The sequence below is a fragment of the Podarcis bocagei genome (assembly GCF_964188305.1).
Source record: "Podarcis bocagei genome assembly, chromosome: 12".
Lineage (NCBI taxonomy): Eukaryota > Metazoa > Chordata > Lepidosauria > Squamata > Lacertidae > Podarcis > Podarcis bocagei.
Window position 1 is genome coordinate 44,098,144 of NC_138137.1, and position 121,896 is coordinate 44,220,039.

The 121,896-nt window shown below is 42.0% G+C and overlaps 2 protein-coding genes and 1 long non-coding RNA gene across 17 annotated transcripts; 1 reads left to right on the forward strand and 2 right to left on the reverse strand.

Annotated features, from left to right (window-relative positions):
* Nucleotides 1-24,766: 24,766 nt before the first annotated feature.
* On the reverse strand, nucleotides 24,767-29,949 carry LOC308569915. Its single transcript, XR_014000923.1, has 3 exons — nucleotides 26,067-29,949; nucleotides 25,605-25,678; nucleotides 24,767-25,506 (listed from the first exon to the last, which is right to left on the reverse strand). It is a non-coding gene; the product is annotated as an uncharacterized lncRNA (long non-coding RNA).
* Nucleotides 29,950-36,256: 6,307 nt separating this feature from the next.
* On the reverse strand, nucleotides 36,257-91,425 carry CUL2 (cullin 2). 7 transcript variants are annotated; one of them, XM_081163603.1, is made up of 22 exons: nucleotides 91,297-91,425; nucleotides 76,812-76,950; nucleotides 72,830-72,932; nucleotides 71,814-71,908; nucleotides 70,540-70,645; nucleotides 68,214-68,296; nucleotides 67,676-67,729; nucleotides 63,371-63,467; nucleotides 63,154-63,264; nucleotides 61,797-61,974; nucleotides 57,122-57,246; nucleotides 56,213-56,320; nucleotides 54,647-54,706; nucleotides 53,140-53,268; nucleotides 52,947-53,033; nucleotides 51,869-52,021; nucleotides 50,593-50,670; nucleotides 43,639-43,705; nucleotides 42,233-42,435; nucleotides 40,084-40,185; nucleotides 37,785-37,901; nucleotides 36,257-36,870 (listed from the first exon to the last, which is right to left on the reverse strand). In XM_081163603.1, the coding sequence occupies exons 2-22, from the start codon at nucleotides 76,928-76,930 to the stop codon at nucleotides 36,739-36,741; spliced, it is 2,307 nt and encodes a 768-aa protein (XP_081019729.1). In that variant the 5' UTR covers nucleotides 76,931-76,950; nucleotides 91,297-91,425; the 3' UTR covers nucleotides 36,257-36,738. The 7 variants fall into 7 exon arrangements, with proteins under 7 accessions (XP_081019729.1, XP_081019727.1, XP_081019728.1 ...); XM_081163601.1 differs by lacking the exon at nucleotides 91,297-91,425 and adding an exon at nucleotides 82,072-82,300; XM_081163602.1 differs by lacking the exon at nucleotides 91,297-91,425 and adding an exon at nucleotides 82,067-82,300.
* A 175-nt stretch (nucleotides 91,426-91,600) lies between these two features.
* On the forward strand, nucleotides 91,601-121,657 carry CREM (cAMP responsive element modulator). Of its 9 annotated transcripts, none has more exons than XM_081163836.1 (8): nucleotides 91,601-91,855; nucleotides 101,318-101,441; nucleotides 104,483-104,629; nucleotides 107,449-107,546; nucleotides 107,655-107,797; nucleotides 108,835-109,023; nucleotides 117,652-117,808; nucleotides 120,692-121,369. In XM_081163836.1, exons 2-8 carry the CDS (start codon nucleotides 101,322-101,324, stop codon nucleotides 120,834-120,836), a joined length of 999 nt encoding a protein of 332 aa, XP_081019962.1. In that variant the 5' UTR covers nucleotides 91,601-91,855; nucleotides 101,318-101,321; the 3' UTR covers nucleotides 120,837-121,369. The 9 variants fall into 9 exon arrangements, with proteins under 9 accessions (XP_081019962.1, XP_081019961.1, XP_081019960.1 ...); XM_081163835.1 differs by lacking the exon at nucleotides 91,601-91,855 and adding an exon at nucleotides 96,422-96,576 and having other exon boundaries at nucleotides 121,141-121,657; XM_081163834.1 differs by lacking the exon at nucleotides 91,601-91,855 and adding an exon at nucleotides 96,422-96,576.
* The last annotated feature ends 239 nt before the right edge of the window (nucleotides 121,658-121,896 follow it).

Here is a 121,896-nt window from a genome sequence, read left to right on the forward strand (position 1 = left end):
TTTATCTTGCCCTTTCCCAGAGGATCTCAGGAAAACATAGAGCATCCATCTCTTGAACAACCATCTAGTGCCCTCAAGTAGTTTTGAACCACAACTGCAATGACTGGTGCTGATGAGAGTTGCAAACCAAAACACCTGTAGGGCACCAGGCTGGGGAAGGCTAGCACAAAATGCCGCCCCCCTTTTTAAATCCTCACAACAATGCTGTGAAGACCATTAAGCATAGAAAAACTGGCTGGCCCAAGATCACACCTGCCATGGCTGCAGGGGTCAATGGGAAACATAAGAAGGCGGCTCATCTAGTCAAGCATCCTGTTTCGCTCTCAAGCAGAACCTGGGCACAGTGGCACTTTCCTGACCCATGATTCCCAGAAACTGGTACAGTGGTACCTCAGGTTGCATACGCTTCAGGTTACACACTCCGCTAACCCAGAAATAGTGCTTCAGGATGAGAACAGAAATCGTGCTCCGGCAGCGCAGCAGCAGGAGGAGGCCCCATTAGCTAAAGTGGTGCTTCAGGTTAAGAACAGTTTCAGGTTAAGAACATACCTCTGGAACAAATTAAGTACTTAACCCAAGGTACCACTGTATTCAAAGACATACTACCTCTGACAGTGGAGGCAGAACACAACAATCATGGTCAACAGCACATGAATTTGTATCATCCTCTTTTAAAGTCATCCAAGTTGGTGGCAATTACTACATCTTCAGGGGGCAAATTCCACCGTTTCGCTATGTACTGTGGGCCACAGGTTCCTCATGCATATTCCAGAGTAAGTAGTTTGTTTGCATCTTATACACTGGGCAGGAAACCGATTAAATATTAGGACATGTTGGATGTGTCCCAACTTCATCAGTTTTGTTTTCTTCTGCAGCCACTTGCCAGTGCTGAGTTACCTGCCAAAGACACTCAGCTGAGCTTAGCCCCAGATCATGTTTTCAATGCCAATAATATTTCAATGTCTGGCCCTCGGACATGTGAAGCAACAGTGATGAAGAGGATGCCTTTGAGCAGTACTCTTCAAATTTTTCAAACTAGGATCCACCTTGAGCTGCAGCCAAAAGATGTGGACTGTCTGTACCTTTTCCATGGTAGGTGTACATTGTTAGTGATCTGGAGGCCTGTTCACCTTTGCATCTGGTTTGTCCTTCTCTTTCTCAAACATGCCCTTGAAATGTGCCAAAGCCTGTTCTCTGGCCTGGGTGGGGGATGAAGGTGGGTGGGGACCTATGACTATTATACAGAGGTAAGAGTCGCATCTCTTGCTTTGCCCATGGTGATGAATGGGGAGACCCCATTCCTGCACCAATCCAGTTAGAGTAGCTCACTAGCAGTGACCCATACTGCTTCTCTCTCTCTTCCCACCCCACATGCTTATTTGTCACCTAGAAGATGGGTTGCAGTACTTCTACAGCCTTATGCTGGTATACTCAGAAGTAAAAAAACTGCCAGCCCTTTTCAAAGGCTCCCTTTTGGCAACTTTAGCCTTAATTCCCTCCTGACTTCTCAGGCATTTTAAACCAGCAACATAGACCAAAAGACCAAAACAATGTTGCCAGACTAGATCTTAGTCTATTCAAAAACAATTACACTCCAGAAATCTTCTTAAATATCTATATAAGTGGAGAAGGGGGTGTGGGACAAGAGAAGAAACATAGACTATGCACAGTTGAAAGGAAAACAAAATACTAAACCAGTATCTAATCCAAGGGTGGCAAATCTTCACTCTGCAGACCAATCTTGGCCCACTAGGGGATCAAGTTTGGCCCTCGAAACCATTTTCTCCAAACAATGTCCACCTGCCCATCAGCTGACAGTCCTTGAGGTGGGGAAATGCCCCACCCCCACCCTGGTTTAGAAATGAACACTTGACCTGGCCCTAGATCTAGTCCCTATCCAGGTTGACAAGCAGGAGGATACCAAATTGTTGGAGAGGGGGAACAGGTGCGAGAAATTAATTTCAAGCTCTGCTTGTGGACTTCATCTGGATGACTGCTGTGAGAATCTTGTTGCTGACCTAGACCTTTGGCCTGCTCAGCTAGGTTCTTCTTTTACTTGTTTTTTTTGGGGGGGAGCAGATCCAAATAATCATTCATTCCTAGATGTGCCCAAATTTCTGGGAACCTCTGCCATCAGACATCTCCAAGAGGCCATCATAAATGTGTGCCTGACAGATGGGCCAGCTATAAAAGATTGTCTCCTGTCAATGGGAAGCTTGGTCGTATGCATGTAGAACTTAGAAATAAATGTTCCATGAGCTGCGTTCAACAGGACTCGCTCCCAGGTAAACATGGAGATGATCATAACCTTAATTGTGAGCCTATGCAGCATGCTTACATAGAAGTAAACCCCACCAAGTTCAGTGGGGCCTGCTCTCAAGTTAGTATGCTCATGTTTGTAGCCATAGCCCAGGGGTGGGGAGCTGCAGCCAAAGGACCCAGATGCTTAGGTTCCATGGGTCATATAGATATGGTGTCAAGTGTAGGACAGGTGGGCATGGCTTAGGGAAAACAGACTCCTGGGCCACATTTGGTGCCTCCGGGGCTGAATTAGGCCCTCAGGCTGCTACCAAAATCCTATCTGGATTGTTGAAGGATGACAGTTTTAATGCAAGCCACTGGTAAATAAGACGATGGCTGCCAAATTAGAGCACATTCTGTTGTGCACTTGCTGTCCATAACTTTCCAGTTGCATTAAAAATGAAACAGAATGTGTAGTGCCTTGTAAAACTAAAACTGGCATAAACAGTTTTACAGCTATACCTGGGGGTATACTTGTCCACTAAAAATTTAAACCTTTTTAAAGATAACTATGAAAAATGTTGGTTGGAAATTAAAAAAGACTTGGATATTTGGTCAAGATTGAAACTTACCTTGTCAGGCCGAATCGCAGCTATTAAGATGTGTGTTTTGCCTAAAATGCTATTCTTATTTCAGACCCTTCAGGTCGTGGACAGAATGGAATGTTTTGGAAAATGGCAGAAGGATATTTCTAAGTTTGTCTGGCAGGGCAAAAAGCCCCGAATAAAATTTAAAATACTAACCGACTCAAAAGAAAGAGGTTGTACTATGAAGCTGCAGCCTTCTGCTGGTTGAAGGATTGGTTTCTGTTGGAAAACACCGATGTCCTAGATCTGGAAGGGTTTGATAATGTGTATGGTTGGCATGCATACTTGTGGTATGACAAGGCGAAGGTTCATAAATTGTTCAAAAACCATATTGTCAGAAAATCAATTTTTGCCGTCTGGATGAAGTACAAGGACTTATTAGAAAGCAAGACCCCGAGGTGGTTATCACCTGTGGAAGCCAAGATTTCTAAAAAAAAGCCCAATATGGAGGCCTACTGGCCAAAATATTGGGAACTGATTGAAAGAGTTGGAGATAACTGGAAGCTCCAAAGCCAGGACAAATTAAAAGGTAAGGTGCGAGATTGGTTACATTATGCTCAAATTCAAGAGGTATTCAAAATGGACAAAAAAGTGGGTTTCCAGTTGGAGAAATCGAAACTGGAGACGGAGTTACTAGAACCAAAGACTAAGGTACTTTCGAGGATGTATGACTTGCTGCTTAAATGGAACACACAGGATGAGACAGTTAAATCTGCTATGATAAAATGGGCACAGGATGTAGGACACAACATTATGTCTGAGGACTGGGAAAGGTTATGGAACACCGGTATGAAATTCACGGCATGTAGTGCCTTGAAAGAGAACATTATGAAAATGGTATACCGGTGGTACATGACCCCAGTCAAGTTGGCTAAAATATACCATCTTTCTGATAATAAGTGTTGGAAATGTAAGGAGGCAGAAGGGACATTCTTTCACCTCTGGTGGACCTGCCCGAAAGTAAAGGCCTTTTGGGAAATGATACATAATGAGCTGAAAAAGGTATTCAGATATACCTTTTCTAAGAAACCAGAGGCCTTTCTTCTGGGCATGGTGGACCGGAAGGTGCCAAAGAAGGATAGAACCTTGTTTATGTATGCAACCACTGCAGCTAGGATTCTTATCGCAAAGTTCTGGAAGACACCAGATTTACCCACACTGGAGGACTGGCAGACGCAGCTGATGGACTACATGGAGTTGGCAGAAATGACTGGCAGAATTCGAGATCTGAGCGAAGAAACAATGGAGGAGGACTGGAAAAAATTTAAGGACTATTTGCAAAAACATTATAAGTTGTTTGAATGTTAAGATTGCGCACGATTAAGATACGTTATGCTTCTGCAATTTATTTTAAGTAAATGATAAAGTAAGTATTGATGGAAAAAAAATGAGACAAATTAGAAACAAAATATTATGTTTATTAAGAGTGTCAAAACTAAATTACAAATTTTTGAAATTGGTAACATAATAAATACAAAGGTATAATAAGTTGGGAAATAAGATAATAAATTGCTGAATTGGTTAGAATGATGAATGCAATGCTGAGAGGATGTGAGGAGGTCCAAAAAGATGTCGAAAAAATTTTATAATGATTTTTTCTTTTTTCTCTGTTTTTCTTTATATATATAGAAAATGTTTCTTGTATATTGCTGTTTAAACAAATGTGTTCACCTATGGAAAGAAACGCAATAAAAATTTTTTATAAAAAAAAAAATAAACAGTTTTACAGCTGATACGCCTAGAGTGAGCAAATGCGCTAGCTGTTTAATAGCAATGGGTTATCAAATTTATTGTTGAAAACCATCACGTTTTCCATCAACCTGCTATTGTATTTTCCACTGACTGTTGACGTTCCTGGAAAATGTGCCTAGTTGAGGGGAGGAGGATAAATCATGGTATTATTATTATTATTAATAAATGTCAACCTGAGAAATGTTGTTTAGGAGCAGTACATAACTTGAGAGAGGCAATGCAGAGGAGCACTGTCTTTAATAAGTAATTTTTTTACAGTGGCATAGTAAACTTTGCAATATGCAGTTTTAATGTGTCACTTGTCATATCCATTAACTACTGAAACATAATAGCACTGTAGCATATCCAACCGTCTCTCTCTCTTGCAAAATTAAGTACATATAAATAATAATGTTGCTGGTTGGAAGCCACATTTTTTATTTAGACTCATTTTACTGGACATTATAGAGGGAGAGGAAGGATCAGCTGAAAGGAGATTCTGACCACACATGAGGAAGAACTTTCTGACAGTAAGAACTGCTTGATAGTGGAACAGACTCCCTTGGAAGGTGTGGTGGACGCTCCTTCATTGGAGGTTTTTAAGCAGAGGTTGGATGGCCATCTGTCAGGGATGCTTTAGTTGTGATTCCTGCATTGCAGGAATAGATAACCATTCTATGATGGCAGGTTACCATTTTTAGTAGCAGCAGTATATTTATCATAGCATCTGGTTTGGCCCATTTAAAGCAAAAGGACCTGAAACTGGGCATGATTAACTTGCTCCATTATGGTGACAGACAACACATTCTTACATCTGGTTACTTGAAAATATGTAGTCTTATTCTCATGCAAATTACATTGGATTGAAACAAATCGAACAGGATCAGAAGCTCTGCCTTCAAGGGCTACCCTTTTTTGCTTCTTCATTTCTCTCAGCATTATGTGCTGTTCTCTTAAACAACACAGAGACATGCTTGGAAGGAACTTTAAATATTTCATCATATCCTTACAAATGGATAAACTAGATTTGCCTGTTTTGTTGACTGAAAGCCAATTCTTGCAAACCCATGGGAATATTTTACGTAAGTAATCACACTATCAGGTTCAAGTTAATAAAATGTTGTTGTTGTTTTTCAAGATTAGGAAGCAGAAGAATTATGTGACTGCCAAATCTTAAACCCAAAAAGGGGTTTGAAAATAATAGAGCAAATACATCTCATCCCTCAACTCTGCCCAGTATTTTGTGATCATATATCCAAAGAGACATCACACAGATGATCAAATAAAAAATGGTCCAGGAAAAATTAAGCATATCTCTGAAAGTGTCCAAGGGTTAACTCCACAAAATACCTGAAATATAAAACATTCCTAACATAACAGATTATAGTAATCAGGAGAAAAACTGGCACAGGTTACTGATTTATACAAATTAGGAATCCTCTCCGTGTGCTGACTAGAACAACGCCCCACTTCAGTGTGGGTGGCAAATAAGTATCTGAAGTTTCTTCAGGTGCCAGTTCTGTCTTTTTGTTTTTTTGCTAGGGCTAATATTCTTCAAGATATGACAAATCCCTCATTAACCAGAGAGTTACTGGGTGATTTCCTTTATGAGGCAATTACTATTGGGACAACAAGGAGTCATTGAGAGTACCAAAGGATCCCTTTACAAAAAAAAAAGTGCCTTGTGGAGTCAAGAAATAACTTTGTAGTGTGTGCTTCTGTTTGGCCACTGTGAGAACCAAGTGCTGGAGGATCACATATACAGAATCATAGAATTGTAGAGTAGGAAGGGACCACAAGGGTCATCTAGTCTAACTCCCTGCAATGCAGGAACACACATTTAAAGCACGTTGCTTCCCTTTAAAAATCCTGGGAATTGTAGTTTGTTATAGGTGCTGGGAATTGTAGCTTCAAGGCAACAGTCCACAGCACCTTTAACAAACCTCAGTTCACGATATACTTTGGGGAAAGCCATGACTGTTAAAATGGTATGAGTGATTTAAATGTGGATGTGACCTATTATTGCTCTTTTGCACTTATTTTTCCAAGTTGGTAGTTGAATACATACGACACAGAATTTGACTGATGCCTATGGAAGATGCCAGTCTAGTTTTGGCAAGGTAAGAATATTCTTAATAACTGGACCAGTTTACTTGGAAGTACTGTAGTTTTCCAATGAGTTAGATGTGGATACTTCCAAAGACATTGAGCTGGATTTCAGCCAGGGGTTTTCAGGCAATGCTTACTATGAATCTTTTACCTATTGGGATCTATTGCCTACTGCCAAAAGGCACCATTTTGGTACCAGTGAATGTTTCCCACAAGTATGGAGAAATGATGACGGGGCAGAGCTAGCAACTCTCAAATCTACAAGCACACGCAAAGCCCTCTCAGACTTGGCTGCTTCTCCAAGGTTCATCTGGGTATGTGGTCTGGCTGGTACCACTGATCTGGGAAAGCTTGGGTGGAGCCAGGACTGAGTTGACCAACATAGTACCTAATGTTGGCAGAGACTTTTCTGGGCACTTAAACAGCTTGGGAGACAGGTCCATGACATGCATTTCCCTCTGGCAATTTGGTGAGTGGCCTGAGATGTCACTGGCACTGCATCTTGCCCCCTGTCCAGAAGTCTAAACTGGCAACAGCTCATACTGTATCTACACCTAGGAATATATAAATGAAAGTATGGATGCACACTAATATTAGTACTTATATTAATGTAAGCATAGTTATTTAAGCTGTAGATTTAAATGATTTGCCAGTGATCTAATACTTGTAGTTAGAAGTGTGTTGAGCACACTGTTTTTAAACTGAATCCAAGGCTTTCTCTTCCAAAGTGAGCACCTCAGGAAATCAGGAGGAATTGCTTCATTTACCACAGTAGCATTAGGGCTTGTTCGATAAATAGCCTTAAGACCCAGGGATGAGAGGTCTAATTAGACTTTCCAGTTGCTCTGGAGAGTTCTCCAATGCTATAGCATTCTTAGATTACAGTACTTCAATCTCAGATCCCATTCCACAAGCATGACTTTCAAGGATTTGTAAGAGGGCTTCTTAGCTGATTAGGGACTTCTGTTTGCCTAAGATTGGGGTGATGCTTGGATAGAGACAACGTCTCTCTCCTCCTATAATTGAAGTGATTCATAACTTTCATTGACAGGATTTCCATAATAGTTTGAAAGCGTTCAAAAGGCTGTGACAGAAAATGAGTAGGGAAGAACTTGACACAACTTAAGTCAACATCTAAACTCCATAGAGTCATGAATCATTGGAAGAAGCTTGGGTTTTTAAAAGGGATGACTGTATTTTACTAGCAAAATTCCTGCCACTTTAATTGAAGGGGTATTTGTGGAGGGAGGAACTGTCTGCATCAGAAGCCTAGCATTGGGTGGTGGATCACAGTTTACATAGCTTCCCCTATGTACATGCACTTTGCAGAGTACAAGAGGAAAGATCTCTGCACTGAGAAGCTTACAATTTGTAATTTGACACAGGGAGAGACAACAGAGAAAGAGCCAGGAGTTTGGAGAAGGGATTAATATACATTCATTTGATTGTATTTAGGCTTAGTTACATAGTGGGCCTTCCTCAACCTGGTGTTCTCCAGATTTTGCAGAACTACAGCTACCATTATACCCAGTGCTGTTTCCCCCCTAAAAAAATGTTTAGGGGTACTCTCATTTTCCTACTCATATTGAAATACTGCTCCTCAATGAGGCCAAACTTAGATTCACAAAATGTTTAGGGGTATGCGTACCCCTGTGTACCCCCAGAAAAAAGCACTGATTATATCTAACCATCAACTATGGGCCATGCTGTTCCCTCTAAATATTGTCTAACAATAGATGTATTGTCTAACAATATCTAGAGGCCCCAAGTTGAGGAATGCTACTGGACCAGAAGGACAGCATTCAGATAGCAATGAATTCTATCTTTTTACTGTTCCTTACCTGTTAATTTCCATGTTTTATGTGACCTTTCACATAATGCAGAATCCACTTCTGGAAATCTAGCAGAAGTTTAGTGCTCATTTCCATGGTAATTGTTTCCAGAAAGAAAGAAAAACATTTGCAATCCTGGAACCTAGAATTTCTCATGAGTTTTGCATTGTTAATTTCCTGCAGTTTTCGTGAATTAGTTTCCCGCACTGCTCATGTAATGAAATTTTGGGTGCTATTTTGAAATACTGCATGGTAAATCATGGGGGAAAAGAAATGTGTGTGTGTAGAAAGGGTGAGAGAGTTGCAATATGTCTGATGGTGTTCATTGTTGTGTCACATCACACTTGCAGGTGTAGATGAAATGTAGCATGACATGGCAGTATATTGATCAAATTGCCACAGTTCTATAGCACAACAGGTACTGCAGTATAAATGGAAGATTAAAAATCAGGACAGAAGTGCTAGCATTATAACCAGTAAAACTACCATAATAAACTCCATGTCTGAATGCAGCTATGGTTTCATGAAGATGTTCTGAGAAGCAGTTCCTAGAATAAGGAGCAGCAAAAGGGAAAGAGGCATGTGAGGAAATCAGTCTTGTCTAACCTCCCAACCTAGGGCCTTACAGATCTTCTACAGTCTCAATGTACTTGCAATACATAGTGGTCTCCTTAGAGTCTCTGTACTTATTGTAGTCATTAGAGCAGGGCTGAAGAACAATTGCCCAGCCTTTCCTAGCCTTGTGTTCTCCAGATGTTTTGGACTACAACTCCTATCAGCCCTAGCCTGTATGGCCAATGGGAGTTGTAGTTCAACATCTAGAGAGCCACGTGTCCCCTCCACAACTTTATAGTATCATAGGAGGCTGACTAAAAGAAGGGAAATAGATTTACACAATAACATGGCTAAGCATGTGCTCCTAAAATTTATTGAGATGCTTTTTGCGGTAACCAAAATTCGAACCACATATCATTTTCTGTGTAAATATTGGATCCAGAGCAATATTCTCTTTTGCTCACAGAATTAACATATTGTTTTAGGTTGTAAACAAGTGGCTATGTGGGTAGGATGTTCTTGGAAGAACACTGAGTAAAATTAATTCCCAGAAGCATCACTAGGATTTACTATGACTTTCTAGATTGTTAATTTAGTTCAGTAATTGTGCAGCTACTGCTCAGCTGCTGTACCTGATCCAGAATGCTTTTCTCCAATATGGCCTATTGTTGTATTTTTCCAACACATAGGCCATAATATTTTGCCCTTTATAAAATGCAACTCCTTTCCTACAACACCCCTAATCCTACTACATCAATTAAGCTCAGAGTACAGCATGTATCACACTCAACCAATGTCTGTAGGAGCGTGACTAGTAACCAACACAACTACCCAACTCCATCTGACCATTGTGACTACTTTTTGCAAGGGTTACTTTTGAATCCTTTATTGAAACAATTCCTCTGCTCTCCTACTCTATAACTCTAAATACTTACCTAGCTTGCTGGTTTCTTATGTTTCTCTTTCCAAATTAAGCAACACGTGACTTAAATCTCATAACTTATTGGTGGGACTAATTTAGTATTAAGATTACCAAGCTCTGTTTGGAATGGTCTTTTGTGTTTCAGAATTGGAATGATTATTTTATTTGTTTCTATAATTGTAGATTCTGTTGTTGTAACCCACCTTGGGACTTTATGGCAAAGAGTGGGTAAGAAATATTATATATAAGTAAAATTATTTATTTGTACATGGAAATATGTCAACATCCCTTTTCTGTGTAGATGTACATTTGTACATGTTTCTGTACATATTTTTATTATTTATAATTAATGCATATTAATACTATAATAAAAAAATCTTTCTCTCCATAATGTTTACCCCACATTACTAATACAAATAGGCACTTTAAGTAGACAATTTCAGCAAGAGTGGCCTTTCTTATCCACAGCAACGCACATTGTTTTGGGTAACTTTTCCTTTCCTTTATTAATAGATGTAGCTTTTTTGAAAACACACATACCACTATTCTTCCCCCCTCTCAAGCACTGCAGCACACATCTTTAGGGCTGGAGTAAAGGGCATGTGACCTAGGCAACTGGCTGGGCAACTGGGCTTGGGGGGGTGCTAAGTTCAAGCCTCACCTGTTGTGCACTATCAACTTAAGTATCCACGCAACAGGTGAAACAATAGTTGAAACAGTTCATCTTCATTTTCAAACTGGCAAAACCGACTTATTTCCCCAACACTGTCTTTCTTTACAATGTTCATTTGGTGTGAGCATGTGGTACTTTTTAGTTTGCAGGAAAACAAATCATACCAGTGCTCATTCACAAACACCATGTGCATGGGTGTTTGTGATTAGATCAATAGTTTGGATCCAGACTCAGCTGGATTTAGGTCCCACTGAAAAATGTGAAAGAGCAGATGAATGTTCAACTTTCATTCTAAAAAGTAAGTCTGTAGCTCTTTCACTAAGGAAAAAGGTGCAGGCAGTATTCTACTTAATTCCTCCCTGTGGTTTAATTAAATGACTTTTAAATAACTTTGAACATATCTGGCTACTTGTATTTATTATCAGGCTGATCTGCAATTTTTCAGCAAGCTCTGTCTGATGAGCAGAAATATACTGCCTCTATGCATTCAAGTGGTAGGACAGTCATATGGAAAAGAAGGGAAGACTCCTGTACCTTTAAGGGTTGTGTAGAAGGATTTCACCTGGTGTAGCTTGTCAGGCAAGATACACCTGCTGAAACGCCCTCTTCTACATCACTATTAAATGTGCAGGGGCTCCACCTTCTTTTTGCATCTGGCCACTGTAACTGGTAAACCTAGACCCATATAATTTATGTCTTTGCCGCCTTCAATGGGTTTCCCAGGGCAGTCCAGTGCATATCTTCTTGGAAGTGAGTCCCACTGAATTAAATTGGACTTTCTCCCAGATGTGTATACTTAGAAGAGCGCTCTTCATTTGTCAAGGGGCAGGGAGATATTATCAAGAACTCACTTCTTCAGACCTGTCCCCTTCCAGTAAAGGTAAAGGGACCCCTGACCGTTAAGTCCAGTCGCAGACAACTCTGGGGTTGCGGCACTCATCTCATTTTACTGGCCGAGGGAGCAAGCATTTGTCCGCAGACTGCTTCCAGGTCCAGTAGGTAGTACCAAATTGTGAGAAAACAATCAGAATAAAAGTCTAAGAAACAGAGACCAAGAGAGTAAAAAATTCTACTGAATTATTTTCTCTTTTACCATTTTGTTTTGCACTACATTTTTTTTTGTTTCCCCACCATTATTTGGTATACAGTATATCCTTTTCTTTAGTACTCCTCTTCACCTTTTATCCACTGTCGTCCTCTTCCACCCATCCTGTCTTTTCAAGCTATAGTTTTAGCTCTTGAGATGCAGCAAGAAAATGCAGTGAAATAGGAGACCCCTTTCTGCTGAGCTAAACCCCATTTGACAGTATGTCATATACTGTAAATACATCTGCATTTTGCAGAGCATAAGGAAGACGTCTGACAATAAACAGAACAAGATAAGATGTCTGAAATGCAATATTTATGTTGTATGATTCAACTTTTAAGTCCTGCCAGGCCTGCATTTCAAAATGTGCTCAAGTCCAAGTTTACAATTCTTTCTACCCAATATTTTAAAAACGATGTGTTACCAGTTTTGTTAATGATGTTTTGATGTCATAGCACATTTTGGGTTATATCAAATTGCCTTCCTCCACTTATAAAAGGCTTTTAGATACAACTGAAGCTTTTGGGAAGGGAACAGGAAAGAAGGTGATTTTTGCACATTCCATCTTTCTCCTGTAGCCACCCCTGCATAACTTCCCAAGCAGTTCTAAACTTTAGAGGATGGGGTGTAGCTTAGGGGTAGAGCATCTGTTTTGCATGCATTAGATCCTGGGTTCAATCTCCAGCACCTCCAGGTAGGTCTGGGAGAGACTCCCTGCTTGAAATTCTGGAGATCTACTGTCAGTCAGTGTGGAGAATACTGAGCTAGATGGGCCAATGATCTGACTTGGTATAAGGCAGGGGTCTGCAACCTTTAAGACAAAAAGAGCCACTTGGACCCGTTTCCGAAGGAAAAAAAAACTGGGAGCCGCAAAACTCGTCATTATAAAAATAACTTTTTTGTCACTTTTTATTATTTCTTTGTTTGACCCCTCAGAATTAATCCTCCTCATAGAAATAAACGTTAAATTAACAAGTTACCTTTTGTGTGTGTGTGTGTGTGTGTTCTTCACTCCCCTTCAAAACAGTGACCAGCGTACATGCCCCCTTTCAATGCAGTGACCAGTGTACATGCCCCTTACAATGTGGCGGGCGGGAAGGTGACGTCGGGACGGTGCGTGACTAACGCACGCACCGCCCCCATGCGACGTCACAGCCAGTACAGCGCCCGCCACAGTGGGGAGTGTTGGGGCGCACAATGCGCCTCCTCCCCTCGTTAGTATCCACCCCGGAGCCGCGGCAAAGGTGTAAAAGAGCCACATGCGGCTCCGGAGCCACGGGTTGCAGACCCCTGGTATAGGGCATATCCCTGAGTTCCTAGGATCTCCCAACCTTCTGGAGCAGATTTGGAAAGGTGCGGGGGGGATGCAGATGTGAGTGGGAACCAGTGAAAATTGCCTTTCTCCCACTTGTGGAAGACTCTGATAGATTGAAGAACTGTTCAGGGAAGATGGGAGTTGCAGTCCAGCAACATCTGGAGGGTTACAGTTTCCCCACTTCTGGACTACATAGACCACTGCTCAGACCCCCATGTTGCATATTCAGTGAGCTGGTCTGCTTTTACAGCTACCAAAAATAGTTGCTAGCATTCTACAGCAGAAGTGAGCAGACTTCTAGACTCTACTTTGTGATTTCTTTCTTCTTTTCCTTTCCTTTCCTTTTTTTTTTTTTTACAAAAACCCTGAGATCTGTTAACTGGAGCCTGATGAAAAAAGGCATACCTTAAGATTGTCAGAACTCAAGAGCCCAGGAATTTGTTTTGAGTATGAGAACTAAACAGAGCTCACTGTCCTTCCACATGTACAAATCTCCACTCCTGGTTACCTCAGGCTTTCTTCAGTTCACTAGTATAATTTAGAGCAGGATGAGGAGAACATTAGCTCATAAGAAGAGCTCTGCTGGATCAGACCAGGTGCTTATCTAGTAGCTAGTAGCCATTGATAGCCTTATAATCCAAGATAAGGAGAATCATTTTTTTACTGCTGTTGTTAAACACAGTGGCAGAGAATAGTCAAACTGTAGTCAAATTCAGGGCGGGCACTGAATGTGCTCCCAAGGGGACAGGATCTGGCATGGCCTAGCATATCACACACACACACCCATGCTTCCCCACACTACACCATTGGTTAAACAGTTGGGAGTCAGACATCCTTGCCACTCTACTACAAATGACTCAGATATTTGCTGGTTGATCCTGATCACCTTCTCTACCCTACACTTGAGGAATGCCACGGAATGCTAAGAACCATGGGCTGTCTGTAGTACTTGAGTAGCGGTAATTTTAGCACGGATAAAAGGTGCCAGATCTCAGAATGTAAATCTTTATTGTGTTTCCCATTCACCAGTTTTCGTAACATTTCTGTAGGCTCAGCATCTCTCTGATTAACACAGTAGTTCAATGGTTACCGAATCTATTTATATATACACCTAGTCCCTGAAGTTGTTTCTTGTTAATGCTGTTACTGGGGGTACTCTATCCACCTCTATAAGCATGCCCACACATGCACCTGCTGATAAATGTGTCAGAGCGGCACATGCATTTTCAGTATTTATTTATGAGCATTAGTAATGCCTGTAAGAAGAATGAGCATCAAGCTATCTGAAGAAGCCAGATGAACTGGGGACAATGTGGCTTTATCGTTAAGGAGGTACAATATGACACTCCTACTCTTCTCTTGATGAGTTTTTTTAACGAACACAGTCAAATCCTCTATATCCTCTCAGATCCTGTTTGTATAGACTGAGAAATCAATGCATTTCATTTGGGAGGGCTGGGAAACATTGCATTGATCTTGCACTATTAAATATATGCTTCTGCATTACGTAAATATTAGTTACTATTTAAGCCCACTGTGCACCTGTAGCATCAATGAAGGGAAGCTTTATTGCCCAATGTTGGTCACTGGCAATAACAAGTCTCTTGAGTCTGGCACAATAGTTTGCTTCTGGGGATAATATTTGGATATTATGTGGTAGAGTAGTTTGTCATGGGAGGCCAAGATTAAATACACACTCAGCTGATTGGGTCACCTTAGGCTAGTCACCATCTCTCTGTCTAGCCTACCTCACAGGGTTGCTGTGAGGATAAAATGGGTAGGGGGAGAACCATGTACACCAACTTGAGCTCCTTGGAGGAAATGCAGGATATAACTATGATAATAAAAAAAAATCAACTTGGGAAGCTGATTTGGGAAGCATTTACCTTTATTAGAATGGGGGCCATCAAGCTCAAGTTGTATAGTGCAACCTTGTATATGTCCATTCAGAAGTTTATTGTCTTTTCTGGGACTTACTCCTAACAGACTTAATAAACAGAAGTCCTTATATAGTGTGCTGTGATTGAAACAATTCGATTGTAAAGTTTGCTATCAGAAGTTTTAACGGTTCTTCTCATGGCCTATTTTCTCCTTATCACAGATCATATCATGATTTTGGACTCACTATTACAACATATCATGATTCTATGTGGCAGTAAGCAATAATAGGCTATTAATGGAGTCCTCCAGCCTTTCTGGGATCTTTGTTGTAACAATAGTCTTTAAACAAAGATCTTTAAACTGTATATTTATATATACAACTCACTACATGGCATAATTGTTATATTATAGCCAGGTTTCTATTTGCTCAGTGCAAAATTCTGTTTAAGTGCAAAAGATGATCCACATTCTGTATATTAGCTGAATTCTACAACCTGTGTACTTTATGTAAATTAAGCAATTTTTGTGTAACTTAGTACACAGCTTGCAAGCATGGGGACAAGCAAGCAGAAAATGTTCCACATTGGTGCTATTTAAAAAGCACTTTTTAGTGTGTCTTTTGAATTCTCAACCATCAAGTGTTTTCATAGGATGTGATTATTACATCTGTTTTGAGGATTGGCATAGTGAGTAGTCTATAGATTACAGTGATCCAATTACTGTACCAAGACCACATAGAATGTTAGGGGCCCACTCATTGATTGAATCTAGGCATATTGCCTTTCATTTTCATGATTTAATTTCAGAACCATACTTAGGTATCTAAAGACCTTCTTTTGCTACACTTAATGCTATTTCATGGTTTCTCATAGCTCATGCATGGAGCTTTTTTGGAGACCTGTAAAGAGCCGACCATTCATATAGACATACGCAAACCGAACCAAATTGTTAACAGATGCAGTAATATAACAGCTCGGCCACACTGATGCTTGCAAAATGAAGGGTAACGACAGAAAAGGAGAGCTTGTTATTGTCTTTTATATGAAACCCATCAAAGCAACTAATGACGTGTGTGTATTTTTAACCCTGCTTGGGGGGGGGGTGCAATGTGAAGTTTAACATTCCTACAGTTTAACATATAGCTAGCTTTCTTTTCACTCCTAAATCTCTCCATGCCAAAACCATACTTTGTCCCCAGACATTTTCCTTTTTCACTCTTTCCTATAATTCTCTAACCACAAGGTTATAAGAGTTCAGCTCCAGCGAGATTAATTGAAGGCTGCAGACCTCTCATCCACAGGAGCAGGAGCCATTTTAATTTGAGGGCCCTCTCTGCTAGCTAGTGCAACACCCACAGTTTACACAAAAGTCCATCTTATAATGGTTGTCACACCCCAATTACATAACGCTGTTTCACCAGGCCTAGCAATGAACCCAGTGGTAATTAAAGGGGTCTATAATTCCAAAGTATCTAGCTTGTTTTGTGGAAATAAATTATAACAATTGCTTAAATCTGTGCATTTGGGATGGACAAGATGCATTTTGTTGTTTGAGATGACAGACAAGATGATGTCCATCCCCATTCCATGTACAGAAGTTGTGACTGCAGGACTTAAGATAATTTAGGGAGTGATGGGCATCAGGCTATGTTAGAAGTGTGAGACAGGCTGTATGGCATATACAACTCTGTCAACCAACACCTCACCACCACTTGTCACCCCAAAGCACTCTGTGCTGTTGCTCCAGGAATATTAGAGTGGCTGGGAAAAATAATAATTATTATTAGATATCAGGGAGTGGCAGGGCTCTGAAGTGTATGTGTGGTGGAGGCAGGGGACGAGGAGAGTGACCTAGGTGAGGGCACCAGTGATTTGTGGAGTATCACGCCACCCACAAGGAGCCAGGGGATGAGGGAGAGTCAGGGCAGTCTGAAGCAGAAAAGTGAAGAGCAGTGATGACTTCAACCTATCAGATGAGAGTATATAAGCTGGAGGAGGAGAGAGGTCCCACTGTTGCTGCAACTGCTCCATATGGCCCAGATCAAACCCTAGCTCATGATTACTCATATCTAAAAGCAAAGCCAGGAAGCTGAAGTATATTATTAATATACCAACACCATATGGAAATCCTGCAGTCCTGTCCACATTTTCCTGAGAGAAAGCCTCACTGGGCTAACCAAGAAAGCACACAGGATCAGGCTGCACCTCTCCAAAATGCCACTCGAACAAAATATTTTTCTCCCCCCTCCCTTAGAGAGCTATAATACAATCACTATGAAAGACAGAAATGGGAACCTGAAATACAAAGTGGCAAGTTATTAGACTTGCTGAAGGCTAAGTAATGAATCAGCTCTTAGACTTTGGGAGTGCCTGGCTCCAAGCTCCAAGAACACAGAGAGAGTTAGAGGATAAAGTAAGCACTAGTTTTGGGGGAAGAGCCAAGAAAACAACACATGGGCAACAGCATGGTTCTCAGGCCAGGGCCATACAGCCAGACTGAAAACACATGATCCAAAATGAAGAAAACAGAAGCACTGCCCAGAATAATCAGTAGCATTTAATCCCACAGTATAAGTAACAAGTAATTTAAATGTTCTAAAACCTTCCAAGTCAACCTCGGCGTCACACCATTTGACCTGGAAACTCTGTAATGGTAGGTTGTGATGTGCTAGTGATGAGGAAAAGCACTATGTACATATTCAAAGGAATTTTGCCATTATTTATATGTCTCAGATAGAGTTATCACTTTTCAATCAACCAATCAAAACTCTGTGCCTTTAGCAACTGTATAATAAGTAGAGATTTGCCAGTGAATGTGCATTAGTGAGAAAATATTTACATTTAATTTATGCCTATCATGCAACCATTAAAGGCTCAGCACCTTGTCCTGGGGATGTATGTATTCCGTATGCAAATGATTTAGCTATGGAAACATTGAATTTGCTTCTGCTATTTGGTTCAAGCTTCTAGGTAAAGGTAAAGGGACCCCTGACCGTTACGTCCAGTCGTGGATGACTCTGGGGTTGTGGCATTCATCTCGCTTACTGGCCGAGGGAGCTGGCGTTTGTCCACAGACAGCTTCCGGGTCATGTGGCCAGCATGACAAGCTGCTTCTGGCGAACCAGATCAGCGCACAGAAATGCTGTTTACCTTCCCACCAGAATGGTACCTATTTATCTACTTGCACTTGACAAGCTTCTAGTCCTCACCAAATGACTTGGTGTACTTGCTCTCATTTAATGTTCTCCCTCTTGTTTGTGCAGGTGCAATTGTGGCCTTTAGGAAGGCTCCCATTGAGGACCCACTTCTTGGAATCTGACCTGGTGCTTAAGGGTGAGACAAAGCCAAAATGAAGAGCTCCTGACTATTTGGAGCTACGCAGCTAAATAAGAAGAAAAAAGTGCTTGCCCCTACAGAATTATGACAAGTCTCAACAAGTGAATAGTGACTATGGGCTGTGGGAGGAAGCAAAAAAAAAAAAGTAGCTATGAAATTAACACACCACATCCTGACCCCAACAAGGAGAAACAAACCTCTGAAAGGTACAGACATTCTCATTCTAATTAATCACAGAGAGTGCCAGAGAAAGACTACAGAGCCACCTGATGTGTGTAAAACGTTAGTTCTACCCAAATGACAATGCAGCAGGTGTGTGCATGGGAAGGCTGAAGGCAATGACTTCAGAAAAGGGAGAATGGCTTTTAGGAGATCTGCCTCAACCTGTCTCAATCCACTCTTGAGAAAGAAATGAATGGGCCAGGGCCTCGGGTGTTGGCACAAAGCAATGTGCAAGTCAAGGAGCAGCAGCAGCACAGAGATGGCTTAAAGCCACCTTTACATCAGTTCTGTTCAGCTGGAACTGGAAATTGCTCCCAACATGCATTGGCCGATAGCTGCCAAGGAGGTGTGAAAATATCAATAATTACACTTATATAGACATTTCAGATTATTGCCTAGTTAAGCCTCACTGCCAACCATTTGTGTGGGGGTAAGAAGGCTGTTGTTCATATTCTACTTATCTTTTAAAGATTTGCTAATGTGAAGTTAAGGAAATATATTTATCTGTTGAGGGCCCATTTCCATATAATATTTTATGTTCCTGCAATGACTTCTGGATGCCACCCTAGATTCTTGTTGAAGCCTGTGCAAGGGACTATGCCTGGAAATGTTACATGGTTACCTCATTCCGACTCAGCCCTTGTCACACACACTACAACTTCCTTCCAAATGTTAATGCGGAAGCCCTAAACAATAAACCGAAATCTGAACCTCCAAAACTGCAAAAGGGCTAATTTTATCTTCAAAACCAACTGACACCACATTAACATGGCCTTCTTATATAAGTAGAGCTACAAGCAATGGAGATGAACCTGTGGTCATCCTGATGATATGGGACTACAACTCCCCTCATTCCTGATCTTTGGTCATGCTCACTGCGACTGATGGGAGATGGAGTCCAATAACATCTGGAGGGTCAAAGGTTCCCCACTCCTGAGCTACAGACTCTTCCAGGGGTAAAAGCAAGAGCACAGCTATTTCCTACATGAACAGGGATGGTCAGCTTTCAAGGGGGTGCTCTGTTCTCCTGGCAGTGGTTCACTATAAACTCAAAAGAGTCTAGTTTCCATAATAAAATGATGCAAATATATGTAGACTGGTTGAGTTATTAGATAAGGAGGAACCTCTCTGCTATTGCAGCTGCCTTGAAAAAGGCGGAACCAGATGGAAAGAAGATAAAGTGCCTACCAGAGAGGAATGGCAAATTAAGCAGTTGGAATACGCCAAAATTGCAAAACTGACCGGAAAGCCCAGGAACCAATAAGAAAAAGACTTTAAGAAAGAATGGGAAAAATTCACAATCTATTTAGGAGACTACTGTAAGCAGATAAAAACACTAGCAGGATTTTAATAACACTTGTAACATAACAAGCACTGTGGATAATATGGAGAGATACAATTTATGGCCTGTGAAATAATATGCAGTTGAAGATGTTGACAATAGGACCCACTGAGGGGAGGGTGGGAAGTCAGGAGATTCAGAGAACTCTCAATACTGTGGTACCTTGGGTTACATACGCTTCAGGTTACACACTCCGCTAACCCAGAAATAGTGCGCCAGGTTAAGAACTTTGCTTCAGGATAAGAACAGAAATCGTGCGCCGGCAGCGCGGCAGCAGCAGGAGGCCCCATTAGCTAAAGTGGTGCTTCAGGTTAAGAACAGTTTCAGGTTAAGAACGGACCTCCAGAATGAATTAAGTACTTAACCCAAGGTACCACTGTATATGGTTATGTATTTGATATTGTTATAACTTCTTGTTTGTAAAATCAAATAAAAATTATTTCCAGGGGGAAAAGGGGGGGGGGAGCTGCACACAGAATCATCTCTGCTATAGTGTTTCCACCATCCCTCACATTGTTCTGGCTATAGTTTGGCACTCGCAGGGCAAAGATGTACAGGTCAATACCTGCATGCAGAACTGTTGTTAAAGATATTGGGGAAGATCTGCAAATAAAGTTCGCAGTCACAAAGGGGTGGGGAGGTGGAACCAATCTCACCATCTTTGTATACCTGCAATAAATCATTTTCTTTGCCAGTCTCATATCAAGTAGGTGGCCAAACTCCCACTCGTATCTTTTGAATCCTTCAGAGATGCAGCCAGCAGTCAAAAATCCAAGAGAAAAACCTGCATTTATAATATCCTCCAAATGCAATTTTTGAACAACATCCCTGTCTGAGTTCAAGAATAGGGTGGGATGACGTGGGCTAGGCTGGGCAAAATGATTGGATTGACATCTGGACATTTGCCACCTTACAAACCATTTTAAATACAAAGGGGGGAAAACAGGATATAAGAATTCTGAGTAAGTTATATATTACCTCTGCGAAGCTTCTGCTAATGTATCCAAGTTATAGCCAACAATGTTAGAAGGAGCATGGGCAGGTTGGTTCATACTCCATGGAGGAGGGAGCAAAATATGGGGAAGATCTGGAACAGCATGGTTGCTGGGTAGGAGAATTTCTCCACATAGGCAATGAGTACCTCCTAAAAGCCATGCTTCTGGATTCCTACATGAAGAAAGACTTTTGTAAGCATTCATAGACAGGATGTGTCATATAATAACTAGAAGTCTCAAGCAAGCCTCTAAATAGCAATAAAACAGCATAAAACAACTTATGTTTTTATACTGTTGTAAACCACTGTGATACGTTTTTATGATACAGTGGTATATATTTTAAATAAATAAATAGCTAAAATCTGGGAAATGATAACCATGTACAAATTCACTGAAGAAGTACAGCAAGCATAGAATTACAGAAGATACTCTGATGGCATATTTTCTGCTTCTGTTCTATATGAAAGCCAGTGAAGCTTCTGATCAAATGCTGATTTGATCAACTACAGGGTTTTGTCTGACTGTGCTGCGGTTTATATAATTTACACATCCAAAGTCTCTCCATAGTTAGCAATAACGATTGGTTACTACATACAACCCATAAGCCCACTCATGATAAATTAAGGTGTGTAATTGGCAAGTTTAAATTATTGATTTATTTACTTTCTCTTAATTTATAACTCTCTTTTTTCCCCTCCATCTGCTCATACTAAAAAATCAAAATTCATGTCCAGTTAAACCAGGAGCCCTCTGGGAATAAGGGTTTTACAAGTCAGGCAATGATGGGGCATTACACACAAAATTCCCAAAGACAATAGTGGTTAGCAGGGCTTTTTTTTCAGACAGAACTGAGTTCTGGCACCTCTCAGGTGGGTGCCATTGATATTATAGGAGAACAAGGGAGGTGTTCATGGTGATTTCTGGCACCTCTTTTTCTAGAAAAATAGCACTGGTGGTTAGTGCTTATAGGAACTGGGAAGGAGGGAGGCAAGGAGACCAACAGTAGGGGGAGCCATCTTCTGACTGGTTGGCAGGTGGGGTGGGTTGATGAGGACAGGCTGAGGGTGCCCCATTTGCCCTAATGGACCAGGGCCCAAAGAGAAAAACAATGTTAAAATGTGGAGTATTTTACTACTATGGGTGCATTCAGATTATTATTGTGAGGATTATTGCATTAGTTTTCTTAGTTATGATGCTATTAGCACTTCTGTCCTAGCTTCTAATGCTCCTTTTACACTGCAGTACCCATTCAGTTCTGGAACTGTGGCTTATTTATGTCCTGCTAAATACAGTGGTACCTCAAGTTACAGACGCTTCAGGTTACAGATGCTTCAGGTTACACACTCCGTTAACCCATAAATAGTATCACAGGTTAAGAACTTTGCTTCAGGATGAGAACAGAAATAGTGCTGCGGCAGCAGGAGACCCCATTAGTGGTACCTCAGGTTAAAAACAGTTTCAGGTTAATAATGGACCTCCGGAATGAATTAAGTTCTTAAACCAAGGTACCACTGTATCTGAGTGTGACGTGACATAACAGCTGATGTCACCAGATATGTCACTCCCCACTCTGTGTACTTCTGTTCCATGAAAAGGGGGGGGGCTGCTGTTATTGTCATAAAGGGCAAAATACAGTAGTTTCAAGGTCCTTTTTTCCACCCGTTTATTATCCATAGATGTCATAACTTGTTCAATATACACACTTTTAAAATTGCACACAAACTAGTAGTTGAAATGGGCAATTCTTCTTCACCCCATACCTGGGAGCCTACACAAGCAGTTAGGCTAGTCTCATGTGTGAAGAGGATTGGCAGCTGTAGTGAGGGAAACTGTACTCTGCATACGCTCAGAAGCACTCTCTTTCATTACTAATGCACAGGGTCCAGGGCTGAGCTCTGGCAATCAAAATAGATTCTGGGTTTGGGCTCTCCTGAGCATCAGCGATTAAATTAAATCCCAAGAGTGCCCCTAATTCAGAGGGAAAGAGGTATAATGTAACATTTACCCAGCAAAGCAGAGAAACATATATTAATGTGTTCTTTACTATGATGCAATTGCAGAATGGTTTAGCCAGCTGGTGGAAAAGCCTTATGCAAACACGTCTTGCTAAGTGGAATCTGTTTTGTGTGCATGTGGTGTGTGTCTCCCCTTCTCCAAGAGCCCACAACTGCATCAGCTAACATGGGCGGAAAGATCAATGTGTACAAAACGGTAACCGAATCACAGACACCAGATGCAAGGCCAAGTGTTCAGTTATACTGAGACAGCTGAGTCAGGAATTCAAAAATGGGAGGTGGGGTGGAGGGAAAGAAGAGTTATCAGTGGGTTAAGGCTGTGTAGCTGCTGGCAGCTGCCACCTGTCTGCCTTTGCTCTCACATTCCTGATCACTGGCCCATAGGCAGTTGTTGCCCTTCAGTGGCCCCTGTTCCTTTTGCACCAGACCTTTGACAGCTTATCTAGCTTCTGAGGGCAATCATCATTTAACATTGCCCAGGTGTAGGAAACACAGGAAACTGCCTCATTCTTGAGTCAGGGACCATGGGAACATCTAGCCCAGAACTGTCAACACTGACTGGCAGGGGCACTCTGGGGTTTCAGTCAGGGAGTGTTTCCCATGGGAGAACTGAACACTATTATTCTATGTGGAGGGCACTGCTTGCCATTGTTTACTTGTAATGTGGAATGGTAGCTTCAGTTGCGTAGACTGAAGAGACAAATGTGGCCTTTGACAGCAGCCGTTCCTTGGCATTTTGGAGCTTGAGTGAATATTGAATGCCCTCAACAAAGCATACCAAACTGAACTGTTTTTGTTTGTTAACTGAATTTGAGAAGGCCTGCCTACAACAACCCTCATCAGGCAAACTTGAAATTTGGCGTGGTCTGTCCTCAAACTACACTGCCAAGATTCAAACTAGACCATTGCTATGCAGCCATTTTCAAGCCATCAAAGTTACTAAAAAAAAAAAAAGACACCGATTTTTTTCAGCTTAACAGCAGAATGCTATTTTCCTGACTCACCCTTGACAAATAGGACTACAGCTGTGGCCTTATAATAAAGACATATATTCATTTTATTTATTTGCATCTCTCTTGTCTCCTCCCCCCCCCCAGTTTTTCCTGTTCCTCACACCGCCTCATCTAACTGTCATTTTCCAACTGTCAACCTCTCTGCCTGACACTCACTCCACCCAACATTCCATTCAACACCCCTCCCCCTCCCCCCCCCACTTTTACCCTCTCAAAACAGGTTCATGCTGAGCATTTCTGGGAAGAGCCTTGTGAAATCCCTTTGTTTTGCATGGCCCCCTCCAAGCCTTTTAAAAACTACGGACATGTAACACATCTACTACACAAAAGCACGTATTAGACGCCCCCTGAACCTAATACATCAGACAATTCCCTCCCCCCCCCAAAAAAATGTAGTGAAAACAGAGAAATCTTTATGGAAAGCACACCCCAGGAAAGCGTGTGGAAGAAAAATGCACAGAACTTGTCAACAGCCCCTTGTCAAATGTTGCAATTGTTAAAAAGAATAAGCCATTTATTATTGCTTCTACCCCAAATGCAGCATGGACCATCCACAAACTTACTGCTCCTGTTCTGTCAAGCTTCAAATTAATCTGTTCAACCATTTTCTAACAATAAACCACAGAACTCCCCGTTATAACAGTAGAATGATTTCCCCAATCCCTGAGAAGGATTGTTTTTTTAAAACTACTCTGGGAATTTCTGTGAGGGGAATATGGGTCTCCAAAGAATTCTCAGCACCCTTAAACCAACAAAGCTCCCAGGATAGATAGATAGATAGATAGATAGATAGATAGATAGATAGATAGATAGATAGATAGATATGGAGTGAAACACAGCTGTTTAAAATGGCTCCTTTAAATATACAGTGCAGATGTGGCGGTAATGAAAATTATTTTTGCATGATATGGACTGAGACAATTCAAAGAGCAGCCATTAGGATGAATAAGTACTGAGCCACTAAGTCCGTAATAGTAGCTGCTTGTTTGTACAAAGCACATCTTGCGCCTTTGTGAAGATTAGTATGTGGCTGCTACCGAAGGAAAGCTTTGCTGGGTTGTTTACTACAGCCTTTAATCATTTGACACAGAGGAAAGCTTAATTTTTATTTCCTCTTTCATCCGAGATATCAGAGTCTCACTTGTTGCCAGCATTTAACACGATTCCCTCAGGACCAAGCCGCAGATGCTCAGGCAGAGCTGCTAACACTAGAGCTGGCTTCAAATTACTTATAAAAGCACCTGAAATTTCTGCTCTCTGGGAAAGGGACCCATCTAGTTCTCAAGAGAGTAGGCCAGCAATGCTACGAAACACTAAAACACTGTATACGTGTATATTAGGTGTTTTTTCCATGGCTACATAATGAGTGAGCAAACAAGTGCTTTTTATTTGTTGTGTGTTCCTGTGAAGTGCCCAGGTAATAGATTTTTTACCTCAAATTGCAAGTAGGGGTGAAGTAGCAACCTACCCAAAGTAGCTAGCATTGGATGCAACCCTTGATCAGCTACTAGAAAATTGCCTGTGGTAGACTACAACAACTCTTCCCCATTTTTCATGATGTTCCTCCAGTCTGGAGCCACTAGCTGCTTTGCTCTAGTACTTATGTCATAGCTGTCGACGTTTCCCCCTTTTTAAGGGAAATTCCCTTATTCCAAATAGGATTCCTCACAAGAAAAGGGGAACGTTGACAGCTATGACCTATGTGCAGCTAGAACACTATATCAAGAAATCCCTTATTTCTGGAGTCATAGAACCAACAACGTCTGACGCGGGTGGCGCTGTGGGTAAAACCTCAGTGCCTAGGGCTTGCCGATCGCATGGTCGGCGGTTCAAATCCCCACGGCGGGGTGAGCTCCCGTCTTTCGGTCCCAGCTCCTGCCCACCTAGCAGTTCGAAAGCACCCCCAAGTGCAAGTAGATAAATAGGTACCGCTTTCTAGCGGGAAGGTAAACGGCGTTTCCGTGTGCTGCGCTGGTGCTGGCTCACCAGAGCAGCTTCCAGCTTCGTCACGCTGGCCACATGACCCGGAAGTGTCTCCGGACAGCGCTGGCCCCTGGCCTCTTAAGTGAGATGGGCGCACAACCCTAGAGTCGGACACGACTGGCCCGTACGGGCGGGGATACCTTTATCTTTACCTAGAACCAACAACACACCTTAATGCTTCACTCCATATTTGCTTTTGTTGTATTTCCCCCAATTCTGCTACTTTCCACTTCTCTGCCTGATTCTCTTTTTGCCACTGACATTAATAGTTACCGATCCACCAGGGACTATATCTAATCATGCAGCAACATGTCTCTATTGTTGCAGGGAAAGAGATGTTCCATTTGAAATTTGTTTTAGATTTGTTCAAATACTAAGCCAGGCTTCCATAACAATTGTGGTTTGGCCTTGTTCTTAAAAATGGAGAAATGTTTCTTATCTCATTTTCAAAGTTAGAATCCCCAAAAGGACAAATATTTAATATTCTCCCAAGTGTGGGAAATGTTGTTCTAAAACCCGACTGTATTACATTCAAGTAAAAATATATACAAACGCCTTCATTTCCTAATATAAGGCAGCCACAAATACACACACAGCAATTGCAACATAGGATCACGTTTCCTTCCCTGAAGAAAACATTAATTACACAGTTTGCTTTTCATTTTTATATATATATTTTAAAAAATCATCTCAAGGGCAGAAAATTCACTTTGGTCAAAAGAGCTTCTCAAACACACACTGAAATTCCCAGAGGACTTGAAAAATAAACAGCTCATACTGAAGAGCCCAGATTTCATCCGCTCTTTTCCATAATGAGCTACACAAACAACTGCTTTGCCTTAAATAATTTAAAATGCTCCCACTAGGCTCCTCTTCACTTAATAAGCAGGAGCAAATCCTGCAATTACAGAGTGCTTCCCACAGCATGGAAGTCATGCCATTATCATAGGATCACTATCTAGAACCAAGCCTCAATTTTCACAAGAAAATGCCAAGGGGAATATGCACACTGTTGCAACCAAACAACTGCTGAAATTCCAATGTAGACCCAAGTTTTGTACCATTTATTCTGGGTAGTGTTATTAAATTTGGAGGAAAGGCAAAATTGATCCCAGTCAACTGCAACAGTGTTTTTCAGAGTCCTATCCAGTTTAAGAGGACTAGTTGTTAATAAGGGGAAACATGGCTGTTTCTTTTTTTTTAAAAGCTCACAGCAGAATTAAATATAGAAAGAAGAATAAATATCTCAATCAGCTGGCAAATATACAATGCACTTCAATTAATTATAGTGTTCAGTTAACTCAACTGCACAATGCTATTATGTTAAAAATGTTCTGGAGGAAAGTCTATCAAGCAAAGAGATAGTTGGCATGCCTGTTTGCTACTTTTTAGATATGTCATGTGTTCCCTGAGTGGAAATGAGAGGTTTGTTTGTTATGGTAAAGACAAAGGTGGCAGGATAAGTAATATTGCAAATTCTTCTATTTTCTGCCATAAGCAATTGCATCTTCAGTTTGGGCTAAAGCACTGAATCTGGAGATGAGAGACTAAATTGATCCTGGAAGAGAGAAAGGAACACATTGCAGGCATAAAATAGCCTTCTATATCGCAAGAAGAATGTGGTTCAGATGAAGAGGAATTGATCCTCTGAAAATGAGGTCAGCATCCAATAATCAGACAGAAAACCTGTGTTGGGCTTCAGCTTTCCCTTTTAATTGCAACAAATGTGTTGTCCCCTGCAAATTGGCACAAAGTTGTAAATTAAATGTTACACGATGACACCTTTACCTGAAGGAGCTTAAGGTGCAATAAATCAAGGTGCCATACTCCTTTCTATTTTTTAAATCCTCAAAATAACACTACAAGGCAGATTAACCTGAGAGACTGTGACTGACTTAGGGTCACTGTCATGGGTGCATGGGGCATGTGAACCCTGGTCTTCCAGATCTCTAACCACTTTGCCACAAAATGATAGCACACTCCAAATGATCTTGAACTACATCTCCCATCAGTCTCAGCCAGTATGGCCATTGGTCAGGGACGATTGTAATGCAAAATATTTGGAGAGCACCAGGTTGGGGGAGGCTGCTTTAATTGGTTATGACTTTTACTTCCTCTCTCCTGTTTAGCAGCCTTCATATTAGCTACCAAATAAATTGCCATTTTAAATTAATTTTTTTAAGCAGTAAAAAAAGGAAAACCCAACCATGTGGTTTCTTAAGCAGAGTTTCTTAAGAGGAAAATGATCTCCCTCCTCAAGGGCTATTTAGAGAAGATGGTAGTATCAGCTAAGCAGGTCAGCAGGGTGGGGTAGCCCAAAACAGTATGGCAATTATTAGTTGGCAAGCACTGACAGCTGAATAGGCTCAGGAGACAATGGTGGCAAGTGTGGTTGACAGGAAACTCATTTGCATTGATTTTAAACACAGCGCAAGTCCTACTGTCAATGCAGATGGGAATCGGAAACTATGCCTCATATAATTAACCCCCCCACTCTCCATTATTTAAAAGGGCCTTCTTTAATTATTATGGGGTGGTAGAAGCCATGTTAGATTAACAAATGGAGCACATGTCTTCAGATGCTGCCATAGAACTCCTACTTCTTGCCCTCTAGGCATATTTCCATATAAATAAGTTCAATTGTAAAGTCAGAAGCCCATGGCAGGCCACTCTGCTGCTAGAGATGAGGTTCACTAGTTTCCAATTGCCTGGAACAAAAACAAATTCAATGATAATGCCATACCGGATTACCTGCGAGGTCTCAACTTCAATTTATTATGTGCCTGTTTACACATTGATAGACTGAAGGCTTGCACTGAGATGTCTGATTCATGCATACTGTCCCATATTTAAATCCTCTGCTTCACTCTAGGGCTTCGGTTAAATCTCTACTTCACAGGGGGTAGATTAAATTAAGAAGAGTAAGTTGAGAGCATTTCATGCAACTAAAGTGCTCCCTAGAAGGGAATAACTACAAATCTATGGCACAATGTTATAGAACCATGATGTAGATAACATATTTTGTTTCATGTTCAATATTCCTTTTGCTCCCCAAAGTATTAAAATTTACCTCTCTTATATTGTAAAATAATAATACTAAAATAGATAGGGCTTCCTCCGAATACTTCAATATGAAAAACAGGCATTTCACAACTCTTGACTGTCAGAACATTATTCCCTCAGACAATTCCTCTGCCCATTGTGGGACATCGCAAAGCATTTCATTTTCAGCCCATGCTTATTTTATTTCAGACTGTCCAAGCCCTGCCAACTCTGATTTATTTTTATTATTATTACCTGAATTACTCTGTGTCGCAAGGTGCTGAACCTAACAGCGCTTTAGAGATGTTCCCACATGAAATCTCCTCACGGAGCTGTCAACAAAGCAAGGCATGTTGGGACCCATTCTTCCCTCCCCACACTCACAAGAACAGCACAAACAAGGGAAGGAGTGGGTTTACTGGCCCTGACAGGCCCACACTCCAGAGCTCCTTCTGGGTGTGAGAATGAGTAAAAAGAGAAAGAAACACCCACAGCGCATATTTTTATTTACTGGCGAAGCTCCTCTTCAAGTAGGGGATTTTTCCTCTCTAATATCCTAGCGGGCATTTTTTTCCTTTTTCTTTTAACAACCTCAAGTTTTGTCAATTAACTGAATTAGCCCAGCTGCATCAGATCACAGACCTATGACAGCACATTCACACCATACATTCAAAGCACTTCAGCTGCCTTAAACCAAGAATTATGCCAGCTGCAGGTGATGAGAGTTGTTAGGAGATCCATGTTCCCTGCCCAGAGCTACAATTCCCAGAATTCCCTGGAAAGTGGGAATTAATTGCTAAACTGCTCTGGAAATTGTAACTCGTGAGAGAGGAATGAATATGGGTTTCCTAACAATTCTCAGTACCCTTAACAAACTACAACCCCCAGGATTCTTTGAAGGTAAGCCATGACTGTTATAAAGTACAGTCGTACCTTGGATCCCAAATGCCTTGTGAATCAAACGTTTTGGCTCCCGAAAGCCGCAAACCCAGAAGTGAGTGTTCTGGTTTGCGAATGTTCTTTGGAACCCAAACATCTGATATGGCTTCTGTGGCTTCCGATTGGCCTTGGTTTCTGAACATTTTGGAAGTTGAATGGACTTCTGGAATGGATTCCGTTTGACTTCTGAGCTATCACTGTAGTATCATAATGCTTCAAATGTATAGTGTGAATGGAGCACCAGTCAAGCCTCCTGTTTCACCACAGGGGCTGATCAGATGCCTCAGGGAAGCCTACAAGCAGGGCATGAGGGCAATAACCCTCTCTCACTGTTGCACTGTAGCAACTGGCATTTCTCAAGGACCAGTCAGACCAGCTGGAAGTGCCTAGCCAGCTGCAACAAACCTTTAGATGGTTTGATCTAGCAAGACCATTGTTTCACCGTTTTAGAAGCTACATCAGAACACACAAAGCTGCACCTTACCGACGTCAGATCTGTGGTGCTTCTGGCTCAGCAGGGCCTTCTCCGACTGACAGATGCTTTTCAGTGTTTCTGGCAAGGCTTCTTTCCAAACCCTATTAACTCAGGGATCCTTTAACCGGAACATGAACTAGGCACACACGCAGCATAAAGTACCGTATTTTTCGCTCTATAACACGCACCCGACCATAACACGCACGTAGTTTTTAGAGGAGGAAAATCTGTAGGCATGTCACCCGTAGGCATTCCCTCCATAACATGCACAGACATTTCCCCTTACTTTTTAGGAGGGAAAAAGTGAGTGTTATGGTGCAAAAAATACGGTAATTTGGTTGGCCGTTAATTGGAGTGACCATATGCAAAAGAAATGAGATTTCTGAACTTTCATTTGACACGTGTTAAGCTATGGGATTTTCTACCACAGGCTGTAGGGATGGCCTACAGATAGCTTTAAATGGGGATCAGGTAAGGCTATCAATGGTCATGATTGTCTATATTACTCCCAGTGTCAGCTTACCTCTCTGAATACCAGTTGCTGAGCATCTTAAGGGGGAGAATGCTATGGCACTCATGCCCTACTTATTTGATTATTTTATTTATATACAGGACCCCAGTCCGCTTTCTTTGCATCTGACCACCCTATGTGGCATACTGCCAAATTAAGGTTCTCTTCAAGTATTCCAATTTGATTACTAGGGCAAAGTATAGGGAGTGAAACAGTGAGGGCCTAGAATGTGGAAAAGGGAACAGCCAAAAGAATGTAAGAACCGTTACCTGGATCAGGCCAAAGATCAATCTAATCAGCATCCTGCTTTCACAGTGGCTAACCAGATGCCTATGGGAAGCCTCCAAGCAGGACATTAGTAAACCAGCATTCTCCCTGCTTGTGATTCTCAACAACTGATATGCAGGAGCAAGAATATAACTTTATCCTCCATGGTACTGTACATAAAGGTGTGGCATTTCACAATGAATGTGATTCAGCAAACAAGCTCTTCAACATCACTAAGCCAAGTTGTGTTTAGCAGATAATGTTATTGACAAACAATGAACATTTAGGATTACACTGAGTTATAGGCTTGAAATAAGACACCATCACTGGTGCCAAAATAAATTGCAAGGCAATTGCAAGGGGTCTAACTGCTTCACAGCTGCAGCAGAATGCACTTCAATATTGAAGAAAATCACGGGCACTCAAAAGGCCAATAATTATAGTATTTCTCATTCACTGAATGTGCTGAAAACAGGGTAATCTCAGCTGCCGTCCTCTTAACCTTGTGTTTTTATGCATCCATCCCTCTTGTGATAATTGTCTAAGACGTAATTTCTTTTTTCTCTACCCCCCTCCCTCATGGAAGTTTAACTTCAGCTGCATAGAGAAGTAACAAAATGAAGGAATGGCCTGGGTGTAGGAGATGATAGATGCATTTTCCAATTTGTATTGAGGAAGTATTGTCCGCTCTTAGGGAGATCACCTCTACCACCTTGCCTTACAATATAATATGTTTATTCATCTTTTGGTACAAACAGGGCTTCCAAAGTAGCTTACAAACGTATTACAACAAGAGAAGAATGGTAAAATTTAGCTGAGAACTTAATAGAAATGTTGAAAAGTCGACCTGGGATCCCATGGCAAAATTTTGCGATCTTTCTATTCAGCAACTGGTCTTCGCTATCCAAAGGAACACGGCCCAGGTAATGTCATGCATCACAACCAACTGGATTTCCAGTGGTTACAAGAGATGGAAGAAGGCTCAGAGAAAGAATGTCGTGGTCAGGCAGCATCAGGTTGGAAGAAGGCGGTCCTTCAAATAGCCTTGTCCCAAACCATATTTAAGGCTTTACAAGCAATAACCAGAACTTTGAATTGTTTGAGTTTTATGAATTTTTTTTATTCTATTGCATGTTGTGGATTGTTTTTGTGCACACTGCTTAGAGTTGTGAATGATTAAGAAACACATAAATGCCTTAAATAAAACAAATAAGAGGAAATGGATCACATACAAAAGGGAACAAAAGTGGACAGACTTCCATAAAATTTCCCTGGTTTAAAATATTGTTGCAAATTTAGAACTAATTGCTGTAATTTAAATAGAAATGCAATCCGTCTCAGCACAGTGAGGAAGCCTTTGGCCAGTGTTGTCTGCTCACATCAGCTGCCCTGGTCCAGCCCCTATTCTCTTTTCTTAGCAGTTCTTTATCTTCAAACAAGGTTTGGAGCTTCAAATAGAGGATTTCTGAAAATAGAGGACTGTGCTTTGTCAAGTAGGATATATGGTCATCCTAAGCACATACCATCCACGGCATACACACAGTTTGAACAGTGGTCCATGAGTAGGGCAGAGGGCATGAATGTTCAGTCAAGACCTGCAGCTGTTTGAGCATACTGCCTCTCTCATTCTGTCTCTACCTTGCCTATATTGGGAAAAAAGTATTCTTTACTTCAGGCCAAATGTTTTTAAGAGCTGGAGGAATTTCACATTCTTCCATACATTACCTTGCACAATCTTGGCACACATTTACCCTACATGCTTATCCATTTGTTTAAAATAAAACCTTTCAATGGAGAAGGGAAAGTGCACACTGCACTGCAATGATGCTTCAAGCACCGGCAAAGTGTGGCACCTCCTGAAATGAAAACTTGACATCCACTTTGCTAGCACAATACAAACTTAATTTAATTCCCGGCTGGTCTAACAGGAGGCCGATGCTCATGCCATTTCAATGTGTTCGGGGAAATGTGGTGCTGCAAGAGATGGACATAAAAAGTGGAAGAGTAATAAATAAAAAGGCAATAAAAAAGGAGTAGTTAGCGCTACATTGCTGTTTTCCAGCCAGCCTGATGAAAAATAAAAACATGCTCTAGCAAAAGAAAGCACCAGAGAATTTGGGTTATAAAAGTGCCAAGGAGGTTTTGGAAGAGTACAATATATAAATAAAATACCACTGAATTACACAAATTGACATCACTTTATACTCTGGAAAGGGCGAGCTATCCAGCTTGCTAACTGTTCCCGTTCCATCCACTTTTCTTTCAAAAGTCACAAGTTCACAGGCTCTCAGGAGATCTGACTAGAGAGGAATGCAGCCGCCATAGAACTGCTTTTTATAAGCAGGTGTACATTCCACAGTACAATGGATTGACTCTGGCCCTTCCATCACAATGAGAAGAAGTATGCACACCACCCCAAACATTTTATACTTGGCTTCAATGCTGCCTTAAACCTTGACCTCTCAGAAAAGGCAGAGAGGTAGCAAAGCAGAGGGGCAGTCATGCTTTTAAAACAGGAGGCAGAGGTAGTGCTCCAGCAGTGGTGTTGCACAGCAAGTAAGCAAGTTAGAGCAGGGGTGGACAAACAAGGGAACTGTGTTCCATTTCACAGCTTGAGGCAAAATGGGAAGTGTCTCCCTGCCCGGCTGCCTCTGCCAGTGGTGAAGTGGTACAGACATTGGCACCAATTTCTGTTGAGATCTCACTGGAAATCAGCGCTGATGTCAGTCCTGCTTCTCCCCCAGTGGCGGAGGTGGCAGGGTGCCAGTGAGGGTGCTGCCTTGGAGCTTCCGCCACCTGAGATAGTGGTGTCACCCTGGCAAGTGGGTTGGTCTGGGCCAGAAAGTAGTTTGGAATCTGCTGGTAGATCTCAAGGTGATTTGCAGTAGATCAGAAAGTGTTTGACGACCCCCCCAGTAGTTTCACAATAGCAACCAAAATACCTTCCAAATAAAGCTTGGAGAGTGGAATTGTGTATGACAGGATCTTCAGGTCAGTTTGGGTTGTAAAAATATGCTCCTCGGCTGAACATCCTTGTTCCACAGAGTGCAGAAGCCTGTCAATCATAATGTTCTAGTAAAACCACCAAGCAGAACCTGACATCTGCTCAGGGATAGGAACATGAAGCAAGATATGCATTTCTTACTATGATATCTTTCGGTCAGATGCTATATAAGAAGGGCAAGGAAAGGATGCTGAAATCCAACCAGCGGTAAACAGGAGAGAAAGGAGAACGACCATTCTGCCAAACTGTACTAAAATGAGCAAAAAGCACAGCAGCAGCATGCAGCAAGTGCATTACGCTTCCTTGTGCTACTGCTGTGTGGTTTGCAAAAATGCTATTGAATTAGGGGAAGCCAATAATATCAACCTCCTAAGAGTCCAAACATTTTTAGGGGTAGCAACTAGACCACAAGGGCAAGCAGCTAGACCACTAGTTGAATCTGCAAGAACACAGTATAGAATTAAAACATCTCCCCTTTCTTCTTCATACCCAGCCTCAAGTTCCCCTTCCTTCCCTTTACCCAGCAGTCAGGTAGCTAAGCCAGAGTCCATGTCAACAATTAAACATGTCGTGTGCTCAAATATTGTTCTAAAAATCTCATGAACAAAAGAGCCCATCTCCTTCCGGGTCCTTCTTGGACTTTATATTCTTCTTTCCCAAACACCTTAATAGCTGGTTGATGTAACTGCTGCTGCTGCTTGCCCTTGTGGACTCATTTCCCCAGGGCATTAGTGCTATTTAAATTCCACTACACTTTTCACAGCAAGACTTAACAAGTTTCTAGCAGATTAAAATTCATCAAGATGGTATTTTGTACTCTGAGCCAATCCAAAGAATTCATGGCATCTTTATATCTAGCCAATGGTCAGGGATTATGGAAGCTGTAGTCCAAAACATCTAGAGGGCACTAGGATGGGGCAGGCTCGTTTATCCTAGCAAGGATACTTGCAATTTGCTAGCAGACAGTGATGCAAGTTCTTAGCTGCTATATGCGGCTCCAGTAGCTTTGTCCCACCCCACCACTGAATGGAAAAAAAAGTTATTATACTGCTATGGTCACTTTTAAAATGTTAAGGAAAAAAACACACTCAGGAATGTGTCTTGAAAGAAATATTGTGCCAATCTTTTGCCATGTTCTACACAAGACTATTTCTTGAAACCTGCTGCTGTTGTACCATGGATGACCCACCTGCGGCAGCTGCTGCTAATTTGAGAAAAGGAATGGAGCACTGTGAGCCTGATAGAAATGATGTGCAGTTGCTGTGAGAAAAACAGGTGGTGGTCCTCCAACAGGGCTTTCTGGTCCCAGCACAATACATTCTGAGTAAGGAGTCCTTCAAGAGCGAGGCACTGTGGGTGAAGTTGCCCTGGAGACCATCTATGCCGCTGCAACTTAGGCAGGATGGTGGCAAATCCTGCTCAAAGTTTAATGGTCTCTGACTGGCTCATCGATAAACCAAAAGTGGAACAATAATGGAAAAGATCAAAAGGAGGCTTTTAAGTATTCCTGGATGGGTCAATGTTTAGAACAGGTATTTCGGTTATGTTTAGGAGCGTCAAAAGAGATGACATACTAAAAGAAATATTTGCTAAAACACCCTTAGGGACATGTTGTACAAAACGCAAATGCATCTGTTTGCAATCCTAATGTAAGTTCAAAGGTTAATCATTTCCCATTGTGCCATTTGCTAGAAAAAGTGCAGCCACAAAGAAAGAACTGTTTCCTGGCTCCCTATAACTGGTTCACACACATTAGTCACATAGTTGTGTACTCACCCCCCCCCCCAATTCTTTTAACACTAGATAAATCGACACAAAGAGCCCTAATCATATTGCAGATGATCAGAATCCCTGTTTCCAGACTTGCACTTCAATGCTGGACAGAGTAACTTGGAATATGAACAACTGCCTTAACATAATAAAACACAAGCGAGACCACAATCTCACTGATATGAGATAAACCCCTCTGAGCTTAGTGGGCCTTTGCTTCCAAATAAAAACACAAAAGCTACATGCAGGTAGCTTTGCGCAGCTGCAGAACCCATGGATGGAAGTGCACAGAGAACATTAATTTAGATGTCCTTCAAAGTTGATTTATTAATTAAAATCAAATCACCACAACATATTCCATTTCTTTATTTATTTGACAAGCAGCAGTATCATGTTCTTTTTACATTTTAATGTAGATACAATTATTATGTTATCTGCCATATTACAATATTTAGTCTGTTTTAACTTTGTCTTTTAAGATACATTAAAAAACATCAACTGCAAACGTGGGGGGCATGGAGGGGGTGGAAGGGGGGAAGCATGGTATCCAACCAAAATTTCCACATTTCAGCAATACTTTACTCATTCTCGTTTAGTAAAGTTTTAAGAAATGTCATAATGACATGAGCTTGGAATATCTATAGGCTTTTCATTTCTTTTCGTTGACGCTCATGACGTGGCACTGGTGATGTTGTAAACAGCAGAAAAAACAGGGGCTGCCAAAGTGACCAATTATGGAGGCACAGCAGGCCTGCTTTTTTTCCCCCCCACAGGACACACCAAGCAGTGACAGCAATGATCTCCGTACAACCATACCTGCAGGATATTAACCTCATGCTACGTAGCTGTACTCATCTGCTGAGGACTGGCTCCGCTCAATGTATTGTTTGTCAATCAGAACTTCAATACACTTCTTAATCATGCTGATACTTGGATTAAACCTAGCTCTTGATTGGCTAATGACCTGAAAGAGAGAGAGACGCTTTATTTAACATACACCTAATTCAAATGAGTTATAAAGCTTCAAAACCAAACCAATGTCACCTTCTGCACATCATTCTAAAAGGGCATACATTCATTTTTTCCCCCTGAACTGTGGGATGGTTTACATAATATTGTTTTTCCTCCTTGTGAACAGTCTTGAGCTTTCCACAGAGTATACAGTCGTACCTTAGTTCTTGAACGCCTTGTGACTCGAACATTTTGGCTCCCAAACGCTGCAAACCCAGAAGCAAGTGTTCTGGTTTGCAAACTATTTTTGGAAGCCGAACGTCCAACGCGGCTTCTGACTGAGTGCAGGAAGCTCCTGCAGCCAATTGGAAGCCGTGCCTTGGTTTTCGAACATTTTTGGAAGTTGAATGGACTTCCAGAACGAATTCCGTTCGAAAACCAAGGTACAACTGTACTTCATGTGGAGAAATGCACGTGTAAACCTGCTGGTAAAAATGAATACTGCTACAGCTATTTCCATAATCAGCACTGCTGGTAAAATGACTTTTGTGACAACAGAAATTATTGCTGTCAGTTGCTGTTCTGGTGTACCACTCAGTTTACAGCACTTCTCTAGGCAACCTCTCGCTGAAAGCCCAAGCATCTTTTGGGTGCATTATGACACCTCTATGTTGGTGGATTTGCATCTGCTTGGGGATACCTAACATGGCATTTTGTGCCCTACGTTTTGTATTTAAAGTTGACAGTTCTAACACCAGAGTTCCAATGTATATTTAGCATTAGGGGCTTCCAACCTGGCCAAAACCAGCAATAACCAAACCACTGTCCTTAACAAGATCTCCTACTACATTCTACAAATTTCCACCAGAACAGAATACGTTACATGTTTTCATCAAGTCCATAACACTGGTCGGCACATGCCCTTACCTCCTGAATAAGAGCATTGTGTCGCAGCAGCTTCCGCGCTTTCATGATACGAACTATAGCAGCTTGAAGGTACATTTTTCTATCTTCATCTACAGCGCTTCTGGTTTGCTCCATTTCCTGCAACACACACACACACACATGTATTAACTGATTTATATACCAAGAGACTGATTCAATAGTCTTAACAAGGTATAATTCAGGGGGTTAGCTGTGACGTTTGCACCGGGAATGCAGTCGTGGAATTGTATGTTCAGGCTGTGCATTGCACTGTGCTTATAGCTAACACTATGGTTTCTGACCTGTGTGTCATCTGGCTGAAGGTGTTTGTGCTGCTTATAGTGTGGGTTATTGCCTGATCGCTGGCTGAGTGAATGCAGTGGGGGTCCCAGGGTCTGCCTTGCTATAACGAGCTTGACACCAAAAGGGTTTGCCACTTTTGAGTCACGTGTCAGGGAGAGACAGGGACAGGGGAGCCCCATACTGTCAGTCAGGATATAGAAGGCACTGTGTGAAACAGGCCTGTGACCCTCAGCTAGGGTGAGAGCCAGGTGGAGGGGAAGTCTGGCTTTGTGGAAGTTGTGAGTGAGAGACAGGGGGAAGAGAGTGGCTAGGGGATTTAACATCAACTTCTGGCTGTGTAGGATGCATATAGTACTGGTCCTGAGCTTGCTATTCTGTACTCCAATCTCCAATCTGCATATGGTGTGAATGGTGACGTGTTAATGCTTCTGGATGGGAAAGATGCTGTCTCAGTTTCAGTGGTGTTGGGCAAGGGAAGGCACATTTTGAGCAGGGGTGGGGGCTGACCACCATCAGGGACAGAGGCCTAGGGGTTTGGTCTCCAATCCTTATTTCAGCCCTCTCACTCCATCAGAAGTTACTGGTAGCATATCCACTGTCTCCTCTGGTCCGGTGGTGCTGTTGCTGAATGCTAGATTGGTCCATAATAAAACCATGCTCATGCACAACCTGACTGTGCATAACTAGGGGATCAAGGTGGGGGTGTTGCTATTGTCCATAAGAGCAACATCTCCTTGGCCAGGAAGCCTCTTGATCTTGGGATGGGCTCAGAGGGTCTGCATCTGGTATTGGGCCAGAAAGACAGGGATGCTGCTGGTCTACTAAATATCCCTGATCAGGCTTGCTAAAGTAGTCTCTGAGGAGGACCCTAAAATGATAATCTTGGGTGATTTCCATATCCATATCCACATGGAGGCTGCTGTCAGGCCAGCTAGAGACTTCATGACATCCATGACAACCATGGGTCTCTCTCAGACGGCCATTGGTCCAACACACCAGGCAGGGCACACTCTTGATGTAGCAGGAGTGCAAGGCACTTCCTTGTCATGGTCAGACCCGTCAGTATCTGGTTAAGTTTGGGCGGACACTGGCAATTCTCCCCTGTAAGAATGGTGGGCCTGTTCAGATGGCCTGCCCTCAGAGGCGTGATGGAGCTGGAGCAGTTCCTTCAAGGAGTTCTAGACCAGGGTTTTCCAAACTTCCCAGCATCCCTGATCACTGGCCCTGCTAGTTAGGGATGGTGGCAGTTATTGTCCAATAACAGCTAGAGACCCAAGTTTGGGAAACTCTGTTCTAGACTATGGACCAGGCCGGAGAAGACTGGACCACAAGTGGCTAGTCTCGCTCTGAAGCCAACCAAACACTGGCAAGAATTCACAATCATGCTTGCCATGTGGAAGTGTGGACTGTGAATAAAGCTCTTTTTGCAGTTTGCATTATGTCCTCTAGTAGCCAGCCAGCTGAGTAATTATGGAAGGTCCAGAGGTTACTGACTCCCAGCTATCGGCCAGTTGCAATATCCGGTTTTTGGAGAAGGAGGTGAATCAATTGGATCAGTGAAGTAATAAGACTAATTTGATAAAGTTTTGTTTATTTTGCAACTGAGATTCAAGAAATATTAATTCTTAGCTTATCTAGTTATCTGCCATGACACATGGTTGAAAGGAATGACATTCCTAGTTCAAATGTTTTATTTTTCAAGCTGTAATCACTGTGAACAAGTTGGAATGACTAATGCTGTTAGCTGTAAAGGACTGATGAGACTTAGAGCAATTCGGTAAATTGGAAATTCCCAATTTAATCCACACTTCTCAATTTGAAGCCCAGTTTGCACTGGATGTCCTAGAAAATGCCTTGCTGTCCATACTAGCAACCTCATTGCAATGATCTTGCTTGCCTCCCATTAACTCTTTCTACTTCTAACACCAAAAAGTTAGCAGTTTTATAAATAGGTTTCAGTTTTATACTATTCATGCAATTTAAGCTCGTTAATACTTGCCTGCGGTGTATCTTTTTGCATTGATGTAGTGATTTTAAATTTTGTCCGTTTACTGCTGAAGTTCATATTTAATGAAAAAGTAGACTCTGCTTCTACATCTTCCTGCAATGAGAAAAGCATGTGTATTTCACACACAAATGATGCCAAACACATTAACAGCTTGTCTGTTTCCCCAAGAACAGTGAACAGCTTGCATGAAAAATATCTAGAGTTACATATGGCTTACATCTTCGCTGTTGAAATATAAACATATTGCTATTTTTTTTTCTTCAATTTGGCAGTTCTGAATTATTTAACTTCCCTATGGAGCAGTTTGGCAACTCAAGGCACTCAAGATAATGCATTTTACATATATGATTGTTTTTAAAACGAGCCCAGTGTAATTGTTCCACTACACTGAACACAAAAATGCCTAATGTTGTTAACAAGATTGAAATATAGCAAGAACAATTACTGGAAAATAATTAGAACATGTTTTAGTCTATCAATCCTGTGACATTCCTGGGGAAAGTTAGAAAGTGCACTTCCTAGTCCTCTTAAATTGAATTACAAAAAGGCACTGAGGAAAAATGGACCATTTCTTACAGATAATCTCATTTCAGCCTATGGGGATAGATATAGCTTTAAGAACATGAGTTTGTTGCACTGCTCAAGGATTAGGTTTGTAATAACTGTCTACTGCCTTGTCTAGGAGATCCTCAGGAATGTTCTGGGTAAGCTGTACTTCAGGATGTTCTTTTTGCTAACTATGGAAACTCAAGTCCCCTCAGATGCACAGGAAACAGGCACACACACCACTCCAAGCTTCAGTACTTTAGGTGGGGCCCAGTAAGATTTTTGTCCATTTTGAGGAGTAAAATTTCAAGTCATTTTTACCAACTGTTTCTGAAAGAACACTGAGTTTCAAAAGCAGTTTGCAAAGCGGCATGGGGGCTGGTACTTGAGAGTTGACATGGGTGGTGCTGTGGTCTAAACCACTAAGCCTCTTGGGCTTGCCGATCGGAAGGTTGGCAGTTTGAATCTGCACAATGGGGTGAGCTCCCGTTGCTCTGTCCCAGCTTCTGACAACCTAGCAGTTTGAAGGCATATCAGTGCCAGGAGATAGGTACCGCTGTGGCAGGAAGGTAAATGGCATTTCCATGCGCTCTGGCACTTGTCACCGTGTCCCGTTGCACCAGAAGCAGTTTAGTCATGCTGGCCACATGACCCAGAGAGCTATCTGCGGACAAACACCGGCTCTCTCAGCCTGGAAAAGTGAGATGAGCGCCGCACCCCATAGTCCCCTTTGATGGGACTTAATCGTCCAGGGGTCCTTTACCTTTACCTTACTTGAGAGGCATAAAGTTCAAGGTTTTTAGACAGGTGTAACTTGCATTGTTCTCATGGACAGTGTGTTAGAATTCCTGCTCCACAATTGCAGTTTTGGGATTGTTGTCTTTCACATGACGTGGTATGTTTTGATTCCACGAAGTGGGAAGTGATGGAGACAGGATATTTTTGTTACTGTGTTCCATGAAGTGGGACTATTGTCCTTTGTTCTTTCTCTTTGCTGTCTGATGCTAGAGAGAGATGGAGCCATGTTGCAGTGCTCCATGTGTGTTTATACATAAATAAAGTAGATTAGCCAAAATGCTGAAGTCTGTTACGCAAGCTGCCAAGACTCTGCGGATCCCTAAATGTGCCGATGTCTGTTGGCATCGGTCGCTGTGATGTTCGGGCAGAAGAAAGCTTTTGAAGCTCCCAAACGAAAGACCAGGAGGGAGAGAACATGCCTGTCGGGCATGTGTCCCTGCCAGGATCTTACTCAAGTGTAGGACAAGTTCCTGACACAGTGTTCCAAAACCACATAAAAATGTGGCCAATCTGAAATTCTATAAGCAAAAGATGAGGAACCTGTGGCTCTCCAGATGTTGATGGACGCCAACTCCCATCACCCCTAGCTAGAATGGTCAAAGGTCAGAGATGATGGGAGCTGCAGTTCATCAACATCTGGGGAAGCACAGGTTGCCCTCCATTGCTATACAAGCTGTGGGCGATAGTGACAGAAGGCAATGCTTCATCTCTCCCATAAAACAAACACAAAACACTTGCAAATGTCCAGTAAGCGGAGACAGAAGCAAATACATTCTATGTCCCTTTGGCGACGTACCTTCTCAGAGTCATGGTTGATCATTTTGACATCAAGTAACGACTTGATCGTTTTTGTCAATTCCTTCTCATTCATCTGCGTACTGTCTTGAAGTTCTCTATAACTGACAGTTTCACTGTTGTTGAAGGCAAGCAGTACTGCCATTTGGTATGTTGTAACCATGGCTACATATGGTTTGCACAAATAATTCATTTTAACTTCACCTGCAAATCAACGATGCATTTCATGAACAGGTTTAGCTCACATTACAAATTTTAAAAATGGCACTCTCCTTCAATGTGAGGGCAGGCATGGAGAAGCCCAAGGCCTGGTGGTTGACTGAACCAAGCATGCAGAGAAGAAATGAGCTAAGGGTTTTACTAACTGGCCCTCTCAGTGAAAGAAATGACTCAAAGCATGTTTATGTACACAGCTGGGATACTGAGGTATATAAAAATTATGCACAGTGTGAGAAAGTGGATAGCAAGACATTTTTCTCCTCTCATAATACTAGGCCCCAATATGGCTGAATGTTGGAAGATTCAGGTCAGACAAAAGAGCAAACGTCTTCACACAGTGCATAGTTAAACAATGGAATTTACTCTCACAAGCAGCAGCGCTGGCCAACTATTTGACAAATTCATGGAAATTAAGGTTATCAGTGGCTACTGGCCATGATGGCTATTTACTACCTATGCTGCCAGAGGCAATGTGCCCCTGAATACCAGCTGGTGGGAAAGGTAAATGGGCAAAATATTGTGGAGTTTAGGTTGTGTTTGCTAACTTCCCATGGGCATCTAGTTGGTCACTGTAAGAACAGGATGCTGGACCAAATGAGCTGCCAGTCTGATTCAGTGGGGCTATTCTTATATTCTTTCATTTAGTGTAGTCATATCCACATCCATTACCCCCCAATCCTGTCTCCCGGTGTCTGCATTAATTTGTTCCTTGTACACACACTTCCATAATGCCCTTCTGTCCCAGCTTTCTAGGTCTTGCTAACAAGGACCTTAAACTGTTCCAGCTCAAAGCACTGTTGAAGAATCAAACTATGCCGAGTTGCCTGTATAATCAAACTGAATCTTATGCTAACATTTTACTTTTTTCAACCTATTCTAATAACTGGGTGTTTTCCAAAAGGCTGTCTCGAAATACAACTCATTTCTGGAGAACACTCTGTTAATATCGCAAAGATACAATCTGTAAAGCTATAAATCCTACAGGCAAGCTTCAAAGGAGATGAAATTAAGATACCTATTAGTGCTAAATCAGCACAACCATATTAACAATGTCAACGAAAGTAATTTTAAGAGGGTTTTTAAAAATTTACTAATCTTCCAAAGGATTTATGGGTTCCAATAATAAAAAACTAGCATTAGCATATTAGAAGTTTCCAGAAGGTAAAAAGCATGCACACTTATTTTTACCTGTGCAGAGATAATGAAGCCAGGTGAGTTTCCTCCCACTGAAATGCTGACTGTAAAATAATTCAAACTGTAAAACAAAATCATTCTTTGGGTCAAATATTTTAAGAGATTAAGTCCTCAGCCAAATACCTCAAGACAAAGAATTCTGGTTAGTGCAGAGCTTAGAATAATAATACAATGAACCTTCTTCAAATGTCAGCTATAATGCAACATAAGCTTGTAAACTCATGAAGCAAAAACATCCAATTACAAAGAAAGTGCAAACACAGAATCATGGAATTGTAAAGTTGGAAGGAACCCTGAGGATCATCTAGTCAAACCCCCTGCATTGCAAGAATATTTATTAAGAGTTTAACATTTTAATCATCCTACTCCCCATCCGAATACAACATTTTAACCACTGTAGAACTGGGGTGTGTGTGTGTGTGTTGCATCGCTACCAGCACTCAATGATTTCTGAAATATCACCTCCTTTCCTACAGACCCTCTTGGGTGTTAAATTCAACATAGTATGCTGGAGACATGAATCTTTACTCTGGCTTTTGACACTATGCATTTTCAGGACCTTCTTTTGACTAATCTGTTTTAACTATTTTTTAATATTGAAGTTTAAATTGCTGTAATCTGCCCTGGGACCTGATGGTGATGGGCGGATAATACAGTTTAATAAGAATAATAATTACTATTATTACTACCAACTTTAATTAGTACAATTATTGACATGTACCTTTATCTGGATCTATTAGCATTTCACTGCAGAATATACCTTATTTATTTATTCATAGCTAATCACTTTATATAGATTTTTAATATGACCAGCCACCACCCTGAGATGAAAGTAACTAGCTCCTTAAGACACACATGAAGCAATTTCAAGCAAGCAACTTGAGAGGAAGGCAGTTCCCGCTCTTCTTAAAGCTTAGACTTGCTGGGTGACTGACAGTGTTTCTCAGGAAATGTGTGTTGGTAACTCCTGAGCACCCCATTGAGTCCCTCTTGGAAGACAGCAAAAAGGTCACTAGAGGAGCCAGCAAATCAGGCTTTGTTTAAGGGTCCCTTAACTCTAAGAATTAGCTTCAAAAGCTGCTAGGTAAGCTCTAAATTCAGAGGAAGTCATGGATAAGAGGACTACAAAATTTCAAGAGGAGTATTCCTAGTTCCTTTTCCCCCCATACTTTGAGCTAACTAACTACAGCAGTATCTTCAGAGATGGTAGAATGTAATACCACACACTAGTCTATTTCCTAAGAAGGTGAAATCATATTATTGAAACCGGCCACAGAATCTTTAAACACCACAACAGAACTGTGAACATTCTGTCTTTTGTTAAAGGAGGAATTGGGAGAAAAGCCTGCAATTCTTCAAGCAAATCCAAAGAATGCCTCATGCTATACTAAAGGATATACTAAATGATAAACCAAAATATTAATAATTCTCTAATGATAATTAATAAAGGTTTATTATGGGAATTAAGCACTAGATATTCATGAAAGTCAAATGTACACGTTAACTATTCAAGTAATAGCCTTTAGAACTGTATTTCATATCTTTCCTATTAAGAAACATTTATCACTCATTACTTATATTAATTGCTCATTAAATAAAACTGATAGCTACAGTGGAGATTGCTAATGCAACATCAAAAAACCCCGGTCTAATTTAATTCACAAGCCTCAGGGGTTAGAATTTATTGGGGCCATCTCCCACTGACACAAGGAGGTTCATAAAAAGAAAAGGCACAGGAGACTTTCCATTTCAGAGCCTCCCCTTTTCCTTTGAAGCCTGTCTGAAACCAGCTCAGAAAAAGGCAAACTCTATCTAAATTCTAAGTACATTAGTTAATTTTGTCTGATCAAATAAATTAGAAAGCGGGATTTAGAAAGCAAATCACTGATTAAAATGACAATTTAAATAGCACAGAGTTAAGCCCTTATTAAGGCTGTTGCTAACATTTCAATTCTGCAAATCTGCAAGAAAGGTTGATGTCAACTAACAATTTGTGCATCAGTCCCGTCATTACCATTCACTATGTAGCAGCATCTGGCCCCAGGGATGTACACAGAAAAGTAAGCAGTATCCCTTTGTAGTCATGCTGGACAGTCCACTGGTATCAAGCTGTTCCTACTAACCATAGCATTTTAATGTGGTGCATTTCATACCAGTTTGTAGTACTAAAATCTCCTACTAACTTCCCATGCCCATCTGTAAGAACACACAACATATTTCTGCTTCTCAGGATTGGGTCAATATCTGGTTTTCGAAAACATCATATATCAGCAGCTAAATACAGCAATAGGCTATCACGATGTCTGAAATGCATCTCGGCTGCCTCCCCACTTTACCAATAATTACAATAAAAACAGCAGCGCACCAGCTCTCTCATTATAAGCAGCCAGTTTCCAAAAGCCTATTGGAACAAGAAAGTCTTAACCCTGATGCCCAGTTAACTGCATATGAAACTTAGTAAGAATGTACCACTCGACAAGTTGCTGCAGTTATATGTTTTCTTGTATTTACATGAAAACCAGTAACAATTATTTGGATAAAAAAGAAAGTCTTAAACTGCCGGCAGGAGGACTACAAGGAGGGAGCCTGTCTAGCTTCTCTAAAAGGTAAAGGGACCCCTGACCATTAGGTCCAGTCGTGACCGACTCTGGTGTTGCAGCACTCATCTCGCTTTATTGGCCGAGGGAGCGCCGGCGTACAACTTCCGGGTCATGTGACAAGCATGACTAAGCCGCTTCTGGCGAACCAGAGCAGTGCACAGAAACGCTGTTTACCTTCCCGCTGGAGCGGTACGTATTTATCTACTTGCACTTTGACGTGCTTTTGAACTGCTATGTTGGCAGGAGCAGGGACTGAGCAACGGGAGCTCACCCTGTTGCGGGGATTCGAACCGCCGACCTTCTGATTGGCAAGTCCTAGGCTCTGTGGTTTAACCCACAGTGCCACCCGCGTCCCTCTAGCTTCTCTAGGGAGTTGCAAAATCTGGGACAAGCCACTGAGAAGTCCCTCTCCCGCATCCCTACCAAGCATGCCGGGTGGAAGGTTAGAAAGGAATGGCAGCAAAAGTCCAACAATACTGTGATAGTATCTGCTGTCTTTTTATTTCAACTTTTTAGGGCAGGAGGGGGAGTTGAAGGGGAGACCATATAGCCCCAACGTATTAGGAGGCAGGAATCCAGTGCAAATGGAGGATGAAAAGAGTGGAACATTTATTAGTTATGCTGCCTGCAGAAGAAGCCGCCAAAATGTGAATTTTACATGGTCAGATAACATGGTTGGCTCCGATGGAAAGTGGTTGGTTGTTGAGGCTGTCTCAAGCACTGGGTATTAGTTACAAAGACTGTCCTTACCTGAAGGAAGCCCTCCCTTTATGAACAAACCAGGGACCCAAGTTAGGATTGACCAGCTTCTCTGTACCCAAAAGAATTATCTCCCACCCACTATCATAACCTTGCCACTTTGATTTCTACACTTCTTGGAACTTGTGAAAAGATGCACAAATTGCAGCGGTGGCAGTTCTCAGTTTCCAACCCAAAACCACACAACGACTGATACCACATGAAGGGTGGAATGAACAAGCCTACAAAACCAACTGTTAGGAATGGGAAAAGTTTAGGAACTTTAACAATGCCTTTTAGGTTTGCTATCATAGGACAGCTATGTTTCTCACCTGGTCTCCTAATATATACGCCGTCTGCCAATCCTCACACTGGTAAAAGTGAGTTTGCTATTTAGAGTGTTCTTGGTACCCAGGCCCCCAGCCTATAAAGGCAGAGAGTACCTCATACTCTCCGAGCAGATTCTTCCAAAACTCTAAAGCATCCACATTTAATAATAAATAATATTACACACACACACACACACACACACACACACACCGCCCATCTGGCTGGGTTTTCCCACCTACTCTGGGCAGCTGCCAACATAATATTAATAATGATAATAATAAAGCGATAAAACATCAAACATTAAAAACTTCCCTAAACAGTTAACAGCCTAGCAGCAAACAGGAACTTTAAAGACTCCATGGGAAAAATCACCTCATGGGCAAAGAGCAGATACTTCCCATTCTTCCACTATGTCTAACCCACCAATCCTGATAGTGCTAGGGAGAAAAAAGCAGTTTTTACAAAAAGAAAATGAATGATGGTGGAAGGGGAAAGCTAAACTGTTTCTGACTTCTTAGGGAACGAGAAAAGGTTCCCTAGCAGATGGGTGTCAAATTCATTTTATCTGACAAGTTCTGTGTACGTGCCACAACGGAAGTAACTTCCAGTCTGAAGGCTGACTACTCCTTTCCCCAGAGATCTGAAAAGATATTCAGCAGCCATCCAAGACCTGCAAACAACACAGAACTGGTCGGATTCTTTTCATTTAACTAGTCACTTGGAAACAGAGTGGCCTCTTCCCTTGGTGCCACCGAGTTGCATCAAGAGGTTAGGGCCGAGCTGATGGCTGTCTAAGTGGAGGAAAATAAAAGGCGGTCCTTAAGAGAGCTTGGTATTTTCTTTATGTCAACTGGAGTACATCAGGTTGCAAGTACAAGGCTGTTTTAAAAGGAAAATCCATCTTTCCCCCCAAATTGCCACAAAAGCAACAGGAAATCAGGAACTATGTTCAAGAATGAATTCTCTGGCTATAAAATGCACAATGCAGACAGAAAGATGTGTCTCATGGTTTCTAATAATGGGAATATGACCCAATCTCTGTTAATCAAAGTTGCCAGAAAGAAAGAAAAAATAAACCCTGACACTAAACATGACATGTGAACTCTTAAGACAATTGTGCTAACAATGAAGTAGATGCAAAAGATATTCCCATAATGAAGTGATGGAAATTGGAGCACTCTTAGAAATAATATATTCCAATCAAATATCATACGTAATTTGGATCGTGTTTTAGGAGGTAAAGTCTATCACATGAAGAAACAATTTTCACTGGAGGAACAATATGTATATATTTTGCTTTTTCTTAAAACCCAGAATGAACAGGGTTTCTGAACTATAAAATGTCAGTAGCAATTAGTGTTTTCAAAACTGTTAGGACAAACTATGAGCCAGTGGGTTGAATTCAGTTTCTTTCTTCGTGTATGTGTGTGTGTGTGTGTATGTGCGTGCGCGCGCGCACACACACACACACACAAGTATGAGAGAAAATATCTTTCAGTAGAATCAGCAAGAGTTTTATGACACAACTAATCTTTTCCTAAGCACCCAACTTATAACCTACAGAAAGAACAGGTGGTTTTTCAAATTATACAGAAGAATATCAAAAACCGTGCTTGCCAGGGAAGACAGGATTTATGCTAGCTGTACACATGGAAAAAAACACTGAATCAAACTACTTGGAAACTGAACATTTTATCCAGACATCTTACTGATATTCCCACATACAAAAACCTTGTTTATTAGAAAAGTCAACAACACTGAAATTTCAGTCACCTTCAAGTTGTAATATACCAGGGTGTTAAAAGTTCCTAATGGTTGCCAGAAGCTTAAAGCTGAGTATTTGCTGCTAAATTTGGGATGTTTCTCACGATTAGCTCCAAAAAAATATTAAGCAGCTATTTGTCCAAGATTAAAGTGGGCAGATGCAGTGAAAAAGTGTCCAGAGCATTCAGTGCTGAGGAATAAATACATTTTTCTGGTCTAGAAATTAAGATAAATTTCTCAGCAAGTGAGTATGGAATGCCAATAAGTAAAAGCAGCAGAGGGGAGCAATGAACTTATGAACACATAGGTTTGTCTCAATGCGCAAATACTACAACCATGAGAATGGGGTCAAGTTAATCAATAGTATAAACTTGTTGTAAATCATAACACATAGGAAGATATGTAGCAAGCAACATATACTGGAAGGATACTGATGCACCCCCTTGTTGGAGACAGTATACAGTATTCCAAATACTTTGTAGGTTTTTTCATGCTTGCAGGTTACATTGTAACTTAGAGAGGACTACAATTAAATTTCAAATCTGAATGAATCAAAATGGGAATTTTAAAGATACAGTGGTACCTCAGGTTAAGAACTTAATTCGTTCTAGAAGTCTGTTCTTAACCTGAAACTGTTCTTAACCTGAAGCACCACTTTAGCTAATGGGGCCTCCCGCTGCCACCGCGCTACTGCTGCGCGATTTCTGTTCTCATCCTGAAGCAAAGTTCTTAACCCGAGGCACTATTTCTGGGTTAAGCAGAGTCTGTAACCTGAAGCATCTGCAACCTGAAGTGTCTGTAACCGAAGGTACCACTGTATGTTTACTGGCAATCTGGAAGTGCTAGACTGGACATCAACCCTTTCCATGCCACAGGAGAATTCTCATAATATTAAAGGATAGGAGATTTGTGCTTTCCTGTTAGGAGAATATAAGTTATCATACCTCATGTTCCTTACAGAACTATAAAAGCACTTTGAGACAGCATCTAAACTGAACAAGCATTTAGGTTACAGTGGAACCTAGTGTTACGTACCGTCCTCCTTGCGAATGCTGTGGGTTACAAGTTCTGCTAACCTGTAAGTAGATGCCCCTTGTTGTGAACTTTGCCCCGGGACGCAAGTGGAAATCACGCCCCGGCAGTGTAGCAGCAGCGGGAGGCGTCATTAGCAAAAGCGCGCCTCATGTTACAAGCAGTTTCAGGTTACAAACGGACCTCCGGAACGCATTGTTTGTAACCGGAGGTACCACTGTATTTATATGCAATGTGAATTATTTCTACACTAACACTGATCAGTTAAAGGCGGCTTTTCTTCTACAAGCTGGTGCCCTCCACATATGTTTGAACTATAGCTCCCATCATCATTGACCAATGGCCATGCTGGCTACAGTCGATAGGAGTTGGTGTCCAACAACATCTGGAAAGCAACAGGTCAGGGAGGGCTGGTTGAAGTATTTCAATTCTCAACGTAAGACTGTTAGTTATTAAATCTGCAAGAAATCTCCTACTAACCTACCATCTGTACACTTTTTTCCAGTTCCTGAGGAATTGCAAATGTAGATGAAGGCGCCTGAGTCAAAGGCCACGCACCAGCCTGAAAAATAAACACATTAAATACATTGTGTTATACTAAAACTTTTCTAGAAAAGGCATATAAACCAGCCATCATTCTCTCTCTCATATGCATACACCCACACCCACCCTAATAAACCCACACAAGCCATGACAGCCAAGCTGAATCACAGCAACCTTATTTGAAATTATGGGGTTCAAATGGAAACCCATGGAATACCATAAAAAAGCTTCAGAACACAAAACAAAAGCTCCCCACATAGGAAGAACTGGCTCAAAAGCAGAGAAAGCCAGGACTCTCCCATCTGTCAAAGCCAGCTAATAAGGGTTTCAGCCTTGATTGCTACAGGCTGAAAACTATGGCTGCTTTCCCTATTAGCAACCAAGGCAGGAAGGCTGGGTTGACTAGAGATTGACTGTTCAGGCACATACTGTTTATCCTCCCATACTGCATCCATCCAAGCTATACCTGGTTGTGATCACTCTGCTTTTCTGCTCTTGCCACCTTGTTCCCGGAGTTAAGCGAAATGCTTCAAGCCTTGGTTTAAAGCAGGCCTACTAATGTGAGTCCCAATTTGGCCTGCAACGACATACCCCACAAGCCACACCCATCTACCCCATACCTGCATTTCTGGACACAATTATACAGGGACACCTGGGAGTTTTGAACACGCTCCCAGTTGCTCCTTCGTAAGTGCTGCTCCCTATCACACATACAGCTTGGCCACACTAACTGTATTCAGACATTCAGAGTGAACACATATGGGTTTAAAGTGGGGAGCGAGTTACTATGCACATGCAAACCTCAGCCCCAACGCACTGAATGTGGGAACGCCCTCCCAGCAGATGTCAAGGCAATAAGCAACTATTTTACTTTTAAGAGACATCTGAAGGCAGCCCTATTTAGGGAAGTTTTTAATGTTAATGCTGTACTGTATTGTGTTTTTAATATTCGGTTGGGAGCCACCCAGAGTGGTTGGGGAAACTCAGCCAGATGGGTGGGGTATAAATAAATAAATAAATAAATAAATAAATAAATAATGTTGATGATGATGATGTCTGAATTGGAACCGGCATGCACAGCAATATTAGCAGCAAGGCCTGCATGCTCACTCCCACGCCCTATCTCCACTTTAAGGCCACATGTGTTCACCCTGAACACATGAAGAAGGCTATTTGAAATGAAGCAACACACACACATGCACACATGCCTCAAATACCTGAAGAACGTATATCTGAAAACTAATTCCCAAATCTACAACGGTGTCCTGATTTTTTATGAAGTTGTTGAATTTGTTGTTAAGATCTGCACTGACACTCATGTCTGTATACATTCGATGGAGCTTGCTAGTAAACTCATAACCACAGGCTTGCTGGAAAACAAAAAATGCACACACAAGATTTGTAATTAAGGCACACATAGACAGTCAGCAAGTGAGTAGCCTGCTTTTGTTTTAAAGAGCTACAGGATAAATACTGAACAGGCACACCATCTCTACTTTTGAGGACAAGTTTTAAAACCACTCCAGCACTTGGAGGTTGGAGGTGTGGTGACACTAGGGTTGCAATCGTATTTCTCTTTTAAAAGCTACCTGATAATAGCAGATATGCTCACAACCTTGACTGTAATCCAGAAAACCACCTAAAAGGGCTTTAGGCATGAGGGCAAGGAGGTGCTCAACCTAAGTGGTGCCATGAGGCTCAACAAACAGAACCAACAGCCATGTATACACTGATCGCAGCAGTACCAGGACTAGTTTTGGCTGTTCCCAAGATACCAGCTGATGAGCTCTGCAGAACCAGACTGTGGTAGCAGACAAAATTTAGATACATATTTCAGGCAGCAAAAGCTCCACAACGGGTGGGGAAGCTGTGACCACACGTTGTTGTACTACAACAACTCCCATAGCCATTGGCCAGGCAGGCTGCGGTTGGCAGGAGATGAGGCTCCAATAACATCTGGACATCTCAGCTGTACGGAGAATGGCAAGGAATGCAATTTGTCAGCTTGCAGCTTTGGGGCACCATCTGCTGGTTGGTTTTTAAAATGACAAGCATCGGCTAGCTAATTCTCAGATAAAACGTACAGACTGGACAATCCCACCAGAAGCTTTTCGGGGGGGGGGTTGCAATCGTATGATTTTATAAGCACAATTAAAAGCAGGTTCCTAAAATTAGGTCAGATTCTAAGCATGTTTAGGGACATTTCCTTAGAATCAGCTTAGTAGCAGCTTAAAAGTGTCAAGAACGGCTACTGCTGGACTGTTGATTTTACTGTTCTAGTAAGCTGGAAATTACCTTCAATTTGTTAATCATAGCTTCTTCAGAGTCCATGGACATAGACAAACCATGTATAAGTCGTTTTGCCAACATTCTGGCATAGAACTGTATAGAAGAAGAGCAAGAGTTCAGATTTCTTTGCATTTCAAGACACTCTCCCAGAAAAGGAAAAAACAGAATATAAATAATTTTAAAAATAGCGATTACTTACTTTTTGGAAAACATCTTTGTCGTCAATGTATTTGAAAACAGTAATGAAGCTAGTAAGTTTGTCTTCTACTTCATTTTCTGTCATGCCTTTTGCGGATTTTTTTAGCAAGTTGTCACAATACTTGGCCAGCTCAAGTGTAAAGAAAGAAGAAAAGGACATTCGTCAAGCAGAATAGTATTAAGGGGGGAACTAACAATGTAGTTGGGGACGCGGGTGGCACTGTGGGTTAAACCACTGAGCCTAGGGCTTGCTGATCGGAAGGTCGGTGGTTCGAATCCCTGCAACTGGGTGAGCGCCTGTTGTTTGGTCCCTGCTCCTGCCCACCTAGCAGTTCAAAAGCACGTTAACGTGCAAGTAGATAAATAGGTACCACTCCGGCGGGAAGGTAAACGGCGTTTCCGTGCGCTGCTCTGGTTTGCCAGAAGTGACTTAGTCATGCTGGCCACATGACCCAGAAACTGTATGCCGGCTCCCTCGGCCAATAAAGCGAGATGAGCGCCCCAACCCCAGAGTCAGCCACGACTGGACCTAATGGTCAGGGGTCCCTTTACCTTTAACAACGTAGTTAAGGCAGCATAGTTGTGTCTTCTTTTGGAAAAGGTACGTGCCATGGCAAGTACTTTTAAGAGTGCACAGATCAAGTGTCCAAAGAGCTTCACATACACTTTCAGTTATTCTTAAAAACAGGCTTGTAAGTCAAGGGTGGGCAACCTGCAGTCTTCTAAATGATACTGGTTTACCACCAGCCATGCTGACTAGAGCTGACGGGAGCTGGCATCCTACAATATCTGGAGGGCACACAGGCATCCCCCCATGGTTGTATGTTAAGACCAGGGATCAGCAACCTTTCTTTTTTTTAAATGTATATCTTTATTGTTTTAAAATAGATACATTTATGCCAGGAAATCAAACCAACCAACCAACCAATAAACAAACAAACATACAATCAAATAAACAAACAAACTATAAATTGACAAACAGACATAGTTACGTTCATAGGATCATGGAAAGAAAGCACTTTGCATTCTCTAAACCAAGGGTCAGCAAACTTTTTCAGCCGTGGGCCAGTCCACTGTCCCTCAGACCATGTGGTGGGATGGACTATATTTTTTGGGGGGAAATGAACAAATTCCTATGCCCCACAAAAAACCCAGAGATGCATTTTTTTTTAAAAGCACACATTCTACTTGTGTAGAAACACCAGACAGGGCCCACAAATAACCCAGAGATGCATTTTAAATAAAAGGACACATTCTAGTCATGTAAAAACACGCTGATTCCCAGACCGTCCACTGGCCAGATTTAGAAGGTGATTGGGCCGCATCCGGCCCACGGGCATTAGGTTGCCTATCCCTGGTTAAGACAAAGCAAGGACCATTTTGCCTCAACAGGGCATCTCAGTGCTTAGATGCACTGGTCTGGAAAAGCCTTTGAAAAACCACAGGATGTTACCTGAATAAAGTTAATGCTTACATCTAAACACTTTAAACAAGTATCTGGTACTTACCAGCTCAGGAGCTTTGCAGATAGACTTTGGTTCCCTATAGTTCACTACGGATGTCAAGGCCTATTTAGGAATACAAGAAATATATCAGCCCCACACACATTGCCATACATAATCTCAGAGCCAATTCCAAGTGGGTTCCCATCAAACACATATAGGCTCTATCATGCTTCTTCAACTAGATCCTGGCAAAATCAAGCTCTTCACAACTGTTTTCAATTACTAAACATTTATTGGGTGCTAGCAGTGTGCTGTAAGGTACAAAAGTGTCTTATCAGGTATACACACAAAAACAACAAACACAAAACCCCCCCTGCTCTGGCCACTGGGTAAACCTAGTGTAAAACGTAAGGGTGAAAAGTCAAGCCCTTCCCACTAACTCAAGACTGAAACATTCAAGTAACAGCTTTTAAGAAAGTCTCAGGACAATATTGGGGAGTAGGGTACTTGCTAGATGCAAAGCATGACAGGAGACATGAATATTGGTGTCTGTTATTAAGGACTGCATTCAATGTCTGCAAAGGATATGTGTTTTAGGAACACCAAAAACTAGATTTCCAAGATTTTAGAAATTGTGGGTTATATTCAATGCTAGACAGGTTCAGAAGAGACCCAATGAAGTAAACAAAACTAAGCCATGCCCATTAACTTCAACAGATCTACTCTGAGTAGGACTAGTACTGGATACAAACCTAATACAAGTAGGTTAGAAAGGAGTTAGTCTCCTTCCAATGTGCAATGAACTTGCAGGTATTTTGTGTTAATACGCAGGATTTTTTTTAATGTGACACCATCGTATGATAATTAAGTGTAACTGCAAGCGAGGAATGCAAGTATTTAAAACACTGTATTACCAAAAGGAGTATACTTCTCATAACTGAATGATTAAAAAAACCACAATGGTACTGTATAGGACATTGACCTATGCCTCCAATTCCAAACTTGTGTGCATTTTCCATAACTGCTCATTTATTAGGATAGAAACCTATGCACAGACCACTCTAGATGACTATGAAAAGCCAATGAGCACGTGTAATTCAGGACCATGGATTATGCTTGTGAGTTTCCCAGTAAACACAATCCATGAATGGTTTGTTGACATTAGATCCTGTAGCACATGTGAATGGTTATCTCTTTTATCCATCTAACACAGTGTGGGAGATTAGTTTAGCACAGGTGTGGGAAACCTATGGTCCTCCTGATCTTACTGAACTACAACTGCCATCAGCCCTAGTAATGGTCAGTGGGCAGAGTTGATGGGACTTGTAGTCCAACAACATCTGGAGGACCAAAGGTTTCCACTACCTGGTTTTATGCACCCATGTACCAAAGCCTTATATGTTTAAGGAAACCTGTGCTTATTTATTTGATTTTGCTTCCAAATTGTCTTGAAAACATTAGATCGCCATCCTGTTCCAATTACTTTATGTCAGGTGAAATCATTCATGTTACATCAAGCCATATTCACAACTGATATTCAATCTCACTATTCAATGCAACAGGTAGGATTCCTCATAAATTATGTTCCTTACAATTATTTGGTAGACAAAGCCTTTTCACTAGGCTTACCTTGTCAAGGGCACTCATAAATCGCTGGTCACCGTTCAAAACGCTGCTGATGAGCTGAACAAATTTACTGTGTACTTCCAACACTGACTCCACAAACTGAGTGGGCATCTGAGGATAGAATCACAGGTGTGTATTTTTTCCAAATGCAACAGAGTAATATTACAAACAGGCACTTTGCTTGGCCAAAAGGTATTGGGAATTATGCCAGAGAGAAAATGTGAAGTGCAGCATAGGCCCTATAATGTCTACTCAGAAGTAAGTCCTACTGGAATTGATGTGGCTTATTCCCAGGTACTAGAGTGTGAAAATGTAACAGAATAATACAACCTCCAGGGAATATTTGCTGTACTCAGTTTACACAACTGTGCATCACAGAATTCACATGTTGCATTAGTTTACGCTAGCAATAAGTACAGTTACATGTCTCATACAGAAATGTAGTGATTGCACCTGTCTTCTTGAAGGATTGGCAGCAAACTGCAGCTATAAATTCATTTACTTTAAGCTAGTTCCATCCTATTGGTTCCTTGGGTGCGTGAATACTAAAGGACACATGAGCATATTAAGAAATGTCAGATTTCACGCTGTGTTAGAAAGAGTAGTGAGGAGCACTACTACCATGTAATCATTTTTGGCAGGGTCAGAAACACAGTAGACTTTCTTACACTGATTACGTGTTCAGTAATAAAGGAATGCCATGGCTATAATAATAGTTTCTATTCCACTGTATGCTAAACCACTAGCTCTTGTGAAAAAACAAAAATGGCAGCAAAGAAAGCATACAGATTTAGTATAGACTAAATGGCGACAACCTTATAGAAGCACCCTCCCCCCCTAACTTCCCAACATCATCTTTATGCTTAGATTGATCAGAAATTCCACACTATTCCCATTGAAGACAAAACTTACGTTTTCCTGAGAGAGATTGCTGGTTGCTCTAAGGCCCTCATCATGGATATGATTTTGTAGTTCCTGAATCATATGAGGTAATCCACTTGGCACAGCATGAAGCAACGTGTACATATTTGCCATGTCTGCAAAAAAAGGAAGGTCCAGGTTTTCAGATGTACTAAAAAAAAAATCACTATAACAACATGAATGTTTAAACAGCATAATGATACTGAAAAATGAAGGCACCACATGCATGCAAATTTGGCAAAAGAGCAACAGGGAAAGGGGAGGCTGTGGTCAAGACTATGCTGTAATTCAGGGGTGTCCGACTGGTCGATTACGGGACGTCCCTGGTCAATCCCATTATCCTGATTGATTCCCCCCCCCAAAAAAAGCGCAACCATTTTGGTCAAATCACTGCCAGTTTTTTTTTATACTGGGAGTAGATGGCAGTCTCTAGGGAGCTGGACATGCCTGCTGTAATTAATATGAAAATTAACTGAAATTAAAGCAGAAAGGCGTTCAGAGCAGCTTACAAAAATTAGGAACACCCCCCCCCCCATTCTCATTCCTTTACATATCCTAGACCACCACCACCTGAGCAAGCACTGGTTAAGCTATCGTAAGTCACTCAAAACAGCACCAGTGAAGACCCTGTGGTCCTCCGGACATCGTTGCACTCTAACTCCCATCAGGCCCAGCCTGCATGGCCAATGCTCAGGGATGATGGAATTGTAGTCTATCAACATCAAGAGAATCACAGGCTCACCACCTCTGCTTCCTAACATGGGCAATAACAGCACAACCTTCTTCTAGCTTCAAGGTGTATTTCTAAACCTTTGATGTATTCAGAAATTGAATTCTGTATGGATGTTATGTATCAGAAAGAGAAGTTGCTTACAGAATTGCTTTAAAGGAATGTGTGAATATATTGTTACCAATGTTCCTGCTAGAAAATACTATGAAACTTTGTTACGATGTGTGAGATGATGCTATAGACAAAATGACAGAATTGCCCTGGAACAGATTGCTGAGCTGGGATACTGAATCATCAAGTATATGTGGATTCCTTCCAGTGCTAGTCATACTCACAGGAGACCTCAGTAGGTGACAACCCTGTGTTATTGAGATTACTTGCGATAAGGAAGCTTATTGTGAGGACACTATCCCTTTAAGTGGGTTGTGCTTAAGCAAGTCAGGTGAGACTGGAAGGGGCCTCTGGATAGAATGATGCAGCAATAGAGAAGCTATAGCTTCCTTTAACAGAGACTCCTCATTTTGTAAGTAGTTAATAAAGTTTATATTATGTTTATGGACATCCTGGATTCTGAAAGTTATTAATCAAAGAATAACACATGGCACCAGAAGTGGTTGGGCGCAGGCCAGACTGACTGCACAGAGTAACAAAGAAGGTGTAAAAGATACAAAAGACCAGGGAGAGAGGGAGATTTATTTTTTAATAAGAAAAAAAGATGGAGCATCTAGTAACTCCAGAACCTCCTGCTTGCTCCAGGAATGCAGCAGAGTACTGGATAAGATTCAGGCAAGATTTTGACCTCTTTGTGAAAGCAAGTGGAGCTACAGAGAAAGATGGAGAGCAGAAGGCAGCTAGTTTTCTAAATATTGATAGGTGAGAGGCCTTAGCTTTATTCACTCAATTTGCAACTGAGTGAAGAACTAGCTAATTATGAGACCATGCTGCAGACAAATGAAAACTTTGAGAGATACCAGTTTCATAGGAGAGTACAAAAGGATGGGGAAACATTTGAATCCTTTATTGCACATCTTAGACTGTAAAGCAAGACATGTAATTTTGGAGGGGTATGTGGGGTGTTGGGGGAGGGGGAGTACGTCTGCTGGGAGACCCATTGTGCTGTTTCTGGGGTAGTTTGTCCACCTTTGGTCCCCACCCTGGACTCAACTCTCACCTGTGGTTCCTAGAACTGTTGGCGTGCAACACACCCCAGGAATGGCTACGACCGGCCAGCTAAACCAAGTAAGGGTAGCCAATGGGTCTTAAACCCTTGGTAAATTAGGGACTTGTCCAGTCAATCTGCCACACAGAATAGACAAGACCAGTAGAGGGTCCAAAGGTCAAGAATGTGGTTTCTGTAGGTGCTGTAGAGAGAAGTGAGGGACAGATGGGGCTCATCAACCTGGAAAGGTAGCCCATCTAGGAGAAAGAAAACTCTCATCTTAAACCTTGGCTGCCTTGTGGCTATACTCAATCATGAGAAAGGCTTCGGGAGTAAATCCTGAGAAATAATCCGCATCCCACTGCCTTGTGGGACATCATCAGGAGAGGAAAAGGCCAAGGAGTAAACCCAACACAAACCCAGAGTGCAGTCCCAAAGGCGGTTGGATGGCGCCTCTTTCTGGCAATTCCTGCATAACTGAGCGTTCACACTGTAGGAGCAGACATAGACCCAGCCAATGTCCTGCATTTGGAAAGACCTGCAACTTTTGCAAAGAACAAATTCACTTTGCAAAGGTTTGAAAGCAAGCACAGACTGGGCTCAGATCGAAACAAAGAGGATTACAGCACCAGCACAGGAGAAAACTTTTATTTGGGAAGTCTTCCAGAGGCATCAGGATTCAGTTACTGGACTGGACTCTGAATACAAATGGGACTTTTGTTACTTACAAATTGGATACTGGAGCTCAAGTAAATGTATCTGTATCTGAGGCTGCTGTGAAAGACTTGGGAGAGAAAGCCAAGCCACACAGCATGCAAATAGCTCCAACTTAAAACTTAAAAGTGGAAAGCTTATTTGAACTAGGGGAGTTTGGAAAACTGATGTTCAAGTAAGCAACAAAATGATAAAGTTATCATGTGTAGTTGTTGTTGCTGGAAATGGGATACCTATACTGGGACTGAAAAACATGTCAGATTATAGATTTTATTAAGAAGCTGTACAGTGCAGAATGACAGGGACACATGAACACTGAAGATCATGTGTCTTTATTGGCATTGGTAAGCTCTCAACAGATTATAAAAGAAACTGTCTGAACCCTATTTTCAAGTTATACATGCATCCAGGAATGTCCGGCTGGCTCTTAGAGATAAAAGAGGAACTAGATAGACTAATTAAACTTGACATTATACAGGAAGCTGAAGAACCCAAAGAATGGGTTCATTCTCTAGTCATAGTTATGAAAAAAGATGGATCCCTACGGCTGTGTCTGGATCCTAAAGAACTGAACAAATAAGTTGAGAGAACTTTTTCCAATTCCTACTAGAGAGGAAGTCTTTGGTTAAATGGCAAGTGCAACATTTATTTCATATTTGAATGAATCTTCTGGATTCTGGAAGGTGCCCCTAGAACAAAATAGTAAATGACTGTATGTTTTCAAAACTCCTTTTTGTAGGCATTGCTTTACTAGATTGCCTTTTGGAATTTGTTCCACCTCTGAACACTTTCATAGAAAGATACAACAAATCTTTGAAGGTCCTGAAGGTACTAAAGTTTATATCAATGCTGTTCTGATATGGAGGAGAACATTAGATGAACATAATCAGAGACTACAGAAGGCTCTGGAAAGAGCTTGTAAAGCTGGCTTGAAATAGACAAAAATGAAGATTTAGAGTTAAGGAAATAATCCACCTAGGAGAAAAGTAACACTGATCCCAAAAGAACCCAAGCAATCACTAATATGCTACCACCAGCAGCTAAATAGGACTAGCAAAAAATTATGGGCATAGCAAAATGCAAAATAATTTCCTATTTTAATATATGAACAACCAATATTGGCAGAAGCAGACCACAAGCAATTGGTAGCGCTGCAAAATGGAGTTTAGCAGCAACATCTTCCAGGTTAGACAGACTGTTTTCTGAATTACAATCAGATGATTTGCAACCGGAATATAGCTCTGGTAAATGCTTAGTAACTGAAGACACTTTGCCCAGAGCTTATGATGGGACTAAGACTGAGGCAAATTCAGATTCTGGAGTAGTACAAGAAAATCTGGTCTCTAACCAGATGTGGTCCATAACTGCAAGGGCCACAAGCTCAGGGTATTATTTTGAAACAAATAATACAAGTAATCAATTCCGATGGATGTGGAAAACACATGAAGTCCTGAGAACTATTTTGCAGGGGACATGTATGTGCTGGATGGAGTTTTGTTCAAAGGCACCATACTGGTGGTTCCTAGCTCTAAAGGAAGAGAATCTGCAATGGGTGCATGAAGGACCTATAGGCATGGACAAATGCAGGTTTACTCCCCACACAGGTGTTGACTGAGCAGCACTGAGGAGATGCTTCCTGCACAACACCACCAAAGCCCTTGGACGAAGTGTAGGTCCATAGTTTCCCCTTCTCTCAGAAGTGGGAAACATTGATAGCATTGCAGCCTTCTTTGTCAGGTTTCCCTTAGCGGAAATGGGTGCTTGGAAGCCCCGCAAGAGATTCTGGTGTGCAGGAAAACCTTCTTGTTAATCATGTCACATCATAATGACATCATGTGATAAGCAGGTAGGTAGGCTGCCCACTTGTCAATTCTGACCCATGAGGCTGATCCTGACAAGGATCTACTCTGTGGAGCCAAAAGGGTTCCCCCCTATCGAGATACTCGAGAACGTCCCTTCCTGGATCACTACGCTTATTTATACTAGAAAACAACATAAGTGACTATAAATTCAATTAAAAATATTTAGAAGGTATATTATATTTTGAATTCAAACTTAATCACCCTGTATGTCTTTACCGTTTCTCTTCTCTTGTCGGATAATGTTATGGCATTCTGCGTGAAGGAACTGTAAGTGATCTGCTACCATTCGCTGTTGGCATTCATTAATTACTTTGCCATAGGAACTGGGGTGTAGATATTTTCGACACCTCATTTCTTCATCTTTTAATCTACATAAAACCTAAAAGAATTTTTTGAGATGGAGAACAAAACGAAGCACTGCATGGTTATTTAGGGGCAGAACAAACATTCAAGTTTAAAGTAACAGAAACAAAGTATGACCAAGGGAACTATTTAGGCAAAATGGATGCCCCAATACACTGCAAACTCCTGTCACAATTGCTCATATTCTTGAAATGGAAAGAACAGTGGGCCTTATCCTGACTCTTTAGGATGCTAATCAAATTTATTGCAATCTTCTTAAGTTCTCTCAACTATCATCAGCTATGCATGATTGTCCATATGGATAGCATGAGATCTCTGAATGGAAATAGGCCTTCTGAATATCTCTCTTATAAATCAGCATTAGAAGTCAGCTGCATTTGAAGAATGGAACCTACTTAGAAAAATAAAAAAGCAATCAGTTGCTAGATATCTCCATTGCAAATGGATATCCTCTTCACCCTACCAAACAACTTTTAGCACTCAGATCAACTTTAGCAGCCCTATTTTGGGTTTCTCCGCTGCCTGGTGGCAGGTGGCTGAATATGAGGAGCATGTTAAGTGCCTTAATCAATCGGGCCAAGGTCCACAACTCCAAAACCCAAGGCTAGCATTTCACCTTGCTAGGGGGCAAGAAAGCTGAGCCTCTTCCCTGAAAATGGTCAAGTTCCACTGCCACACAGGTTGCTCACCCACATTTCTCATTTGCCATGGAAGCTGCCAATCCAGGGGTCAAATGACCCCCGTATGATAAAGTTTACAGAATGCAAAGTGCTTTCTTTCCATGATCCTATGAACATAACTTGCGGAGTATACTAGCCCCTCCCATTTGCCTTAATTTTAGTTGTTTAGCTGTCTTTTAATGGTGGCAACCTGTATCCTGGCTTATATTTTTCCTTTTCCTGGCAGTGCCAGTATATACAAGGGGGACCCACCTCCTCCCTGCCTTCCTTTTTCAAGGAAGGGAGATGGTACAAAGCCTCCCACAGGTGAGAAAGAGGCAAAAGCGCTGGCAGTGAACGATGGTCACTGGCATGAGGTGCAGAACCCCTAAAGTGCAGGGCCCAGGGCAGTCACCCCATACTCCCCAAGATGGCCCTGCCTATGATGTACAGAAACCAATGAACTGGTGTATATTTTCTCTTGAGGAACACTGAATAATTGGCATCTATGCTGCACATAAATATGAGTGTCTTACCTTTTCCATATACTGTGAGCAGTTTGACTCTTGCATTAAATTTGAAGCTTCTTGTTTATAATACTCCCCTGTTTCATTCAGAAAAGGGCACTCAAAAATTTCCTGATAAAACTAAAACAAGAGAGGGTGATCAAGTACAAATAAGGCAAGGGATGGAACAATTGCCACAATAAGCCAAGACAACGAAAGAAAAAAAGAAAGAGAAAGGATCTTTTACCTTCAGAGGGAATTTCTTCTTATACTGTTCAACATGAACAAAGGAGTTAATAACCCCATGGATTACTTTTTGATTTGGATCTTCTCCACAGCGATCACTGAAAGGTGGAAAAAAGAAGCTTTCATAATGCATGCAATTTTACACATGGTCCAGACTTCAAAACCAGAAAGACAAATAGGCCTGGCTGTTGGTAGCCTTTTCAAGGACCAAGCAGTCTGCTGTCTGCGCTGTTCAATTCACAAACCCTTTGGGGAGTGCATATGTAATGCAGGGGTAGCCAGTGTGGGGCTCTGTACATGTTATGGGGCTACAACCTCTAAGCTCCCTGGCTGGGGCTGGTGGGAGTGGCTGGACTGCAGCATCTGGAGGGAACCGCATTGACTGCACTTCATTAGTGGAAAAAGCGAAATGCAAACTGACACCTATTTTAAAGTGCAGGCTTGTACTCTCCCAATCCTCAGGCAAAGTCTTTGGATCTCGTTCCCCATTCCCACCCCTTCTGCAGCACTAAGACCTCTCAATGCAAAACAGCCGAAACCAAAATACAGGTAATCTTTGTTAGTGCGTTTACCTTAAAATTATTTAACTGTGCTTGTTTAATACCACCACAAAAAATGTAATACTATCTTAAAATACTATTTCTGTAATGCTAACCAAGCATATTTCATTTGAAATGGAACTTGGCACCTAATTTTATTTTTTAAAATTTATAAAGTGCTTCTTGATCACCTTTGGATTTCTTGGCCAGAGCTCAGGGAGGCAGAAGCTGGGCTATTTCTTACTGAGAACAGAAGGGAAGCCTCAATTTCTCCTTATTATCAATTATTCAAGCTTTCCAGAAAGCATGGCTTTCTTGCTAGCGGGAGCAGGCAGAGTCTTGCCTCACTTGCACACAAGATTTGGATAAGGGGAGGAAAAAAACATTAGGAGAAATATTTCTTTTATTATCCAAACTACAATGCAATTGAGGCTTCTGAGAGTCCTTCTCGCCAGAGGGCAATGAGCATCCACACCTGATAAACAGGTGAGGGTGACCTGCAGCGGGTGGGTTGAACAAGCAGCAGTCCACTTTTTCCTTTTAAAATGTTTTCAAGATGAGGCAAAAGCATGAGAGAGAGAAGAGTGGAGGAGAGCAAGGTAGACCAAGAAAGAGGAGAAAGTTCAAGGTATACTGTACAATATTCCAACTACGTCCCACATTGCAGGCTAGGGATAAGGAGTTCTGACACCATTATATGATGCAGGCAAAAGTGCACAACAGCGGGAAGAGAGTCAAGAAAAATGTGTTTTCATTCCACCACATATTAAGAACAGGAAGAGGGGGAAAGGATGGCTTCGATGTTTAACAGCTGACACCTTACACTGACCTTACATTCTTATTTATGCCAAGCAGATTAAAACTTGAAAGCAGTGTTGCCACCAAAACTGGTACGCTCGAGACTGAACAGTGCGAAAATAAACAGACACAAAATTGACCTAATGGCTTGGAAGCAACAAGCAGCAGATCTTCAGTTTCCTCCCACCTTCCTTGAACAGGCAGCAAAAAAGCAGAAGGTGGGCTTCTAAATGACAAAAATTAAACCCAAGTAAATGGCAAATCCAAAAGTGTCTTAAAATCTGAGAGGGACTTGCTTTAGGCTTCCCTATAGTAGTTTCAAAACAGAAAAAGAGCTTCATTCGAGGCAGGCAAATGTATAAACTACAACTCTTGCCAGCATGCCTCTTCCTCCCCGTCCAGGAGTGAACTTGAGGCCAACTGAATCATAACCTAAGAAGATAATCAGTTAGGTATAACTTTTGTTCTCCAGATTTGTTCCTTGGTCTCTCACTTATGCCTGTGCTAACCTTTCCCTGACTACAGTACACGCAAGCATGAGACTGTCACAGAAAGAGCCACAAAACAACTAGAAAGAGCCAAATGGAGTGCTTCCTCGTGACTGGTTGCCTCTTCTCTTGGTGAGATGCACTGTTATTTCAAGCCGCAAACCTGCATGACAATGTCTGGCTCACTGTCACAAGGAGATGCTAAGTTCCATAGAACCAAGTCCAAAACACAATTCTAATTGGTGACTAAAGGTAAAAGGTACCCCTGATCATTAGGTCCAGCCACGGACGACTCTGGGGTTGCGTGCTCATCTTGCTCTATAGGCCGAGGGAGCCGGTGTTTGTCCGCAGACAGCTTCCGGGTCATGTGGCCAGCATGACTAAGCTGCTTCTGGCGAAGCCAGAGCACTGTACGGAAACGCCGTTTACCTTCCCGCCGGAGTGGTACCTATTCATCTACTTGCACTTTGACGTGCTTTTGAACTGTTGGGGGGGCAGGAGCTGGGACCGAACAACAGGAGCTCACCCCGTCGCGGGGATTCGAACCACTGACCTTCCGATCAGCAAGCCCTAGGCTCAGTGGTTTAGACCACAGCACCACCTGCGTCCCAATTGGTGACTACCTAGGACCAAATTCCAGCACTGCAGGGGCTTGGATTAGATGACCCTTTGCGTTTATCCCCACTCTAACATTTTATGAAATATAACCTATGTCACATGAAGCTCTGGCACAGTGAATTGCTCCAGGATATCCAAGTCATTCCCACTCCCCATTTCTTTTCGTGTCATGCCTCTTAGATTGTATTTCTGAGGAACTGTCATCTCACTGATAATTGTAAGCCATTCTGGGAGGCTTTTGTGTGTGCTGAAGAACAGTATAATAAATAACAAAATCAAGAATAATAAAAAATGTAAGGGGAAAAAACTATCTACAGACAGTTCTACGGGAAACCCTAATTCAAACCGAACCAAGCCTCTGGGCTGTCAACTCTCGGTTCTATGGAGTTACTCATATCTAGAAGTCCGGAACTGATTGTGAATGTGAAGGTTACCACATATAAACTTCTTACAGCACAATCATAACCATGCTTACTCAGAAACAAGCCCTGTTGATTTCAGTGGGGTTTACTTCCAGTTATATGTGGTTAGGATTGCAGCATTAACAGGTGAAGAAATGTCTGTGGCTGAGCTTAACTAAAAGAAGTATCAGGTGTTTTTATCCAAAGATTTCCCCCCCGCCCCTTTCACCACGTCAGTTAAGATGACCACAAACCGCCTGCCATGTCTATGGAAGTAAACATCAGAACCTTTTCTTCATCAGATATGACACTTGTCTGTATATGAAGGGGGAACGTGAACACATGAAACTACTACAGTACATGTGCCAGCTGCCCAATATGCAAAAGTTCTATTGCAATCTTTTAAACATGATATCGTTTCTACATCTCTGCCTTCAATAGTTCCAAACCGAAACACACAAAACCTTCTGGCCACTAAAACACCAACACTTACATTTGCAAAACAAAAGCTGATAACCCGCACAATATCCAAGAGGCTAGGTAGGAGAAAAAACATTAGGGGGAGGCAGAGTCCAACCTGAAGAGTCCTCCGTACAAACTATAGCAGCTTCTATAGACCTTAGATCAGGACAGTAAGAAGCAATCAAGAACAGCTTTACATGAAAAGAAAAGGAAGTTAAAATTCAGGATAAAAAGGGGAAGATATGTCCTAGTGGAAGACATTGATCATGCAAATGCCAGTACACACAAAACAAATCTGGCGGCACTCAGGATCGTGGCCACAGGACTGCTAACTTTACAGGATCGTGGCCACAGGACTGCTAACTTTACAATTCTGCCTCAGTGCAGGTTTCACAGTGGCCCCATGGAGCAAACTCCTATTGGGAGTATATATTTTTCTTTCTTCTCCTGCACTTCTTAAAATTAACATAAGTGTCATGACTTGGTCCTGGAGTTTAATTATTTTTTTAATTGTCAAAAAGAACTGGTTTCTACGAAACACCCATCCAGGAAGATGGGAATCCTCTGTTCGTATGCTCAGAGAAGCTACTTCCATATGTGAGCTTTAAAGAGCACATTCAAGCTTGATTTAACTGTTATCTGCCCGAAACAGTTACTTACAGCTATAGGGCACTTCGTCCCTGTGCATTTATTTTTGCTAATGATACCAAATATAACCTAGGGCACAGTTAAGCATGTGGAAGACCTGCAAGATCAGCAGGACTGAAGCACACTTAATTGTGCCTTGGATTGCGGCTGCTCTTTGCAACTCCTGTAAAGGAGCCATAAGGCAAATTCTGTTTCACCTGACAGCAGCTTTGGGACAGGAGGTCACAAAGAAACCTCAGTGCATGGTGAAATATAGAAGGTTGGTTGGTTAGACTCGGTTGGCTTTTCTATGCATTTGCTAACAAGCTATAGAATATGCAATATTTTACATTGCTGGCAATCAGAGCCTTACCCTGGAACAAGGCTGACTGACAGAAGTAGCTGAAGCTTGTACTGCTGCTCAGTTCTGTAATACATTCAGAATTTCAGAAAGAATTCTAGATCTAGCGTCAGTCCTCTTTTTAAGAAAAACATTTATACAATACTCCATAACGCCAAATTCGAAGTAACTTAAAAGTACAACATTTGTTTGGTAATTCAATAGATTCAAATGTTCTAGGCCAGACTGCAGAATCACTAGATCAAGATCAAGGTTTCACAGCAAGTAGCAGAAATGAACACTGGCTTTAGGGCTCCAATAACATCCTCTATTTGCTAGGACACACTACCTGCTTTTAGAGCCAATTTCACGTCTCAAAAAAGATTCTGCTTTCCCTGAATATGTTGCCAACATATAAAAACCCAGTTACGATCTAAAGAAACAACAGTAAGAAGTGAATAGTGACGTTCTTAAATCAAGCAATTGCAATTCTCGGGTAAGTACAGTAAGTCAGCATATATAAAGCAGGCAACTTGCAGTAACAACAATAACAACAAAAGGATTAACTCACTTTTTGATTTCACGGAGGAGCATTCGAATGAGGACAGCCTGTAAAGGCTCGATCATTAACCTCCTCCACATATCAAGTGCTAGCTGTTATGAAAAAAATGCACAACAGAAACATGTCAAGCACAGATGAATCATTTGTTTATTTTAGATTATTTTTAGAATTAAAAACTGCTCAATCCTAATGGATTCAGTAGGGTAATATTGCATTAAAATAGGGTAATATTGTATTTAAATGTAGAAAACAACAGATTAAATTAAAATAATCTAGAGTTTGGAAATATGTGTTGCTGGCTGGGGCTGATGAGAGCTGAAGTCCAATAACATTTGGAAAGCCACAGGTTCCCAACTCTTGTGATCAACAATAGCCAGTACCGAACTCAAGCATCCCCTCAGATTAGCTTTGGCTACTCAAAGCCAGTCTGCACTTATCTTTTGAAAAATCCTTACAATACTGTTGGAATGTGCAGAAAGGAAAAGTGGTCCTCTTTGGCCTGTTGCACATGTGTACAAAGCAAAAGAAACCAACAGTAGTAACACTAAGGCTGCCCCTGAGTGTACGCTCAATAGCCATGGTTTGTTCTTGCCTTACCACTCGTGGTTTGTCTGGGGGAGACAAACCACTAGTTGGTTCAGACACAAAAGCTGAGCTCTGGCAAATGTGAGAGCAGCAGGATAGGGGTGGGGGGAATCAAAGTGGCCACGATTTTTGCTCCATGCACTTGCATGATTACTCATTCATGTTTTGCACATAACGCTAAGCCCAACCATGGCTAACTGGGCTTAAGCTAGTTGAAATCAACAGGGCAAGTTAATTCCCACTGAAATCAAAGGGACTAGATAACTAACTTATTGCACAATGAACTAGCCATGTCTACTCAGAAGTAAAAAGGTAAAGGTAAAGGTACCCCTGCCCGTACGGGCCACTCTTGACAGACTCTAGGGTTGTGCGCTCATCTCACTCTAGAGGCCGGGAGCCAACGCTGTCCGCAGACACTTCCGGGTCACGTGGCCAGTGTGACGAAGCTGCTCCGGCGAACCGGCACCAGAGCAGCACACGGAACGCCGTTTACCTTCCCGCTGGTAAGCGGTCCCTATTTATCTACTTGCACCTGGGGGTGCTTTTGAACTGCTAGGTTGGCAGGCGCTGGGACTGAGCAACGGGAGCGCACCCCGCCACGGGGATTCAAACCGCCGACCATGCGATCGGCAAGTCCTAGGTGCTGAGGTTTTACCCACAGCGCCACCCGCGTCCCTATTCAGAAGTAATCAGTGTTATAAGACGGTGTCTTATATAGAGTCTAGTTTGATATAACTGCCAGTGGCTCTCCCAGGTTTCAGAGAGAGATCTCTACCAGTCGTACCTGGAGATACTGAGGATTTTACACGGGACCTTCAGGCAGCAATAGTTCTAACATGAACTATGACTCCTCCCAAGGGGCATAGCTGTCATCGTTTCCCCTTTTTAAAGGGAAATTCCCTTATTCCGAATAGGATTCCTTGCAAGAAAAGGGAAAAGTTGACAGCTATGTCAAGGGGGGACTTACTCCCAGGTCAGTGTAGTTAGGTTGCAGGCATAGGCTGCAATCCTATAAACACTGACCTAGGAGTAAGTTCCGTTACACTCAATTGGGATTACTTCTAAGTAGACATGTATAGGACCGCACTGTTGGTTTGGATACAACCCATTATTATTTTTTACATGTGAAACAGCCCTAATACAATCCTCCTTATATCTGGGCTTTCTTTTATTCCATCAGAGATGCAAAAACTTGTTGATTCCAGGGATCAATTAACAGGGTCCAGAGATGAGTGTCAGAGATCAGACTTTCCTCTTTGAGAAAAGCAAGTATGTATGTAGGGTTTAAGTATATGCCACCCCAAGCATCACTTCTAATGAAACAGGTTAATAAAACAATGCCTCCCCAAGCCCTTATTCTTGTCAGCTTCATATTAAAGGCACTACTGTAAATTATTGAGTGTTGTGCATTTCGTGCTTCTTTCTTTGCAGCTCTTTATCATCAGAGCCCCATTTCTCTTTCTGTATCCACCAATCCCACCAAGATACTGTATAATCTATATTCATTTCAGTAAGTAAATAATACACAACAATGGTCTGTTCACTAAGGCTGGCTAAAAAACCAATAAAAGCACTGAATGCCTCTCTGTGAAGACTTACGAAGGCAATAAATGAGACATTTATTTTACTGATCCAACAAAATGGGCTATACGGTTTTCAACAAAGGTGACCATGGCAAGTTATTGTGAGGAAGAGAGAATTAAATGCACTTCTTATTAACTTTCTGGAAGAACATCAATAGACTGCCTACCTCTCCAATCTCCATCAACGGTTCACTCATATCCACACCTCCATAACCATACTGAAGATCAGCTTCAGTCAATTTGTTCTTCTTAATAAACTGTGTATTGAGGTATCTATGAAAACAAAACATATTGTGAATGTTTTCAGATGTTTTCTGAAGCAAATCTAGGTCAGGAAAAAAAGACACATCTCACTATCAAAATCATAGAGCTGTAGGCAGAAGACAACACCACACAGGAAACAATGGCTGTGTTAGACATAAATATTATAATTCTTTATAAAATTATTTGCCATAAAAATATATATACATATATAAAAATATACATCAGTGGTTTACAGCCATGATGGCTATGCTCTGCTGCTGCAGTTGGAGGCTTCTAAAAAAAAAAAAAAACAGTTCCTGGAAACTGGGAAGAGTGCTCTTGTGCATGAATTCTGCTTGTGGGTTTCCCACAGGCATCTGGTAAGTCACTGTGAGAACAGGATGCTAAACTAGAGGAGCTATTGCTCTGATCCAACAGGATTTTATTACATTCTTAAGCAGACCCGCCACATGAATGCCTGATTACATGGAAGCCTGATGTACATGGTTTTCCTCAACTTTGAGCAGACCTGAAAGCCTACTGGAAACCTAGCTGTGTACTGAAGAGGCTTGTGCATTGCTGGATTTATGAAACAGGGCTTATGCCCATAGAAGCATGTTTAAGACCAGGGTGCACTCTCACTTTTTATAGCAACTGAAGCCTGTTCTTGTTCTTCCTCCAAGAGGCACAGTTAACTCTTTTCCCATTCCACTGTTACGTTACTTAAATGAATTAGTTAAATGAGATCACTTGGTGCCCATCCTACACTATGGTTACTGGATCCACTAGAGGATAGTGAGGCTTTCTCTGGAAAGGCATGGAATGATTGCAAGGAAAATGGGCAAGTTGCTCGCATTTTTCCTGCGCATCTGCTTATCTAAATTGTCATTTAACAGCTAAACAAACCTTTATAAAACCCCACGTTTCTGCATATATACACACACAACAAAGAATATATTTCATACAGAATATCTTTTTAGTTGTCATATTTTTATTAATCTGAGTTTTGTAAATAAGAGAAGCATCTACATGTTGTAACCTACATAAATAAAATAATGGTGGAAGTACTTCATAATCTTGTCCTAAACATAGTTTTGAAATCAAATTGTGACTGTGTCCATCTCCCAACAGCTTCAGCTTTCTTCTATAATTTTTTTTGCATCAATTACACTTTTAACATGTTTTCTCCAAAATTTACCTGTATAAACAGTCCATATAGTCTGCCCCTTTACTGTATTCATCCCAGTATCTATGATACATTACCAGTACTTGTTCTTCAGAGTCCATGACTCTCTATAAAAAAAAAAAAGCATGAGGGAAAAAGATCAATTCCACAATTTGCACTGTAGTAACAATGTCAGAAATGCTGAAGAACAAACTTCTATAATACATTCTGATATGTGCACTGTTTCAATTTTTTTAAAAAAATACCATACAAATTTACATGCTGCTCTCAGGCAGGGTTGGGCGATATCTGGTTTTCAACACTGCCATATATCACCAGCTAAACATTGTGATATACCAATATATAATGATGCCTGAAATAAGGATGGAACTATGTAGACACAAACAGTAGGGCTGGGTGATATCTGGTTTTCAACTTCATGATATATCACCAGCTAAACGTTGCAATATACTGATATATCACAATGTCTGAAATAGCAGTGGAGCTATGTTGAGGGAATGGCTGGCTTCACAGTTTTTCCTACACTGTGATTTCAGCACAGTGCACACACACAAATCATGATGCATAATATATTGCCAGGTCAAAAATTATAAAACCAGTATCACAATAGGGACTTCAAACTGGCTTTGGACTGTATATTGATACACAGTAGTACCTCGTTGTGAGTCCGCCCTGTTTAGCGTCCATTTTGTGGAACGTCCGCAGCAAACCCAGAAGTACCGGAATGGATTACTTCTAGGTTTGACGCTTGCGCAGGCGCAGAAGTGCAAAATTGCTCATGTGCATGCGCAGAGCAGCGCTTTGTCGCGCGTCCCTTTTGTTGAGCATCCGGGGCTCCGGAACGGATCCTGGACTCAAAACGAGGTACCACTGTATCGGCTAGCCCTACTCCCAGGTTGTAATTCACAAAATATTTTATGAATTAAAAAATGACTGTAATCCTTATCAAATACTGAAACAGCTTGTATTCACAGTCATGAAACCCTCATACAGTGAGAAGACTCACGTCTTGTACACTTTATAGTTACCTTGTGCAAATGGCGTACATGATTTTCCAAAAAATTCTTTGTTTCCATATAAAGTCTCTCCCCCAGTGGTTCAGGATAGGCCACACACAAAGCGTAAATGTCCCTGGGTTTAAAGTCAAGGATGAAACATACTTTCAAGTTCTCTTAACCCAAACTTTTAACAAGATCTTAAAAACAAATGAACAATGTGGCTTGGTTTCAAGGCTTGCACATGGGAAAGTTGCTGGCTTTCTCTTTCAATTGCAGTTCCATGTACTGCAAAGAAGGCTGTTCAGGAGAAGCTTTCTCAGCCTATAGAAAAAGCATCACAAGTGGGAATGGAGGGCCTGAAAATCACCAGAATGCCATGAAAGGGCCTTTTGCCCTGGCCTGTATTTACAGTGTAGCATAACCTGAAAGGAATCTGTATCTTTCAAACAATCCTTTTCTGAGAACAGTGTTATTTCTCCAAGTCTAGAGCAAGAAGCAGTTCCTCACAACAAGAGCAAAGTTACTTACAGATTTTTAACAATACACCACTTCATACTATTAGAAGCTTCAGCATGCTTTCTTCTTGTAAACTTTGGCTTCCGAGAGGATGTTCTTCATTATGGTCTGCTTCCTTTGAATACTCATCACTAACAACGTAACAGTTGGCCATATGTCAAATATTATCTCCTCCAGAAAAATGTCTTGCAGTCTAATTTGTCTGTAGTAACAGGCTACATAGTTCCTAAAATAAGCCTCCCCCCCAATACCCCACCTCTATTAAAGCTTTCCTGGAAGACAGAAGAGAAAAGGAAGATATCTAGCCAAAAAAATGATAATGGCACCACATTATCATTGCTCATTATAAAAAACACACTGTCAAATTTCCCCCATAAGCCATCCAAAACACAAAGCACTGAAACAAGCAAGGTTTTTCCAGAAGGATCTGATCCATAGCTGATGCATCTATGGGGAAAAAGAACTATTATACTCTTGGTTTTTTCTAAAGCAACTGAGTAGACTAGAAGCACGAAATAAAGGATGAAACAAAAATAATTCTTTCTAAAATAAAATCCTGCCTATAGAAGGCATCTATGAAGCCAGCTTTTTATTTCTGAATACCAGAAAATGTTGCTGCTGTTGCATTTACAGTGGTGCCCCGCAAGACGAATGCCTCGCAAGACGAAAAACCCGCTAGACGAAAGGGTTTTCCGTTTTTCAATGCGCTTCGCAAGACGAATTTCCCTATGGGCTTGCTTCGCAAGATGAAAACGTCTTGCGAGTCTTGCGATTTTTTTCGCTCCCCCCCCCCTTTTTCTAAGCCGCTAAGAGCCTTTTAGCCGCTAATCCGCTAAGCCTTTAATAGCCGCTAAACCGCTAATAGCGCTAAGCCGCTAATAGGGTTGCTTCGCAAGACGAAAAAACCGCTAGATGAAGAGAATCGCGGAACGGATTATTTTCGTCTTGTGAGGCACCACTGTATGAGAAACTTCTAAATTCTGGGGAGTTCATTACATACCTAGTAGTTTTCATAAGGATTGACTCATTGTAGCAAATAATAAGCAGTTGCCCTAACCATGTTATTCTGAAAAATACAAAGATAAGCAACAAATTGTGAACTGGACTTTGAATCAAGTGGAAGCCCTTCTTCAATTCCTAAGCTTTTCTGCATTAAGATTCAATAAACTCATATATTTCTGTGTGATCAAGCCCCTCTGATAGCGAATTTTCCAATAATGATCAGAAACTTGTCTCATGGCCCCAGAATCTGCAACATGTAGAATTTCAGTGGGAACTTTCCAAAGGGAGAAGAAAAAGTGACTAGACCTCAAGTCTTGAAATGGCAGCTGACCTTTGGGTGAAACATCTGAATTGCTCTACCCACTACCCAAAGCAATTTTCTGTTTTGAAAGGTAGAAGCTATCATCATCATTAAATAGCATCTGAGTCCTTTAATACCCAGCATCTTCACTTGATAGGTGGAGTTCTAGAGGCTATCCAACCTGCTTGATGAGATAAGGTCTCAGCTGAATTTTGGGCCCTGTTGTATTTGCCTTGCTTGGTGCTGCAATGTCTGATTCTCTTAACCCAAATTCTGTTTCAGTTCCCTTCACACCTTGCTTAGCATCCTGGCGAGGACACTCCTGTAGCAGGCAGTGGGGGGACCCACAAAAAGCAGAACCCTCCATAATTTGTTCTTCTTCCTATATTTAGATTTCTGTGTTTAGAACCAGAACTATACTGCAGTTTATGGATTACTGGGGTCTACCTTCCTGAAGCAACAAACAGGTTTCCAGGGGACAGAAGTGGTATTTTGGTAACCACTGGTATTATGGTAACACATTGCAAATGCTGCAATAAGATCTTGTTGAAAGCCTATCCACCAATTTCAAGAACAACCAGTGCCAAGAAATGAGAGCAGGGGCATAAAGAAACAGGAGTCATTTACTAGGGTGAAAAATGGAGGAAAGACAGAATGACAGAATTGTGTTAAAAGGTGCCCTCCCACATCAAAAATCTGTTTCTACCAGCCTGAACCATTCAATGGAAACTTGGAAATGACTTACTTTAAAAAGCAAATGAAGTTATAAAACAGTAAATTACTTCTAGTAACATGCTTAAGTTATGCTGCGAGGGAAGCACAGTGCCAGAAATATCTTGTTCCTGCAGGGGTTCAGGCTGAACAGATCTGAAGGTCAAAAGGTAGCTGAAAGTGAGTCAATGCTTTAAATAAAAGTAGCATGTGATCTCCATTGCTCTTTACAAGAGGACTTGGTATTATACTGGAGCACAGTATCCTGAGCATATTTACTCTGCTTTCAGTCTCAAGGAAGGTACGCACTATCGAAAAAGTGAATTAAAACCTGCTGTGAACATCAACACATTTGGGCATCATATGAGCAAAGGAACAGCAGCTGTCTACATAGGACAACTTGTTTGCACCCATCTGTAAAGTACAATAGATTCCCCTCTACTAATGCATCATGATGTACTAAGTTTACCGGGATGCAGTATCAACATCATAGGTAGGCAGGTTGTTTCTGTAAGAAAAGCAGGTTGTTTCCATCCCCTATACTACATATTCCAAAAAATAACTGGTCATGCATCCAGCAAAATATAGCTTTGATTCCTGGCATTTCCAGGTAAGGGCTAGGAAAGAGTCCTGTCTGAAACCCTGGAGAGCTACTGCCAGTAAGGCAGACTGTACAGATAGACCAAGTGTCCAGCTTTGTATATGCTGATGAGAACAGTCGCTCTGCTACTGAGTCATAAAGGAAATAGCTACTGACAGATTCCACCTGGCTTGAGGTTTTACTAGTTCCTTCAGTAGCATGTGTCTTATCTTGCAAACGTAAACGTTCACAATTTGCATATATAGATGGGCTGCATCCAGCTTATACTAATAATTAATTGCAAATACACTGACAATCCTTCAAAAAGGCCTTTTGTTGAACGATTCTCTGGAAAAGGGCAGTCAGTGTTACCAATAATACAAAGGATGACTATCCTTTCTTCCAGAGCAAACCAAACATCAAGCTATCCACTGTCATAGTCAATCAAAGCAACAGTTAGAAATCTAACCCAACTGCAGTAAAGCTAAACAATAGTTTAGATGAGGCTACTTGTGCCACTCGGACTGTTGGCATATTAGGGATGTCAATTTGTCTGTTCTAATTGAATAAAAAAGCCACATCTTGCATTCAGAACAGATACCAAAAAATCATGTACTAAACTCAAAGTAATTAAGACAATCATTATCATTCATCCATAGCAACAGTTCTTAGGAAGTGATCAATTCCGATTTTTCCCATTTCACTGTATGCAACATTTCTGACAACTTCTTTTACAATGAGGTCCTCATTTTCTCAGAAGTAGTAAAAAATGGGGGTCATAAAGACATTTTATTCCAGCTGACATTATGCTGGGCACCAATTTATGCACGGTTATGCCAAACCAATATCTACAAGACACACAATCACATGCAATCAGAGGCTAGCTTCTACTAAAAGGATACGAAAAGCGGTCATTCCATGTTGATCTTTCCACATAATCCAACATAACAACAGCTTTAATTGTTGTAAGCAGCTTGTTCCATGTTTCATCAAAATCAACTACTCGTGGTTTCAAGGACATTGTGGGGCGTTAGTATTGATCTGCAAAAAAGAGAAAAATCCAGATGATTAGTTTCAAACTAATGTTATCCACAAAATATTACTATATTGCTTAACTCTTTTGTTTTAAACCTTATAATTGGTTAGAGGAGGAGAATGATGATGTAGATGGTTGTATTATTTGTATGCCGCCCATCTGACTGGGTTGCCCCAGCCACTCTGGCCGGCTCCCAGCAGAATACTAAAAACACAAAACATCAAACATTAAAGGCTTCCCCAACTGACCTGTTCTATTACCCAGGCTGATTCCTGCTGGTACTCTTAGAAATCTTTGCTACAGAAATGTTGCTCTGTGGTACTTCTCTAGCAAAGTGCAATATTCCGTGGTCCTCACCATGTATACTACAAATAATGCGCGCAAGAATGAATCACAGAACAAACAGCGTGATTCCCAGAAAGAGCCTGAGTAGATTGGGGTCAATTACATGCATCAGACCTAGAGAGGTTTCTAGGAAAAGTACACAGAGTGGCACAGAGCCTAGAAAAAGTAGCCAAACTGTTTCCTTTTAGGTGTTTCTTGCAATAGCAAATGGAATCCCGTAACAATGAATGATTTTGTTGTTCCAAAAGGAAGCCAATAGGGAGGTCGATGATGCTGCAATTAAGTAGCAAACAAACAGAAAATTTGAGTTGCACTTAAATAGCTTGCACTTCAATTATAGAAAATTACTTTTAAATGAGTCAGTGTAGCAGAACAGTTAAGTGTATTGGAGGAGGACTGGACAGACCAAGGTTCAAATCCCCAGTCATGGATCACTGGGTGATCTTGGGACAATCACTGTACTGTATTAATGTCCCAAAGAGATCATTTACTTATACTGTATATATGAAAGATTTGGTGTGTGTGTGTGCATTTTATGCTATATAGATTTAAAATTAAATCTGATTTAAAATTTAGATTTAAATTTAGATTTAAAATTAAATCTGAATTTAAACACAAGCCATACTGAAATGTACACTTAAGACTCCCAAGCTCTGAATCCAAGACTCTCTACAAAGCAAACTGGTTCAGGTCAACACATCAGTTCTTCTGCCATCAGGAACTTACTGTGGGCTTATACAACCCCTCCTCCTTCTCGTGCAAGCAGACTCCCTCCACCACTTCCTGGTCACTAGTAACCATAGTTTGCTGCTTACTGCTAATAACAGTCTGCTTCCAAAACAGAATCAGAACCACAATTTGAAATAATTCACCGAGTCAACATTGGCGCCAACCTGACCTTTAAGTGTGGTTATGGCAAGGCAAGGATATCCAGCTGAAGAGAGGCTGGGGGGGGGCAGATATACCCATATCCCGATCTCTAAACTGCAGTTAATAACTGTACTAGCCCTGGGGTCACTGAGGGCAAGAGCAGAGATTCTCAAACTCTAGTTCACAAAATCCATTCAGGTCCACAGAAAAGTTGCGAAGCAGCTGAAAGTATCCAGACTTGGCATAGCACTTTGGTTTTTTGATAGCAAGCGTCACTTCAGAGAACTTAGCACTCCAAAAAGTTCTATCTGTCACACTAAAAATACTGTCATTAAAATGTGAGTTGTGTAAGTGGTTTTATTTGTATAACATATGAAAATGACTATTTACACCTAGACTCCTAGCAATTTCCAAGTGGTGTGGAATATTCAATATTCCTCAATAAGTTTGTATTTGTTCACTCACAACAGCAACACCAACATTAATTCAAGTTATCTGAGCAGACCAATGAACCCAAATTTAGCTGATAATGCTGACTATTCTAAAAGCGGATTTTTGCCATTCTGTAGAAATAAGAGAAATCGCAATTTTAAAACACAGCACACTGTATGCTTCCTTACTCATAGCAAAGATGTATCAATAACTATCTCCAGAATACAATGAAAGAAGAGAAGAAACAATGGAAAACAAGGGCAAACACTCAGAAGTAGAATAGAAACAGAAGCAGAATAAAACTGTTGACAGTGCTCACAGTGGTGAATCAATTGCTATTACTTTTCGGAAAGATGTAAATTGGTTAATTTACTATGGGTGGTATGTCAATAAGTAAAAAACTGTTTATGTGAACAAACCTAACACAGCTCTTTAAGGTGCATGATTTATAGAGATACAAATAAAAAATTTTTTCCTTCCTGTAGCACCTTAAAGACCAACTAAGTTAGTTCTTGGTATAAGCTTTCGTGTGCATGCACACTTCTTCAGATACACTGAAACAGAAGTAGAGATACAATTTCCTATAGTATCTTCTTTATGAATCAATTACATTTTACCTTCAGGCAATTCTGTTAACACCAACTTACACCTGCGTACCTATCTTATCCAGGCATACTTCACACAAAAGAAGTTCAGACTGGTCTTTCTTGATAAATCTAAAAGATGTCTTAAGATGAGTTGGAACTAAAATTGCTTAATCCTGAAGTCTACAAAACTTGGGGGAAGATAGACACAATATATGAAAACGATATCCTCAAGGACTGAACTTACCAGACAAGCGTCTGGAGGCCTGCTAGATTCTTCCCCATAACTCCCATGTACAGCATGATATTGATAAGTGTTTTCCCATGTTGGCTGCCCCATCACCTGATATTCAAAAGTATACCAGCTTTAAATACATAATTTTCATTGTCTCTGTTATGGCTAATAGCAGTTCACGGCTCTACCTTTCAAGAATTTCTGTCCAGTCCTTTTTAAAAAACAAAAACAACAAACCCATGACTAACACCATATCAGATGTCATAATGACATTTTCCCTAATGGAGATAACAACTGTGCATTAAGGGAAATGTAGGCATGAATTTTGTTTCAGTCAATCTAAGCATGTTTTAGCTCACCCCTCATTAGCAAGTGAACTCAGGGATAAAACAATAAAAGATAACTGCAAAAAAATTTCAATAATAGCATAAATGGCCCAGTTAATAAATTAAAACAACTACCCAGCACAGGGGTAGCCATCAATAACAAATGGCCGAGTCTTAGCACAAATGCCATTTGTAAAAGCAAATAAGAGTTGGTGCCAGCCATTTCTCATGAGCACTTCAAAAATAGGAGTGCCACCATGGAGAAGGTTTTTGAGTCCCTATCAAGTGTGAAGTGGTCCTAAGATTCTACAGAATACAACATTGTGGTAGTACTTCATTACTGAAGTATGCACATTACATCTCTCCACATCTTAACTTTGTCCGAGCCTTGGGAAATTGATACCTGCTAAAGAAAAAATCCTTCCTGGTAGGTAGTCTGCCAGGTCCACTGCTGAAGTCATCTTGATAGGATACATTGAGTGAATGGTGAATTTGACGGTGTGTGAATGGATTTATAAACAGAGATACAAAACATATGATTACACCAAAAAAGGAAAAGGTTTATATGCTAAAATGGAATGAGATACATATATACAGGTGACTCTCAACTTATGTGGTGGTTACATTCTGGTGATAACATATAAAGCCAAAATCACGTATAGTCAAAGCACAGTGGGTTTAACAACAAGTGGGTTTGCAAAAAAAAAACTTCCCCCTGGAAGCCCGTTCTCTTTCCAATTTTAATTATTTTTGCCATGTAAAGCTCATTGCATGCAAGTTAGATGTGCATAAGAAGTATCCCTGGTTTACTGCATGACACTCATTATGTTTGTATTTTAAAATGCTGTAATTGTAATTCAGTTAATTCTCAACTAGAAGAAGTGCAAGAGATATAATTCTTGCATTCACCAACATGCAGTCCAACACTGACAATTTTATTTCATCTCTCACAAATCATTTGAGAGAGGTCTGGAGAGAGCAGGAAGCAATGAAAGAAGGCTCACTATTGACGTCTATCAAGGCAGTGTCAACTACCTATCTCCTTATTTGCAATGTAAACCACAACAGGAATATGATGTTCCTTGCTAGTATCTTTCACACTCTTGTGCAGGAGGATTTTTTTCTGATAGGATAAATGCCAGGAGAGTGTATTGTCAATGATACTTTTTTTCTGGAGAAGTTGTTTTTAAGGCTATGGCTTTCTTAGAGGTAGTTCTTGAAAACTGTTGCAGATAAATTTAAATTTTTGGGCCAGACAGTTGGTGGCGTTTCAAAGGACACATTTTGGATGCTCAAACTCCCAGTGGATTTAATAAAACTGTCTTGTTTTGCTGAGGCGATAATGGAAAAAAGCGATACATAAATTTTCAATGGTGCTACTGCATGCAAGCCGGATTTTTCATTATCAGAATTCTTAGAACCATCACCTTCACTCTCAGTACCTGGTTTAAAAATCCAGCAGTATTACTCATGCAAAGTAAAACAACATTAACCCTCCCTGCATTTTGCCATTCATCTACACACTTCTTTGTTTGTGACTGACTTGCCATTTCCAAAATGGAAACAAAAGGCCTGCGGTTGTACCCTCGTAGTGCTTGCTTGAGCAGAGTATTATTCAGGTGTTCTTTGATGCCACACACTCGACAGGTAAGGTTATGATCCAAAACTAGCATCACAATCCTTAACCGTGTCTACTCAGAGGTAAACCCTGATGACTTCAATGGGCGGGGGGACTTGCTCCCAGGAAACGAGCCCTGAACCAGCCAAGGGGCTTAAGCCCCATGGAAAGCAATGCAAAGCGCGGCACAAGTCTGGATCCGACCCGGAGTTTCTGAACACGCCCGCAAACATCCATGAGGTCGGGGCTCGGGGTAAAGGGCAGCAAACGGGGACGGGTCGCAGCAGCGGGACACATACCGGCAGGGAGATCCTATGGCCCGTTTTCTAGACATGGCGGGAAGAAGGCCAAAGAGAAAAGAAGAAGAAAGCCGGGGACGAGGCAGAACATAAGGGGCGCCTGACCCACAAGGGAAATGGGCGAGGGGGGTGGGGAGGAGGCGGAGGAAAGAGAAGCGGAGAGAAAGGGCGGCCCCGCTCCCCCCCCGGTTACCTGGCAACAGGAGAGGCCTGGGTCAGTGTCGCCTCCCCGCCCCCTCCCCACACGGCGCGTCTCCTGCGCAGGCTGCGGCTCCTGCCCCTCCGCTCCCCGGGATCCTCCTCACAGGGCTGCCATTACCCAGCCGCCACGGCTGCCCGTTGAGCCCCGCCCACTGGCTTCCCAGTAGCTCAGCGCGGGCAGGTTGTGGGAGGGGAGGGCGCGCCCATTCACCTCACCCTTTTCCCGCGGCCGCCTCCGAGGCGCACGCCAAGGCCGCTTCTCCCGGCTTCTCGGCCCGTCAGGCTCCCCCCATCAAGGTTTCGCGTTCGGCCCCCGGAGGCAGGCCGTTCATAAGCGCGCCTTCGTCTTCCCCCCTTTTCTCTCCTCTCCCTCGGAATCGCGGAGGCAGGTGGTATCGCCCGAGCTACGGGAAGCGCGGAAGGCCAAGCTTCCTCGCCACTTCCGTCCCCTCCAAGAAATAAATAACGCGGCTTCCTTTACCGCAGACGAAAAGGAGAGGTTGGGCTGCGCGTGCGCCGCTCTCTTCTTTTGTATGCGCGCGCTTCCTAATCTGGCCGTGCGTGATTACGTGCTCTTTTGCTGGGGCGGGCTGCCGCGCTCTTGCGTGGAGCGAGTGAGGACGTGCAAAAATAAAATAGTGGCCCCGCGGGAAAGGGAACGTTTTAGCAAAGTAGGCGTTTCTATATTGTCGCTAGTCTTCAAGTCAGCAAATGCAAGATGGGGTATGGTGAAAGAGAAAAAATGTATTTTTAAACTTATGTATATACCGTTTGATTGTAAAAACAAACACGAAATCGCACAGCAGTAATAGAAATAGGCATCTCTGTGTGCGAGTGATGTATCAGCTGAAAGTATTGGGGCCCAATTCTTCATAGAAATCCAGTACAGTGGTACCTCGCAAGACGAACGCCTCGCAAGATGGAAAACCCGCTAGACGAAAGGGTTTTCCGTTTTGGAGGCGCTTCGCAAGACGAATTTCCCTATGGGCTTGCTTCGCAAGACGACAGCCCATAGGGAAATATCCGGGACAGCGGGGAACCGCAGCGCGTCTTCCCCACTGTCCTCGGACCTCCTCCGAAGCCAGGCGGTGGGGCGGGAACGCCTCCTCCTGCCGCCGCCGGGCTTCGGAAGGATGCTCCGAAGCCGGGCGGCGGGGAGGGAACACCTTCTGAAGGCGGGCGGGGGGCGAAAGTCTTTGCTCCCCCCTGCCTGCCTGTCCCGGAGGGCTTTTGAAGGCAGGCGGGGGGAGCAAAGACTTTCGCCCCCCCCCCCGCCTGCCTTCAGAAGAGGTCCAGGACCTCTTCTGAAGGCTGGCGGGGGGCAAAAGTCTTTGCTCCCCCCTGCCTGCCTTCCCAGGGGCTTTTAAATCGCCCCGGACAGCGGAGAAGTCCTCCGCTGTCCCGGGGCGATTTTAAAATGCCACCCACCAGCATTTTAAGATCGCCCGGACAGGGGAGAAGTCCTCCGCTGTCCCGGGGTTTTTTAAAATGCTGGGGGTGGGAAGAAAAGCCCTTGTCCCCCCCCCCAGCATTCAGAAGAGGTCCGGGGACAGACTGTCCCCGGACCTGGTCTGAAGGCGGTTTCCCTAGGAACGCATTAATTGATTTTCAATGCATTCCTATGGGAAACCGTGCATCGCAAGATGAAAAACTCGCAAGACGAAGAGACTTGCGGAACGAATTAATTTCGTCTTGCGAGGCACCACTGTATCTTAACGCCTGGTGAGAAGGCTGGGCTTTGTACAGTATGGTGAGTAGTGATGTGCTTTGCGTATGCTCAAATGCAATCACTATTGTTTCATACATACACGAGCCCTGCTAGATCAAGCCAAACCCCATTTCCTCCAGCATTTTGTTTCCACAATGACCAATAGGCAATCTGTGTTGTGGATTACCACAGAACAGGTTTTGCTGGGGCTGAGTCATTTCCCCCAAATCCCAGGTCCTTCCACCTGGTTTTCTTCTGTTAGGTGAGGTATCTACTACAATGAACCTGCAGTGGGTGGAACTGGATTGTCACTGTGGTCTGCTTATCCTCAGCTGTGGAATCCCCTCTGAAAACTCAGCAAAACCTGTGTTTTTGTTGTTAGAAGTTGCTATACAAGTTGATTAGTTTGAAATGAAATTTCAACCATTAGTGAAATTTGGGATTGACGATTTAACATAATTTAACTTTGGCCACCTCATGAGACGAGAAGACTCCCTGGAAAAGACCCTGGTGTTGGGAAAGATTGAGGGCACAAGGAGAAGGGGACAGAGGACGGGATGGTTGGACAGTGTTCTCAAAGCTACCAACATGAGTCTGACCAAACTGTGGAAGGAAGTGGAAAACAGGAGTGCCTGGCGTGCTCTGGTCCACGGGGTCACGAAGAGTCGGACACAACTAAACGACTAAACAACAACACTGATTTTAGTAGACTATACATCAAGGCCAGCTTTATTCCTTTGCATGAAGATAAGGCTGCTGTAACATTTTAATTTTGCAATCCCATGCAAAATAAGCAAGCACTGAATAGGTTCCAGTTATACTTCCAAGGCTCACCACTGTCTTTAATCTGAAAAAGCAGCAGCAGCAGCAGCAGCCACCTAGAGGGCACCCGATCCTCTGCAATTTAAAGTTGCCAGACTGCAGAATGAGAAACCTCATGTCTTTCACTATTCAGCCAAATATAAAGTTCTGATACTAGTGAAGATAAATTATTTTTATCTAATGTAGGGTGTCTTTAATAACTGAGGAGAGTATTTTGACAGGATAATACTTCACACATCTGATTAAGTGTGCTGTAGTCTATGAAACCATATACAGTATACCATAATAAATTTGTTTGACTTTAAGGTGCCACAAAGCTCCTTGCTTTTGTTGCAACAGATAAGGATACCTCTCTAGAAATTGTGTCATGTTTGCTATGTTTGATTTAGAGAACCTAAATCAAGTAAAACTAGCATCTCATGCAGCCAGGTATCATAAAATGTGCAGTTTTTCCACCTTACCATAGTTTATTATTATTATCAAAGTATAAGCCAGTGAAAACATTTACAATAACAAAGAAGAGATACAAAAATGTGTACAGTAAATAAAAGTGATTCTGAATTTGTGCAGAGTTCTCATAAGAAATGCATATCTTACATGGTACAATAACAGGGAACAGTTATGGCTACCAATGTGATTAGTAAATCCCAGTGCTTTTTTTCTGGAGGGCGCAGGGGTACACATATCCCTAAACATTTTGTTAGTCTAATGGGAGAAGAAACTAATTTTTTAAAAAAATTTAGATTCTTCTCTAGCTCTGTGAATTGTCAGTTCTGTTGAATAGCACGGTGAATCGTCAGTTCCGTTGGTAACCCCAATGGCGGCCTCATTTCCTGTCATGGTGTTTCCTGAGTCTCAGACGGAAGCGAACATTTAATATGTGAAGTAGGAGTTGGACTCTAGCCCGGTGATTGGTCAGTTTCGTTGTTACCACCTCCGATGGTGGCATCATTTCCTTTCCTGGTGATTTTCTTGAGTCAAAATGAGAGTACCCCTAAATAATTTTTTAGGGGGGGAAAGCACTGGTAAATCCCATGGAGTAAAAAAACCTGTAGGCTCTTTTATAAATAAGCAGATCAACTCTCAAGTGTATTTTCTGTGCAAGTGAAAAGCTAACTTGATGAAACATTAAATATCAAGTGGGGTAAAATTGTGACAGGGTTGAGGATCAGGGTTCTTGCAAAACTATAAACAAGCAGCATTTAGTGGCAAATGATGTAGTTTGCAATCTAAAATGCCTTACAGAATTCTGCCAACAGACTACTCCCAAGGCCAAGCTTTATGAAAAGGAGCATAGTAATTGCACAATCTGAATTGCTTTTGCTCAACTAATTTGTATAAAGAACAGCCAGGAAATCCTATTGTAATGCATTTACTTCCAAATCCAGGGAAAGACCATACCTCAGTGGTACAGCATATGCATATCACAGGCAAGCTTGGTGGGGTCTCGGGAGATGCCTTCTTGGCGGCTGCTCCCAGATTTTGGAATGCCCTCCCTAGAGAAGCTAGACTGGCCCCCTACTTATTGTACTTCTTCAGGCAGGTGAAAACTTTTTTGTTCCAACAAGCTTTTGGGAACCAATTGCTTTTAATGAAAGGGCTGGTGCTGTGCTCTTATTGTAATTATTTGTATGGTTTCATATATGTATCCATATGTATCTATATTAACAGATTTTATGTATGTATATAGTTTTACTTCTAAAAAATTTAATTGTTATAAATCAGTTTTTTCTATGTTTTTAGCAGTTCTCATTTTTACATGTAAGTCCCCTTGAACACCGTCAGGGGAAAATGGTGGGGGAATTAATAAATAATTCATAATATGCATTGCATGCAGAAGGTTCTATGTTTGTACCCAGGTAGGACTAGGAAAGGGATGGGTGGCACTGTGGGTTAAACCACTGTGCCGTTTGGGCTTGCCAATCGACAGGTCAGAGGTCTGAATCCACGCGATGGGTTGAGCTCCCGTTGTTCGGTCCCAGCTCCTGCCAATCTGGCAGTTCGAAAGCACGCAGTGCAAGAAGGTAAACGGCGTTTCTGTGCACTGCTCTGGTTTCACCAGAAGCAGCTTAGTCATGCTGGCCGCAAGACCCGGAAAAACTCTGCAGAAGTGGACCAACGCCAGCTCTCTCGGCCTGTAAAGCGAGATGAGCGCCGCAACCCCAGAGTCGTTCGCAACTGGACTTAATTGTCAGGGGTCCCTTTACCTTTAGGACTAAGAAAGGCCCCTGCCTGAAACCCTGGAGAGCCACTGCCAGTCACTGCTAACAATACTGGGCTAGATAGACCAATGTTCTGACTTAATATAAGGCAGTAACTCAATCTCAGTAAAGTTTACATAGCTTGTCTTATTGAAGAACTGATGCAATAGGAAAATAAAACTGCACATTAAAATATAAATTGATGGTGTGCATTCCAGGTTTCATGGCGTACTCTCAATTATGTATGGTACTCCTACAGTTCAGTGATCTTGGGGAGACTATCAGAAATGCATGTGAACAGTGTTTTGGGGGATGGGGTTTAATTGTCAAGTTGGAAGGTCATCTAGGAAGTTGAAGATCATCTAGGAATATGAAGGAATATGAAGGAATATGAAGGAATATGAACCCATCCTTGGTAGCTTGAACCAAGACCGTGGCATTATCAGCACCACACTCCAACCAACTGAGCTAACTGCCTTGGAAATGCTATATTAATTGCAATTTATCCTTCCAGGCACCCCACTATGTGGGTTGAACAGTTTCAAAGTCGCATCCTTGGCAGCAAAATTATAAGCATAGGAATTAGGTTGTAAAACCTTGTTTTGAGCAAGTCCAGCTATGAAATAAGCTGGCTCTCCCTTTCTTACCCGGCTTAACAAAGAAACAGGTAACTAGTATCAGTGGCTGCTAGCCAAGAAACCTATGCTCTGCATCCAGCTGGAGGCCGTTATTGCTTCTGAATACCAGTCGCTGGAAACTTCCAAGAGAAAAGAGTGCTCTTGTGCCCAGGTGGACTTCCAAAACACAGTTGGCCGCAGGATGCTGTTCTAATAGCTGATACAGAAGGGTCTTTTGTCCTTGCAGCTTTATCTATAAGTCTCTCCCTCTCTCATTAAGGAGTCCTGGGATTGTTCAGTTATAGAGGGCCGGAGTAGATGACCCTTGTGGTCCCTTTCCAACTTCTATGATCTAAACCTGTAGCTCTCCAGATGCTGCTGTTGGATGTCCAGCATAGGCAATGATCAGAAGTTCTAATAGGGAATAATAATAATAATAATAATAATAAATTTTATTTGTATCCCGCCCTCCCCAGCTAAGCCGGGCTCAGGGCGGCTAACAACAATCAAATAAACAATCAAATAATAACACATTCTAAAAATTTCATTATAAAAATTAGTTAAAATCAAGTTGATGGCAACCGATTAAACAAAATTCTGTGCAGGTTGCCCGAGGAGGGGGTCAGGCTGCGCCCTGACCAAAGGCCTGGCGGAACAACTCTGTCTTGCAGGCCCTGCGGAAAGATGTCAGGTCCCGCAGGGCCCTAGTCTCTTGTGACAGAGCATTCCACCAGGTTGGAGCTGCAGCCGAGAAGGCCCTGGCTCTAGTTGAGGCCAGCCTAACCTCTCTGAGGCCTGGGACCTTGAGGGTGTTCTTATTTGCAGACCGTAGGTTTCTCTGTGGGGCATACCAGGAGAGGCGGTCCCGTAGGTACGAGGGTCCTAGGCCGTATAGGGCTTTAAAGGTTAAAACCAGCACCTTAAACCTGATCCTGTACTCCACCGGGAGCCAGTGCAGCTGGTATAGTACTGGATGAATGTGATCTCGCAGCGAAGACCCCGTAAGGAGTCTCGCCGCGGCATTCTGCACCCGCTGGAGTTTCTGGGTCAGTCTCAAGGGCAGCCCCACGTAGAGCGAGTTACAATAATCCAGTCTGGAGGTGACCGTCGCATGGATCACAGTGGCTAGGTCAGGGCGAGAGAGATAAGGAGCCAACTGCTTAGCTTGGCGGAGATGGAAAAATGCCGCCTTTGTTATAGCTGTAATCTGCGCCTCCATAGAGAGGGAGGTATCGAAGATTACACCCAAACTCTTAACGGACGGTGCTGGCACTAATTGCACCCTCGCAAGAGATGGGAGTTGCCCCCTCGATCCCATATCGTCCCGCCCCAGCCAGAGGACCTCTGTCTTCGAAGGATTTAACTTCAACCGGCTCCCACGTAACCATCCAGCCACAGCTTCCAGACATCTGGTCAGTGTGTCTGGGGCCGAGTTAGGATGGCCATCCATCAACAGATAGAGTTGGGTGTCATCAGCATACTGATGGCAACCCAGCCCAAAACTCCGGACAAGCTGGGCGAGGGGGCGCATAAAGATGTTAAAAAGCATCGGGGAGAGAATCGCACCCTGAGGCACTCCACACACCAAGGAGTGACGCGATGACAATTCCCCCCCAAGCGCCACCCTCTGTCCCCGATCAGAGAGAAACGAGCGCAGCCATTGAAGGACTGTGCCCTGGATCCCCACGTCGGCAAGGCGGTGGTCCAGGAGTTCGTGATCGACCATGTCAAAGGCTGCTGACAGATCTAGAAGAATCAGCAGCCCCGACCCGCCTCGATCCAGCTGTCTGCGGAGATCATCTGTTAGGGCGACCAGAGCCGTCTCAGTCCCATGGCCAGCACGGAAGCCGGACTGGAATGGATCCAAAGCAGATGTTTCATCCAGGAACCTACCAAGCTGTTCAGCAACCGCTCTCTCAATCACCTTACCCAGGAATGGAAGATTCGAGACCGGGCGGTAATTGGATAGATCTAAAGGATCTAATGATGTTTTCTTTAAGAGCGGACGCACCACCGCCTCCTTCAGTTCCCCTGGGAATATCCCGGTGCCAAGGGACAAATTGATGATATCCCCCAGGGGGGCCCGCACCTCGTCTGGACACGCTCTAATCAGCCATGACGGGCACGGGTCAAGAGGACAGGTGGTGGGCTTTCCAGCTTGGAGGAATCTGTCCACATCGGCTGGAGATATCCGGTCAAAGTGGTCCAATACTGGACCCGAGGACAGTCGAGGGGCCTCCAGTTCCTTTATTGTATCCAAATTGGCAGGGAGGTCATGGCGGAGCAACAGGACCTTCTCCGCAAAAGAGCTCGCAAATGCCTCACAGCTGTGTGTCAGATTGTTATTTAAATTTGGCTGTCCTTCAAGGGACGTTAAAGACCGAATTATACTAAATAATTGCGCCGGGCGAGAGCTAGCGGATGCAATGGAGGCCGAGAAGTAAGACTTCTTAGCGGCCTTCACTGCCATCTCATAGGTTTTCATAAAAACCCTATAAGATGTTCTTGAGGCTCCGTCACGGGCACCCCGCCATACTCGCTCTAGCCGTCTGAGGTCCCGCTTCATTTTCCGAAGCTCCTCGGTAAACCAGGGGGCCCGGTTTCTGCGGGGTCGCAGAGGGCGCTTAGGTGCGATCTCATCGATGGCTGCCAGGAGCTGGGTATTCCAGCCCTCAACAAGCTCAGTCAATGAGTCGCCAGGGGGAGCAAGGTCCCGCAAGGCCTGACGGAATCTATTAGGGTCCATCAGCCTCCGCGGGCGAGCCCAAATTGGCTCGCCACCTAAGCGGGGTGGGGGTGGAAAATCAATCCTGGCTTTCAGTGCGTAGTGATCAGACCATGGCACCTTCATCGAGGGAGACATGATCACATCTATACCGGCGCCAAAGATCAAATCCAGCGTGTGGCCTGCTTGATGTGTGGGGCCCGAAACAAACTGGGAGAGCCCTAGTGTCGCCATGGAAGACACCAGGTCCAGAGCCTGTGAGGAGGGAGTGGCATCAGCATGGATGTTGAAGTCCCCCAGTACCAATAGGTTGGGGAACTCCAAGGCCCAGCCGGCCACCGCCTCCAACAGGCCTGACAGGGTGGCTGCTGGTGCGCTAGGTGGCCGGTACACCAGCCAGACAGCCAAGCTCACCTCGGAGCCCCACACTAGGCCAACACATTCAATGCCGGGGATCGATGGCGATGGTAGAGCCCTGAAAGAACAGGTGCTTCACCACCTCTGCTTTGTAACTTTTTTTTTAAAGCCCTCACTGCACGCTCACTGCCATTGGCACATTTCCCTTCAATGTAATATGAATTTCGCAGGCCGTCATATTGGAGTCCAGCCTAACGGTAGGATCCTACCCGTTTTTACTCAAGAAATGTGCCCACAAGGCTAACACTGCAGCAGCACATCTCTTTATAAAGAGACATGCTGCTGCAGGGTTAGCCGTTATTAAATTTTCTAATTTATATTTCAAAATATTCATTTAAACAATCTTAATGACTTCCCCAAATGCAAATGGATTGCAAATGAATCAAATAAGTAAGTATGCCTTCTATTGTTGTTTTCTTCCTTGTACTATGTTTTAGAAATATATTTGTTACAATGTGATATGATGAATGTATGGCTAAAGAAACCACTAAAAATGAACAGCAAAAATAAAACCAATGACTTCCCTTCTTTCTATGGTTCATTTGCATACTATACATCCCTGCATATTTTACATGAACTAAACTGTTAATCCATTGTTATAGCCATCAAAACTTATTTACACTGCTGAATTTATCTTAATGCTACCAGCGTTTTTAATTGAACACAATCTTCACCCATATCTTCAGTAAACATTTCCCAGTCTTCTTTGAAAGTACATTCTGGTTCTTTTTCTATATGTTAAATCTGCAAGCTCGCAGCAGCACCTCTCTCAGCCCTTGACATTTCTGTTTAGGGAAGCTTTTAATAGTTGATAAAATTATTGCATTTTAAGATTTTGCTGGAAGCCGCCCAGAGTGGCTGGGGAAAGACAGCCAGATGGGCGGGGTATATTATTATTATTATTACGCCGCGTATCGCTTTGTAAAACTTTACTCAGAAGTAAATCCCTACTGCTTAATGGAGCTGAAATCCCTGGTCAGTCAGCGAGCGCGGCCAAACTTCGGACAGGTCGCCTCGGGGCCTCTATCTTAACACACCAACATTCATTTTGCATCTTGCGAGCGGGAGCGGGGGAGTGTTACACCCACGAAAAGCACCGCAATCACCCTCGCTCTATTTCCGCGGCCCCCCCCCCGCGCCGTTCCCGATTAGCCAATCAGTGGGCCGAAACGCCGGCTCGGCGGTTGGCGCGAGTTCGAGCCGTTAGGCCGCTTAGGTAGCCAATGGGCGTTGGCCGGTGGGGAGGGGGGGCGAGGCTGGCCCTCGCTGGCCGTGGCCCCGCCCTCCGCTTCCCCCACTCTCCCTCTCTCCCCCCCTTCCTTTCGCCGCCGGCTCAGGTGAGCGAGGCTAAAGGCGCGGCGATGGTCGCCATTTCCTGAGCAACCCCCCCCCACCCGCGGTGACGGCGCAGCGGCATCAGCGCTGACGTGGGGGCGACGCGCGGCCTCGCCCGGCCCAATCCCTCCTCCCCGACCTACTTTCCCCTGTGACGGGGGCGCCACGTACTCGGGTGAGTCGCAGGAGGGGGCGGGGACAAGGCGGGAGCGCGCAAGGCGGCCGGGCCCTTCCGAGGGGGCGGCCTGGGCTTTGAGGAGGGGAAGGCGGTTGGGGCGGCGGGGCGAGCTCTGACAGGCAGCTCCGAAGGGGCTAGGCGGGACGGCGAAGACCGGGAGAAGCGGGGGGGGGGGCAGCAGCTGCTTTCTCCCTCACACACGAAGGCCGAAATTAACGCGGCTTCGTTGTGACACCCAGAGACCGGCCGCGTTGCCCCCCTCTGCGCATGTGCAGAGTGGCCACCGTCCCACGCACCGTGGCAGGTTTCAGAAAACACAGTATTTTTTCCCCTGGAGGGACGCAGATCCCATGACATTTGGTGAATCTAAGTTTGGCCTCATTGAGGAGCCGTATTTCAGTATTAGTAGGGAAATGAGAGTACCCCTAAATATATATATTTTTAGAATAAAAGCACTGAACACAGTAATACTAAAAATACAGCGCGATCCTGTTCAGGGTTACTTAAGGAGAAGCCCCACTATGTCCCTCTATAGTGCATATTTGCCGGTAAGTATCCGTAGGGGACGTGTGTGGCACTGTGGGTTAAACCACAGAGCCTAGGACTTGCTGATCAGAAGGTCGGTGGTTCAAATCCCCGCAACGGGGTGAGTTCCTGTTGCTCAGTCCCTGCTCCTGCCAACCTAGCAGTTCGAAAGCAAAAAGTGCAAGTAGATAAATAGGTACCGCTCTGGCGGGAAGGTAAACGGCGTTTCAGTGCGCTGCTCTGGTTCGCCAGAAGCAGCGTAGTCATGCTGGCCACATGACCCGGAAGCTGTACGCCAGCTCCCTCGGCCAATAAAGTTGAGATGAGCGCCGCAACCCCAGAGTCGGCCATGACTGGACCTAATGGTCAGGGGTCCCTTTACCTTTTTCCGTAGGGGAATGGCTGCAGCACAGGGGCAGAGCATCTGCTTCGCAGGGTCTCCGGGCAGGGGTGGGAGAGGAATCCCGTTTGAACCCGCTGCCGGTCAGTGCAGACAATACTGAGCTAGATGGACCAATGGGCCTGACTCAGAAGGCAGCTTTCTGTATTTCCTTCCTAAAGGCACAGTCTTCAACATGTTTATGCAGGAGTAAGCCCTGCTGAGTTAAAACAAACTTGTTCCCTAGTTAAAACATGTTTTAGGATTGCAGCCTTAATCCTGAGTTTGTTCTTTTTCTCCTCTGGTGTTTCCATCTTTTTCAAGAGATTTCCTCTTTGGTAACTGCTGAGGGTAGAGTGAGGAGTTTAATAGAAAGAAAGGGGTTAAGTTAAGCCCTGCCTTAGGCTAGATATGAAAGAGGAAGCAACACATTAGGCATGTGGAGTCAGAACTCACATGGAGATAAGAAAGCAGAGTTATGGGGAGGCCTCCCCTTAGTGATAGGTTTGGGCTTATCACATGTATCTGAAGAAGTGTGCATGCACACGAAAGCTCATACCAAGAACTAATTTAGTTGGTCTTTAAGGTGCTACTGGAAGGAATTTTTTTATTTTCACATAAATTAAGAATGAGAAAGGAAAAATTGAAAATAAAGCAAGGAGAGTTCCATTGTGATCCAGTGGCTGCAGTTGGCCTCTAATAAGCAAACACATCATTCAGAAGATACAGTGGTGCCTCGCAAGATGAAAATAATTCGTTCCGCGAGTCTTTTCGTCTTGCGAAGCACAGTCCATCACAACTGCGCCTCTTCAAGCGGCTTTAAGAAAAAGTGCAAGACGTTTTCGTCTTGTGAAGCAAGCCCATAGGGAAATTCGTCTAGCGAAGCAACGCAAAACCGAAAAACCCTTTCGTCTAGCGAGTTTTTCGTCTTGCGAGGCATTCGTCTTGCGGGGCACCACTGTACGATGTTATGGTCTCACTCTCTGATCTGGCCTTGGTCAAGTTATGCTATCATAGCCTCAGTTTGAAGGCAAGAAAGGAATCCTAGCAATGATCTGTCACACTCTTTTGGTAAGCATGAGCATACAGATTGTAAAGCATATTACAGTTTAAATTTTAACAGGATGAGCCCGGGAAATGCAATATTTACTGATAGCAAAAGAAAGAGTATACGTTCTGTGTACGGAAGGAAAGAGGATAGTTTACAAAACATTAAAGTGTATTTTTAGCTGATTGGTGTGATGTAACCCAATGCAGACCCCCCTTATAAATGTTTCATAGGTGAAGTCTTGTGAAGCTGCTTGGCTGTTAGTATGAAATAACTGGCTCTTCATTGAACACAGTGGGGCTTCCTTTTGAGTAAGCATGCCTAGGATTGCTTTGTTTGACTGTTTCATCTGTCTTTCATGCATACCCTGCCACAGATTGTAGAGAAAATGTAAGAAACAAAGGCACCATATTCTCCAGCAAGGCTAAAGGAATTTGTCAAAGGAGCCACCAGTTTTTCTTTATCTTGAAATAGAAAACACTAGGCTTCAATTAGAAAAAAGGGACTGTATGAGGGGTAATATTACAAACAACCAAGGCATACATAATCTCCCTTCAGACTGTATATGGAAAGCCTTCATGCAGACCCTGGCTGTCTTCAATAACTTTGACTTTCCATTTTGTTGATAAAAATATCTAATTTATTTGTTGCAGGGTGGTGTCTTTTAAATACTGCTTAAATGGAGTAAAATAACTAGTAAAGGCAGTGCTTCTCTCTTCATCTTGCCCTCCCCCCAAAAGCTATACTCTTTAGGCATAACAGTGTTTAGTTGTTGGTTATACAGAATAGCAGAGCAAGTGAGACAGTATCTGGTCCAGTGAAAGTAATCTTATACACAAAAACAGGAAGCAGAATTGAAAGTTTCACAACTTTCAAGGAATAGGGTTTTTTTGCCGTTATTTCTAGTGTTTAAACAAACTAGTACATCAAAATAATAGCTCAAGCCCTGCACTAATTTTAAAATCTAAAAGTATAAATAAAAGGGAAGCAGAGGAAGGAAGGTACAGGAGAAAGGTTAGTTTTCATGACATATTAGTGAGTTTCTTAATGGGCATTTAATTCCAGTAGTGATCAGGTTGATCATCCCTTTATGTTATTGCTGGGACAGAGGTGATATAGCTATGTAATAGTCCTTGGTTCCATGTAACAGGCAGCAAAAGGTGTTTGGGAACACATAAGTCAAGAATCATTGCACTGTACCATGTCATATAATGAGGTTTGGGTTTTCCTCTAGAACATGGTTATGTATGTATTGTAACAAGAAACGTAGCTGTTTAGTGTACCTTATACGTCCATTGTACCTGTATTATGGGTATGGCTTTATTGGCTTTTTTGAACTTGGAATGTTAAATGAAACAACTGCTGTTTAGTATGTTCTTCTGTAAATAGTCACCTAAAAATGATGCTGTATTAACTATAGTTACCTGAAAAGGACTTGTTTTCAGCTAAATGTGAGAGTCATGCTTTTTTCAGTCAAGGTCACTGTAGTGAGGAAAATTTCAGGCTGTGCAGTATATGAAGCTATGTTTAGCATTTTTTTTCTTCATACTTCAACATTTCCTGGACCAGGATGCAGCTCCATCACGTACAGAGAAGCAGCACATATGATTTTTATGTCATCACGAGTTGAAGTGTGAAATCATGAAATGCAAGGTTTCAGAGTCTTTGAAGCCACAATGAAAAATGGAGAGAAATTTCTTTCTCTTGCACATGAACATGAAAAAATACCCAGCATCAAGATTTATAAACTACATCCATAAACTGTTAACTGCAAATAATTAATGGTAACAGTATAACAAGGCTTTGCAAAAATAAACAAAAAACAAACCTATAACTTGGAATAAAGTAAAATTTTGAAAGTGTACTTTTAAGACATCAGCATAATGCTGCATATTCTTATTCAATTATTCAGCAACTTTCATTATTAAACATTTGGATCCACTCTTGTTTCTAGAATGTGAAATAAGATTCCGTGTTTCCTGAGAATATATTCTATAAAGTGCAAAACTATGTAGATTTGTTGTAGGATGTATTTTCTTGCATCCAGGCGGGTGTCGCTCCCCAAATAAAGGTTTATTTCCAAAGTTTGAGGCTCTTCTTTGTGTTAAAACCCTTCTATATTTGTGCTGGGGAGTGTTGGAGGTGCACTCTCACTTCACATGGAGTAACAAGCCTCCTAAACATGTCAAATCAATGGGGCATGTGCCCTACAACAAACCTATCCCAGAATCTTTGGCCATGGACAGAAATTCTCTGGAAGTGAATGCGTATTGTTTACCTGATGTATGGAAAATACTTGCTGACAAAAGTTTGAAAACCACAGTTGTGGAGTATGAAATCTCCACAAATTGAGTTGAACATTGTGGCATAGGTACCTTGCATCACACAGTCTTCCTTGCATCACAATTAGGTCTTCAAAACTCTTGTCAAATCTTTAATTCAGAACTTTAGCTAAGGTGCTCCCCCCCTCCCAATTCTTCACTGGGTGAGTGTGTTCCATAATACTTATAAAATCTCTTGCGTGTTATTGAACGAAAGCTTTTTTTCTCTTTGCGCTTCTGTTCAATATTCTAATGAACCTTGTGTATTGTAACATTGTGAGTGTTGGTTGCTATGGTAGTTAGTTATGACATCATAAATGGAACATAACTTCACTGCAAGGTTCACTAAGAGGGAGAGTGGTCTGGAGAAGGAAGAAGTCCTTAAAAAAAATTCAATCATAATGAGCAAATGTGGCAAAAAACAGCATGCAAGAATTAACATAAGGTAGCCATTGTATAATTAATAATAATAATAATAATAATAATAATAATAATAATAATAATAATAATAATAATTTATTATTTATACCCCGCCCATCTGGCTGGGTTTGTTAAAATATGTTTCCGCACTGCAAATATGTAGAATGTGTTTCATATATTAGTGGATCAGATAACCTGAGGAACAACCAAGCACATAAAGATCTTAACATTTAGAAAGAAGGCTTTTCTTTATGTATTCAATCTAATGCTCTCAATTTGACTAGCAACAAAGTTGAAATTTTTATGTCAAACTTTTTTTAAAAAAAATACTCATTTACTTGCTAGACATGATTTTTTTGTAGGAGCCAATTAATGAAATGTAATATCTATCCAGGGCCCAGTGTTGTACAACATATTTATAAATGACGGCTAAAGTAATAGAGAGGATGCTTATCAGATTTACAGATGACACCAAACTGGGAGTGGTAGCTAATATCACAGAAGATAGAACAAGGATTCAAGATGAGTTTTACAGATTGGAGAACCGGGCAGATTGGAAAATAATGAAATGATTTTTGGTACGGACAAATATAAGGTTCTACACTTAGGGAGGAAGAACCAGCTGCACAAATTCAGGATGGGGGGCACCTTGACAGTAGTACATGTGAAAAGGATCTGGGGTGTCTTAATGAGTCCACAAGCTTAACATAAGTGAGATATAGCAGCAAAAAGGCAAATGCAATTCTTGACTGCATCAACATAAGTTTAGGGTCCAAAACAAGGAAAGTAATAGTACTACTCTATTCTACCTGGTCAGACCCTACCTGGAGTACTGCATCCATTTCTGGGCACCACACAGGATATTCACAAGCTGGAACATGTGCAGAAGAGGGCAACCAAGATGATCAAGGGTCTGGAAACCAAGCCTTATGAGTAATTGCTGAGGGAGTTGGGTATGTTAACCTGGCAAAAAGAAGTGAAATAATCTTCAAATATCTCACGGGTTGTCACAAGCAATCTTATTTTCTGCTGCTCCAGAGAGTAGGACTTAAACCAAAGGATGCTAATTATGAGAAAGGAGATTCTGACTAAACATTAGGAAGAACTTTCTGATGGCAAGAGCTGTTTGACAGCAGAACAGACTACCTTCGAAGGTGGTAGGCGCCTTCATTGGAGGTTTTTAAACAGGTTGGATGGCTATCTGTCAGGGATTTTTTAGCTGCAATTCCTGCATTGCAGGGGATTGGATTAGATGACCCTTAGGGTCCCTTCAAAGTCTACAGTTCTTTGATTCTATAACCCTTTATGTCATATAGCTGCAGGTGCCAGATAGCCAAGACTGCCACCATCACGGTGGCAGCTGCATCTCTACATAATTCACATTCACACAGATAGACACATGTTTTGGGGTCACTGTGAAAACCTAGTTTCCTTTGGGATAAGGAGAATTATATGGTGCATTACACACCGACTTTTTGCAGACATGTATCCATATATTGTTATCATGCACTGCTTAAGATATTTTAAAAATATAAAGTATATAAATGCTTTTAAATAAATAAGTCATGATGTCCACTGAAATTAATGACATTAATAACTCTTGATTTCAACGAGTCTGCTTTGAGTTACTAATACCTGATACCACCCATAATAATTAGCTTCATGTATCCTAAGCTAATTCTGCAAGCCAATGTTACAGGTTGAAAACAACTACAGTTCTTTCAAAATATTTCTCTCTCTCAAAAGATTGACATGCAGAGTTTACTAGTCTACAGACAAAGACCTTGATTTAGGAGAAACAAAGGCTGAATGACTTCCAGCCGAGTTCTTGCACACTAGAGTAGTTTCACCCCAGTGTCAGCTGTTTAATAGAATGCTTTCCTTTCTCCTAAGTGATACATAAAGCTATTGACTTTAGACTGTTTTAAAACCAATGAATTTAACAGAAGTTTCTGCAAGAAAAACCTCTGTGTGTGTGTACCGGAAAATTGTTTCAGACCAACATGGCACATTCAGCTACAACTTGTGTCCCAGCATCTGCTATGGTGTTCCAAGGAATCATGGGGGGGCCCTTTCATTTCCTTGTTGTCATTTCCAAAAACATTTTCTCACCCAAAGGTACCAGTTTGGTTACTTATGCCGTCATGCTGGTCCTGGCGTCTTGAAATGTACTGAGCATATGTTTGTCAAAGATACTTCCTGTAACCTTAAATGGATGTGATCTTTTCACCTATCTGGACATGCCTTTTGGTACCTGAACAAACTTGGGGTTATTGTGAGCTTCTTGTCCTTAACAGTGCAAGGACTCATCTTTTTATTATTAATTTTATCTCCTCTAACTTGTTTTCTTAAATACAAAAAGAAGAAAATCATGCTATTTTAAAAGTAAGATCATATATATTGTAACATCTGCTATTTTACATAACCCAAGATATAAGATAGAAACCAAAACATAATATGTTACATGCACTCCAGTCTCCTAAGTAGTGAGAAGTTTCAGGGCTCCCAGCAAAAACCTTGGGTTTTCTTTTCTTAGAATGAAGGTAATTGGAGACTTGCGATGCTAATGTGATATAAGTCTTATTTACACACATACTCTGCACAAACTTGTGATGGAAAATTCACTGCATTAACACTCCAATAGATCCTGTTCCTCTTCAGATTTCTTGGAAGTACAAAGATTTGCTTTCTTCCAGAGAGCAAATCAAGCCTCTGTGCCTCTTTCAAATCCAGTTTCAAGGCTATTGTTCTCTTTTGTTCTCTTTAACTGCACAACAAACCTCTTGAGGACACCACCTCCAGCACCTGGGTGGAGAATAAAGTTCTCTAACAGTTTGCTCCTATGGCTACTTGGCTAACTAGCTATGCAAAGCTCATTCCTTTGAACAAATATGCCAAGCTAAACTGGTCCAATCTATTTTTATTTTCTTAGCAGTCTCTTTTTACAACCAAAGTCTCAGGGCTTGGGTGGTGGTTCAGAAAACCAGTTAACAGGCCTGCTATTGGGACAGCAATGAAGCCCAAGAGATATACTACTAAAACTTGTATTTGTTGTTTAGTCATTTAGTCGTGTCCGACTCTTCGTGACCCCATGGACCAGAGCACGCCAGGCACTCCTGTCTTCCACTGCTTCCCGCAGTTTGGTGAGACTCATGTTTGTAGCTTCGAGAACACTTGTATACTCAAGTGTAAACCCTGTTGAAATGGGGGGGGTGCTTATTCCCTGGTAAATGGGGTTAGGATTACAGCCTAAATCTAATTCCAATCTATTTATACTAGGCAAAAAGGTAAGGTAAAGGACCCTTGGATGGTCAAGTCCAGTCAAAGGTGACTATGGGGTGCAGCGCTCATCTCGCTTCAGGCCAAGGGAGCTGGCGTTTGTCCACAGACAGTTTTCCAGGTCATGTGGCCAGCAAGACTAAACCACTTCTGGCACAATGAAACACCGTGACGGAAGCCAGAGCACACAGAAATGGCTTTTTATACTATGATAATCCAAATGGACCCCGTTTATAAGAAAGCCAAAACCTCTATGATTCTATGATTCCTGGCACACACACAGAATTCAAGTAAATAAAGCATGGCCCTTACATTATTGTAGCATACTGCTTGGGCTGATTCTGCTGTCCTGGGGTCTTTTATAGTTTTAAGCTGGCAACGTTCACTAATCCATCACTTTTCTCTGCTACGTCTCTACAGTGGTACCTCGGGTTACAAACACCTTGGGTTACAAACACTTTGGGTTACAGACTCCGCTAACCTGGAAGTAGTACCTTGGGTTAAGAACTTTACCTCAGAATGAGAACAGAAATCGTGCGGCGGCAGTGGGAGCCACATTAGCTAAAGTGGTACCTCAGGTTAAGAACGGTTTCAGGTTAAGAACAGATGGAACGAATTAAGTACCACTGTATTGGTGTCAATTTTCCGGAGTCTAGTATTTGCCCAACAGTATTCTAGCTGAAGTAAATTAGTTTGCAACCTAAGTTCTAAGTTCCATTCTTCTGTAGGATGTAAACAATTCAGTAACAGTCTGAAAGGAGACCACAGAATCTTATAGGCAGCAATACTCTTAATACAACCCACATACCCTTCCAGTATTTGGGGGCAACGGTACAGTCCCACTAACTTCTTTTAAAATATACAGTAACTGTATTTGTATGCTACTTGGGTGCTAAAAAGCTTTAAATAAATAACATTTCCCAAAGAAATAATAATTCAAAAGCAACAACAGAGAAGCAAACTCTGCTTAACCAACCCACACACAAAAAACAAGAGATACATGGCCAAATCTCCCTGGGGACAGCATTTCACAATTCTAGTGCCACCTCTGGAAATTCTCTACTCTGATCACTAGAAGTTGTTTATTCCTGAAACAATGGCATATGGAGGAAGGCCTTGTCCTCCAATCTTAAAGTGCGGATGGTGAACCTACGACCCTCCAGATATTACTGCTCTGCAACTCCCATTATCCCTGATCGTTGGAAATTCTGGCTGAATCTGAGAGTTGGAGTTTAACAACATTTTAAGGGGCACAGGCTCCATAGGTTCCCTGTCTTAAATAATGGGGAGGACATTCATATGTCAATATATTTGGGTTTTCAGCTGGTGATAAATGCACTGGACCTCTCTTGTGGTATCATATTATGATGTCATGCTCTATTTAACCACATATTAAAAAGAAGGCAAAAATGAAGAGATGAAGTGAATGGTGATAGAGGCATGAATTGTTTCATGTACTATCTTGTGCATTTTTCTCTCATTTTTAGACAAATGACCATGGAAACAGGTGAATCACAGCAAGATGGCAATGCAGCAGACTCTGTTGCAGAAAGTGATGCTGCTACTATACAGTCTCCATCTGGCCAAAATCAGATATCTACTATAGCACAGGTAATCTGACATGTAACCTGACACCAACACCTATATAGTTAGCTACTGCAGGCAGGTAGAAGAATGCAAGACTTGCCTGCATATTTTGGGCTTTGGGGAAGCTGATAAAACGTTGGACCTCTCAGTTCAAAAGCCCACTTAGCTCAGTGGAAGGTCTTGTGCCACCTGCATCATTCAGCCTAGTCTGCATTGCAGAATTCCTGTGAGGATAGAACGTGATACAGAGATAAATATCTGAGCAAAATGTAAAAAATAGGTTTGGACCTTTCTAGTAGTTGGGATTCTGATCATAAGCAATGCATGAACTATGTGTAAAATAAAAAAATTCCTTCCAGTAGCACCTTAAAGACCAACTAAGTTAGTTCTTGGTATGAGCTTTCGTGTGCATGCACACTTCTTCAGATACACACTAACTACTAACTTAGTTGGTCTTTAAGGTGCTACTGGAAGGAATTTTTTTATTTTGACTATGGCAGACCAACACAGCTACCTATCTACTATGTGTAAAATGATGGTGAAATCTCTACTTACATAGCCAGTTCTGTCCAGAACCCCTTAAGTACATGGACTCCATCTCTGGCTTAGGCTAGCAGTAGGTGGCTATTTCACCCATTCCAAGCCAGTCTTAGGAATATCTGTGCCATGAGGGGCTGCCTTGTTGGGAACGTGGCCACTGTCCTTTGTATGCAGTGAAGTTGCACTTTTTCGTCCTCAGGTGTTTTCTTTGGGGGCAAGGACTGAGAAGACAGACATGGATTGATATTCAAGGAGATGAGACAGACTCTCCTTGCCTGCAATCTGCCTCTATGTTGTTTTCATCATGTTTCTGCTTTTTTGTGTGTCTAGGAGGACTTTTTATGAAAAAGCATTCGCTCTGGCAGCACAAACTCCACTTTAAGTCACTTGTATTATTTGTCTCTGATTTTTGGTGCTAGTATTGTATGAGTTGAGAGCCAGGAAGGCCCTATTTTGAAATGTTATCTCAGCCATGGACTATACTAGGTAGTCCAAATCAGCCAGTTTTGAGTTCAACCTCAAATCTGCCTTATGGGGATAATAATCCTAACCTATTTTACAGGGTTGTTGGAAGAATTGCTGCAATATATACAGTGCATACTTTGAACAATTAAAAAGTGCTATATAATGGTAAGGGTTGGATAATTTTGGTTAATTGCGTTTAGGTTCCATTGAAATCTATCAAACCTAAGTTCAGCTAACTTAAGCTCCAGTCCAACGATTATGATACTATTTTATTTCTTTAAAGCTTATAATGAAACCTTTGAGACTTTCCCCAGTTTTAAATAAACATCATAGAGGCTGGGTCTGACCTGGATTTAAATGCCTCTTTTGTACAATGGATTAAGTGTAGTTTTGGAAGTTAAGCATTAACAAGCCTGGAATACCGTGCATATGCAGTAGAAGCTGCAGAATACCTATTTATCTGAAATAAATTGCCCCTGAAAGAGCTGACTGTGTGTGTGTGTTTCTGACCATTTCTGGAATTACTCTGTGCAGTGCTATAAAACTTTGTTTCCCAGTCTGCTAAATTGTTCTGCAGACTGTCTGCTTCCAGTAATATAGAGTCTTTGCACGTATTCAAATGCAAGTGCCATAGCTGGTTCCTCTCCTTATTGACGTCAGGATTGCTAGAACTGCTGTCACCTCCACATGAGTAATCAAGCAAACATTTGTGATTGTCAGAATAGGAAAGGGTGCAGTTTTAAAATATTGCAACTAAAGCAGAGGAGGAAACAAACGCATCTTTCAAATAATTTAAACTTGTTCATTGTACTGTCAGTTTACCATTAGAGAAATAATTTTGTAAATCCAAAAAAAGAAAAGGAGCACAGGATGCTTGGGAGATTCCTTGTAAACTTTCAAATATTATCCAGCCATTTTAAGAAATTGAAAAGTGTCTTTAGTACTTCTCATTGTGCATGTAAGTTACAAGAGAGAGGGATTTCCCCTGTGATTCATGCTCAGTTCTTTATATGCTCGTCTTACATCCCAAAATGAATACATTGGGCACTTTTGGCACGAACTTTTTCAAATATTGTAATTTATCATGACAACGTCATATAGAGCAAACCGTTGGGCATAGTTTTCTTCCTATGCAGTTTCAGTATAAGCAGCTGCTTGGTGCAGTAATAGCCCCTGTACAGTATTTCCATGAATGAAATGTTGTACTAAGATGGGGAAGATTCACTTTCAAGTTGACATTAAATGATGGACTTGCTGACTCGCCTTTTGACAAGTTGCTAGTTCTTGTGTTCTTCATTTGTAAAATGAGTCTCAGAGCTTCTTTGTGTTCAATACACAATGTAGTGTTTAGACAAGAAAAAATTAAAAATGGTTTTTATCATTAACTTTCACAAATAGACTGACTATTGCTATAAAAGGACTACAAAAATGATTACCCCTCTGTCCCCATCAAAGTTATACAATATAGGACTGCATTGTCATTTCAACCAAAAAAGGCTCTTTCAGTTTTCACTGGGGTGAAGTACCATGTGCCAGTGCTTTATGTGTTACATTTCTGAAGCAAGAAGCAGAAGTATGAATTATATTTCACCTGCTATTGGAAACCCAATTGTCATTGTAATATATTGACATCAGGCAGGTGCCTTCACTGTTCTCCCTTCAGTGCCTGCTAAAAACATTTTTGTTTAGGCAGGTCTACCCTGACATGTAGAATATTGATGTGTGATTTAATCTGTTTTTGGCTTATTGATGATTTTATTTCATTTAATATTTTAAATTGTTGTTATTTAACAGGTTTTCCTGATAATTTTATTGTTTTATTCTCTAGGTAAATGTCTCTAGAATCTTTTTTTTTTTTACAATTAAGCAATGTATGAATTTTATGAAATAACTAAAATGATATAAGCTGATATAACTTTTACTGTATTGGAAAACAGCACATCATGTTTCAAAGGCTAAACCTTAATTTCACCCTGGAGACCTTTTGCCAAATCATCATCACTGGTATGCAGGTGCTCACACTGCTAATGTCTTCCTGTTATTTTTCACCAATGCAATAGGTTTCTGTAGCGGGATCAACAACTGGAAGAGGATCTCCCTCTGTAACTGTAGTGCAATTGCCTTCTGGTCAAACGGTCCACGTGCAGGGAGTGATTCAAGCAACTCAGCCTTCAGTTATTCAATCACCACAGTTGCAATCTGTTCAGGTTAGTTGCATGTCTCTTAACGTTCCTGCAGGCTTTACTTAACCTTTACTTGGCATCACTGACTTCTAATTTTTGCCCTAGCAATGGAGAGAAGAGCTTCATTGTATTTCATACCAAGGGTAGGCTGCCGGTTGACTCATATTCTGCCATCAGGAGAATAGAAAGATGATACTTCTGTCTGCTTCTTTAAAGAGTGATTACCTCAAACCAGAGCACGTAGGCTTGTACCTTATACATACATAAAGATTGTCTCATTGTTATGCCCATGTGCTGCTGTTTCCCCCCCTCTTTTTGTGTGTGGATAATCTAACAATATTGCAAGGTATGCAGTGGCCAGGAACTCTGCATGTCACTAATTGTGACATATATGCTAGGAAAAAATCATGCATAGATGTGATATTTATAATAATAATAATAATAATAATAATAATAATAATAATAATAATAATTTATTATTTATACCCCGCCCATCTGGCTGGGCTTCCCCAGCCACTCTGGGCGGCTTCCAAAAGAATATTAAAATACTATAATACATCAAACATTAAAAGCTTCCCGAAACAGGGCTGCCTTCAGATGTCTTCTAAAAGCCTGGTAGTTGTTGTTCTCTTTGACATCTGGTGGGAGGGTGTTCCACGGGGAAGGCGCCACTACCGAGAAGGCCCTCTGCCTGGTTCCCTGTAACTTGGCTTCTCGCAGTGAGGGAACTGCCAGAAGGCCCTCGGTGCTGGACCTCAGTGTCCGGGTAGAACGATGGGGGTGGAGACGCTCCTTCAGATATACTGGACCAAGGCCGTTTAGGGCTTTAAAGGTCAGCACCAACACTTTGAATTGTGCTCGGAAACGTACTGGGAGCCAATGTAGGTCTTTCAAGACCGGTGTTATGTGGTCTCTGCGGCCGCTCCCAGTCACCAGTCTAGCTGCCTCGTTCTGGATTAGTTGTAGTTTCCGGGTCACCTTCAAAGGTAGCCCCACGTAGAGCGCATTGCAGTAATCCAAGCGGGAGATAACCAGAGCATGCACCACTCTGGCGAGGCAGTCCGCAGGCAGATAGGTTCTCAGCCTGCGTACCAGATGGCACTGGTAAACAGCTGCCCTCGATACAGATTTGACCTGTGCCTCCATGGACAGCTGTGAGTCCAAAATGACTCCCAGGCTGCGCACCTGGTCCTTCAGGGGCACAGTTACCCCATTCAGGACCAGGGAATCCTCCACACCTGCCCGCCTCCTGTCCCCCAAAAACAGTACTTCTGTCTTGTCAGGATTCAACCTCAATCTGTTAGCCGCCATCCAACCTCCAACCGCCTCCAGGCACTCACACAGGACCTTCACTGCCTTCACTGGTTCTGATTTGAAAGAGAAGTAGAGCTGGGTATCATCTGCATACTGATGAACACCCAGCCCAAATCCCCTGATGATCTCTCCCAGCGGCTTCATGTAGATGTTGAAAAGCATGGGGGAGAGGACAGAACCCTGAGGCACCCCACAAGTGAGGGCCCAGGGGTCTGAACACTCATCCCCCCCCCACTTTCTGAACACGGCCCAGGAGGAAGGAGCGGAACCACTGTATAACAGTGCCCCCAGCTCCCAACCCCTCTAGACGGTCCAGAAGGATGTTATGGTTGATTGTATCAAACGCCGCTGAGAGATCCAGCAGAATCTGGATAGTTCCTTCAGCACTGGTGTTACCTTTGCTTGGTGTAGTTTCCGGACCAAATGTAAGGGCAGCCAAAACAGAGCACATTTCAAAATTATCCAATTGTAAAGCACTCCCAGCAACCACAGTCACTTAAGCCTCCAGCGACAATGATGGATTGAGTACTCCTAGATACATTACATACCTGTTCTTGCATTTACCTTTTAAGCTCTCTGCCATTATGCTCTATGTTTTTCTCTCTCTCCAGCTGCATTCCTGCAAACTGTTCTGCTCCTAGGCCCCTTTTGTTCCTTTCTCCCACTCTTCTTATACTATTATTTGTAGATTATCCTCTCCTCTTCTGCCCGTCAAAGATATATATTTGCCATTTACTGAAAAAATGCATTTCTACCTGCAGAGCTCTTTCTAGTTTGTCATTAATTCACCTCAATGTTTCCTTCTTCCATATCAAGATTCTGCACATGCTGTTAGGGGCATTGCTAGGTATTTAAAATAATCAGGGTATAGGCTCATGAAACAAAATTTGCATATGCTAATATATAACTAGATAGAAGCAAGTATGGTACCCAACACTCCTGTTCTGCTAATGGAAGAGACATGCACTAGAGGATCAGAACTTTTCATTCCTCTACTCAGCAGTCTCCCCCTTTCCCGCCCTCAAAATAGGCACTTGAGAACTGGGGGACACGCTGGAGAAAATTTGGCGATCACACTGGGGGAAAGAGAGGAGACAGATCTGGCACTGTGTTGGCAAAACACCTCTGGCACTGCTTTGGGTGCGACCCAATAATAATAGGTGATCGGGGATATGACCAGCACAGTGATTTGAAGTATGTCCAGCAGCTCTGCAAGCAAGGTTTTAAAAAGTTGTTGTTGTTTTTTTAAAAAATAGGGGTGGTGTAGGCAGGGAATCCAAGATCCAGTACAAAACACCTGAGGATTCACCCCTCTGGGCTACCCCCTACCAATAGCCTTACTATTAGATACTGGTGTTGCTGTCTTTAATTTACAAAGCATTGCTAAATTTTCAAAGCAGTTTTATGACAGTCCTGTGAGATGGATCACTGGTAGTAAAATCTCCTCTGCAAATCTGGATTCCATGCTGCAAGTTAACTCTTCTGAGTCGACTCCTAAGATGGTTAATTTTTTGATGTTCATATTTTAGGTAGCATCAGCTACAAGTGCAGATGAATCTACAGAGTCAGAGGTTGTCATTGATTCTCAGAAACGGAGGGAGATACTTTCAAGGAGGCCTTCATATCGGTAAGCTATAATTTCGTGTTGTAACAATTGGTGCCTTTCGGTTAAAATGAGTCACCCATTTCATGGGCCAGCTGCTTTTAAATGTATATGTGTTTTTACTTGTGTCAGAAAAATTCTGAATGAACTTTCTTCTGATGCACCCGGTGTCACTAAGATTGAAGAAGGAAAGCCAGAGGAAGAAGGAGCACCTTCCGGCATCCCTGCCATGGCAATGCCAACGAGCCTTTATCAGACTAGCACCGGGCAGTACAGTATGTATCCCATAACATCAAACAAGATATTTAGCTTTCGTTCTTAAAACCAAAATGTAAATTGCAAACTTAGTAAGCTAGATCTATTGTGGAGAGTGGGGGGAATATTCAAGGAAAAGTCTCAGTATGAGCAGAGTTGAAATATCTGTGATGGAGAACTTATTTAAAAGGTTGTTTGAGAATGGAACATTTAACTTTGCATTGTGTTGTTCCTGTTCTGACACCTAAAATCTATACCCTATAATCTAGCATTACATAATCTAGTCATGTAAGGAAAAAATAACAGCTTATTCTTATTCTTTTCTCTCTTTAAAATTCAAATAAAATTTATGCAGCTGTTTTGTACTGTCTTCTGTTGTACAAGATTTCACTGATAAAAGTTGTCTTTGCACGGCAAAGCATCCCTTGAGGCAATACAAAGTTGACTTAGATCAGGCTTGGGGAATGTGTTACTAGATTTTTAGTTCCCATAATTCCTGACCATTCACCATGCTGGCTTGGGCAGAAAAGTGTTGGAGTCCAAATATATCTGAAGAGCTACAAGCGACCCTTTCCTGAGTTAGACTGTATCCAAATTACAAAAGTGTTAGTACACACTGGATCAGTGTTTCCTAAACCTCTGATAGCTGAGTCACCCTTATTTTCTTCTAAATCAACACAGGAGGAGTACTACACACACTCTCTCTCTTTATATATATATGAGAAAATAGCATAACCAAGATTAGAGAATTGCAGAGGTGAAATGGGAGGCCTTTTCTGAGGACAGGTAATTCTGTTCTCTGTCTGTATCAGGTGAAATCACTTGCTCCGGATGCAAAGACTCAGCAGTGTTGCCTACATTTGTAGAAGAAGACTGACTGGAAAGCAGTGGTTGCAGAGCCTCAAAAGAGCTCTTCATCATTGATTTCTTATGGCACACTACTAGTTCTTTTAAGGTGCACTAACGTGTCCCAACACACAGTTTAGGAATGGCTGGATTAGAGCTGTTCCAAAGACTCTTGTTTCCGTTGGTTAATACCATTATTGCTTTTGTTAAGTTGCTATAGCCCAAGGTGGAGCAATCCAGATCTCTAACCAGGCATCTGACGGCGTTCAGGGGTTGCAGACATTAACAATGACAAATTCAGGAGCTCCTCAGCCCGGTGCTACAATTGTACAATATGCAGCCCAAACAGCTGATGGCACACAACAGTTCTTTGTACCTGGGAGTCAAGTTGTTGTCCAAGGTATGCTTTCATTTTATATTTGCTTTTAAATGGCATTTGTATGTCTCTATTTGTTTTGAACTCTTAATAGATTTTTCAACAGAAAAGTGGGCTATAAGTAGCCAGCAAATAACAAACAAAAACAGGAAAAGACCCTCTTCCCTTAACAGAATACAACTACAAAATGACAGAGTTAAGGTAAAATACTTAATGATGAGCTTACAAACATGAAAATAAAGTTTAACAGTCAATATGGTAAAATATGCACTTTAGGCAAATATATGTGTTTCGTAGCCAATTCATCTAAGGAGCAGAGCATGATTTGATAAACTTTAATCATTGCTAGAAAAAAAATGAAGCAGTGTACTTACATAGCATGGATTCTTGGATAAATTCATGATGCAGTAACTTAGTCTGAAATGTTGAGGTGGGTGCAATGTATTTCTGTATATAATTTGATCAATGTTGACCTTTTCACTGTGTGAGTGGTTCCTGCATTGGAAAAGCTTATTTTTGTTCCTTTTTGATGTATATATTTACTAGGACACCAGGGTTGTTTCTGTGGTCTTTTGGATGCTATGCCAGGGAGTGACTTGTTCTGGTGTAGTGGTTAAGAGCGGTAATCTCGTAATCTGGGGAACTGGGTTCGCGTCTCTGCTCCTCCACGTGCAGCTGCTGGGTGACCTTGGGCCAGTCACACTTCTTTGAAGTCTCTCAGCCCCACTCACCTCACAGAGTGTTTGTTGTGGGGGAGGAAGGGAAAGGAGAATGTTAGCCGCTTTGAGACTCCTTAAAGGGAGTGAAAGGCGGGATATCAAATCCAAACTCTTCTTTATCATCCTCTTCTTGCTTTGAAAAAGTCTCTTGCACTTTACTTTCTGCCTTTCCTCTAATGGACATGAAAGAAGGGTTTGTTTTAATGTAGATGGTAGAACAGTTGGTAACTTCAACTTAAGTACCACATTTAAAAGTCAAGAGTCTGCGAAATTCAAGCTCTCTTTAGAGGTTGGCAAACTTGCATATAACTTAATGCACTGTGGAGAAGTAGGTTCTTGTGCCTCCTTGCCTTGGATGTAATGTCTAGAGATGAAGCACGTAATACACAGAAGTCTGATAATCTGTGATCTTTACCAGGCAAAATGAGAGGAGAGATTTGCAAGTTGTTGTTGTTTCAATTTTGTTACAAGCAAGTAGTATATAAATTTTGTTAATAAATAAAATAGCCACAAATGTTTTAGGCATGTACTCTTCAGCTACACATTGTGCCCAGCTTATGGTGACAAGTGCACATTCTGTCATGCTATACTACTGTGTGTTGCTTATGTACACTGGATGATGCGTGAATAGGAATTAGATTAAATGTTTCTTAGTCTTAGAGATATTGATAAACTGCAAAATGATCCTAAGATGCTAGTGTGAAGCCACAAAGAAGCAGAGTCAAGATTATTCTATTATTAAGTAATTAAATCTCTATACCACCTTTCATCTGAGGATCACAGGGTAGTTTACAATATAAACATGGAAAAAATACATAACACAATAACAAACAAAAACAACCCCCCCTCCAGCTTAAAATGCCATAGATTGTTTAATTAGCCAAAGGCCTGAGATAAGAGGAATGTTCTTGTCTGGTGCCTAAAGATATATAACGAAGGTGCCAGGTAAAAGTTGTGTTCAAAAGTGGTAATCTTATTTAATTCTAATCTCATTTAGTTACCAGTTTTCCCAAAGGAAATGGCTAGGACTACAGCTACCTCAATTGACATGTCACAATAAACCAGTGTTGCTGGGTTATTATGGTTTGCTAGGAAAGGGAAGTGTGCTGTTGAACACTGTCAAATTACACCCACTTCTCTCCTTCCCTGATGTGAGCAGGATAAACAAACCAGGAAGCCAACAATTATGACTGACTTCCTGTAACATCCAAACCCAGGATTGTGGCTTGCTCCCCAACTAGCCAGTACTCCTAAACCAACAGTTTTAGTCTGGTTAGCAATACTGGCTTGGTAGGAAGGAAGAAACAATGATCTGAGGTCTAGACCTCATGGAAAGCTGAGCTTAATTATGATGCCCTGGTTTGTTTATCCCACCAGGAGAGGAGGAGTGAAGTAGGAGCCATCAGACAACAAATCATGTTTGCAATAAACCATGATAAGCAGCCACTTTGTGAACACTGCCTGGAAAGCTGCTACAATAATGAAAAGAGATTGTTAACTTCTCTTGTGCACAGAGTAAACCAGGCCTGTTGAGCAAAATAGGAAGGAGGTTGAGAGAGAGGATATGAGGGTGAAATATACTCGGAGTCGACAGTGGATATCATGCTCTTTATTCAGCTCATAGTGGTGAGGAGGAATGGAAGTTCCCCCAAAATATCTGCTTTATATACATTATTTACACAATGGGATGCACATGATTGGCTAATTCCGGGATTTTCCTGTAGGCCAATCAGGTTGTGGATTCACTTCCACCTGGAGCTGGATTGGGTGGCTCCTGCGGACCAATCATACTGCTGCATTGTTCTAGGACCAATCAGACTGCTGCATTCCGAATCTTATTGTTCTAGGACCAATCAGACTGCTGCATTTTGGATCCTATTCAACTCAGTACATAACAGAGGGTTTCTGAAAATACACCTGGGTGGACATTTACACAACAAAGCAAAGGCACTTCTTACATTAACTTCAGCACTAGAGTACTTTCTTTTTGCACTCTTGTGTTGCCTCTTCACTGACGTGGAAACTAAGTCAGGGGTGGACAGACTTCAGGCTCAATGGAACTAATTTGATTTTTACTATAACCTCCAGATCTACCACCTAGAGCCAGATCAGAATGATGGCACAGGGAGACTTCTGCACACTTAGAATTGCTGCTCAGCCAATGCATTTGTTCTCACTGATGTTGGAGTGCTTTCTCACACAAATCCATTCCTGCTTTCCCCACAAGCTTTCTTCATTTCAGCAAGCTAATTGTGTGTGACAGAGCCTTCTAGTTGTTGCTAGTGCTAAACCTCTGGGAGTCTAAAGCTCCTGCTGATCCACTGAAAATCACCCAGAGATTTACCTGTAGATCCCAAACTATCTTCTGCCCACCCTGAACTAAAGCATTTCTGTTCCTTTGTCACTGCTTCTATTCCATGCTGAGGACCAAAATGTGCATGGCTTTTTATAGCAACAACCATATACATTTGGTGACTCCTGTGATTGCACTCCTTTGTCATCACACCAGAGGCTGAATGGAATTCTGGTTCCAAAAACTGCATATGAGAGCCTCTTAGTCCAAGTAGTTTATATACAAGTGGTTATTGCCCCGTAACATTCTGCAATGGAGTGCCTATAATAGTTGTTGGCCTTGATGCTGGAAAGAGTCTATGTACAGAAATGGTAGAGGCTCACTACATGGCTGTTGGAGATAAGAAGAAATTCCTATCAGCCACAAGATCTGCAGGAAAATATTTATGAGAGGTTAGTGTGAACTGATGGGTTTGGGGAAAATCAACACCATCTTTTTTGTCTCTTAGTAGTTACCAAGAGCTGTGCAATTTTTATCAAGTGCAAGTATGCCAAGGGATAATTGCCGAGGGCAACATGCCTTGAAAGGCAGGGTAGCAATGCATGAAAAGTAGATAAATAACAATGGAAAAGTTATTCAGGTGGGTTTATATTCTTGCTTACTTAGAAGTGAGGATAAAGGTAAGAACATACTGCCCCGAGGGTCAGAGGTACTGTGCCTCTGAGTGTCTGTTGCAGGGAAACAGCAGTCCACAGAGGATATTGCCTTTATGTCTTGATTGTGGGATATCTGGCTAGTCAGTGTGAGGAACAGGATGCTGAACTTGACGACCTTTGCTCTGTTAACTGGTTTTGCAGAGCTGAAAGGAGGCACACTCTAGCCTCTGTCACTAGCCAGCTGACTTAGGACCAACTGGAAGGCTGCTTCCCCTGCCTCCCAGGTAGAAAATTAGGACAAAAAGGAGACCAACCTGACTCTTTCCGCTAGCTAGTGAAGAAGCTTCCTTTCCTCTTCCCTCCCCTTTCTTTTCCCCTTTTGTATCACGTCTATTAGACTCTGAGCAGGGGCTGTTTCATCTTTTAATATATGTATAGTGCTTGGAGAAATGTAGGTGTTTTAGTAAATGTTAAGTTGCCATCATCATGAAGCAGGAGGGCTCCTCTTACCGTGTCTTGACTGTCTAGTATGCCACAAAATTCAACATGGTACGAAACAGTTCTACCCTGGCTTGCCAACTTTTAATTCATACAGATACTGAATTGCATTATTGTTTAAAGTACAGTTTTCAGAACCTTTATTTTGAAAAGCGTTGGCACCGAAATAACATCTGCCCTTGCTGCAGATGCGTCTGTGGAGCCTGATTTATAGCCAGCTCCCTGGATCTGTGCCTGCCTTTGTATTGCGGGGAGAGCGAAGCTAGGCTATATAAAAAGTCTGAAGTGATTGTTTGTTAGCAAAGGTTTTCCCTGGGCTCCTGTTTCAACGAGCTGCTCCAGTGAGAAAGCACATTAATGACGGGGTAGGCTAGTGAGGTCATTATGATGTCAGTGCTGGAGCTTGTAATCCTGCACATGCTTGCTTGTTTGGAACATTTCATGTTCTTCTGGTGGCAGAGGAGAAGCCTTTGAGCAGACGCTGGCCATGGCTGTAACCAGAGACGAAACCGGTAGGCAATTCTGTAAGCTTCTTTTTCAAAAGGGGAAATTGGGGCTGTAGTCCTGCTCACAGCTGGACTGCTGAAATCCCATAGAATCTGTGGGATTTAGGCAGCCAGATTGCAAGCAGGGGGAATTGTTTGCTAGAACACCCAGCGACAGCGTTGCTGGTCTAGAGCACTTAGTTACCAAGCACATTTTTTTTATAGACTCTTGGAAGCTGTCATTAACATTTCTTTAGCTGATGCAGCATTTTAGTTAGTTAGTCCGATGGGTGCTCTTTCAGTTTTTGTGCTGTTTTTCCTTGCTAACGTGAGCTTTGAAGCAATTCTTTTATTTAAGCAGTGAGAACAAGGAACTTGTCTCCCTTGGTGCTTTTTTTGAATGATTAAACAGCTTGGAAGTATATGAAAGATTGCTTCTTCAGCTTCCGGCAGCCAGTGTGTAGTTGTGTGGACTGTGCTCACTTCAGCCATGTAATCGGTCTTCCATCTCTGACAGGTAATAAAGAGCAGAAATGAAATCTGAGTGGCCCGCGTGGGTGCTCCAGCAATGCTTTGGGCTTGATGATTTAGTTATTTTGCGCCTCCTCCACTCGAAAAACTGCCTGTTCCACAGCAGAGTTCAGCAGGCTGACGTCAGATAGATTTCCTGGAATCGCGTTTCAGCGGGGCTGGAAAAGTTAAACTCCACAAACAACAAACACATTGACGTCAGCTGCGAGTCATGCTGTGATTTAGTCAGTTCCTTTCTGCTTCAACCAGTGCTGCCACCGCTGCTGGCATGTTTGTTACAGCGTTAATTCAGTAGCCTGCATGCTGTCTCTGGAGCTAAGTAAGCCTGGCTTGTGTGTCTTTTGTTTGTTTGCTGATCCAACGGGATATTTTCTTTAAATAATAGTAATAAAAGACCTCAGGCTCACACGAGCAAAAGGACCAGGAGCAGTGCAGCAGACTCGAGTGAAGTTTATAATCCTTGTGGTAAAGGTTGCTAGCCGTGTGTGGAGGGGAATGTGGATGAAACTCAGATTTCTGTTATATGTAGCATGCCTGGTTCTGCTTGCCAGCACTGAATGGCAGTTTTAAATATATATATATTTGTGGTGGGAATCAGGAGTGGACTGATCATTCCTTGCAGGTACAGTTTTGCAGGTACATAGGATGGTTATTTTATGAATTATGGTTTAGTTACTGAATGAAACCTGGATTCACCCCCCCCTTCCCTATTTCAATTTATATAGCAAAAAAACAGTAACAGCTATAAACATTGCAGATAGCTATATTGATACCTGGGGGGGGGGGGGCAAAAATTAGGGCCAAGTAAAATGTCTCAGAGTAATGGAGAAGCTTTGGAGTTCTCAATATTTTTTCTGGATGTTAAAATTACAAAAAGGGGTGTGTATGGGGGAGCATGGGGGGGATAGCAAGTTTGGCATAATGGACAAAACCAGAGTTCTCCAGTTTGTTTCAGTTTTGAGGTGGAGTTCTGTAAGCAAAGCTTGATTAAATGACTCCATGCAATGTACAAAATAGGTTCCAGGTTGCAATAAGGGTAAAGGGGAACAATGACACAATGACTGTTGTGCTTTTCTCAAACTGAAACTTGGCAAAAGTTGAACAGTGTATACATTTTTGGGAATTTTTTTATTTATTTCATAAAATGTATACACTGCTTGATTGGAAAAAAACAACACCCTCAAAGCAGCTCACATAAAACCAGAATAGCATCTGTTTACTTCTGCATTTTTGCGTGATGTTTTAAAGCCACTTTCATCACACAGGAATTTAAAATGTTGATGGTCAGCAGTGTCAAAACTTCATAATGTGGGGGGTGGGACACAACCCCCCCCCCCGAAATGGAAGTAGGAGCAAAAAAAATAGGGTGAATGAGATTCCTGCTCCCCAAAATGCTTTTCTTATGACCATAGAAAGAGACAGCACCATAGCTGTCAACGTTTCCCTTTTTTTAAGGGAAATTCCCTTATTCCAAATAGGATTCCTCACAAGAAAAGGGAAAATTTGACAGCTATGGACAGCACATCTAAATGTTCAGTCTTTATGTCCCTGAACTTCCCTGAAGAAGGACTAGCAGGGTAAGACATTCATTGGAATATTATCTCTGTTATCTATCCTACTGCTTTCTGCTCCTACTTCCCCATATTTTACAAAGAACAATATTGGACATTGCTTGGTAGTGGTCACCATGACAACAGATTCAATAGATAATAATTGCAGAATTTATCTGGCTGCATTGACATTTGTTCTGTTAAAGGACAGAGGACGAAAATGTACTTTTTGATATTTACTTGCATTTAGCTATTAACTACGTTTAGCAAAAGTGAGGTAGAGCCCAAGCAAAATCTGCCAGTTTGGCAGCCCATCCCATTTTCTGTGATCATTGGCTTTGAGAGATCAAGAGAGCATCCATCTGTCTGGACAGACCTAGGCTGACCTGAGGCTCTTGCTTCCTACATGTGGGGTGATGAAGGCCCTGTTAAAATTCTGTTTAAAAATCCCTGTGTTTTCTGGAGTTACTGATTGCTGGTACCTCTCAAAATAGGTCTGCAAAATATGTGACCCACCAGGCTGAAAATGGCCTCCTACAGCTATATATAGTGGCCTGCCAGGGCTTGAGGAACTTGGTTGCCCATTAATTAGCTAACTTAGTTGGTAGAGCATGAGACTCTTAATCTTAGGATGGTGGGTTCGAGACCCATGTTGAACAAAATATTTTTCAGTTGCAGGGAGTTGAACTAGATAACACTTGTGGTCCCTTCCAACTCTACAATTCTATGATTCTATGGTTTCTCTTATGATTGTTTTTATTTATTTATATTTATAGAAATATTTATATACCACTATTCATAAAAATATACCAGAGTGGTTTACAGCAATTTTTGCTATTGTTTATAAATTAAGTCACATCTATAGTGTGTTAAGCCCTATGTAGAGTATAGTATAAAGTCCCAACACTTTGTCACAGAGATGGAGAAATGTCTCGTAGCTGCTAAGGAGAGGGCTTTTTCAATACAGTCATACCTCGGGTTGAATATGCTTCATGTTGAGCACGTTCGAGTTGTGCTCTGCGGCAACCCGGAAGTAACTGAGCACGTTACTTCTGGGTTTTGCCGTTCACGCATGCACAGACGCTCAAAATGACGTCATGTGCATGCGCAGAAGCGGTGAAAAGCGATGTGCGCAGATGTGCCGTCGCTAGTTACGTTTGCTTCTGGATGCGAACGGGGCTCCAGAACAGATCCTGTTTGTATCCAGAGGTACCACTGTAGTGGCTTCCCAGCTGTATGATGCCTTCTTCAGAAAAGCTCACCTCACATCTACATTGTGGTATTGTCCATCCCACCTTTTTATTTTCCTGGGCATCTTAGTTTTTGATTGTTTTTGTTTTATAAGAAAACATGTTTGTAGTGCTTTTTAGACCTTTGAACATTTCTGTGTTGCTGGTTTTCTCTACAGTAAACAATGCACTTTTTGTTCTGTTTGCACTTGAATAGATGGAGAACATTCTCGTCTGGATCTTCATCTATTTGAATATTTTTAGGCTGCCCATCATCCACAGATCTCAGGGTGGATTGTATAACTTTAAAATAACACAACCACCACATCCATATTAAGTAAATAAAGATCAGGTAAAAATACCATGTTAAAACTACCAAAATGAACTTCAGCAGCAGACTAATATCCCCAAGCTGCTTGGGCAAAAAAGCAGATCTTAGCCAGGTGCTGAAATGTCAAAACTTTTGGTGCCTGGGGAAAGGCATTCCGTAACCGGGGCGCCAACAACTGAGAAGGCCCTATCTGTGACACCGCAGTGGTGGGACAATGGGAGAACCTCCTCAAATCTAAGGAACTGGTCACAGAATGTGAATTAAGTTCTTCCTGGTATTCGAAACCAACATGCTAACCAACGTTTTAGATCATGGAACTGTGTGACATTTCTTTTGTGTCATTTTCTTCTTTTGTTGCAGCTGCTACAGGTGACATGCCAACTTACCAGATCCGAACTCCAACCACAGCCTTACCTCAAGGGGTAGTCATGGCAGCATCCCCAGGAACATTGCATAGCCCACAGCAGCTCGCAGAAGAAGCAACGCGTAAAAGAGAGCTAAGGCTCATGAAAAATAGGTATTGCTATTTCAAGAAAAAGCAATGAGTTGAATTTACTTTCAGGAGCTGATGACAGGAAAGATGGGGGTGGTAAATCAGTATAGTTGCTAAGGAACATTTTCCCAAAGATAAAATTGGCCAATGGGTTTTTCCACGTAATTTACTGGGGAGAAGAGTGCAGTGCCTTCTCTCTTGACTGCTGATGACCTTTGCCCTGGCACTTAAAGTGCCGTTGAATACTATACAGTTGCATTACTGAATCTTTGTGGCTTTTAAAGCAGGATTCCTCAATCTGGTGCCTCCCCAGATGTTTGGCCTACAACACCCATCAGCTCTAGCAAGCATGGCCACGCTGGCTGGAGATCGTGAGAATTGTAGTCCAATAAATTTGGAGGACCCCAAGTTCAAAAAAGCTGCTTTAGAACAACTGTTCTCCAAAGGCCAAACAGCCAAACTTCCACCACTTCATGTGGATTTGAAACAGGCTGTGGCTGTTTGGGACAAGAGTCAGCCTAGTCTGTGCAGGTTTCTAAGTTCACCAACCTGCCAACTATCCAAATAGAAAAGAAACACAATTTCTTCACTTGCTATGGGGATATAAATGGCAACAAACCTCCTGAAGTTCCTTATGAGATCATGGAAAACTTAGATTACCTTTGCTTTATAGTTCCTGAGGGGGAGATAGGAGGTTAAAGTGAGGTTAGGTTATTGAATTTATGCATTGCTCCCCGCTGAAGAAGTCCTGAAGCGATTTACAACCAAGTAAAATATAAAGTAACAGAATTGTATGAACACGGGGAGAGCATTCCATAAACAAGGGGCTACGACAGAGAAGGCCCGTTCTGTCTTTGTCACCCTCTGGACCTCCCTCTGAGGTGGCACACACTGGTTGCTTTTGGCAATGCATATTATTGGGTGTTTTGTAGAGTTCTCCCCCTTAAGATCTATAGCTTATGAAATGCTATATTCAGTATTTTCATATATTATACGACTATATATGGTGTAGATGTGGTGAGAGGTTATATTTATGCATTTCTCTTATTGCCAGTGTTTGGGATATGAATTTGAGGCAGGCAATTTCAATGTAGCCTCTGCTTCTATAAAGGAAGGGTGGAAGTGTTTTGCTTAATTTGAGGGGTATTCTGTTAACTTCCCAACAACTGATTTCGTGTCTGTTACAGCAAAACAAATTTGCTGTAATTTGCAATTTGGATATCTCCCCTCCCCCCTTTTGTGGTGGTGGTCAGCTTATTTGTGCTATTTGTGTGTCTTGTTTTTGGTGTCAGTGCATGACCTCTGATATTAATGTCTGCTGTTGGCATGCGCTTTGTAGGAAAAAGTCGTCTCAGTTGTAACTAACCCTGCCATTGCTCACTGCATCCATGGTATTGCTTTTTCTCATGCCCTTTCTCTTAAATTGCTCATCCATAAAAATTCATGCCTTAGATTCCAGATGTTTGCACTCTCTTTTTCTCTTTCATTCTCTTACCAGGTTTAGCCTTGTGTCTGCCATCAGTAACACATGTGCAACACGCACCAGTTTTTCTTAAGGTGTACTTTCTTTCTGTATAAATAAATATGGTAGCTAGTAGGATCCCAGCTTGAGTGTGCAGATGTTTCTAGGAGGAAATCTTGCCCACCCCCTCGTGTAAGCAGAAGTGCCTTTTGTTTGTGAACCCTACAAAAAAGAGGGTGGATCCCACCCCATAAAATCTCCCTAGCTTTTAGGTGAGTTAACAGAAACTGAGGCGCTGATGGCATGGCTGAAAGCTTCTCACTGTTGCTTGTTTGGGCTTATTTACAATATTTATATACTGCTTTTCAACAACAACAAAAATGTTCTCAGAGCTGTTCACATAGGTGACTTTCAAACATGCTTCAGTTAAGCTGTTTTGAGTTTCAGAGGAGGAGAGAAGACGCTTCAGATTGTTAACCGAGTTCCCAAAATAGTATGAAAAAATGTGCCCATAACAGCAAATCCAAGATAGAAGGTTCCCATATTTACCTAAAGAAGAGCTGGATCTTATTGTATACACCATCGATGGAAGGGATGGACTTTCCCTTCCTTTGTAAAGAGCACAACACGTTTGTTTAAATGCTGTTCCTGTCATTTAGCCATAGCTGGTATAGTAAAGTGGCTTATAATTGGAACTGTAGCTAGTACACCTCCAGTTGGTCTGCTCAGCCATGAACTTACTAGGGAGTCAGGCAAGCCATGCTCTTTCAGTACAGTGAGTTGCGGGTAGAGCTAAGATGCAGCATATCACACAGTGCTTTGGACACTCTTAAGAGATAAGCTATAATAGTTATTTTAAAACTTAAGATCCGAAGTGCAAACCCATTCAGGTTCCTTTTAATGCCTTTATAACTGATTTGACCTTTTGCCCAAAACAGGATTTTGAGGGTCAAAATTTCAGTCTGGTATCTAGACTTCAGACTGAAGAGAAAGCATGACATTGATCTTTGCAGACAGTTTAGTTGATAACATTTTGGCAGACGTAGGCTTTGACGCTTCAGCCCCCTGTTTATGCATGTGAATATGGCGAATTATGGAAACAGATGAGGTGGGATGTTTGTCAGTCCTGTGCTTTTTGTTCTAATGTGAGTTTTGATGTAGCGAGCGGTGCTTTGTTAACATCTGAATAGAACGCTGTCCATCCGTCTGTGTTGCAATTTTCTCACACTGAATATGCTACGTTGACGCTGTTCCTGTGTTTATCACCAAGCTTATCCCGCTGCTCTGCATTGTCTGTAGAATTGGTGGTGTGATTGTTGTACAGTTTACCAATTTGGCACTTGCTGATTTCAGCTTTTCTGGTGCTGGAGGTTCTTTTTTTAAAAATCCAGGTTGTCATTGTGCTGTGCCTTTTCCTATAGTCATTTGCCTTGTGTTGGTTCCAGGGAAGCTGCTCGTGAGTGTCGCAGGAAGAAGAAGGAGTATGTCAAATGTCTTGAAAATCGCGTGGCTGTGCTTGAGAACCAAAACAAGACTCTCATTGAGGAACTCAAGGCCCTCAAAGATCTTTATTGCCATAAAGCAGAGTAACTGGCAATGGGCAATGGACCTTTTTTTTTTTTTTTTTTTTGCTAAAAATGCTAATCAAGGCATGAGATGAAGCAATTCTACAGATTGCCATGTGGCCCTTGAGGAAGGGACAGTGTGTTGCCCTTGCAATCCCAGTTGTCCCTAGGTGTTTTTGAAGAGTTGTTCTAAATTTTGGAAAGCATAACGGTGTCCATATTATATTGACCATCATCACTGCGTTTCCCTGCCCCCTCCCTGCTCCCGCCACTCCAGTAGCATGCCAAAAAGCGTTTTTGTTTGCCCTTTTTACTTCTGCTTTTTTCAGGGAGGCTGCAAAAGAATGTCGACGGCGGAAGAAAGAATATGTGAAATGTCTGGAGAGTCGTGTTGCGATGTTAGAAGTTCAAAACAAGAAACTTATAGAAGAGCTAGAAACCTTAAAAGACATTTGCTCTTCCAAGACAGACTAGTATCAATATTGAAACTGTGAACTGGCTACAGCATGTACAGATGCTTCTGCAGGCAATGTCTAGTCAACAAGAATTATGACTTTTCCTTTGTATCATTTGTCTTCTACTCCAGCCTCTAACATTCCTGAAACGCTGCATTTTTGTAGATTCTTAATTGAAACTTCAGGTGTCTTTCTGATCCAGAAAGAGTCAAATGGTTAAGGCAGTGTCTGTTCCATCTTTTCAAAATGCAACATGTGTAAGAGCTGTTCCTCTGCCCAATCTTTGCATTAATTACTTTAAATGTATAATTTTGGTTGTTCCCACTTGCACCAGTATTTTAAAGTGATCAAAGATAATGCATCCAACACAATAAAATGAAAACCACCCTAAGTATCTCAGGAAAGAGTTATATATATAAATATATATATAAAGGTATGTTGTAATGACATACATGTATTAGAATACTAGTTTACAAATGAATTTATGGCATATTTTTATATTCATCACTTTGTGAAGAAAGTATTGTATTGCTGTCACTGAGTGCCATGGTTGAAACTAGTTTTTAAATAGAACCATGTTGGTTAAACTTTGTAGTGTTTGGTGTTTATTTGAACATCTGGCCCAGCTAA

Excerpts from the sequence above, each read along its gene's own strand:
- CREM (XM_081163835.1), top strand. The coding sequence starts at position 96,449 with ATGGAACATAACTTCACTGCAAGGTTCACTAAGAGGGAGAGTGGTCTG. Across the intron at positions 101,442-104,482 it reads AGATATCTACTATAGCACAG|GTTTCTGTAGCGGGATCAAC; the intron begins GTAATCTGACAT and ends CCAATGCAATAG. Across the intron at positions 107,798-108,834 it reads GACTAGCACCGGGCAGTACA|TTGCTATAGCCCAAGGTGGA; the intron begins GTATGTATCCCA and ends GCTTTTGTTAAG.
- CUL2 (XM_081163603.1), bottom strand. The coding sequence starts at position 76,930 with ATGTCCTTGAAACCACGAGTAGTTGATTTTGATGAAACATGGAACAAG. Across the intron at positions 68,297-70,539 it reads CGTTGATGGAGATTGGAGAG|CTAGCACTTGATATGTGGAG; the intron begins GTAGGCAGTCTA and ends TTTTCATAACAG. Across the intron at positions 61,975-63,153 it reads GCTCACAGTATATGGAAAAG|GTTTTATGTAGATTAAAAGA; the intron begins GTAAGACACTCA and ends AAATTCTTTTAG.